The 106,977-nt window shown below is 36.3% G+C and overlaps 2 long non-coding RNA genes across 2 annotated transcripts; one reads left to right on the top strand and one right to left on the bottom strand.

Moving 5' to 3' along the window:
• Positions 1-3,807: 3,807 nt before the first annotated feature.
• Positions 3,808-56,174, top strand: LOC114016380 (uncharacterized). The gene is made up of 3 exons (XR_008733216.1): positions 3,808-4,574; positions 41,657-41,755; positions 52,125-56,174. It is a non-coding gene; the product is annotated as an uncharacterized LOC114016380 (long non-coding RNA).
• Positions 56,175-67,340: 11,166 nt separating this feature from the next.
• Positions 67,341-89,691, bottom strand: LOC129736506 (uncharacterized). Its single transcript, XR_008733217.1, has 3 exons — positions 89,180-89,691; positions 78,288-78,402; positions 67,341-70,887 (listed from the first exon to the last, which is right to left on the bottom strand). It is a non-coding gene; the product is annotated as an uncharacterized LOC129736506 (long non-coding RNA).
• Positions 89,692-106,977: the final 17,286 nt, after the last annotated feature.

The raw sequence follows: 106,977 nt of genomic DNA, 5'->3' as shown, positions 1-106,977 counted from the left end.
TTTGGAATCTAATTAGTGTTACAACTCCAGAGTCATCAGTACTGTCCAGAGAATTATCTTCCTTGCACGTTTCTTGTCTGGAAAACCCACAGCGTTGGCATTTTACAGTGGGTTATTCAGATGAGTAGTTATTGAAATTCAGTACTGGGAAAACATCTACACAAAGAGTTCCACAAAGCTAGAGTATAAACCAGAGACACATGAATACCTCAGCAATAAACTGCTGTGAAGATCTGGATAAGACATTTGTTAGGTCTAAAAGCACCAAGCCTCTCACAATCTGTTGTACTGGAGAGGAATATGCTGTACAAAACGCAAGCACGGCAAAAGTCTCTAAGTAAATGATACAGGCTGGTTACCGTCATTCTTACGATTACATCCTGACTCCTGAAGCAGTGTTCTTGGGATACCCTGTGTCTGAAAGTCCTTGGAGTAGTGGAGTATCTCTTCAGCAATTAGGTTGAAATTGTCTCAGCAGCACAGGTTGACAAGAAAACAGTGTCCTGGTCAAAGTGACACATTTTGATGGAAGTTTTGGTGTAGAGGCAATAAGTATTTCCGGGAGATAACCAGTGCTTCTGAAGTTAAGGAAAAATTGTTCTTTCCTTAGGGTATGAGGAAGGAATTTGTGAGGCTAGTGCACTACCAGCAATCATCGTTCTCCTTTCTCTGTGCAAAATGCTTGTCAGCCTAGCCACGGAGGAGAAGGGGAGGAAACCTCAAAATAAACAGTGAGACTTCCATACTGTTAACATCTTAGTTACCTTTAACATTAATCACATCATTCCTAGGGCTTCTTAAATTTAAAATGGAACCGACACAAATGTCAAGACAGAAGGTAATTTTCTACCTTAAATTTGAAATGTGCTGGCATAAGTTTTGGTTCTGAAAGGAAACGATGGGATGGCTTTGTCTTATTTAGAAATTGCAATGAAACTCAGAATTTTATACAGCTTCAAGGCAGTAAGTAATATCTACAGCGACTATATGTTAACAGCACTCGCTACCATCATGCATTATTGATTCTTTTTCATAAGAAAGGCTTTTTTTTCCCCCTTAGCTGCGGAGCTGTCTGCCAACATTCTGTGAAAAATTACAAATAGCTCTAGGAATTGTTTACATTAAGCAGGACTATCCTTGCAAAGATAGGCTGGAAAAGTTGTAACAGTTCCCATTTCTACAATGCATCACTGAAGAATCACCTTTGTGTTCAGGATTTTAATTTACAAACACAAATGATTGCAGTTCATTTGGCTGAAGCAATTACTGTTTGTCTGCCTGGCATTTTCTTGAAGATTATTGCCTCTGCAGCAGGAGGAACCACAGATGAAACAAATTCTGAACAACTGCCGTTTACTAGCCAGGATATTAAAGTAACCCTAAGCAGCATCAGTATGATTTGGTATGGTGATTTGGGTGAGATAGTGAACCATCTGTGATGGTTCAGGAGTTGTTTCCGCTGTCAGAGCAGAAGCTTTCAACAGAGGCAGGGAAGACGGCCGAGAATGGTAAATTCTACTGTAATCTGACTGTAGCAATAATAATGAGCCTCCTTAGTAGTCTGGTTTAACTTACTTTCAAGCAGAAGTGTTTGTGTGTCAGAAGCTAGGCATGCTTTGTGCGAAATTCTAACTATGGACCTTCAAAGGGCCTTTACTATCAACCCATTTAATATAGCAATCTTACATTTTTTTATCCTGCAATTATTCTCTGTAATTTTGCTGAAAAAAAGTTTCAGTCTAATGCTGAGAACTTTGATTTTTTTGAATCATTTTCTCTATTTGTTATATGCATCATTCATGTTCACATCCACAGTAAGACTTATAAAATACAAACCAAATGTATCTGTAAAACAGTACAACAAAGTAATGCACCCGGAGTTACACAGAGGGAGCTCCTGCTTCGTTTTTCCAATGCAGTAATACAATAAATATTTCTGGACAATGACACATTTTTGAGTCAGGATAAAGATTATTATAAGCTAAAGCAATAGCACCCAAAAATATTGTGGCATTTGCTGGCTTTCTCATTTATCTGATACAAAATATTTCATTTTCCTTAAAATGCAGACGTTTTCAGCTGCTGCTTGTTCCGTATACAGAAGTTAAAAGTATAAACTCTGTGTGGCATTGAATCTTCGTGATCACCCATTGCTCAAAGAAGATATTTCTCATTCTAGGGTGTATAAAATAAGGACGGTAACCCTACAAAATTATCTGTAGTAGAATTAATACTTGTCTTTAACCTTGTGTAGTTTGGTTCCTCCCTTTATCTTGGATTTGTAACTATGTATTTGGTTCCCATCATTGTTAACCTATTATTTAATCTGCAGACGCAGTTCAAAACCTTTCATCTGTTCAGTGTGCTTGTTGTGTTTCAACTTTCCTTTTCCTGGAGTTGTTTGCTTTTCAGAGAATGTTTGAAGTCTAGCTGCTAAACAAACACTAGAAAGAATGAGGTTTCCTTCCATGTTACTTATATGGGAACTTTAAAATTCATTTTTATCACAGATATGTAAAAGCTTTTTTTTTTTTTTTTGTAGGGAATCTGAGAGGGGAACATGCTTCATAAGCCTTTAGGGTGGCAAACAGTTCTGTGCAAGGAAAAGAGAAGCTTGAACCAGAATCTTAGACTGCATGTACTAACAAAACAAATACTCTTATGGGTGTGATTTTCTAAAAGTGGCTGGCCTGTCTTGTACCAATTTTCTACCCGGCATTATATTCATCATATACTTGTTTACAGTCCACCAGCTAGACAGAGAAGCATTTTTAGAAGATGTTAGTTACACAAGTTTTTTAAGAAAATGACACCTGCCAAATACAGCATAGCTTTTGAAATAATACTGTATATTATCTACAAGCTTTCACATTCTTTACAATTCAATGTGCTGGGGGGTTTTGTTTGTTTATGTTGTGGTCGTTTTGGGTTTTTTTATAAACTAGAATATTTTATGAACTGGCTGACGCAATCATGAAGGGCTAAATAAGCTGGCTGCCCAGGCAGGATGCTGTGGTAAGTTCTGCTAGCAGTTTTGAGGTGCAAGTACCTAATGTTCTCTTACATCACCATTCTCCCCATCTGAATTATTCCAATAAATCTGTAGAGCATGAAGGTTTTAAAACACATTTAGAATAAAGTAAGATAATTTCAGTAAGGTCAATGAATTTCTTATTTATAGAGGTGAAAGTCTGCTGCAAAATCTTTTGAAATACTTTAGAGAGCAGAATTTTTTGTCATGTTAATGGTTTTAAAACTCCACTACATGTTTACCTAAGTCTACAGTGAAGGTGTCTGCACTTGCATATCTCTTTAAAATATTACATGAGTCTGCAAATAGGTGTTTACTGTAATAGAATCTGAAGCTTTAACTCATCCAGCAGCATCAGTAAAGCAGAATCAGTGGTAGGAGTCGATGCTGTTGAAGATCAAGTGCTGTTCACTGATTGCTGATCCCTGAAGAGGCTCCTTTTGATGTTGCTTGTCTGAGAAAGCATCTTCATCTTTTGGGAACAAAAGCCCAGTATTTCTGGGCCACCTAATTTTGGAGTATCCCAGGACAGGAAGACAGGTTTGCCTCATACAGTTCCTTGTTTGGGGTTTTTTTGAGGACTGTGGTAAACTGTGGCCCTTGGAAAGCAATTCTTTGGAGCTGGTTATAAGGGCCTGTTCTTTGTAAGCTCTGAGGAAGGATGTGTTGGCTTGGGAAACAGTAAAACATATTGCTGGCTTTTAACAAGAATAAAATGCGTGTCTCCTGACTCAGTCCCCAAATTCTACTGCTCTCCACTTCTTACATAAACTAAAGAAGGATTTCTTCCTGCTTCTTCCTTGCAGGCGGCCTGCTCTGTACCCCTGTGGTGTTAAGCTCTGTAGAGTCCAGATTAGGGTTATAGATTCTCTTTAAGGCAAAGGCTTATACAACCTGTCAGGTGGTGAAGATACTGCACATGAAGCATTCTGACGTGGCTCACCTCTGCAGGACATGGGTCAGCTTGGGATGGGGACAGGAAACACTGTCCTGTCTGATGTAGGTGTTCCAGCAGGCCAGCCCTGTGAAGACAGATGCAGGGCACTGCCTCATGAAGGGAAAAAAGAATGATAATTTGAGCTGCTCTTGCATAATAGCAAGTTAATAAAGTCACATGAGAATATTGTCACTATGCTTGGATTTAGTGAACTTAACTCTAAGACTTTGTAAAATGTTATTTTCCATGCTGAATTTAATTTTCATTGATGTATATTTTGTAAATTGACACAACTCCTACGGTTAGTAAAAAATGTAAATATGTGTAAACAAAACTAAAAGTAGGCGCATATTCATAAAAGATATTATAAAAATAATCTTTTACATACCCAGTGCCCTAACACTTGCTTATTCAAAACTGAACAATGACTGGAATCCATCCAGATGCAGACAAATGCTAAATACTGCCAGTATACTGCCAGTATAAAACCACTCTCTCTTGGTAGTACTCAGTGTCCCTGTGGGAATAGTGACTCGTACATTGCCATCCATAATAGCTGCTTTCCCAGGAGCAGAGGGGAAGAGAATGTTTGTACAACCAACTTTGGTAAGTTGAATTGCTTTTTCTTCATATTTTATTTTGGTTTAGTGGCAATCAATGTACTCGGAGAGGGTACTCTCTTGCTAACTGAGGTTTCGGAGGCAGAGGCAGAAGAATCAGTCAGAGAAAGTGTTAACTCTCTACTCATTTGTTACACTACCTTATTTTTTAGTTTGCTCTTTATATTGTCCTTTCTGTTCTGCATTGAGTTTCTCATCATTCATTTGATTTTGCTGTAACTTACAACTCTTTGTCAATTTATTTAGAATATCATTTCACAGCTCAGTTTGAATTTGGTGCTTTTGAGCACTAAAATATGAGCTCTTACAACAACTGCCCAAGAGCTGAGATTATATATGGGAGACAAAGATTTTCCCCATCTCAAGCAAGGCCTACAAGACAAAAATACCTCCATGGTTCTTAGCAGAGGAGGATGTTTCCGACAGCAATTGTCTGATTCAGACAAATTCTTAAATAAGGATAAGCAACATAACTCATTAAATCAGTAGTCTTCCCCTTTGACACAAGTTCCACATACTCTCCAGAGTTTATGACCATGGGAAAGGAAGTAAAAATGTTCCTAGACTTTTATGCGTCAGACAGGCAGAATCTGAGCTATTCCAGAGGAGCCTTATCTTCCTGTTCCATGACACAGTTCTGTCCTCTAGTTCATGAAGACAACTATTACAGCATGTCTAGAAAGATTCAAGAGTTGAAATCCCATGCACTATAAGAACACCATGGACGGGCAAGGTGTTCTCCGTTATGAGCTAATAGCAGGAAAGGATTTATTGCCCTTAATCAATATGTACAACTGCATTCATTGATGGAAAGAAATTGCAAGATTTTGCTTTAGGAGAGCAAGATTTCACTGGTGCCTTGTCTTCTTTTTTATTTTCCTCTAGTTAACTTTTTTTGTTTGTTTTAAAGAAGAGCACTCATCTGTATCTTAGTAGGTGGAATGAAAGCAGCAGAAAGCACTGTGAAAGGTAGGGCTGTCAGGAAAGGAGGACACTTACAAAGAGGACGTTGAGTCAGACTTACAGAGGCAGGCACAAAGATTCCTTAGTTAGATCTGTAGCTCAAGGATACATCATGTTTAATGGAGGAAACTAATTCAGGAGAAAAAGTGCAGCAGGTGGGGATGATGAAGGATGAAGATGGTGGCCAGGACAGTTTTACACCATGCTGTTCTTCTAGTACTATATACTTTTCACGAGGATTTTCTCAGACTGCCTACTAGTTGTTCTTGTTTCTGATGCTATTAGCAATGATTGGAGTATGCTAAATAGATACAAATGTTGCACTCTGATTGGTTGTTATGTTATTGAATAATGTTTACTGACTATTAAAATAACTATTATCAACTTTGTTGTGCCCTTTGTTATGTGTTTTAATTTTCTCCAGAACTAACTAAAATTTACAAAACAAGAGGTAAGGAACAGGGAGGGAAAAAGTGGTGATTCTCCTGCCAGTGGTGGTTGCTTCCCATAAGAGCCTACCACAAAGCACATTTCATGAAAGTTGGACTGGATCTTCCAGTTGAGCATCCTCTGAAAGGAAAGAAATTCTGTGATCTGATTGAAGGCACAGTAAACAGAGCTGATGGGAAGGTTCACATAAACAGCGTATTACAGGTCTAAACTAAAGCCTGAGTGCAGTATGCCCCATGAGGAATAGCTTGGTGGGGTTACAGAGAAAGTCCAAAGTGGGGGTCAGGAAGGAGGGAGAGATTTCAGAGATTCAGAAGCTGGACAATTGAAGTGGCAGCATCTGATTTCCTTATTCCTGGTATGAGGGCTGTGACTGCATGCCTTGTTTCTCTGCAGAGACATAAAGGAGTCGTAGGTGAAGTTTGGAAGTAGGTTACTCCTCTCCGTATGTGCAAGGTGTGATCTGAAAATGCCTGCTAGATCTGGACTCTGGATTTGCGTGGCACTTGTCTTCTGAATGGTACCAGGCTTACATGGAGATTAGGAGTTAATCCCTGCCAAGCATATAGTTCTGGGTTTGAACAAAAGTCTACCATGGAAATGCTACGTGCATGGCTCAAGTAGGGCAGTGCTTAATGAGTCAGGCACTTCAGTGTTTGGCAGCAACAGATTTTTATTGTGATTTTGAATTTAGACATTCTGGTTATTCCTGTGTCCTTATATCCCTTTCTCAAGAAGAACAGAATTCATAACACATATTTGTTTGGTTGTGTTTTGTTTTTTGTTTTTTTTTTTATTGCAACCATTCCTGGTGATTATAATCATGATTAAGGAGCTGTCCTGTTAAGCACTATACAAAATATAATGAGGGACAGAGCTCTGAAGAATATAATATCAGAAAGGCAAAAGAAGAAGAGAAGAGGTGAAATACCTTGTTTCTGTAGTGGAACGAGGAAAAGAACGTTTTTCTCATTAGTCTAATGGCACTTGACTCCATGTTGCTGTGCTTCCTAGTATAACTGTTTATTCCCTTCACCGTGGTAACTTGTTTTCAAATATTCTTCATTCTTCTAACAACTTCTAGCCCTTCTTATGCTTACCTTTTTGGCAACTACAAAGTTTGCCATTTCTGGCCTGATTCTGTAAAGTACTGAGTTCCATTAACTCTACTAACTCAAGCCTTAGCTTCTTCCAGGATTAAACCTTGTCTAACTACAACATTAATGATCCAAATTAAAGACTGTTATATAAAGGCTGAATTATACTTCACTGGTAAGTCTGTCAAGCTGCAACTGTAGAAGTACTCAGCAGTGTAGAATTCGTAATCTTTCTTGATGGATAATTATAAATGTTGATGTCCACTCTGCAGTAATGTCAGTTCATAATCTGCTTTCTGAGGTCACCTTATTAATCTCTTGTAATGTCATTATTTGCTCTATTTATTAATAAAGAAATTGCATTCTCATATATTTAACTAAAAAGTTGATAAGCACAGACTGTAGATAGTGGGAAAAGCTGCCAATTCATTATTTTAAGAAGTGGAGAGTAGAGAATTATCAAGAGAAAATGTTTACACAGATACCCAAAAGGAACATTTGGACACATCAGCTGTATTAGCAGAGTTAATTGTTAAGCATGACCCAACTCCCTTCAGTCTAATTACACCAATCCCCCAATTCTGTGAAAAAGCAGCAACTGAGCAATACACAGCTGGAAGAAGGGCTTCAAATGCAGCTGTCTTGCTCTTTTTAACAGAGGATTAAAAAGATTGAAGAGATCATTATGATAAACAGAAATCTTTTCCTCGTGTAAACTGTAGGGACAGTCTGCTTGCTTCCATGCTTTCTCATGAGTGTTCAGAGATAATGAGAACATGTAAATCTTTTCTCCAAAAACCATATGTAAGGCAAAAACTGCCTTGTTACTGAGCATAACAACCGTGTTCCTGAATGCCATATCATTCATACCTCAGCAAATTCAATATTGCTCTAGCGACTCTTATTTGAAAGCAGAACCTATTATTTCATCAAGTCAGATTAATTTTTTCTTTAAATTGTTTTGTTTGAAATTCCTTTTTTTCTGACTCTTTCAAATGCTTCCTACAAATTTTGTAAATCTCCTTAAAAATGAAAAATACTGGGGGTTTTTGTTAAATTCTTATTTCAAAAATACATTTCAACTGACATATTGCATAAGGTTTAGCAGTAATATCTTTGAAAATACTTTTTGTGGATGGGTCTGAATCGTGTGTGTGTATATATATCTATATAAAAATTTGATTTCTGATTTCCTTTCTTACGATATATTCATTCAGTACGACTAATTCCTGTTCATTGATACATCTGTTCTCTTTATAGAAAAATATATGAATATGACAGAAAATATATTAATGATTTAAAATATTTTTAGAAAAGCAAAGAATTCTGTTGCCGGGGAAAAAAAAAAAAAATCATTAATCGCCTGTCAGCATTCCTTTGTTTTGAGACTTCTCTTTTTAGAATATAAATACTATGTGTATTGTACAGATATCCGGTACTGAAATGGAACTGCTAGAGCAGTTCACAAAGAACTGGGTTTTACTCAGCATGATTAGGTCAAGGTACTAGTAAAAAAGTAACCTGGGTTTTAAAACAGCCTCAAACCTAAACATCTATAGACCTGAGTTGAACAGAGGAAAATCTGTCACAATATTGCAAACTTGTCACCTTTGTATGATGAGTAGAATTTGCAGTCCAGGCGGTCTTAGTTTGTCATCTACTTCACATGACAGTATTTGGCAAGGAATTACAGTATCGACTGGGATGCGGAAACTGTGAAACAAACGGGATAACTGAAGATGGAGCTGAAGTGCCCTTGCCCCTTTACATACCTGACGATAATCCTGTGTAAGAATATGCTGCATAACTCTTCTCTTTCTTGCCTGATCCTGCATTAGAATATGGTAGCTTGGGTTTAACACTGCAAGATTTTTGAATCTCCCTCAGTACAGAAATAAGAGATCCTGTGTCCTTGGGGAAGATTGGCAGTCTGGCCTGTACCGTAGGAATCCCATTGCAGTTTCCTGGAACTTGTAGAGTTAAAAATGCACCATGTCCAGCATGACTTTACACCCTTGCTTGCCTGGTGGGTTTTCCTTGTCCTCCTGATCTTGTCCCTTCATATGTACTATTTTACTATGACAGTATAAAACTGTCTTCTGGGATCCTTTCTACACTCGGATACAATGATGACATAAAAAACCTAGAGAAGTTATTTTTTGTGATACCCTAACAATGCTGAATTTTGAATAGAGTTCTGCTTTGATTATGATCTCTTATGTACTGCTCTCTTACCAACCAAACTATTTTAACTTGCCTTTCACTTAATAATTGCAAAAAACCTATATGCCGGTTCTCTTTAATTAACACCTGTATTTCCTCCTTGCTCAAAAATTTGTAGTAAAGTCTTATTCACAACTCAATAGGTTGTGATACCTTCCAGATACAATCATCTGTGAACAGAATACTAGGTAAAATGAACGACACTTGATAGCATAATTTATTATGATAATATTCAGTTTTACTGTAAGTGGATATTTTGCATTAATTTTGTCTTTATTCTTTGATTGTTCAACAACAGTCAAATCTGATCCAGCTAAAAAGATGCTTTCAACGTGTTTTCTTTCTTAAGCAATGTTGAAGTTGAAACCTTTAAGACTATTTACTAAACCTTTTCCTTTTCAAAAGATTAAATAATGATTTGGAACAATTTTAATGCCAGCTAATATGTCTCATCCATGTAAACCACTTTCAATCTAGCAATTATCTACTTTGAACTGGAGGAATAATCCCTTATTAGAAACATGTCAACAGGGTGTGCAATTTCATAACTGCTTACTGCCAGCTAATAGGAAGAGTTTCTAAAATAGGATTTTTTTTTTTAATTTAAAGAAAGGTAATTCCGTTTACTTGCAATTTCAAAATTTGATATTCTTCTAGTCCTGAATGATACTATCTAAATTTTTAGTAAAAAACTCAGACCTCTCCTCTGGGACTGAAAGATCGGTCATTTTAGAGTTCCTAGAGCCATACTTCAGAAATACAGGACCCAAAAGCCCAAATGCTTTCACCTTTACTTCAAATTGTGTGCTCCTGCAAATTCTTCAAGATCCTGGAAAACTTCAGTTTTGTCCTGCCATGTAGTCCACAAATGGGCTTCTCTGAATCCATGGATTTAGGAAACCTAGGGATTTTTGTGCTGAGGGGTAATGGAGGTTTCTGAACAAGCCTGGTTTGGTCAGAAATTTTTCAAGTGCTTCCACCAGGTGCTTTTAATTTGACAATTTAGAACAATCTAAAGCAAATGTTTGTAGGATTTTCTTCTGTTGAGTTCAAAGAGTGCACTTTAAACTTGTACACAGAAAGCTGTATTTGTTTCAGTTGGAGCTGACTCCCACTGTACTACTTAAATCTCATTTTAAGATCTAGTATTTGTTGTCTAAATTGTATTTCTCTGATCCACCCTGTGCAAGGGGGTAACGAGAAGGTATGTGGTCCATGAGTACACCAGGAAGTGAATTATGACTCAGAATCTCAATTTCTCTTGTGCTTTTTCCTTCCTGTTGTGTGGGAGTACCTCACTGGTTTGTACGGAGCAAATTACTTGCTGTTGTTGAAATGGCCAAGTACTTTGACTAGCAAGTATCAAAACCTCACTGTAAAACATGTATAGGGAGAGAGAGGAAGAATAATAATGAATATTCAACTTGATGAAAAATCATATTCCTAATAAGGTTATTCATGCAAAATAATATTCTGCTTGTGGAGGCAAAAAGATTATCTGTAAAGTATGGTTCCTTAGTAATAGTAGCAGAACCTGCCTTTGATCCGATATTCTATACTGTCAGTCCAGTGAGCCAATATTCCAATCGTGGTATTCTTTACTTTGCAAAGACTGCAGCTCAAACATGAAAAATCTTTCTCTTGAAATTATTTCTTCATACCTAAGAGCTAAATGTATTGGGTATGGTCTCTTACTAGCTCACATTATGTCAATTTTGGTTCTGAAAAATACATTACTTTCTTTGTAATTAAACGGAATATGAGGACTAACACATACATATGTCTTGCATACTTACATCATACATCTCCTTAAGCATTCTCCTTATCTCCATAAGCGTATCTCCTTATCTTAAGATTCTCCTTATCTCCATAAGCGCATTCAATAAAAAGTCTTAGCAATGTATGCGTTCCTCCCATAGTACTAGGGAAAAACATTCCAGAACTAAAGTCACAAAAGAGTACATTCTATAGAAGACAGCCTTCATTTTTCAACAGTTACTTGCTGCCAATCCAAGCTGGGCAACAGGTTTAAAAAAATGACTAAACTGAAAGAGTACTATCTGTATTTAAAGGCCATATTTCAAAATGGAGTGAAATTAGATAGTCCTTTTGTTTGTTTTGTTACATGTTGGAAAGCAGTGAGCCAATATGAACACCTTCAGAAAGATACCTGCCTTGTTGCATGTCACATTGTACTGGACATGAAAATTATGCTCGATCCACAAAAAGGAACACCTTAAAAAAGAACAGCTGATTTTCAGCTGCTGGACTTATTAGAAGCTTACCCTAAAGATGATCTCTAAAGATTTAGCAAAATATACATTGGAACAGGGAGAAAACTTTCCATTCTATTAATAAATCTGCTGCAACTACAGCTAAGGTCTGTGTACATGATTTTATAGGCACAGTTGGGCCTTTCTAAACACAACACAATATAAAATAGAAGCTCAATAGTAAGATTTGCTTTTCTAGACAAATATAAGTATTCCTATAGGAAATAATGTGCATACTATAGAAGTCCAGGCATAGACAGGTTTTTTTATTTACACAGGTTTGTTTCTCTTCATTCAGATCCTGACCTATATATACTATTTTGCAACAGAAAGCAAATTGACAGATTTCCATGAGAGGAAAATGCCATTACAGAACAAATATGTAAGCAAACTCTGCTTTATGTGAGTAGTATTACCCCAAACCAACATCGATTAGTGAGGTCAAGAACACTTTTTATGCAGTGTGCATGTGTTCAAATATGCGGTCTGCAGACCCACTTCCAGATAAATTTGTGAGAATGCCAAGGAAGTAAGAATTCAGAGCTGATTGCCCATTGCATGTGTAAGGGCTGACAAACTGAGCGGTGCGTGTCGTAATACCACATTGCAGGGGTTTTAGTTACCCAGTAACAAAGAAACTTACTGACACAAAGTAGTATATCAGCCTTTTCCTTCTTTCAGTGATTAAGCACAATTGGCCTTGTATCTTCTGACTTGTTTGTAATAAAATGCAAAACCAGTCTGAACTAGAAGAAAAACTCAGGGTCTAATTACCTACCGATTTTTAGTAAAGCCTGATTAGTTCTAGTCATTGGAATCTTTTACTGACTTTGTGAGGGCTGAGAAAGGAACTTTGTCACATCCATCAGAATTAACATGAAGAAAGAGAGATTATAATCTCTTTGGACTCAGTTTGGTTTTGGCTTTCGCTCTTTTTTCCCAAACCTTTGTTTGAAGCTCAGATGGAAGAAGAGAACTGAATTAACTGAACCAAGGGAGGCCAATATTAAATACAGAGAAGTGTGTGATCGCCAGTGTTCCTGTGAGCTTGATTGTTGTAGGTGATGAGAGCATCACTGGACATCTGAGTGGCTACTCCCACAGAGGGGATACTAGTTTTGATTTTTCTTTGCATTCTTCTGGGTGGGAGAGGCTCTCTGAAGAGACAGCAGATTCTGTTCCAGCTTTTGAGAGCCCATAGGCACACAAGTCTCCCTGCATAGATGCTTGCATCTCACTATTTCTCTTTGGCAGTATGCATATTCCTGATTGAAAACATTTTGATACAAAACCTCCTTTGCTCCTGGAAGCTTTATTCTAAGAAGCATTTTTATATTGTGAAAAATACATGCCACAGTATAAAAAGCACTTAAACTAAGAGTCCACCTTAAGTTGCCTCATAATGTTTTATTGGACTCATGAGAGCATGTTAGTGTGCATAGTAGTTTGCCACAGTCTCAGCATCCATGGAATTTTCTTCAAAGCATCATCTTTGTGGTCAAGAAATGAAATGAACAATGTAACAATGCTCTCCCTAGCTTACATGGCTGAGACTCATTTGTGTACACAGATACTGACTGGATATATAGTCTGAGGCAGAATTTTCACTCAGAGGATACTACTGTGTTATTTCTAAGAGTGATTCATATCAGTGATAGAAAGAAAAACATACATTAAACTGAAAGGGAAGAGGAGGGTGAAAGAGTGACTGGAGAGGAGATGGTAGTAGTATAAAAATATTTATCTTTCTGTTTTTAAAAGTATGATAAAACAAAAAATATTTTACTATTCCATACATTTTTTCAGCAATGAAGTACGGTATTCTGAAACATCAGAAGGGAAAATATCTTTTGTAGGATTGTTACTTTCTTATCATGATAGACTAGTTTTAGCCAGAAATAGCTTTGTAAATTCACTTATTTAACATAGCAAGTTTTGTACTAAGTTCTTGTACTTGGCATTCCAGGCATGAAACCTTATGTCCTCAAACTGTTCGGAGACTGAATGGCATAAAGACTGTTAATAGTGCACAGGCACCTTCATTTAGACAATGGAGTAATAAATCTTCATGTTCTCTTGCCCATTTCCTATCAAACAGAGGCTTTGAGTAATGTCCCGAATAAGGTTACTTCTGTTGCTTCTATTCACATATATCTGTATTTCAGTTTCAAATGCACATTTCTATAAAAGGTAGTGAAGCTGTTTTTTTAAAACCAAGAGAGTAACTTTATATGTAGATCTCCCTATAATGAAATGTGTGGAAATGTAAACTTTTATTTATCACATTGTATTTAAAAGCAGCTTACGGGATTTTCCTATTGATTTATTCCATTTAGTTCAAAATCAGGAAGCTCTACAAATATTAAATGTAATTTAGACACTATTTGAACTAGCTTGGTTTCCTTACTTGATAAATGCTTCCATATTCTCAACATTGATACTGTGCTTATTAATTTGATATCTTCTGGTAGAAATAGTGGTGCCAGTTCCATGAAAATACTTTCTGCCTAAGACATTTGTTTATGCAAAATTTCTCTGAAAGTAAACACAAAAAAGTAAATTATTTTAACTGACCTAAATTCACCCAAAACACAAGACAATGATGGGAAGACAACTAGTCAGAAGATTGCAGTAAAAATATTTTCCAAATAAAATAGCTTCTTCATCTGTCTCCCTAGGTGGGAAACTTGAGAGGACTTTGAACTCCTAGATGTCCTCTTTGTTTACATGGTAGATTCATACCTAGGTTTCTAATATATTGCCTGGCAATCTTATTTTTTGAGATATAAAGTAATTAGGCTGAATATAGGGTGTGAAATTATTCAGACTGACAAAGGAATAACGGAAGAAGTGTTAACACTAGAAGTGTTAACACCCTGCCTTTTTCAGATTTAGATACACCTAGGAAAATAGGGTTAAAAAGTATTAACTCATATTTTACTGCTAAGAATTTACCAGTTTTTAACTTAATTTTTCTATTATATAAAATAGGATGAATGATATTACTAATCAGGATGTGCGTGAAATCTAGGAGACCATCTCCTGCAGAACTCAAAACTGATACAAAAGAATTGTCTTTTATTAGGTGAGATAAACAACTTAAGAAAATGAACATTCATACATTCAGAAGTCATACATACTTTTATTTACTGTGGCATAGAGATAAAATGATTTAGTATTACGAGCTGCGTACTAGCGTTTTCAATAGAATAGATGTCACAGGACAACCGTGATACCATGCTGGCTCTGTGAGTCATGAACCCTTTAGGTTTCAGTCTGTGAACACAAAGTTGTGAAATGCATCCAGTTACGTTTGCAAATGCATTTTACTGGAGGAACGTGACTGTAGAAAGAATTTTTCACTCTATTTCAAACAGATTTATCTGTTCAATTCCCATTGTATTATAATACAACATTTAAGAGCAATAACTAGAACCTGTAATATCTGATAACAGTAGACATTAGATAGGTATTAGATATGTACTGCAAACATGGTTACCTATTTTCCCATCTTAAATAAAAGGGAATAGGGAAAAGGCTGTTTCCTTGTAAACCCTTTACATGCTTGCATGAGTTCCTTTGCAGTAGGCCACTTGTTTGGAAACTACCAAAACCAAGTTTTTGGGATTTACTTAAATACAAAAATGAACTTCTCAAGTCAACTCTACATTTAACGATAACATAGTATTTTTGCACACTGAAAAGATTTAGGAAAAAGAGCTTAGTAACATATTTTCCCATTGAAGAAAGAAGCTAATAAATCTAAAATAAGGACAGGAGAAAGCAAAAGAATCAAGACTAAACTCTCCCTTTGAGAATTAGGTTTGTATTTGCTTTGTCTCTTACCTTAACCCACCACTCCCCAACCACCCCCCCCACCCCAACCCCTCCCCACCCACCCCCCACCCACCACCAAACGCACCCAAATCACTAGTAACTATTTTTAGGCACATAGAAAAAAATTCATTTCAAACCTATTTCTCCTTGCTTGAATTTTTTTGACTTTCCTTACCAAACTTCAGTTTCTGCGCTGACTGGAACCTCTAAAATCCAGTTAAAAATACTCCGAACAGATCCAGGCACTAGAGGGAGACACGAGCACGTGAGCTTAACCAGTGTGTCATAATGTGTGAGCGGGGGGCGGTTACTGTGGAGACCTGATGAAACATTAGTTTTGTTGGAAGTCTTTAAGTACAAATGCTTTTGAGAGCTCTAAAGAGTGTTTGAAGATCCCCTCCAAACTAAAAGCAAGTTGTTCGCTAGTGAGTTACGTTTTCATTAACATGCCAGCAGTTTGAAATATTCTTTCAAATACACCGCAATCACTATTTGTAAACTCTAACACAAAAGTGCAAGGTAAAAAGAGCATGTTATTGTAAGGCCCTTTACAAGCTCTCCTGTTTAAGTCTGCCTGTATACCTGTTTCTGTATACAGATTTATTTCTGGTCTAGGCACTACTTCAGAAGAGATATAGTCTTATGCTAGACACATATGTGACATTCCGTTCAAGATTTTATCATGGAAGAAGACTTTTTATTTTCTTTTGCAGAGTATATTTAGAAGTGAAAAATAGTAGTTTTCCTGTAGCTTTATGATTTAATATAAAATATCACCATCTGGTTTTTAATTTTGTTTGTATTAACTTGTTTGGTAAAGAAACGTATGATAAATGCATTGTATTATTATTGCAATTATAACTGGTTTTAGTTAGTTAAGAGATCACTTTACATCTGACCGTCTAGCCTAGTTTTAGGTTTTAGACACATGAACCATGCACAGTTTTTAAGAACCTGATCTTTATCTGGTGAAGGAATCAACTGAGATCCAGACATTTTGTGACCTGTAACAGGACACTGAAAGATACAGACGATTTGTGCAAGCCATCTATATAAACCCAGGATGTTTCCCCAGAGGTATGCTCAAATCAGACATTCTTCTCAGCCATGTTCAGCTGCTTGGGAGTGATATACTGCTTTCTCTACTTTTTCTAATTCCATTGGCAACACTGATTTGTGCATATAGAATATGGTTCATAAACAGTCTTGTAAAAACATAATGTATTTATTTGACATCTTTAATGCTTCTTACTGTGGCTATTTGATTTCTTTCAGGGTAACAAAAATTTATTTTGCTGATATATCACCCCTGCTAAATTTTTGTATAAAACAGTGTTGTTAGGCAGCGTTGTGTAATTGAGTAATGTGACTTGGGTACTATGTGCTTTAAAGAAAAACTTAGCTCTTGCTGCTAGCTCTGTGTCCAACTTTGGATTTATCAATGCTCTCTCAGAGAAGATTGTCATAGTACGTCTGGCTTCATTTCCAAGAAAGAAATTTACGTGTTCTCTCTGGGTAATGCTAGTTTTCCAATTCTTGAGGTAACATTCCTCAAGTTCAAGAAGTATAATTGGGATGTATAGTTTATTCATGTAACATATCAGCTGTCACTCCAAAAAACAAAGAAAAGCAAGCAAAGAAAACAAACCAAGCAGGCTGGAGGCTTGTAATAGGAAGATGTGCTTTTCCCATCTATAATGTGTGCTTTTGCCTCTGTGTGTGAGACATTTTGATTACCAAGATGTGTTCTATTAATCTGGTTATAAGTGAGACATTGCACATAAGTCTATCATTGTTGTATAAGAAAGCCTTTTTCAAAAAATTGGAAAAGTAGATTAATAGATTCCTACTCTTATTCTGTCTCACCTTTGTGTGTGGTGCTTGCCATAGCTTAGAAAACAAATAGTCCAAGACTCACTAAAATATTGACAGCATCTCTTGTCTCTATTTCTGTAGTGGCAAAGTAGGGCTAATAATATGTGTGCTTTTTAACTATGAGTAGTCAGCAATTAATGGCTTTACAGCATTTTGCAATTGTCAAAGCCCTGACCATTAGAAAAGTTTTAATCAAATTAAGCAATAGATATAAAGTTTTATACTATAAAACATTTTCTAGATCATGGTGTTGTCATTTTAATAAGGTAATTTTTTGTCTTCAAAATATATAAATAGACAAATACATATATTGATGTTCTTGTTTATATATAAAGCAGTTACTGGCAAGATTATAATGTAAAGTTGATGGTTTTTTGCAGTCCCTTTCTGAGTAGTGTAATATTTTTGGTTGAAAATTCCCTACAAAAGGTATTTCTAATTATTAAATTAGAAAGCAAGAATAAGAACCATGAAGAAAGGCTTAGAATGAGGTAAAACCATTCAAAAAGCATTAAAAAAAACCCTGGTAGAATAAAAGACAATAAGCATGTTGTATTTTATTAGAGCAGGAGTCTACACGCCTGAGGAAGAACATCATATGAATAAATGTTAGGCTTTTGCATAATTATGTTACTTCCTGATGTTGCCTGTAACTTAGAAGAGCATGAGATCTACTTCATGTCCTTAGTACAAAAGAGCTTTTCCAAAAGATCCACTCTTGCACCCATAATATAGGTACTTTTGTCAGAAGGTATAGAAACATAAGTAAAAAGAACTCAGATACGTAAAATATTAACTAGATGATGCGTTTGGTTTCCAGCATCCTAGGTGAGCTAGGATATATAATCATTCATACATTCATCCTGTATCCTGACGACCGTTTAGTTATTTATAACTGAATTTATTAGGAGACACTAAGAACTTTTTCCCTTCAGTAAACAGGCAAGGTTTCTCACGCGGGGTAGCAGTTCAAGTTACCACTTGGTATTATACAGAATGCAGGGTTGAACCTCTTGTTCCCATCTGGGCAAGTTTTCTAGTTGTGTGGTTTGAGGAGCCCTTCATACATCCTACTCTGTAAATTAATACCTTCATAAACAGCTGACCACCATTCAGAAAAAAGAATTTGGGATGTTTTTGATGAAAAGCACAACTTGTTTCCAGTTCAGATAGGTAGCTATACCTTACTTTTTGCTACCTTTCATTCCCCAGCTACTTATCAGCTTTTTAGAATCTTTTTGTATGTTCTTAACTGATATTGTGCATTACATGAGGAGCTCAAATGCCTAGCTTGGGGTTCAGAATTTAACCCCCGTGCATTTCCATTAATCTTTTTGCCTTGTGTCTTCCATACCATAAAGTCAATTATCTATGTTTTCTTTTTCAAATTATTCAACTATCGTAGAAAGCCTCAGAAACACTAGAAAACATCTCAGAAATAACAGAAACCTATTTTACAGATACATAATAATCATCATGGTGAAAATGTACTGTGCTCAGTCAAAACAACTTCTATAACTTTGAAAGAAAATATCCTCCAACTTTGAAAGTGTGTATTTGCTGTCAATCGACTGCTGTACAGACGAAGGCTTCACAAGAGCAGAGCTGGGTTGCTCGGGTTTTTCATTCATTCTTTTCTGAAGAGACATGAAAAATTTAAAGCTTCTTTAACAAATACATTCATTACACGTCTGATTAAAATAAATGAAACCAGTTTAACTGTGCTCTCTGATTTAGAAGCAACTTCTATAATGTCAATAATTCTCTCAGTGACAGTTTTTTGCACTAACGTTAGTATAGTAGGTTCCTAGTATTTTCTTTAGGAGGTACATTCACACAGATATGTTATAAAGACCCTATGACAAATATCTGCAGTTGATTTCTGCAATTATGATTGCAGTTTACACTAACACAGTGTGCATCTCACTAACCTGCGCTATCAGGTCTGGGAAATTCTAATAGCATTCCGAATATTTTGCCCAGATGCCTCTGAGCACTCACTGGATATTTAGGCGACTTGAGTTTACTCTTTGGTTAATTAACTGAACCTAATATATTGCTTTATTATAACTTAATGATTGGAAAGATGTTTCGTAGTAATTGTCTATTACAAGCTTGCTTTCTTCCTGAAATATAAGCTATATATTATTTAAAATGCCATTTAACTGGTATTGGGAATCTTATACAAAGATAGACTTGATTTTGATGTAATTCACGTTACTTAGTTGACATGATTGCCTTATAAACTCAGCTAATGTCAGGAAAACTTCATGCTTAACTTGCCTTACAGTTTAGCTCTATGTAGGGTAAACTTAAAGTCACAAAGACTGGCCCAATTAGGTAAACTCTTGGAGGGATTACATACATGTTCTGGTCACTTATTAGCCAGAAGAAAATCACCTTGAAGTTTGCTATCCATAAAGCTGAAGACAAGCTAAATACAGGCTCTTTTGTATCCCCAAAATGTTGGATAGATTAGTTTCACCATAACACTTTATAGTTTTATAGGGCTATTTTGGAACAGCTGTTTTAAATGTGACTACTAATCAGATTGAAGTTGCCTAAGCTGTTGTTTAGGCCCTTTAGTTTTTGACAACTAGTAAAAAAAATCAGGCTGTGTATCACATGCATGGAATTGCATTTATTAATCTAGGTATAACAAAAAGGTGTTTCAAACACATAGAAGGACCATAGTAGTTTTGAATTTTTTCAACTCAGAACCTTCACTAAGGTTTATGCTTTTTGATACAGTGGCAAGGTAATGGCACAATGGCAAGGTAATAAATAAATAAAGAATAAGTTTTTAGAAGACAACATAAATGAAGGCTATAGTAAGGGAGATTTTTCTTCATAGCATTCCAACTTCCATGAACAAGATTTTCAGGTTTTAAAAATTAACATCTATATATTTTCTAGCTAAGAATTGAAATGTGGTTTTTTTTTCTAAGAATAAATAGTCAAAAGCTGAACATGCAGCTTTTGGATTTCTAATTGATTAAGTTAACATTGTATACTCGTGGATCATAATTACTAGCTTTGAGAATGTTAAAACAAAGTCGAGACTTCCAAAATTATGGATTCATCTTAAAAATGACTTTGATATGCTATTTATTTATGATGACTTTTAACTTTTGAAAATCATGGTTTAGCAATATAAAAATAACTATGAAGGTTAAAAACACCATTTAATTTTGAAAAGAGGGATTTTCTAATTTTGCTTATTAGCAGTTGTAGAGAGATTTGTTAATAAAATGATCAAAATTCTTTAAAGCTTTGTAGTGACAAAAATGAAGACCAATGTCCTGTCTCAAAATGCTTACAGTTAAAATTAAACTGAACAAAAAACAACATAAGGAAAATATTTAAGAATAAAAGTTGTTTTCAGGGGACACATCAAACATATCAACAAGTTAGACAATTCAGTGCTTTGTATTTTATTCTTAGCCAAAAGTACCAGGGATAGAGTACAAAACTGTTGAGGCTTCATTTCAAGAATAGAAAAGTGAATTATTCCAGGAAAATAAGAAAGAACTTGCTTCAAAATAGAGTAAACCATTGTCCTTACTGTTTTTTCAAGACTCCTATTGAAAAATCTGTAACATTGTATTTAAATATAATGAAAAAAAGAGCTTGTGTGTACCTCTTGCAGGCCAGTGCCATATCTAACAGGTCACACATTTGTTTGAGAATACAAGGTAAATTGAATGTTGAACAGAAAACTAGTAGACAAGCCAAGTCCATTTGCTGAGTCACAGTGCACTTCTGTGACTGTACCAGAGTTACATAGCAGACAAAAATTGTGCTTAGAAAAGGATTAAGTATTAGATCAGATCACATTTATATTTTTAGCGATGTCCAAAGGAGACACCATTGAAAAGAGTAACCGATAAGGACAATTTCATTTGAAGCTATCAGTTAGCTATCAAGATTAGTTGCTTCATTTCCTCTTAAAATTTGTGTTTTCTTAGACACACTGCTGGAGCGTGTCCAGAGAAGAAGGGTCTGGAGCACAAGTCTTATGAGGAACGGCTGAGGGAACCGGGGGTGTTCAGCCTGGAGAGGAGGAGGCTCAGGGGGGACCTTATTGCTCTTTACAACTGCCTGGCAGGGGCTGTAGGCAGGTGGGGGTCGGTCTTTTCTCCCAGATAACAAGTGACAGGACAAGAGGAAACAGCCTCAAGTTATACCAGGGGAGGTTTAGATTGGATATGAGGAAGATTTTTTTCACTGAAAGGGTGGTCAAGCATTGGAACAGGCTGCCCAGGGAGGTGGTGGAATCGCCATCCCTGGAGGCGTTAAAAAAACCACGCAGTGCGGTGCTTAGGGATGTGGTTTAGCGATGGACTTGGCAGTGCTGGGTTAACGGTTGGACCTGATGATCTTCAAGGTCTTTTCCTACCTATATGGTTCTATGATTCTATCATTCTATGATTCTGTATTCAAAACAGAAGTTAAAGGAAATTATTATAACACTCAAAAAATTCTAATTATTTATTATGTGATGTCACTTGCTTTCTGCAATGCCAGTTTCGCTTATCTAGCCAGAAGAGACTCATCTATTTAAAACATATAAAAGTTTCATTATTTCAGTCAGACAGAGAAGAAAGCAATATTTTATCTAGAAATTCTACTGTGAGCTCATACTGACAGGGACGAGCCATTAGCAATAGTCTAGCTATGAATATGCTTGGCCGTCTCATCGGCACAGACAGTAAGCCTGGAAGAGAATATTTACCCAGCCAAGGGTGATATGGCTATTGTTTCTCAACAGACAGAGTACTCTTGCCCACCTAAGTGTGTTAAACTAGAATGAGAGGCAGAACGCTCAAAGTAATGGGGAATAGGATCTAGTGGCTGTAAAAAGTAATTTTTCTCCACTGACAGTAGTTAGTGTTTCTTTTCCACTTCAATATATTATGGTTGTAGATGTAGAAATGTTTTATATGGCACATACTTTGTATGCTACATGGTTTATCACCTGTCGTGTGTTAAAATTGTAATATTAGTTGATCATACTGCCAGGTCTTTCCTCATTTAAGATTTTGTATTACTTCGAAAAATGAGAAATACCAGCCAGATATTCCATCATCATAATTCCTGTCATTTATTATTTGGTTTTGACCCCTTAGGAACTGCAGTTTCTGGAATTCATAGAATAGTGTAGTCCTTTGTATTTCAAGTCTACTTCTAAAGTTTCAGTCACCTGCAGCTCCTCCACTGGATCTTTACCTCTAACTCTGCCACTAAAACCATGTGAAAATAAGTATAACCAGCACATTTAAACATTTTTATCTACCAGCTCGTTGTCATTAGAATTTTACTGGATTTGGTGTAGCAGTTGGGGAAATAGAGAGGTTGATTTTTCTTTTTTTTTTTTTTTTTTTGAGGAGATTATTCTTTTAATAATGCAACAAGTATGTTCTATTTTCAGTCACAGCTTTGGAAGTCAAGAGCTACTCCATTGTTTTAGTCAACAGTATTTAATCCAGTGAGAAGGCAACGTTAAGTGTATTTTTAATTCCTTCTGAACCATACAGTGTTATTTTGTGTGGTTTCATGTCTGTCAGACATTTTGTAAAACAAGTATGGAAGGAATAAACTAGAATATAAATGTATCCCTTTAGAGTTCTGCTTTGTTGCATATTGTCTTGAAAGCTAGATTATGTTGTGTCCTTTAGAAAATGTGTCTGTAACTTTGCAAGAATAGGTAACTTTTAACACTTTTGAATAATGGAAATCACACAGATGACCAAAATGTAAATTATTAACTAAAGGAATTTGAAGCTGCCATGAAGGTTCTAGTTAATACCATAACTGCAGTTTCTGTATCTTTTAAATGACACTAGACTAGGATGAGATGATTTTGTTTGTTTTTCATTTCCACTTAAGTGAAAAGTTTTTTTGCCGGTGATTTAAGTCTATGCTTTAGTAATGTTGGCACCAGGCATGGATTATACTGCTTTCATTATTTTTCAGTATGGATTTGTTGCACGTTATATTTTTTTAACATCCTTAAAATTCACAATACTTACATTTTCTTCTATATAATTCTATGGAAAGATGCTGAGAATCTTTGGCAGTCTTTCTTGAGTGACATCGTCTTTTCTATGTTGATCTTATGTACAACATCTGCCATTCATTATGAGCCTGACCAACTGTCTAGTAAAGGTCTTACTGACTCTGATGGATCATGAGCTTTGGATTGTCAAATAGGAATAAACAGTCCAGTTCCTAAATTCCTTTAAACATTTATATTTTAAAATGTTCTGGATCACCACATTAACAGCAAGAAAACTTTGTCTGGCAATTTCTCTTAACTTTTTATAAGACTGATCTAAAAATTATAGATGTAGAAACTTAAGCTGCTAGCAGAAGAAACATACATTTTCAAGAATAAGAATTTGATGCATTTCAAAGAAAACTCATCCCCAATACAGCACTAAATAAAAAGATAACCAGATTTGTGTTGTCCTTCTGTATTTAGTAATTATTTTTTCCAATTAATCAAAAAGTCAGATTGGTAGACTGGTATCTGAAAAAGCTGCAAAACTTCTTTTGTAGTTCTTTTCCCCAAATCCCTATTATTTGGTGTTAGAGGACTGTTCAGATTTTCTGAAATTAAATGAAGGCAGATGATTGCTTCAAATTCTTATGACCTTAGCCAATAAAGACATTTTATCACTATGGCTGCAAAACACAAATACCCAGTATTGCAGTGTATCTCATAAGCACATAAAAATTAGTTGACCTGGAAGGATTTTCTCTCTTGATACTAGGTTAAAACCTGAATTCTGGAGAGAGAAATAATGCAAGTAGGGTTAACTGATTAGGTGAAAGCTCAGTTATAGTATTTTATTCTTAATGTAAGTCTGTATTTGATCAGCTTTGACATACTCTTTTAAGAAAAATAATTCTGCTCCAAGACACTACTTTGAGTATATCAAGAGTGTTTGTACCATGGCAGATGAACTGTTTCATTATGTCTTTTCCAGCTGGTGTAATTGTTACATTCTTTGTGTGCCAGCTCCCTAGAGGGAGAAAAAGCACATATGGTAGAGTAAAAGGTCCTGATGTGGAGTCCATGTGGGGGACAATATCATGAGATAATTGCTGTGGAGGGTGGAGGGCAAGAGTTAATCTGCTGGTTTGAAAAACATTGCAGTAGCAATATTAATGTTGCAAAGCCACAAAGAGTTTGAAAATTAAGATTTAGGGTTCTTATGCAACTTCAGTGGAAGTTACATATCATAACTTCATTATGATACAGATTTTAATTAGCGAGATGTGCTAGTTTTCCTTTAAAAAATGTACAGATATACTCAGTATTTGTTTAAACTCCATTGTTAGAACTGGTCCAGATCTTTATTTGCTAAAAAGCATCATCTTTCTCTATGGACTTTCAGATGACCTATTTCCTTGTAATAGCAGAGTGTTTCATGAGCACTCAGGCATTTACTTTAAATGTAGGCTACATGACATGAGCTGATAGTGCTGTTCCCATTTTATGGGAATCAAGTTGCAAATCAGGTTACAGAATCAAAATAGAAAGTACCTACTAATATTTGCTGCCAAATTAGAAAGATCAGAGACCTGAATAACCAGTGTATTGAGCAGTGTATTTTAGTGTCCTCCCTATTTCCATAAGCCTAAATTACGAAAATACTTAAACTTAGTTTTAATCAAAGGTACTTTGTCTGAAGCTACTTTGCCCTTCTGAAGTACCACGCACAAGAGAGTACCTGCAGCGGTAGATCATGCCAGATTCAGCCTCCACCTTTCCTCTAGTCTTGTATGATCATTTCTACACAGGTTCTGTAAGCAAGCTAGTGACCTCCTTTCTGTTTTCTCACCTGAAACAGCAGATGGCATTTATCTCTCATTTCTTTTATGTACTATATTAAAATCAGTTTTGATAACTGGTTTTCTAGAAATGAAAGAAGGGTGGAGTGAAGACTAAAACACTGCAGAGATTTTCTTGGTCTGGAAGTGGAAAATTTTTTTTTTTTTTATACTGCCAAGTACATAACAACGAAGACTACTTGACCATAAATGTTCTTGTAGTAATGTCTTCTGCAATTTACTGCCATTTACCTGTAACCTGTTGGCTGAATTGTGCAACCCATAAGGACACCAGTGAGAGCAATGATATAGAAAATAAGCTAGTGAGAATAAAATCCATTTACAAAACATTTCTCATAAAGATATGTAAAAAAAAAAAACCTGAAAAAATATTTTTAGAACTCTATCTGCCTATAAGAAAATAATGTTTAAAAATGTAAGTTTACATGCAATGTTTGTTAGCTGAAGAAATGTTGAAGAAAATATCTTCATTGTTCTCAGAGAGAAAGCACCTGCTACACATTTGGGTGGCAGAATTCCCATAGCAAATTAGGAGTCTAAAACTAGTAACAAATGGTCCAATTGTTTCTAATTTAAGATTATTGCCTTCTGGGAATGCTTTTGAAATTATGACCTCTGCGGCTGAGAACTTTAATTATGAAGGGAACAACTAGATCCCCTGTTAAGGACATAGGAAAGTGAATCACCAGGCAAACATTCATAATGTACAATCAGTTGCGGAGCATTCCTTAGAAACTCAGACCTCAAGTGTCTAACTAAAGCTATCTGTGAAAGCTCTTAGCTTAGAGCTCATGGAATTCTATGGAAGAAATCCAGACTGGTTCAACCAGTATGAAGTAGTGACTGTAAATCACAGATTACTAAATGACTGCTCTAGGTACTGCTTTTAGTGTTGGTGAAGCCCAAGCGGACATCAAATCTGAAAGAAATCAAATGTTTTATCGATGTTCTCTTGCTTTACTATTTTAGGAATATAAACATTTCCCTATTGCTGTATCAAAAGATGTTGGCATAGGAGTTTGATTTTTCTTTTAAATGTAGCAAAAGACTTGGTTGGTAACTGTAAGGAATATCAGAAGTATAACTGAAATATATAAACATGAAATTAATTTATCAATTGGAGAGGCACAGTATGTGTATACATAAACTTTTCTTCAATTCCTTAACCTAAAGGGATTGCCTCTTCAGTATGAAAGTGATGTTAATCTCAATGCCCCTTCTGTTTTAGTTTTTCTTTAGCAAACCAAAAGAATTCCAATTAGTTCTAAATCTTGTCAATTAGTTTCAGTTAAGACTGACCTTTTTACATGTGGGAAATTGCAATATGCCTATAAATTTATCACTGAACATCAGAGGTTTAACAAGATGCTGTTGTCTCTCTTAATCCTGTTTTGCTACTGATGTCCTCCGTGAAAGTCAGGACTAACCCAGAGAGAAGGCAGCCCACACAGTTTTTGCAGAGAGAGCAGACGTCTTGTACTGGCTCTTAAAAAAAAGACATAGGTGAGTCCAGGTCTGAATCAGAAGTTACTGCAGAGCAGGGATGCACCTTTTTTTTTTTTTTCCTTTTTGAGCCACTGTCTACCCTTTTGAGCTTCAGATATTGCATTTTAGATGAGTTCTGCTTCAGATTTTAGAAGTTTGAAAATGCCTTCAATAAAATGAGTGGTAATGCCTGCAAAAGGTGCAGAAGTGAGGAAGGTAGGTAGTCCCTTTCTCTAAATGTTTTACTTAAAAATGACAAACCCAAGCCTGTGACTATGCCATTACATTACTGAGCATTCATATGTTACTGAGTATTGTGTACGGTTCTGCTTCTCTCACCCCGTTGCTCTCCCAGCGTGGTTCCTGCTAAGAAGGTATTAGTGTTTGAAAAGACAGGAGAGAAGTGGTAAGGAAGATCGAAAGAATCGAACACATTCACAACCTTACAGAAAAACTCAGGAAGGTAAGGCTTTCCTGCCTAGAAGGCAGACAGCTGCAGGGTGGGATAACAGAGGTTAGAAGTTAGAGGCTAGAAGTGCAACTGAGAGAACAACGTTTATTCTGTTCATACATTCTCCTCTGGGTATTTGGGTTTGATTACTACCTGTGAAAAAACAATAAGCTAATTAGACCTCCAGGGCATTCTTAGGTTCTTGTGACATCTCAGACTGAGGCAGTAACAGTTTATCGTCATAAACTGCATGGACAATACAAGGAGGCAGCCTAATACAAATGGCTTTATCTAAAATGCAAACCACTGTCTTAGAATTTTTTTTCTAGAAGGAGCTAGATACAATACAGAAGTAAGGCAAATTCCAACAAGAAACACACTAAATTACTGGTGAGAGAACTAGAAATCTGTTTGCTGTGTGAGCAGATCTTTGGTAGGATTAATATGATCAAGCATTTTATAAGAAGTGGAAGATTATAGGATCTGCAGACGGGTATCCCCTAATTCGTAATTTCTCAAAACTGTAGCTCCAGTTTTGTGAATCCCCCTGTGGTACTAGCTAACCTGTCTTTCAGGGCACGAAAGAAGTTAAGAGGGAAGCATATCACACTGCTGCCCCACCTGGATTTGCTGTTTGGCTTTTAAGGGTGAATAATATAGTAACCTTTCTAAAAGTGCATTTGTCTTGAGCACCAAACGGACCTTAGGTGTCCTCTGTCTTTTTGAAGCACAGGAACCCATGGATTGTCTAAGCTGCTTCAACTAAATGCAGTTTACAATGCATGTTTAGCTTTATTTTGTCATAAACTTGTATGGATAAAAGATAATGTTTCTATGAAAGATAGTGTTAAAACAGCTTGAACCAGCTACTGACTACTCAGTTTTTGTCCAGGTGAAGTGCTCATTCACCTCACTAAGAATGTAAATTGAGCAATTCTTGCATACTTGTCTTTGCATTTGCAGACATAGAATTTGAGCTTTGACAGACATAGGAAGAAAATTTTGCTATTTTCTGTCTATAGATGTCTGAAAATAAACCCATTTGCAAACAACTGAATTTTGCTTTATTTATACAATTTATACAATAAAGGTTAACAACCATAGTAGTTTACTGCTTTGATGCTTATGGTTCTTTACCACTTTAAAAAAGTCCTTCTAATTTTTCTCTTCCCAAAATAATCAAGTTTTGTGATTAAAATTTTGTGGTGTGAAGAGATAAGGGAAAGCAAATAAATTATTTACTATTCATGAGGAGTCTCTGCTGATAAAGCAATATGCTCCTTATCTATTGATTTTAAAGATCAAATGAGGTACTCGGGTTACATTTCTGTTTTGGTTAAGTAAGGTCAAATAACCTTCACCTCGGTACTCTCACCTTCCAATTTTTGAATGATTATGATAAATTAGTTGTTGATAGAGATCATCTTACTGAAACTATAACTTGAAAACTTTCAGAATAAATGCAGATAATTTTGCTATAGATAACTGCTTACTGTGAGTGCAAGTGTAAAAGAGAAATAATTGTTGTGTAAATACTTTGTAAGGATCATCCCAAATTTTATTTGTCTGTAGTCAGATTAAAGCCCAGTACTCCTCCACTCAATAGAATACCAAACTTTACAATTTTAATTTAATTTCTTGGCATCACTGAAAATATGCTGGATAAATTATTATTAATTGTTGTGGTTATTGTTGTTATTATTATTATTAATATTCAACACCTATTTAGAGCTCTGTCCCACAAATATTGTTGTACATGAGCAATGCTTGAATTTGTTTGATTAATCAGAATAGGACTCTGGAATATATCCAAAACAGGATTTCTGTGCTGTAGTGCTGTGGGTTGTACCACTTCTGTTCTAGGCACCTGCTCTGCAGCCCAGTCCAAAGTGAGTTAGACACTGAGCTTTCTTACTTGATGCATGGATGAAGCGTGATGTCTCACAGAGGAATCATTCCATCTCGGACAGCCAAGTTACTGAACATTTAGCATCAATATGCCCAGGCCAGACTGCTCTACTTGAGCAGATGTCGTATCTGAAAGGTATGGGTTGAGCTCTAAGATGAAAGCACAGAATGCAGTTTTCACCCTGTTAAAAGGTGTTCATGCCCTTCCTCTCTCCTAAAATAAGTGATTTTGATATAAACAGACAGAGACGGTACAGGCAAGCTCATTTTTACACAGGTGATATTTTCTCTTTTTTTTCCTGGTATTAGAGATCTCATCTAATTGACCTAGATTCTGTTATTTCCCCTCCATGAGTAGAGTGATCTGTAGAGGATAGTTTCCTTATTCCTTAGATTTCTGCCTTTCTCAGGGGTGCCCTTATTACATGTATCTATATACTCATATATAACTCTTCTGTGAAAATTGTGCAGTTGTAAATAATTAAAAATTCACCAAACCAAAATAGAATGAAAATTAGTAGGATTCTGTAGTCTGGGTTAAAATTCCTTATATCCTGGTTCCTGATCCAAGAATCTATGTCCAAGAGAACCGCACCTTCCTACAGAGCTTTCCAACCCATGCCTCCTACCAATTGGTGACTAACCAATGTGAGATAGGCAAATCCACTTTCTGGAAAAGAGGTGATCAAGGTTTCCAAGTCCACCTTCTAAATTCTCATCCTTTAAATAGTTTGAGTGGATGAAACTGGCAAGGTCACATGGTCTTTTTCTTTCCAATGATTCCCAAATGGCATAGATGATGTTCCAGACACCTTAACTGAGCCTGCCCTAACATAGCTGTCACTGCATAAGCCACAAAGGTTACTTACTGTTCCATTATCGTGCCAGTCTTGGTGGACATCAAGGTGGACTTTTCAGCAGGCTTCACCTGGAAGGTTCATAAGTCCTGTCTTTTCCATAACTCCAGCCCCATAATTGAAGGGCACAGTTGCACCTTCTTTCCATGCAGGAGCAGGGTCATTTGCTAGCTGTCAAAACAAATAAGGAAAGAACTTGACTTGGGGAACACAAATTAAAAATTGTGTGTGAAATATAGAAAAGGGATCATCAGGCAGATGTCACATATCGCCTTCTGGAATGTGGTTTATAAATCAGGTACAGCTTGTAATATAAGGAAGATCAATACCCTATTTGCCATTTTTTTCTGTGTCGGTTTTGATCATCTACATGTTTGTTTGAAATCTCAGTCATGAAGTGAACTATACTGAATTCATCGAAAGCACTTCAGTGTCCACCTCACACTTTCTATACTATTTCCAAGTGATAAATCACATATTTCAATAGTTGCTTTAATGCACCATCATTTCCTACAGCTTTCCTTTTAATATTATAATGGATTAGATACTAGATTAAAAAGTCAGAAAAGAAACAAAGTTAAAACTTTTCACAGCACCTTTATTTACAACTGCAACTTGATATTACCAAATGCATTTCCAAAGTCAGAAATTTTTCCCCAGTCAAGAAGTTACATTCCAGTCAGTTAAATCTTGGTTACATTCAGTTGCAGCATCATTTATTTCTGTATTTCTTGGCTATTTCTTGAGATTTACTTGACACTTCAGTTTCATATTTTGTTTCAAATACAGCTTCTGTCACCAGTTCTGAAATATGGTGCAAACCTACGGTTTTTTTGGTTGAATCTATCCATCTCTTCACCATGCTGTACCATTGCCATCAATGTACTATGACAGAATATGAACCATTTAGTTTTCTCTTGAGATCTCATCTTACCCTCCTACCTGCATTAGGAAAAGTTGTGTACTGTCCTCTTTTGAAGCTGTCATCTCAGTATTGTGCTTGAATATCTCCCCTTTTTTGCCTTCATATAGGAATGTTACTTCCTTTATAAAGTCATGTTACTTTATAAAACAAATCTGTTACTCTGATCTGTCTATTCCTGCTGTCAATAGTGCTGGGTAGTAACCAGTTGGATTTGCACTGCAGTGTATTCACTGTTTCACCCATTGCCATGCTACTTGATCTCCAACCTACACAAAATATTTGCAACAATGCTTTAATTTCTTAAAGCATATTGATTTTCGGCAATCTTTTTATGACACTTCTCATGGAATACACACAGCTTGCCAGCTGTTGAACAGAAATCTGTATTTCTCATCTTAATGTTAAAATATTATCTCCCTCATAATTTTTGCGTAAGAAAAAAAGGTGGATAATGGATGCATTATCAAACTTATGAAAATGTAGCCATTCTTATTTTCAACATGATTCAACTTGACCACATAAAATTAACACTACACTTTGTAACTGCTGAGACATTTCTGAGTGTGTGTTACTTACTGCAGTATCCAGGCAACTGATGATTTGAAGAAACTGAGCCGCAGAGTATTTCATTATGTTCTTATAATTTGTTTTGGCAAAGATGATTAATTTTTATTTTTACAGTCAGTGTAGGGTAATATTAAAATGTCATTATTTAAAAAAAAACAACCCACAACTGTTTAATTAACCTCAAGAACAAATAAAAGAACTCTTAAGTCCTCATGAAAACTGGCTTGTCCAGAAATTGCAGGAGTAGCCATTCGGCCTCCAGGACATAGGTTTGGCTGTCAGTCTAACTTCTAGCTCTTGTTTAAACCATGTTGTGCTCCTGGGAAATCCTTTGTAATTTTTTCTCCATCTATAAAGTGAGGATAAGCATAAGCCTTCTTGTAAAATGTCACATGGTCTGCAGATGGGAAGTGGTGTGTAAAAGCTCGGTAACTATTATTCAGATTATATATAACCTACCATTTTTTGGTTCGTACTCTACCTCCTTTTCTGCATTCAGGCTAACGGCAACATCTCCCCTGCCTATCAGTCATTTGCAGGACAGTAGAAATCTCATGTTTCTGCTTGTTTTTGTCTACAAATGGGGTAAAATTTCAGTGCTAAAGCAAGAGTACAGGCTGAAGGGCAGAGTGTGCTGGAAGCAAAAGAAATGTGTTCCATGATCAGCAGCCTTCCAGAGATCCCAGGAGACCCTGGCAGAGTGTAGGAAATGGAACCCAGTAAGATTTCACAACAGAGAGTGGAAGCTGCACAAACCTCTGCTGTCTGCTGACAGTCAATGACACTTTTCTTTGCTACAGGTTCGCCTGTGAGGGAAAGCTGGATGAAGAGTGACTAATTCCAGCTCGTTTTTCACTAGTGTATTAGGGCTTCAGTAGCGTGCAGTTGAGTTCCCTGGATTTAGTTTTGACCTCACAAGCAACTGTGGGTGGAAGGTCGCTTCTTCCTTATGATAATTGTAGGTAGAAAATAGCCATGGTATTTCAGTGACATATATGCTTCAAATAATTTCACTTTGGATTTTCGGACCTTTCTGCATTTTTTTTTTTCTATAATGAAGTATATACAAGTATCACTAAGCTACCAAAACATAAACACTGAGCTGTGAAATAGTTAGTTATTGATACTTACTGCTTGATTGCTGAAAGGTAAGTAATTTGGCACAATTTGTGTATTACAAATTCTAAGAGCACATAGCTCAGTAGAGCTGTTTTCTTAAATTACTAACGTAGAAATGCCTTTGCGTTCAAGAACTGTGTTTTCTGCTACAATTCCTTAAAACATTTTCTTCAAGGAATCCCAGAAGCAGGATTAAAAGCATTGCTCTAATGTGAAAATAAATAAATAAAAAGAGTAAACCATCTTCTAAGCCCCATTACTCATCTGAAAAATTACAGCATGATGGCTTTTAAAGGTATGATTCAATTGCTCTCTCATAAACATTTAGTGCTTGAAATGATAGAATGATAGAATCATTTAGGTAGGAAAAGACCTTGAAGATCATCAGGTCCAACCGTTAACCCAGCACTGCCAAGTCCATCGCTAAACCACATCCCTAAGCACCGCACTGCGTGGTTTTTTTAACGCCTCCAGGGATGGCGATTCCACCACCTCCCTGGGCAGCCTGTTCCAATGCTTGACCACCCTTTCAGTGAAAAAAATCTTCCTCATATCCAATCTAAACCTCCCCTGGTATAACTTGAGGCTGTTTCCTCTTGTCCTGTCACTTGTTATCTGGGAGAAAAGACCGACCCCCACCTGCCTACAGCCCCTGCCAGGCAGTTGTAAAGAGCAATAAGGTCCCCCCTGAGCCTCCTCCTCTCCAGGCTGAACACCCCCGGTTCCCTCAGCCGTTCCTCATAAGACTTGTGCTCCAGACCCTTCTTCTCTGGACACGCCCCAGCACCTCAACGTCCCTCTTGCAGTGAGGGGCCCAACGCTGAACACAGGATTCGAGGTGCGGCCTCACCAGTGCCCAGTACAGGGGGACGATTGCTGTCCTGGTCCTGCTGGCCACACTATTTCTGCCAGGATGCTGTTGGCCACCTGGGCACACAGCTGGCTCATGCCCAGCCGGCTGCTGACCAGCGCCCCAGGCCCTTTCCCCCAGGCCCTTCCCAGCCGCTCTCCCCCAGCCTGTAGCGCTGCGGGGGGCTGGTGTCACCCACGGGCAGGACCCGGCACTGACCCGTGTTCAACCTCATACAAGTGGCCTCGGCCCATCGGTCCAGCCTGTCCTAGATGTCCTAGGTTATCCGGCTTGGCCTTCAGCTGCTGCTCTGGATGGCATGGGCATCCCATAAACCCATAAGCTGAATCTAAATGTGCAGCAGTGATGTCTCAGATATTCCAGAACATTTTAGGTGGTACAAGATACAGCTCTGTGGGCAGCAGAATCAAGTTCCATGTATTTTTCTTTACCAAAAGCATTTGTCATTTTAAAAGGAGGAAGGAAGTGCTGTATTAGTTTCTAACACAGTGATGTATTCGGATTTATGTCAGTCACGTTCAGAAGATACTGCTCAAACCAAAGCCTGGAGAGGAACCTTTTGTCCTACAGTATAGTTAACATCAGCTTTGCCTCACTCTGTTCTAGTTTGTCCTAAATAGTTCTCTATCTAAATTTTGCTTAAAATGAAGCTCTAGGTTTTATTTAAAGTCATAATGAATAATAAAAATCTATCAGCATGAATTAAATAATTTAAAAAGAAAGGCAATGATTTATTTATGCATCTAGAGTATCATACAATATTTAATATAGAGGGGTATAGACTGAATCAGCAGTAACTTCTCTGGTATTTCATAGATGCATTCAGCTGGATATCAGCAAGTTGCTGTTATATCTGGCAACTATGGAATAGTTGCATCCCTGATGTGTCTTTGTCCTGTGCTAGAGGAATATGTATGCATATGTGTGTACACATTACATTTAGGACCAATGAGTATGTTAATTTTTTGGGGGCTGTGCTTTAAAAAAGAACACGATCCAACTAAATATTTTACATGTTAATTTTGAATACTTCTTTTTCCAGTCACTAAGTGTGCCAGTCTGATTTAAAGTAGTTTAGCATTTTAGATATTAATAGATCTTTGAAATCAGAACAGCTAATTCTTAAAGGTTAGCATAGTTTTAAATGCTTTGGTGGGTTCAATCCCAACTTCTGGTATTCATATGCAGAATTTATATCCACTGAAACAAATAAAATGATATGAAAATATTAAGGCATACTTTGACACTGAAAGAGTGGTGTGCTTAACTGTGGGATTTGTAGCTTAAAAAACTTGAAAAACCATGAAGTAACTTTTGAAATAAAATTCCTGTTAGTTAATACCGAAACAGCAAAGAAATGTCAGTTTCTCTTAGTATTGCATGTCTTGGACTCTTCACTTACATCCAACCTATTCTTAATGGAAGCATAAGATTTTATTAAGGCAAAAAAGATTAATGTTAATTTCTATGGCAAATTGTCAAATTTCTAGATCTGAAGAGGAAGCTATATGGCTTCTTTTTTCTTAATCATACCTTAAGCTAGATCACCAGTATTTTTTTTGTTGTTGTTGTTCCTAACCAGGATTTTGTGGGGAATGTATGAATTGACTGCCATTATTGCTACAACATTTGGGAATGTTTTGTCATTACAGCAGATCTGAGTTGACTTACAGAAATTCTTTTGGTCTTCTTAAGAAAAGCAGAGCTCTGGAACTAAAGCTCAGCTGAATGTCCCAGACAGGGTTTATAAAATGGTGCAAAATAATGTTTCTCATTCAGAACTTTTCTTGTGGTTAATGAGGTATTGAAGGCTCACTTTGACCAAAATGCCAGCTTCTGCTCACAATGACACTGCTACAATTGTGTCCTGTTGTGATTCATCAGTAGAAAATTTCAGGAGGATATCTAAGTAAAAAGGGAAAGGTTTTCAGTGCTTTTCCCATTTTATGATAATCTAAGATTTATTTCTATTTAAGCTCTCTATATAATGTATATAATGGGTGTTACATATGTGAAAAAATAGATCTATCTTTGTGATGTAATTAGAACTTTACTTTCCAGAATGTAATGTTGTATCCTTTCAGGATAAACCATGAGTTGAGTCTCAGTATTAGCATTTAAAACATCCACAATGTGCAAGCCACAGCATATGGTTTGTGGGAATTGGTGATGATATGGTATTAAGGTAGCAATCTAAAAACATGCTTCTCTCCCAGAAAGGATAAGATTTATGTGAAAAGTGAGCTTATTTATGCACAAAACTGTAAATAAAGTTAAAAATACTTTTAAGTTAGAAATAGATCTGTATTTCGGATTCAGATTTGAATATGGACGTCCTTAAAAATCAGGAGAGTCTGTGTCTAGATGTATGGGCGTGATATTTCTGAGAATCTTAGGTTGCCAATACTGAATACCAAATATATTTATTTGGACATCAGAAATATCCACAGACAAGTCATTCAGTGCAATGTACGATAATACCCTAAATTAACCGACCAAATTTCACTCAAATTTTTGGTGTCACTTCTGGATACAATGCACAACTGTAGTTAGTAAGGATTCCATACTCAGTAATTCTTGATAGTTTAGTAAGGATGAAACAGTAAGAAAACTTACAGAAATGTCAGCTGTCTCGCAGAATGTAGAGTTAACCTTGTTCTCACCTTAAAATAACATGTTAAAGAAAGTGTCATTGATGGCTTACTGGATAGGGAATTTTTTTCCATTCTCTTGCTGAAGAAGGAAGCTTTTTCATGCTATCACATTGATGGCAGTCATTTGGCAGAATATAAAACATGTGATGATCACAAGTAGCTTTGTAAAATCTGCTTGTCCCCTTTTAAAACTGATGTTTAATCTGTTTAGAAAAAGACAGAGGTACAGTTTAAAAAATTCCCTGTAGCATATCTTGAACAAACTTTACACGTTTGCTATTCCAGTCTAAGCCATGAAATACTGAACCTCCACAAAGTTTTTCGAAGCAGCTGGCAACACAAAACTTTGTGTTAGAAGATTTTTGTTTATTTTTAGTAATCAGTTGCTTTGTTTTGAGTCATGGTGGTGATGGTATTGCATCTTGAGCACGGTCCCCGCACATGTTGATTTCATTATAGTTCAGTTAACATAGGGATGTGATGATTGGCAATATCATCACTGCAGGGTGTGGCAGTGGGCAGAGAGGAGCAGTGAGCGTTGCAGAACAGCGCATGTTCCACTCTACAGAAATGACAAGCAAATCTCTTCCTGTTACATGAACATTGTGCCTTAGTGCTTTGAATTTTTGTGACATATGCCGTAAGTTTCAGTTTTTGCAAACACTCCAGTTATTTGTACTTATTCAGTAAAAAACATTCCAACATTTTGATTACAATTTTCTTTGTAGAAAAAATATCCTAATTAAATCTGTCATTATTTTCAGAGTTAGAGCAAGCGTGGGTGATAGATTTTGCTGCCCACTTTATTTTTTTTTGAAATGGTTGGATTGGCTGGCTGAGGTATTAAAACCAAATGGCAAAAAACCAAAACAAACCACAATTTATCCTTTTCACTGCAAGATTGCTGGCATTCTATTTCAAGCATCTTAATTCAGTCAGAAAAATCTCTATGAATTAGCAGTCCTTAATATATTTTTATTTGTTGTTGTTGTTCACATTTATGATTGTATGTATCTATTCCTTGCATTTTAGGCAGTTCTGTTTCATGACTGTATTGGCAATGCAACATATGAATATTAATTCCTTGCAAAGGCACTCCCAATAACAGTTCTACGTCTCTTTCTCTTACAATTTATCATGCATCAGGCACAACAATATCTAGTTGCTCTTTAGAATACACACTTTGTATTCTAAAAAAAAAATAAATAAATGTGTTCTGTGTGGGTTAATAGACCAGATTTGTTTGCAGGTTGGAGCAGTGTGAGAAGTTAGCCAGGATCTAGCTTGGGCTCTGATTTCTTGTTCCAGGTTAGAGCAGCTTAGGGTTTGCTCTAACAAGCACCCGCTGAAGGCAGTTCTCAGAGCTGTCTTTTGCCATGACTCCTTTCACAGCTTTGCTACGTACTTCTGTCCAAAATCTGCAAAAATGGAAATGTAACCTGGCAAAACCAGACCAGTCAAATATTGCCAGAATGTAATTAAAGATATCTAGCATGCTGAAAAATCCCTTTACAATGTCACAGCTGGTATTTTGTACAGAGGTAATGAGTCTGATTGATTAAAACGTAGCAGATATCCCAAAGTGCCTGAATATTAGCACTGGATTATTTATGTAGTATTAACTACTTTGTTATTTATTCATGGTTTCCAGTCGTTAATTGCATCTTTTTGCTTTTTCATATTTTTAGAAGCTGTGTTGTACAATAAAATATGGTATTGTGCAACAAAATTAGTACTGAATAAAAAAGAGTTTAATGCAGTGTCTTAGCAATGATGGCACAAGTTAATGTGTGCATTTCTGAGCTTAGTTTGCTTTCCAGCATACTGCATTTTCTGTAGGACAAACATACATATATCTCTGTAAGATTTTATGTGATGACAGATTATTGAAACAACCTCTCTCCCTAGTATTTCTCAACGTTTTTACTTAATGCTAAATTTTAGAATCTATTAGTCCAGCAGACTTTTAAAAAATCACTAATAAAATAGCTATTTGTTCAGAGGAAGAAAAAGTGATTTATAGTCAACAAAAGAAGTCAGAAGTCTGAATAGTCAATGCCAGGAAAAGCCTGAAGTGGCAGAAGTAGAAGATTATTAATGGAAAAATAAATTGATAATAAAAAGTACATTTTCCAAGTATAATTTTCTTCTAATGTTATGTAAATATTCAAAATCCAAAACAGATGTAACTGATGCCAAATCAATTTCTGTACATATTTTCCTTTCAGCAACTTGGAAAGTGATATGATTTCTGCTTAATGAAAATGAAAATTGGTCCAAGAGGAAAAAGCCAATTTCATATGGCTTTAACTCCTGTAGCGTAATTTCTGATCTGTGTACTTTCTCTGACCGATGATACAAGCATTATCTGAAAGACCATTAACGTGAAATGGTGTTAGTGCAAAAAATCTGTCAGAAATTGTAGATCATTGATAAAGAGAACTAAAAGGAAGGTTAAAGCCCTCGCAGACCGACTATAGAACACAAGCAGAATCCAGTCTTAATACACTTTTTGGTAAATAAATTGGGATGCTTTCAAAATTATACAATCTTGACAAAATGACATATCAATAATGATCTACTATGGATATTATTCTTTTGGTTGTTTTATTTAATTCAGTGTGGAGTTTTTCAGTCTTTTCAGTTCCCAACGGAGTAGCATAGGGGAAGTGCAGAGTTTAATACTACAAAAATTTATTAACATTTATCTTAGATAATCAGACTAACAATGGAGGGTGATTAAGAAAAAAATGAACATTTTATACATATCTCTTACACTCCACTTCCATAACCAGTCAATATTTTTCTGTTAAACTCCTCTTATAGACAAAAGCTGTATATTTAAAGCTTATGTGTGTGAAACTATATGGGTTTATATATATAAACAAATATATTTAAAATAGCCTGATAATTACAAATATTCCATTGCAAAAATTATCAATTCAAGCAAGCACAATGAAAGGAGAAATTAAATAGTATTCTAAACAGACTTCTAAATCACTGTAACTTTGCTCATGTTTAATTTTTTTATTATTTTATTTGCTCAATTTGGTCGATATACTAGGATTAAAAATACTGCCTTTTGAGTTATAAAAACTTTATTTGTATACATTAGAAATAGATAAGTCTGGAAAATGTAAAATTAACTAAACAGAATACTTACATGCATGTAGATCTCAACATTTCTGTTGAGAATTCTCTGAATTCTCTGTACAATTGTGAATTCTATGTACATTTTCCCACAAAGAAACCATTTAGAGTGCTTTCAGAGTAAAAATATCATAAATTAATGAAAGTGTGGAGATTGAACTGGAAAAAGCTACATGTTTAAAGGAGTATTTATAGTCCGTGGAATCTTTTAAGCTGAGTGTGTGAAAATTTTTCTTCACATGAAATCACGTAAATGAGCTACATTATTTGAAATAGCATGCAATTATCTCTAGATACGTAAGTACAAATTAAAAAAAAAATCCAAAATTGTTTTAGATATTGAAGTTTACTTATTCTTGGCGAAATAAACGCCGGTATACTTCACATTTATAACATGGATGTTATATACTAAACAACAGATAATTCTAATTTGCAAGTTTTATTTAACTGTTTTATCTTTATTGCATTAGACCATGTTGTGTGTCACACAAATAAAGAAGATGAAGTTAATCTCCCCTAACATTTTTATGTCTACTACTTAGCCTGTCACGTGAAGCTGTTTTCATAGTCAATGACGGGTAGTCAACATAGTCAACAGAATCTAGAGTCCATTTTACATTAAGTTGGCAACTGTGTTTGGTTAGGTGAATCACACCCCATGTTTCTCTCCATGGAACACAAACCACATTGTTCTTGACTAGCACAGATGTTGTTTGCGCTGAACATGCCTGTGCTTCAGGGAGACAAATCCTGTGCAGTGAATCTGAGTTATCTGAGTGAATCAGAAGTTCTGTGCAAACTGTTGACCCAGCAAACAGCATTTTTTTTATTTGGCAGAATGACAGCATCCTACAAATGGTTTCGATGTCTGGTACATGTCCTGTCCAAGTGATATGGGCATTTTCAGTGCTTCATACCAGGTCCACAGGACTTACTGCATGTATACAAGCTGTTGCCACAGTATATGTCAGGTTGAAGAAATCCAAGATGCAAAAGGCCTGTCAGCTTGCCTGCTGTTAGAAAACTTCTCAGGCATTTCTTGATCTGCAGCAAATGCTATACCACCGGGACTGTTGGACATCCTGGGCAAATGTCATGCTGCCATGTTTTTCTCAGGCAAGATTGCCAAAAAGACAGTTATTCTGAGGAAATCCAGAATTACATTAGCTCTCATACATTTCCTGAAAAGCGTACCAAATGTACAGATTTCAGTTGCCCTCCGATTTCTAGCAGTGATTTTTCATAATGCAATATAAATATAATTGCATGCATATAACAAGAAATGGAAGGGAAGGACTGATCTTATGGAAAGGCAGTGGTAGGTCCTCAGAACTAATTTTTCACATTGGTTTTATGAATCGATGGAGCTAAAAAGCCTTGGAGACCTTTTTGGAATTTCTTAGCAGAAATAATACAGCCCAGCAGAAATTGGCTGGGCCTAATAAAACACAAGGCAGCTCAACTAGGTATGAAGTTGTTGTTGTCATTAGAAAATCACTGGCCATCTTGTTGAGCATAATGTGCAATAAGCTATAGACTGTGGATGTCAAATTCAGCATTGGAAATATTTTCTTGAAAATAGAAGAGCCCAATATATGCTACGTCATCAGTACTCACAAGCAGGAGAGACAGATCAAAGCTTTTAAGGTCTGAACTCTACAGTGTGAAAATTGAGGACAAACAAAATAATCCATCCAGTTGAAGAGCAAATGACAATACAAGTGAGGTGAAACCCTCCTTTAAACTGGGATTCTAAGGAGTAGTATGTAAGGGCCCTTTCTGAGAAAAGGCTTTGTTCATTGTCTGGGTGCCGGGTTGCAGTGATAGTGCCACAGCTGTCTGCAGTGGGGGGTGTCCCAGAGCCTCCCAACCAGGGGCATGCCCAAAGACCACCACATCTCAACTATCTGGGAAGAAGAGGCTTCCTCAGATGAGCATAAAGGGCTTGGTGGAGTGTGAACTGCTGTAAAGGGCCTTTGCTGTGTGTAGGCATATTCCAGGGCAGAACGTGGGTGGCTAAGCAATTGTATATAACCGGTATTTATGTATGTAACGGGGGATCTCGCCTGGGGTTTGTGCCATCACACGCCACAGTAGTACAGTAGTAGTTTAGATATAACTCATAACCTTTATTTCAGATGGTTGTGTGCATTGTCTTAGAAGCTATGCAAAGACCATATGAGATAGGAAGAGCCTACCTTTCTAAAAAAAAGAAGAAAAATTATATGAGAAGGGAATTTCCTGTTTTCTTTTTTGCAAACATTACTTTTACAACTTTGAGTGCTTTTTTCAGTAAGGCAAAGCCATATAAAGCACCCAGGTACTGCAGAAAGGCATTTCTCATTAAAATCCAAATGATCCAAATACCCTATCCATGTCTTTACAGTGATCGCTTGCAAATAATGTTTGATAAATGAATGCTTGCAATTAATCCTTTGATTTAAAAATGTATTTGTATCATAATCTAAAAGACTAAAACTACATCTGTTCCTTTTTCTACTAGCTGCCTTCAGTGGATTTATGTGACTATGTAATGGAGTAATGGAGATTAACAAGAAAGTGCTGTTTATTTTCAGAGACTGTATGGAACTCAGCAGAAAAGGTATTGGAAATGGGTAAATTTTCATTTTTCTCTTCTGATTTAAATAGATGCATGAAGAAAGGATAATTGTCAGTAAATGGAAACTAAGAAATAATCTGACTGAAAAGAATTGCAACCCTGAAAAACCTATAAAGCACATGGGTTTGCTTCAGATCATTCAAAAGTTTGGACACACTGGGCAGGTCACTGACAATCTAAACACATGCATCCAGGCATTCTGTGTTCTGGGGTGCAGCCTTTCTGACTGTGCCTCATGTGCCAGGCAGGAACACTTTGCCCTGCGTGCAGGAGTCCTTTTCCCCCTGATTTCTGTATCAGGTACCTGACTGGATCACCCTACATCTTTAGAATCCACATGCTCTAACTTCTGGGGGAAGCCAGAATACGTGTATGTCTCAGGGGAGTGCAGAAAGTATACACAGCTCTTCCTCCAGAAGTTGAGAAGCGCTTTTGTGTTCCAGAGGTCTCTTTTCTCTTGTGAAAAGCAAACTATCCAAAACAAGTAGAGGATATGATTACAATACTCATAAAGATAAAAAGTATTAACCATCATTATCATTAACTCATAGACCTCAGAGTCAGCTTTTGAGGATAAAAAACATCTGGGTCTCATATATGAAACATTAAGTGAATGAATTTATTTGAGCAATTTGTTAAATGAACCTGGGGCAGTGACAATAAAAATAAAGGGAATATGCTACCTGTGTAATACCCAGCATGTCTAAAAGTTATTTGACATTTTTTTCACTGGAAAATCAATACTACAAGAAAGAGAAATTCATAACAGCTGAAGAGCAATTTGTATGCCAGCATTCACCGTATATCTTGAGATACGTGTATGTCCTGCCAGGAATCACATTAAATAACTTGTAGCAGAAAATACTTTTCACTATAGTATAAGGCAGAAGAGGACTGTTATAGGGAGCTCTTGTATAATTTTAAAAGGAGTAAAATGTCTGAAATTTTCCTTCTCAATATAGGTTGCATTGTTTTGGCCGAGGATACATTCAGTAAAGTATTTAGTTGGTTGTATTTGAATTTAGATGAAAACAAAGCCAAATGCTACACAAAACATAAATGGTAAGGAAATGTGAATTTCAGTGAGGAGCCCAAATTTATCTGCCAATTTCCTGCCTACCTGTACTGCTACATAGTTATGCTATGTTAAATCCAAGATCTTTGAAAACTGTAATGAACCAGTATCCAAACCTTGAAGATCCACTCGCCATTCGTAGCGATTTGTTCCTTTCAGGTACATACTTCACTCCAGTTCTCATCAGCGCAGTTATTAAGTGTCATCAGGATGATGTTAAGAAACACAAACACTGAATACTATGGACTCATGAGTTAACTTTTGTTAGTCCAGAAGTCTTCTTTACATAAATAACATAAACTTGGGGGGTAATGCTTCTGTCAGATGTTCCACTCATGATTTATGTAACTTAATCCTAAATTTCTTTTTTAGTTTTGTTAAGTAAGATAATACTGTACCTTATATATATTATACCTTTTATATATATATATATATATAGGCAAACATACACATGCACACATATATACATCAATGCTAAATGTGCCAGGGGAAAAAAACAACCTGAAAATTAAATAAAAACCAAGGAATAAGGAATGCAGAATATTTTAAAAAAGTCAAGGAACATAAGGAAGGCCCAGCATTTGTCGTTTTTCTGCATTTTTAGTTCATTGAGCACATAGTGATGTTGTTAGGAAACACTGTTCTAGGATAAATTTCTCGATGCAACATACTGTCGTAGCTTTGGGAGAAGGTTTTAGTTATCAAAGTAAGGTCTGGAGGAAGGCCTTGGTCACCTACATGGACAAGAATAGCTAGATTTGAACATTGTTGTAAAAGACGAGGCATGTAAACCTTACATAGACATTTGGGTTTACCTGGAGACCTGGTATAAAGGGCATATCCAGGCATGAATACTAGTGAAAAGAATTGCCTACGCTGATAAACAGTAAGAAATAATTTGATTTTTCCTATACATAGTGAAGAGTTCATTTGGTCATTATTTCAGAAACATTTAGAATTATTTTTTTACAAGTTCAGTGTAACAGAGATTGGTCTCAAGTAAGAACTCTAATTCAAAATCAAATCCCTCCCTAATACTGATAGGAATTTTTTTTTTGTTTGAACAAGGGGTTTAAGATGAATGCATGCCTGCTGCGCCACAATAGAACATTGTCTTGTTCACTTAAAATTTGCTGTTGATTTTTAAGAAGAATTTTGCATTATTTCACAGGGAAAGTAATGTGTTTTATAAATGTCCATGGATAATATTTTGTGGAGCTTACATTGCTTTACAAATTGTAGGTAGATCTTTTAATAGATAACTTAATTCTATTTTTTGCATAGCATAAACAAACAAAAAGTACTTGACAGCCTGACCTCCATAAATAAATGTTTTTTGAACACTATAAAAAAAAAAAAACAACCCTGGTAGCATTTCTCTGTAAGTAACTAACAAAACATTAAAAAAAATAGGGAAATAAAAAAGAACTAGAAACTAGAACTGTATGGAAGATCCTTAATTTGGAAAATGGCAAGCTTCTAAAAAACCAACAATTTTTAAGTGAGTTTCAACAGTAGTTTGTGCGTTATTGAAAAGATCAGAACATGGGATTTCTGGCCAAAAAGAAATAGATATCCCCCTAGAATGACAGGTACACAAATTCAGATGAGCTCTTCTAAACTGATTAAGAAACAAAACCTTGAGTTTCAGTTTTCCAAATTCCAGTTGACTGATCATCAAGCTAAAACACTGTAAAAGAATTTTTACTTACATTTTGGATGCACCGTACTGTAATCCTTTGCAGTCAGTAATGAACATATCTCTTCAGTAGCCCCTGAGTAAAACATTTTTGAAACCAATGGGTGAAATGCACTTTAGTTAGCATCTGAGTATGGTGCTTAAAACGTCAATTTGGTAAGCTTTGAGTTTCTAATTCATGACGGTAATGTGTGGATGTGGTATTATAGCTGTTTCCTCTGTTATCCAGAATACAACATTTAGTAGTACACATGACTGGAAAGGGAACCCAAGGAAAAGAAATGCTGTAAATTGAATGTTTACAGCACTTAGTATCAGTGACTATGAGTAGACCTCAGAGAGCAGTTCAGATCAATTCTTCAGATTATTTCTTACTATGAAAGCCAAAGGAATACTAGAAATAAACTTAATGTTGGGGGTTTTTTTTAGTTCATCTTAATGAACAGCAATTTGAAATTTGACATTGACAGTAGTATCTTCTAAAATCACACAGTTATCTAGATAAAGCCTAAAAATTGCTTTTTTTTTTGCCATCACCCCTAATTTAACACATGGCTAACTTTTAAACAAAGGTCCCATTACAAGTGTTTGTTGTGAAATACATATTACTGAAATCACCCAACTGAGAAAATGCTTTGTATTATATGTTTCCCTCATACCTTTTTAGGAAAAGTAGAAGAGTGAAGTAAAAAATGTGCTGGATTCTGTAATTTATACAAGTTACCTTGTGCATTTCTGCTCCCCATTTCCCTGTTCTGAGTGCCTAGCAATGCAGTGAGTTTGTCTTCACAGCACCAAGTGAAGGGGCTTCTTGATAGTCAGAATTACTTTATTCAGTTGGGTTTTAGTCAAGCTGAGTGTAATTTAGAGGACGAAACATTACTCTGCTTTAGTAGAAATAACACTGTTTAAATGCAGGAAGCAATTTCAGCAGAGTGAAAAATCTCACTGCCATGCTAGGGGGAAAGAAGGAGCAGAGATTTGGGGAGCAATGTCCCACACCATGATGCCCAAATACCATCACATAATATTTTGTAGTATGTACGTATACAGGAATATTTGCAGATGTATACACAGATACATCTACATTCCCTTCCCTCAAGCTGCAGGAGAAAGGTTGCAAGTTTTTCCTGCCAGCTTTTTTCCCCCACTTGCTGTGTCGACAGTGATATGAGGAGAAGTAACAAAATGTTCTACAGACTTTTTTGATGAGAAATGTTTTAGGCCTGCCAAGTCCATAGTCATTTTTGCCTTGAAAGCTAGATGAGAAAGATTGTCAAGGAAACAAATAATAGTGAGTTACAATAGAAAATGTTGCCTTAGAAAATTAGGGAGATAGGAGCCAAAGATCTACCAGACTAATTTATAATTGCTGTGGTTTTCACAATAGAACAAAACACTGCATGGATACCCTGGGTTTTGATGTAGAAGGTTTACTTGTAAATGCTTTAATGAGTTTTCAAGGGATATTAAGAAGATAGGTGGCAAAGACAGTTTTGACATCATGCAGAAAGGAGTACAGTCATTTTCTGAAATGTGTTCCAGGTAAATGCTTGGGTCATTTCTAAACACATTAAAGATTTTTTTAAAGCAATAATGTCATGTAAGATTCCTTTTTTTTTTTTTTTTTGTATCAAAACTGGAATGTGAACTTATGGAAATTCAGTGAAGGCCATGTGAATTAATTCAGTGGAAAAGGAATCTATTTTTTATATACTTATTGATGGATATGTTCCAGAAGTCCATTAGTTTCCCAGAGTTCACTGTTTAATTAAAGATTATGATGTGATTAGATATCAAGATTCAAGTGTCTGACAAAACAAACAATTTGACATTGATATAAAGGGATCTTGGAAGTACTTCCATCTTTCCTTCACCTGGAAAGTTCCTGCCTAGTGGCGTGAGCTTCTTTGGTAACTCAGTTCTGGAAGAGGATTTGTTTGTTTGTTTAAATACACATGGTAAGAGCTGCTGGTGGGCTGTTAAATAACATTTCCATTGCCCTGAGTCAGAATGGAACCAGTGTCTTCCAACCGGTGGCTAGCATACTGTCAGCACCATGCAAAGGAAATTCAGCTGCTATAAAAGATAAGAATAAAACATTCATTTCCCCAAATAGTTGGTAAATGAAAATTCTATCACTTTTCTGATTGTATTCATTTTGCTTCTTGGTGTAGCTTGTATACTACCCCCCTAAAGATTAATATTGGAAGAAAAGAATTAAAATGGAGCCTGTCCTAGAAGGATGTCTTCTGTGTAAAACTCACTACTCTTTCTTCCATCCATCTTTGAAAAATAACTGTATAGGGCCTTTTTGGTACATACCAGGTTTAGTATGCAAATGATAAAAGAACACAGGTTCAACAAAGGGAATAGAAATGGTTGGGAAGGAAATATATACAAATTAGGAGGAAAATTATTATTGAGATTCAGAGAAACATCCACGTTGGATTTCTAGTCCTTACTTCAGTGATATTGTCACCTTTTCTAGCATCTAATAAATTTGTTTTAGAAGGAATCGATATACATAATCACAAATGAGGTCCACATAACTGGGCAGGGTTTTATCTATCTGTCTATCTATCCACCTATCCACCTACCTACCTACCTACCTACATAACTGGGCAGGGTTTTATCTATCTATCTATCCACCTATCCACCTACCTACCTACCTACCTACCTAATCTATCTATCTATCTATCTATCTATCTATCTATCTGTCTGTCTGTCTGTCTGTCTGTCTGTCTGTCTACCTACCTACCTACCTACCTACCTACCTACCTACCTACCTACCTACCTATCTACCTACCTACCTACCTACCTACCTACCTACCTACCTACCTACCTATCTACCTATCTACCTACCTACCTACCTACCTATCTATCTATCTATCTACCTACCTACCTACCTACCTACCTACCTACCTACCTACCTACCTACCTTCCTATCTATCTATCTATCTATCTATCTATCTATCTATCTATCTGCCCTGCAATCCAAGGGAGATGGCTGTGATTTTCAGTAATCATTTCCATATCAACCGTGCAGGCTAAGTGTGCTGAATCAGTCACAGGAGCCTACATTTTGTTGTCATCCCAAAGACTTAGGAAAGAATGTAGGAATTGCTGGATACTATATATATCCATGCATTCAGCCAAGCCTTTTAGAGCTGCTGAACCAGCAGGCTTGATAGCTTTTGTTGCCAATGAAGCGGTGATACAATATCAGTAACTTCAGGGTTGTAATTTGTCAGCTGTCTAACTGTATGAACTGAGAGTCTGAAAGCCCCAAGACTTGGAAAGCTCACAGACCAGCAACTCCTCTGTGTTATTTTGGTCATTTGGGTTTTCACTTCCATAAACAGTCAATGGGAAAAGCTGTGGCCTTTTAGTCTTCCCCTGTGGGAGAGCAGGTCCTGATGTAGCGCCAAAGAGAAAGGACACAGCAGGCAGGTTCTAGAGTACCAGAAAACTTTGTGTTAATTTGTTAATTTTCTCCCTATCGCTGCAGTGGAGCTGGAATTGGGCTTGGAGGCACGGTGAGGCACCTAACAGTTTGCTCCCACCTGATTATTGCCTCCTCTTTTCACCCCTCCCCTGTCACATTGTGGCGTATTTAGGAAATGCATATAACAAATGAACCACCAGAAAGTGAGACTAGAAAGGAAACGTGATCCCTCTAAGCACTGTTACGTGGAATAGTGGTTGTCCAAGTAGAAGCAGCCACCACTTGGTCACAGGAAAAAAAAAAAAAAAAGTACTGGCATCCCAGCTGGAGTATCACACTGAACTTCATCTCATCTGTATTTGTGTTTGTTCATGATGACATAGACTTAGTCCCTTGTTTTATCCTGGGTGACCATGGCTTTTCAGATTTGCCTTCACTTGAAGGCTGGAGTTGAGAGCATTACGCAGCTGATGTGCTTGTGTAAAGATACTGACTTTTCTCTGCTCACTCTCTACCAGCCAAAAAACTGCTTTACTTTTTAAAAATAATTAATCTAGCTTAAAAATGGATTAGTGTTGACATCTCTTCTTAACAATATGGATAGAAACTCAGAATGAACAGCTGTTTGGATAATCTTGGATGAAAGCCTTTCCCTAGGCAAATGCAGTAGATGCACGGGCACGTGCAGGAGCACGTTGCTGCCATTGCTGGTGCCCATCTGTTAGGCTGGCACGGTGCCCACTTGGAAGCTGCCTCTGAAGCAAGGTCCTCCTAACGTAGGCTCTGCCTCCTCTATGGCAGTACTGCCACCTGGGTGCCAAATGACTTTTCACAATATCTTCCATTTTTCAGTAAAAAGCAAAATAGCAACATTTTTAAAAGGAGGAAAAAGTTAATATAATTCACTGAAAAACTGGTTCTATTTTCAAACAAACTTGCTGTAATGGCTTTAGGGGTGTGGGTGTGTGTATATACACACACATTTATATGTAAAAACACATCGTTTCCTGTTGTGAAAAAAGTATAGGGGAAGGGATAGTTCAGAATATTTAGCCGTTACATCTGGGTCAAGATTAGTTACAGAAAAGAGATCATATTTAAGTACCTGAAGAGACTGATTCTTTCTACTCCAGGAAATTCTTTGAAAAACACAGATAACCAAATAAGAGGTATTGGATTTCAAACACTTCCGAAATGTCTGTCCCTTACCTAATGTTTCTGATGGAGTCAATGTCACCAAAAGCCTAGCAGTAATCTTTTCTAGGCAGTGAATGGAATTCAGGGTAATTCCTACTGCAATGCATAATCCCCCTCCAAGCCATTAAAATGACCTTAACTGTTGTATGCAGAATTATAGCTGCAGTCTTTCATGTCTTGCCAAAATTCAGCTTATATTTTACACAGAGTATTCTATTTAATTATGTTTTCTTCAACAGAACTATTTATTCTTTTATTTTATTTTGGTCTGTTAACGAGGTACTAGGTTTGATGCCATGTCCAATAGTAATAGGTTAAAAATATGGGTCGGTTTAAATTACAATACAACAGCAACAGAGGTAAAAATGTGTTTTGAAATAGAACTATTACCAAAAAATTCACCAGAGGGCAACGTTACACAAACTCTTCCAAGTTCTTTTTAGCGTGTAAGCAAATACTGCGGTTTAGGAAGATGTGTTAGTTGTAGCCTTCCGTCATGTAAGACTCTGCAACAACAGTAGTTCTCTCTGAAGAGGGACCTTCATGAGTATCAGGAATACTTACCATCTCCTTGACTTCTAATTAGAATTCGTCATTGAGGCAGACCTGGCTACTGATGAGTAGACGCTGTTTTCTGAACTGTGCGAATGGGAGACATATATCATACCCTATAGGCTACTTTGGCTATACAATATAGTTTTAACGCTGCCAGCCAACCTTCTTACTGGACTAATGGCACAACTGCTATGAAGTGGAAGCCCTTCATGTGAGCACAGTTTTGCAGTACAAAGAGCTTCCAAAAGCCCAAAGAAAATATTCCATCGTCAGCTTAGTTCTATGTATTGCAGTAGAGCTACCTCACAAAATAAAGGCAATGTTGGAATACACTGTATTGGCTTTCTGCCAAAATCTAGTAGCACAATATCTCTGAATCTGCAGGAAAAAAAAAGAAAATTTTTAGTCAGGTTTTCAATAAGGAAAGATGCTTCAAGTAGGTTCAGGTAGGAAGGACGTGACCCAAAATTGGTAAAAAAGCTTAATACCCATCCCTGCTCTGTGACCTATGGTTGTCATTTATTGGATCTGTGCAGTGGTATTTATGATGATACAAAGAATAACCCTTAGTTTTTTTCATTTAATTGGTGGAAAGATTTATTTAGAATTGTCATCCATCCTTAATTTTGTGAAGCAGAAGAAACATTTCATGTCTGGCTTCATCCAAAATATTTAAACTGCATCTTGTATTTTTAAAGTGGCTCCTGCTTCAACTTTTACTTAGGAAGTAACGACGCTTAGGGTGCCATACTAGACTTAAAAAAAATGGATTCAAAATCCAACAGGGTTGGGGTATTTTAGGTTATTTTCAGCCCATTTTAAAAGGACTAATGATTATATTTAGTCATTTGCATTTCTAGGCAGGAATTGAATCCTTTTATTGTTATTCAAAAGTCATGGAGCACTTGGCAGCAGAAGGTAGTAATATCCATTAGCTTGTGGCCATCATCTAACCCCATGTTCACATCTGAAAATAGCGCAGTAAAATGGTCTAATTCATCATGGTCCTAGGAAACATAGATGGAATTATATATGGAATTAAGCTGGCTTCTGAATTAAGTGATTCTATTTCAACACCAAATCATATGGAAAGATAGCATGTTATGGATGTGGGCTAATTTGCATATTAATGTGAATCTTATCAATTTACTGTATTGCTGTAGCTGACTTCAAGTAATATAAGCAATGTAATCTATGCACAAAGCAGACGGAGACAGTTTGGGTCCAGGTGTAGTCCAATGCCATAATACCTGTTTTTATATACCTGTGTACCAGGCATACAAAAAAATTCAGACTGCTTTCATTTGCCTCTAAGGGGACTGAATTTCAGTGAATTCGCAGCAGAAGTAATTTATGTGTTTTGAACGGTGATTTGCTGACTGCAAGGATAAATGTTCATCTCTAGCCTATGGTAAGCCTACTTACAGGCTGAATCAAATACTCCAAAATCAAGTAATGGATTAGTTAAAAAAAATATTTAACTTAGAAAAGACAACATTTATTATCTACTATTACGGACTTCCAACTTGTGGAATTATACAGCAGGATTTGATTCACTTTCCCTGCCACCTGTTGCTCAAACCAGGGTGAGAGAAATGAGGCTGAGTAGGACAGTGCCACAGTTACTTTTGGCAAAATAAAAAGTAGACTCTGGAAAAAGTCCAGCTCAAAGCATATTAGCCCTGCAAATACATGTGGGAAACATGTACAACTTTTGTACTCTGCAGACATGCCCACACAGGCAGTTTATGAAATATTGCTTGGTTAGATGCATGCGACTTTAGATGTCCTGAAATAGCGTGACAGGAAATCTTTATTTACCGATCTGTTGGCCACTATTTCATATGAATGCTTTCAATGGGTATTTCCCAGAGATTCACTGGACATAAATATTTCAAAAGTTAATAATTATAGTTTCAAAATACCCTAAGAAATTACCCTGCTTTTGACAAATAACTCACAAAGTCCACACTGATAGTTCTGCTACACTTCTTTGTAGCCACAATGACCACTGGCATCTATTTAAAATGTTTTTTCATAGCATCTCTTTACCAGGAGTGCCAGGAGAAGAAACCTAGGGTTTACACTAAAGAGACTGAGGCTTTTCAGATTTGTAATTTGATGTCAGGAACAGACTTAATTCCTGAATTAATTTTGATACCCCTAGCACTGACAATTCTAAATAACCATGTGCTGCCACTACACTTTCACAATCTACTGCTTAATTTTTGTGTGACTTCAATAATACAGCTGCTTCTTGCATTGTTTTCATGCTTCTGCAATGCACTTTTCTTGCAATAATGTGGAAGTTTCAGTTTATTCAATTTGCAATACAATACTATTGGATTGGATTCTTCTTGTCATTTTCTTTCCACAGGTTTTTTGTATCCCTACATACACATATACACACACCCAGTATCAGCTGTCTGGAATTAACTTTTACACAAATCTGGCACGGAGTTTGGCTGTTCTAGAGACTTTCTTTTTCTCCAGAAGCTGGAATTAATGAAGATACTATGTCTACTGAAAAATGAGATTTTTGGAAAGTAGAAGCAGGGCATTCTCAGTCTGTGTAATTTATATTCAGTCTACATATGGTATGTGAAAGTTCTCTTTAATTTTTTGTACATATATAAAATGATCTGTTTGGGAAAAGACATTTGCCTTTGTCAAATAACGATCTCAGAAAACTCATAGAAAAGGAAAATAAGCAAACTCCATTTTCAAAGACAGGGGTTCAATAGTTTTTCTATAACAAGCAGTCAATTTGGGGATTTTTTTGGCCGTACTGAAAACTGAAGCAAAAAGAATTGTCCAGAAATCAGATAGGTTTTCAAAAAAATCCATCAATATTTTACTAGAAATCAAAGTAAACATAAAAATGTCTTTCAGTCAAATAAATTGTTGAAATGCCCTTTTTGCTTTTCCCAGGATGAATGTTGCAGTAATTGCAGCTTAAAGAGTTTATATAAAAATTTTAAATAACAAAATGTAGAAGGTTACAATCCAGAAATATCAGAATATTCTACAGTATCTACTTTCTTATTTTATCTTAAATTCAACCTTTTTACAATAAGCTTAGTTAGAAGAAGAAAGCTATCAGTGTAAGGGAAAATATAATAGGAAATACTGTTAAATATAGAGAAAAAGACAGAGTGCTTTCCCTTTTACTCATTTTTGGAGCTTGCAGGTGGTTAAGTTCCTTAAGGATGTTTTGGAATTCCAAAACTATGGTTATTTTCCTCTTTTCTACTAATATTTTATACAACTATATTGTATGGTTGGTAAGATTGCATTTTTTAATCTGGTAGAAATCTGGTTTTGCTTCTGGACAACTGAGTGATGAGTTCAGTTTGGATTGTTCTAAAAGCCCTACGATAAGGCAGGTTCTTAGGCTGTACAATCTACAAAGAATTAAAATAAATTATGTTTATTTATTTATAGGTTATTTGTGGGAAAGCAAAATATAACAATGGATGCTTTCAGAATTTGAGAAGAAAAGTCACCAAAACCACCTCTTGGTTTTGGATATTAAAAAAGGATATATATGCTTCAGCTAACATATGTACCTATAGCAACCTACTGTTTTTGTCAGTACAAAAAATGTTTTTAAATATAATTATATGTTTACGGTTTGAAAGTTCTTGTACATTTTCATGATCTACAGCCAGTTAGGGCTCTTGCATGACAGCAGCTGAGGATCTGAACTAAACTTGGTTAGGTCCTTTCAGCACTATGTTTGCAACTTTCTGGTAAAATTACCACCTGTAGTCACAACAATAGATTTAGTTACAGGACTGTATTTTATGAGGTTTCCTAAACACTTGTAACCATTTATTCTCCCCAAAATCGTATTTGTGTGGGCTGCAGGCAGCGTGGGGGGTGTCCTAGGGAAGGTCAGACAGGGGCAGTCCGGGCAGGTAGGTAGTTCCTGCAGGGTCCTGAGATTTTTTCAAATGACAACTTCGTGCCTTTGCTTGATGGACGTGCCAGTCTGCATGGTACTAATTCATGCTTACCACTTGCTTCTTGGTGAAATAACTGCTCTTTGATCTACAAATACCAATTGCAATATTAATTGTACATTTCTGTAATAAATTTTCAAGAAGCGATTTTATGAGTACTAAGCTTCAAACTTTCACCTTTGATCTGATACAAAGTGAAGCTAAGTAGAAACTGCATCACTGTCTTTAAACTGAAGATAGATATTATTATATTAGCATTAAGTGCCAAAATTTTGGGCTGCTTCATGTTGAGACTGTTGAATAAAGCACTACATTTTAATTTTTTACAAACAGAAACAAAAGCAAAGATTGCAACAGTTATTCCTAGAAGTCTTACTACTTTTATCATAACTACTTAGGAAAGGGCTGCCTTCCCACAAAGCATTATAAAATTTTTTTTTCACTCTATTTAGTGCAAGAAACAGCAAAAAAGTTTGTAATGAAGATTTTACTGACATACTTTCTTAGAAACTGTATGCTCCCTCTGAAAATAAAGTCAAACTGAATTCTTAAGTACCAGTATCAGTAAAGCTGTCAAGGTGTGTGTATACAGCAAAATGCAGTGCTATGAAGAGTTGTGGAGCATCTCTGTGGAGCAGTTGAGAGGAATAGTTGTCTACTGCCCACTGAATCTGCCAAATACGTATGTGAGGTATTTGTTAGATTATAACAAGCCTTTTCCCCATGAATTACATTTTCAAATGACACAGTATACATGCAGCATTCGCCCAGAGCTTTGTAGTACAAATTACAGGGTTTACTATTACTTATTTATATTGAAAAGCCAAAGAATCACTGATGTTTTTATAATGAATCAATTAGTGTCACAAACATCACTTTACATCTGAGATTAGATTGCTACAATACCCTTGATGCTGTTATGTTATGATTAGCAGCCGTCTGTGAAATAGAAATAATTTGCTTCAAAGACCATAGAAGTCCTTTTCTGGGGTTGATTGAAGTACAGTATCTTTTACAATTATTCCCCGTATAGTAGTACAATCCACTTAAAACATACTTTATTGTTATGGAAGCTCTAGTTCTCCTTGTCTACCATACGTGGGAAATAAACTTAGCATTTTAAGAGTTTATGTTATTTAAAGGCAAAACCACTATATTTAGTTTAACAGAAGTATACATTTGCTATGAAATTGACTTACTGGAGCAGTTATATGAGTACGAATTATATTTCCACATTCTCTAGTGCTAGGGAAAACTAGCATAAAAAATCAAGTCGGGATAATTACTGTAAGTTTTGCTATTTTTTGCAGGGAAGGCAGGGTTTCAGCCCTGAATGTAAGAAGGTCAGATGCATCACTACATTTTAAATTTGTGAGATTCCTCCCTTTCCCCACCCCACCCCCCCACCCCCCCAAAAAAGCTGCCTTTGGAGGGAGTACTTTGGTGAGCTAAAATATAGGAAAAAGCTCTGGTAACTAGAAAGGTGTATATATCCATCATTAGTATGCTGAAAAAAAATGGAATTGTCACTGCTTGTTCTTATTTTATTTAGGGCATTTTTCTCAAGAGATCTCTGTTTTTTACTTGAAAAATACTTGAGGCACAGTTTGAAGTAAACACATCAGTACCTGTGAATCCAGACAGAAAGCTTTTTTGCTGCTGGAACTCTAAAGTTCACAAGCACTTTGTGTGAAAAGGAGTTCCAATTCCTTTTTGAAAGATGAATGTGAAATACACTTGGCTCCAAATTTATGCTTTGAAATTATTTTTAGAAAAGCAAAAAATCCAATAGCAGTTTTTAGGTCTTTTTGTAATATTCACAGCCCATTACTTTTTCGCTAAATGATAATGCCAGTAAGTAAACATAAAATACATGGCATTATCATTCATTCTGCCTGCTAAATGCTGGCAGTTAAGTAACAACTATATTAGCTCCATGGAGCATAAAACCATAGCCTAGTATGTTGCTGTGGTGTTACAAAAAATAGACTATTTTTTGACAATCAGGAGACATCTGTGAATAAGTATTGATGGATGTTCTCTCAAAAAACCCTAAGTAATGCATCCTTTATAACTAGAGTGAATTGCTTTTCAAAGCTGTGATAGCAGTAGATTACAAAATGCTCTGTAGATTAAAAAGACTAGCTCAATGTATGTAAGCAGCTAAAAAAAAATTTCAATATAAAAAGCCAAATTTGCAAGTATATGATATTTTGCATGCAGGAACCTGTCAACTCTTCAGTTTATTTTATTAAATTATAAGTACACTATATACTTCTTTATCAATAGTCTACACTTATGTTTGCTCAGAGGTACATGTTGTATACCAAAGTTTCCTCCATTGACTTTACATTGACTTTACATTGAAAGTAAGTGTCATTTGCATGCCGGTTTCTGGCCTAAGTTAAAATTTGTCTGCAGTGCCAATATGTAGAAAATTATATGTTTCGTTTTCATTGTGGTTCAAAGAACTGTTAATAGTTATTTAGATTGAAAGGACAGTATTTTATAAACCTTAAATTAATAATTATTATATTATACCTTTTTGGTCCTTTTTTAATTGTGGCAATTAAAAGCTTTATCTAAAACCCATAGAAGTAATTTATTCATTCCTTCATTTTGACTACGTAGTTTCCTCAATATCATTCGTGAGAAAGAGATGTAAAAACCTTTTTGAAACAGTAGATAACTTAAATTGACACTTTAGTACTAAGAATAGAGTTCTAGTCAAAAAAGGCAGTGGAAGTAATTCTAAAAAAGATAAATGCACTTTCTTCTTTCCTCTTCCGCTTCCCCATCCCCTTCTGGAAAAGTGATTTTGTTTTTCCTTTTTTCTGTGAACTTTCTTTTCCTTTTTGGCATAACAACTGTATTCTCTTCATAAACTGTTAAGCAAAATGGTCAGAATACCTAAAAATGAAACGTAATTTGCTAGATTCCAATTACCTAATAAAGAATCTTGTCTTAAACATCAGAATTTTACTATTAGCATCAGTAAGTGGTGGTATCTACAGATACCAGCTCACTAGGGAGAAATAGTCATACCTATGTTGGGCACTTGTTGGAACATGTCTGACTGTGACTTAGCCTTTTATCTGGATCAAAGAAACATATTTACCTTGACACTAGATTAAAGGATTTTATTCTGAGTTTTATAACAAACATCAAGTATATTTATCTGAAATAATTTTTCTTTCTAGATTTTGATTTAACTGAATATACATTCTTTACTGAGCTTTTACAGTCACCAACTTACACTAAAGCAATTCTAATAGATGGCAGAGAATTATTTTCCCTTGCAGAAATAATGAACTTGTCACCCTTGTTCACCTTAATTTTCTGAAAGTGTCTTTCTTTACTTTTTAATGGTAAGAAAAGAAAATGGATTTTCTCCAGAAGTTCAATTAGATATTTTTTTTTCACTCTAGCTGAGCATTAACCTGATCCCCAGGATTTTAATCTAAAACTCACACTTTATTTACTATTATACAGTAGAGTAGTAGTATACAATTTTTTATTAATCTCAGTGAATTAGAAATAATACAATATCTTAATTCATTCTCAAGATGAAGTCTCACAGCCTTCAAACTGCCCTGGGCTCATTTGCCAAACTATGTTTCATATTTTAGCAGGGCTTTCTCTCAGTTCAAGACAGGAAACAGGGAAAGGTAAGTACTGGTTTCCAAATGGAAATGAATAAGAAGTCTGTTAATGTTTTAAACTTGAAGCTCCAAGCATGTATGAACATATTATTAGAACAATTTATTGTTTAATTGGTAGGTACTGTTGCAATGTCTATTTTGCCAGTTACCAAAATAATATGATTGATTTTTATAATCTGGATTTATAAAAGAGTTCTTGGATTATATCCCTGAATAAAGTTTATGAAAGCTTCTATACTTCTCTAGCAAAGGTTTTTTTTGTGTGTATTTTAGCTGTTTTGGGTCTTTTGGCAGTATGTGGATATCATTAGATGATAAGGTAATATAAGTGTTTAATAACACTACCAGTTTTCTTACTGCATTGAGGTATCAAGATACGACTTGTTTTCTCTTCTAAATAATGGTAGAATTGTAATTTTAATTTTCAAACATTAGTGTTATGTAGCTTAGGTAAGGGGAAAGATTGGATATAACAAAAGTAGTTCCTATTTTTCCTGGCTTTTTTGATGTTTTCTTTTTTTTTCTTAGCTGAGTGCCTGTTTCTTCAAAATCATTTTTTTCTGTTCAGAAAAAAAACTGAAGTATTTAATTTTGATCAGAGAAGCATGGTTCTACACAGTTTATTAAAATGAAGTGAAATGTATTATTTCCACCCATCTTGTTTGTTTACCCAAACTACTGAATAAGCTGTGGGAGTTGACATTTGGTCTGTACTGCTGCTAATTATTTAGCCTGGGTATTGAGCTTTGTGATGTATTGCTTGCTCCAGCTGCACCAGATAATTTAACATAGTCTGTTTTTCAAAAATAAAGCAGTTGTAAGGGGGCACAGGATATTACAGCTCCTCAAACAATGCAACTGAGTCATCATACTTTGCTGAATTGGTCAAATAAAAGCTTTTCATTTTCAAATAATTTATTTTGACACTTCCAAGATTCCACTGTAAAATTTCTCTAACGCTTCCACTGGCAAAACTTTATTTATTTTACCCTAAAAAGGAAACATTTCACAATAATAGCTTTTGGAAATTCACATCTGACAACTTTTACAGTTTATCAGAGTAAAACCTTAGTGAGCATGGACATACAAAACTTCCACACTTTAAAAAAAGCATCAGCATATTTTGACAAGTGTGTCACTGATCTCCTAAAGCTTTTGGCTGAAAGTCATCTCACATATTTTAATCTCTATATCCATTTCTAATGTTACTCTAGGACATGATCACTACTATCAAGACTCTGATCCAGAAAAATAAGTAAATGTTTAATGTCGGCTCATGAGAATTGTTGAATTTAATAGGAGTCTTATTGAACACTTAACTGTAAAAATTTATAGTCTCTTAACTGATAAATATATATTTTGACATATTTTAGCAGAAAAAATTATGAAACAATTAAATGATGATAATTTAAAATAAAAAGGTAGCTAATACTCTCCAGTGCCTTACACAGCTATTTGCATTTTTACATTTACTATTATTGGACTGGGTAAATATAAGTCTAAAACACTCTGTTCAGAAATTGAAACGCTTCTCTTGGGTTATAAATAGAATTTATACAAGCTGCTATATTCAGTAATATTCCTAACTGTAAAAAACCAACATATTTCATTTAAGTTTAGTTTCCAAAACTTTTCATGGATGCCCTGCAAAGGACAGAAACGTGATTAGTGCTGAATTGTATTACTAAGTCTTTAAAGAGATGTCAAAACCAGAGCAACAGTGAATTGTTTGTCTCTGACCTTGGTACAAGGCAGGAATTAAAGCGTGTATTTATCACAACATGCAAAAAGTATGCATTGAAGTTTGAAAGCTGGTAGACGAAAAGGTTTCTGCCAAAAAAGCAATGATAGGATATAGCAGTACATGGCAGAGATCCCAAGGTCGAGGCACCAGATGTGAGTTATATAATTTGTGAGGAAAGATGTTTAATGTGACCACTGCACAGTCAGTGCAAAGTAATACTTGAACAAATCAGTTGTTGTTTACATAGGAGACTATGACAGCATTAAGTGTGTATACTTTGTTGAAAAACATTTATTCCACTCTGTGGTGGTCTGAAATGAATAAATTTGGTACAAATCACTCTGAGCTCCTGGGAATAATTCCATACAGGTTGTCAGGACAGCAGGAGACCACAGAGCTGATTTTTCTGTAACTTACGTACTGCTTGTCTGAACTGTAGGGAAACATATTTTCTGTTAACTAAGACCCAAGTGTTACCAGAATTCTGAGATAAACTACAACAGGAGAAAACTTCTGCCAAGCAGCCCATTCCATGTAATACTAGTCTTAGAAGGAGCCAAGAAATAAACAATATTTAAGAACTAGAAAACCAGTTTATTAAGTATGAAATCAAAATTTTGTGGAAAATGAAGAAAAAAGCACTCAACTATTTGACTACATTCACTTCACTGACATAGGTACTTCTGTCTTATTTTTTTACTCAGTCTGTTGCTAAGTTTTATTTTAGGCCTTTGTAAACCACATGAAAGGAGGCAAATTATTTCACTGGCTGTTTTCTAAAGAAATCAGGTAAAAAAATATTAATCTATTGCCAAGAAAGACTTGGTTCCTCACAACAATCTAGAGAAAGCCTAACTAGCAGGTTCTATAATGGGAGCATATAGAGTTTTTTAACAATATTAAAACATTTTAGTCACTACGCAGGGGAGGAATGCACTTAGGTGTAATATGAGGAGTACAGTGCATTATCATGCAGAGAACCTTTTAATGGTTTTACTATTGGTATTTCTTTGCTTATCTACAGAATACAGAATTTTGAAATTAAACCGAACAATGTTTTCAAAAACAGAAACTGAGTCTCCAAGGTCTTTTGGTAGTTGGGAAGCACAAATATATTTTGGAAATTTCACTAGGCATCTACTGCCAAATGTACAAAAGGACAAACTGAGTTTAAGAGACAAGTTCTAAGATTTTCTAACTGTATTTATTCACTGTATGGCTTTGAGTGTACATGTGAACCATTTTTAGGGAATCAGAAAAAACTATTTTAGCTTTCAGTGATGCAGAAACTCAATGAAACTTGGCTTCAGAATACATGGGCTGGAAGTAACAATGTATTGAATGTTGCTGCACATTGGGGAGCCCTTTTCTCATTTTTTCCTGTTACCTTTAGTGTCCCGTGACTCCTGTTTCTGCCTTCAGGTCCCCCAGTATCTCTAGCCTCTTTGCTACTTCCTTTTGTTACCTTCAATTCTGTAGTTAGCCCCATGAAATTCCAGTAGTTCTACGTCCTTCCCCATGGAAAATCAATGAACACATTTAACACTGCAAAGCTGCGTGTACACTGGTGAGCAGGAGCTACGCAGCCAAGCACACTACCACCAGCTAGACTCCTATTTTCTTTTTTTCCAGCACATCACTGATAAGGTCTGTATACTTAACCAGTCATTGCACTTCACAAAATATGTAGCAAAGTGAGACCACTTCCTCCCTGAAAAAATCAGTAGACATTGACCAGTTGGTTAAAAAGTTGTTAGACGGACAATGCAACTATAACCATAGTTTTCTTTGGAAACAAGGCAAGAATAGGAATGCCATCATCTAGTACTGTTGGTTGGGAACCTGTAATTGCATAGCACAAGAGTTCCAGCACTGGAAAGAGAACATAAAATCATGCTAAGGTGCTGACAGATTCCTAGATGTATGCCTATATTTAAGAAATTGTATTTTCTAGCCTGTGAGTTTCATAAATGCTGGTAGTCATTTGAGGAATGGATAAGATTCAGAAGCATCGGCTATGTATGCCTACTTTGTAGTCATCGGATGGTTCATTTGGCTCTTTGTCATCTTTCTTTCCCTGTAATTTCCTTCCATTTTCTTCCATACTGTTAAACTTTGCAGTAGTTGTTCTAATCCCTCAGTTTCCCATTACAATCTTTTTTCTGCTTTCAATTGCCAGTTTATTATCCCAGGTTGTTTTTTCTTCAGTCATTGTATTCAATCTTTCCATCCCAGTTTTTCTTCTAATTTCTTTTAACAGTAAATACTGTCTATCCTTGCCACTTCTTAGTCACATGAATATGCTTGAGCTTATCCTTCAATTTGTGTTCCCACTTAGTTACTTCCTTGTTACAGTCGATTTGCCAAGCTAGCCTCAAATTCCTACCCTGCTCATTGATTCCTTGTCAAATATATTTTCCTTTACTGTTTCCTTCACATCTTCAAGCAACCATTTTTCATACAACTCCCATCTTTTCTCCCAGTCTGTAAACAATGTAAAAGAAGGTCTTTTAATGGGACAGGCTTTTGGTTACCTTAAAAAAATGTACAGAGCTTTCGTTCCTGCTTGTAGAATATGTCAGAGTAATCTGAAAAACTTTACAAGTTAATGTAACCGTTTACATTTTTCAGTAAAGTAAGAAATGTAACATATGCCATGCTGATAGCTTACACATCATGTCAGGGCAAAGCCTTCGACAGACAACGTAGACGTCCTCCCCCAGCAACCTAATTCACATAGTCTACTCTCTTCCTGACCTAGCAGTATACCTCCCGTCCTGTTAAATAGTAGTGGTCCCATGCCACTAGAGAAATTTACAATATGGCAAAATTATTACAGTAAAATTCACTTATTTATTGCCAACAGTTAAAGATATTCTAGGGGTCAAAGAATGCCATTAAAATTGAATGTATGCAGCTGATGCTTTCAGTGCCTCCCAACTCAAGTCAATTTTCCAGAAATGAACTAAATTTCACATAGCAAATATTTATAAAATGATACAGTGCAAAGTCCTAGATGCTACATTGTTAGTATTTCACAGCATAGTGAAATGGATTTTATGTGCTGGAAAAACATATTTGGTGTCATATAAAACTTAAAATAAGACAATTTTACAATTTGTATATGACCAGCTGCCAGGAACAGTTTTTTTTATACATTACCATCAAAGAAAATATTTTCATATTCAGCATAAGATTTGTAAGTACACGAACTTTAATCATTTAACATTATCTGCTAGATATACACTGCTAGACAGCCTAGAGAGGAACAATATTGTGCTGGTTATAGTCAGATCATTTATTAAAGTGCTAGTGGTGTTCAGTAACACCCTTCCAATAAAATCATTTTATATAAATTAAAAGCATAAACTATTAGCCTAACCCATGACTTCTTCCCCAGAGATCCTGTACATGCAACAGTGATGCTCCATTAGCAGTGAATTTTAGAATTTATGTGTGATTATCAGGCAACCATAAGATTCCCTGTCTTTATGAGAAACAATCTCATCCTACAGGGATTATACGTACACAAGGAAGTGAATGACTACATTTGTCTCTCTGTGCATTCTGAGATCAATTTGAGTAAATGTAATTAAAAATTAGCATCAAAGAGATTGTATAATTTCTCATCCTCTCCTAATGAATTGTATAAAAACAACAAAAAAGATGCATTCTATCAGTAAAGAAATGAAAAAAAAAAAAAAGAACTATTCTGAAATCCAGTTATTGGGAGTACTGAGGTGGTAAGATGTTTTGGTGCTAGTTTCTTGTTGCCTAGGCAAGTGCTCTGACAATTACCTTGTTAACTAGAATTTCCTTCTGTGATCAATTTACACCAAAAAGAATGCACAACTGCATTTTCACTGGAGGCAGATCAGGCATCCCCAGAAACTCCACTTTCTCACTGTGTCCCAGACGGGCTCAAGTGGGATAAAAGTGTCTAGATGCTCAGTCAGTACGGTATTACAGACTGCATTTTTGGACGTAGAATTTAGAGGCCAAAATCCTTTTTCAGATACAGGCCCTAAACTATTGTTACATGTGATTGAAATCAACCACAGCTGGCAATTAAACAGCTAAGTTGTGGTTCTAATCTAAAGTGACCAGGCTGAACCACTAGGAAGCTTTGCTGCAGATTGCTCTGGATAGAGTCTTCTGAAGGTTCTGTCACTTGTGCCAAATGTTTTTAGTTGTTCTTTACTGAATCAAAGCTGACAGCAAATGTTTCATTAGCTCTTCAGTAGGTCTTTAAAGTTCACATTATTTTGTATTGTAGTTCCTTGCATTCCTCACATGGCAAGTTAAAACTTATAAACGTTCTGCCTGGTTTCTTTCAAACAGTAAGTAATACAATCGTATTTACTAATGTATTTGTTTGAAGAGCACTATATTAATGTAAACAGCATTCATGACAATATTGAAAAACATCTTTTATAGAATCATGATGAGAAGATATATTCTTCAGTTGATAGCCATACATTTCTTGATTCTTTACAAATGATGTGCAACAAAATGAGAAAGGTGCTTCTAATTACTGATAACTGCTAAAAATCTAACCAAGTGTGCTTATGATACCATTTTTTACAGGAAAACATGGACATGAATAACACTTGGATATGTTAAATTACAGTAAAGCAATTTATCTGAAACTAGTCCTATTTCTTTCTAACCAAATTCTTGTTGTGTAGGTAGTTCCCCTAAGTGCCACTTAAACACAGACTCTATCATAACCGTTAGGTTTTCACTGTCTTGGTAGTTCTGAAACATATGCTTCCATTCCCCACTCTTTAAATTTGTTAACACCCTTCATGATGCTGTGGATTAATTAATGCCTTATTGCACAAAGAATTTAGACTGTGTGTATTAAAGTTTTTCAGTAAGTTTTTGATTCCTTCTATTGCTTTGTTTATTCTGCATGCAACCATAACCAATTATTTTTAAAAAGATTTTAGATGCATGCACTTCTTTGGTACCAGCTCAAGAGACTTTCAGTGGGCATGAATCCAGTCTGTTGGAGATGATTCAGCTCATGTTCAGAAACCAAAACAATTGCAGTCAGCTTCAAATCCTAGAAAAATCCTGGATTATTCAGTAATCTTCAGCATCTATTGCAAACTTACTGTAGCTGTAGCAGACATGAACACCTGATCAGAAACCATAAAAGTGAATAACAAATTACTACCAAAATGAAAATGAATAGAAAGTTTTCGCTTTTCATCCCCCTCTCTCTAGTCATTGAAGTTTAGAAAGGATCTTTAATAAGCTACGTATTCTTGATATCTTTTATAACTTTGGTGCAGGTTTTCTTTCTGTGACTTTCTATGTGATTAGAGTACGCCTGTGTAGGAAATACCACTCTAACGATAATAATTTTAAAGGGCAAAACATTAATGCTTTTAAAATGTCCAAGTTCGGTGCAGTTGTTCAACAGAAAAGCAATAGCAGCAGTGATACAACTAAAATAAGAGACATATTTAATGATACAGGATTCTCTTAGGCTTTTAAAGGTGGTAGCAAGGAGAAGAGTTTTGGGGCTTTTTTTCTTTTTTTAATCGACAAAATGTGCAGTAGCAGTTATAATCCATTCTTAACATAGCATCCTGAAAGTGAAGCTATACTCCTGTGATACATTTTGACGTTCACTGGAGTTTCCAATAACTTCAAAACATTTTTTAACCTATTTTTATCCCTTTGGAAAGCATAGGGCATTGAACTGAGTATCACAGAAGGCTCTGGCATTTCTGAACTGACTTTAGGACTCCTTCTGACTCCTTTGCAGCTTGTAGCATAGTCTAGAAGTATTTGAGCTAGCTTAAGAGTGGCAACCTGAGATTTCAATCGTTGCAGTGTTCCCAAAAGAAGATCTCAAGATCCCGAGGGGACTAATAGGCCTTGGTGGCCCTGGCAGGCTGCAACCCCCGTCCCGACCCACTGGTGGGGGAGCCCCATTTCAGCTCAGCACTCAGCCCCCCCTCCCTGCTGCCCCCAAGGGCACAGCTGAGCGGGGGGCTGGCAGCGGGGCGGCAGGGCAGGGCCTGCACCGCTGCCCCAGCCAGGGAGCAGGGCGGGCCGGGGGCCACAGCAAGCAGTGGAGTCTTAATATTTATTTATATATATAGGTATTTATTTAAGAGAACTGTTCTGTTCCGTTGTGTTCCGTTCCATTCCATTTCATTAAAGAACGCCAAGAGAACTGTGTGTCTCATGAAGCAGTAATGATCACATTACAGAGGAACAAATCCCTTTTTGTTTTAGACATTGTTCCCCTAAAATGCAACATCGTCTGAAAAGCTGCAAGTACTGGTTGGTAATGGTTGCAGTCTGCCACTTGAAGGCAACAAAGGCAGAGTTTGGAGGTCAAAGAGGTAGACGAAGTACAAAACATGGCAATTTACTATGACAAGCAGTTGTCAGCCATTTTTTGTATTTTATTCCATGTCAAATGACACTATAGTGCTCTCAGTAAGAAAAAAAATGTTACAACTCAAGCCAGCAGACCTCAAATCGCAGTGGTCCACTTACACATCTACTTAAGGAGCTTAGGTTCTACCCCCACGTCTCTGGGGATGTGGGCCCAGCTTGGCAGGGCCCATGGCCAAGCAGCAGGGCTGCGGGAGCAGGGGGCTCGCCTTGCTGCAGTCACTGGGGCAGGGACGGATGGTGCTGGAGGGGGGCAGGCAGGGACGGCAGGGCATAGGGGGGCCCTCAGGGCCCCGGCAGCAATTTGGGAAAGAGAGACGTGGTCACACGCATCCAAATTTACTGGTAATGCTGAGCATGTCTCACCTGGGCTACAATAACAAGGCAGTATCTGAAGCTCCGTGGTGGCTCCTCACCTTTTCATTTTTTCGTGCTCTTTTGTGACGTGTCTCTCACTACAACCTAGTGAGAGAGACTGAACATATTACTCCCAGTGAGAGCTGGATTTACTACTCCCATTTCTTTTAGTGGTATTATAAACAGTTTTTCTTTGATTATATTTGGAATTCCTACTCACATACACCTTCCTAGAACTTACTCAAACTGGTTTTTAGTGTGATTTTACTCTTTTAGTCACTGGTCTTATTAAGGGAAGGGTGGGGTTTATTTATTGTCCTTACAATGTCTAACAAACTGACAGTTGCCACATATTTTCTAGTCATACATTTGTCTCCTCTCTTTGCTAGGTATTTAAGAAGTTTTGCCTGAAAGGGACTCCAGAGTTTTACTAGCAAAACTTAGATTCTTTTTGATTTCTCAAAGCTTGTGTTAGAAGAGTTGTTATAGTATCTAACTACAGGTGGTAACAAAAATACAGAGTTATAGATTAGATTAAATTGTATTCTGTGTTTCATAGTTTAATTTAAACTCATTGAGGTAATCTTTGTGTGTTCATAGATTAATATTTGTTGGACAAACAGTTATGAATCATTGGCACTGGCACGAAGTACAATAGAGCTGGCCTGGCACCAACAACCATGACCTACACTGCTTTTCAAAATAAACTTTAGGCTCCCAGTAGATCCTTGCTAGTTTTTCTTCTGTTTCCACCAATGTCAGGATGATTTAGGCAATATGTGATAGTCTGAATCCCACACAGGCCTCAAAACAGGGTCAAAAGTAAGCTGGCTCAGGCACATCTGCATGCTGAGCTGCAACAGCTACGCTGCTACTTGCGCTCCAGCTAATCAGCTGAGAGATAGCACAGGTATCTCACATAGAAGTCAGCTATGCAAGCAGACTCTGAAATGAGTTGGTTTGCATCACTGCAGCAGTAAAATACCTGCTGTAATCATACAACAAAAGCAAATTCAGTTAAGTTTCCATTTTCAGAGTTTTAACAGAATGCAAAATAGATCTGTCATCCTTCTATTCGACTTCTGGTGGAATATAAACGTTGTGCAATGGGTTACTCCACAGCAATGTGCTTAAAATTCCTGTGATGAATTTAGGTAATGAGACCCAGGGGGGCCAGAGATGGTGAAGACACATAGACACACACACTCACACCCACCCTCACCCACCCCCCCACCCCCCCCCCACTCCCATCTCTTTTCCCTAGTAGCTCAAGAATTCTTTTTCATGCTGACTTTAATTTTTTCTGCTGGATTTCCTCCCAACATAAATACTACTTGTCTGCTCAGAGCGACTAGATCTAGTTCAGTATCATTTTTCTTAAAACATTCACACTTTGTTGTTCAAGCATCTGATTCTTGCAGAACTCTGAACAGATTGTCTATCTTTAAGACTTTTCAGTCTAACACAGTACTAAAAAGAAATTGTAAACTTACCTACTGGAGTTGCTATGAAACCAGTTCAAGCTTTCATCTCTTAGTTTTATTATACCCTCTGTAATTTCTCAAGTACCAGAAGTCAGAATTCTTGTTTCTGTGTTGTTGGACAGATGATTTGGGTCTGCTATGTTTAAAACTGTATCTCATGTCCAAAAGTATATAATCCATTTTCAGTAGTTTTATTTAAAAAACGTTAGTTATAAACCATTAAAGGACTATTCCTCAGGAAATAATTCTTTTAAAATAATGTCTTAATATTAGAAATTCAAATAATGAATACATGGTTTCTCTTGTTCTAACTTCATGGTTCAACAATTGTTGAAAAAATTGTTATATTTTTTATTGTATAAATTCTTATAAGTTTTAAGTGAAAGAATCATACAATCATTACGTTGGAAAAGACCTTTGAGATCATTGAGTCCCACCATAAACTTAACACTGCCAAGTCCACCAGTAAATCATGTCCTTAAATACCACATTACAAATCTTTTAAATACCTCCAGGAATGGTGACTCAACCACTTCCCTGGGCAGCCTGTTCCAATGCCATACAACCCTTTAGGGGAAGATGTTTCTCCTAATATCCAGTCTAAACATCCCTTGGCACAACTTGAGGCCATTTCCTCTCATCCTATCACTTGTTATTAGGGAAAAGAGACCAACACCCACCTCGCTACAACCTCCTTTCAGGTAATTGTAGAGAGTGATAGTCTCCCCTGAGCCTCCTTTTCTCCAGACTAAACAACTCCAGTTCCCTCAGCCATTCCTCGTAAGACTTGTTCTCCACCTGCATTGCTCTTCTTTCAATGTGCCCCAGCACCTCAATGTATTTCTTGTAGTGAGAGGCCCAAAACTTAACACAGTATTCAAGGTGCAGCTGCAGCAGGGACAATCACTTCCCTTGTCCTGCTGGCCACACTAGAGGATACAAGCCAGGACGCTGCTGGCCTTCTCGGCCACCTGGGCACACTGCTGCCTCATATTCAGCAGGCTGTCAACCAAGACCCCTGCGTCGTTTTCCACCAGGCAGCTTTCCAGCCACTCTTCCCCAAGCCTGTAGCATTGCATGGTACTGTTGCAGGACCCAGCACTGAGCCTTGTTGAACCTCATACAACTGACCTCAGCCCATCAATCCAGCCTGTCCAAATCCCTCTGCAGATCACTCCTACCCTCTATCAGACCAACACTGCCCCCCAGCTTGGTGTCATCTGCAAACTTACTGAAGGTGCACTCAATCCTCTCCTCCAGACCACTGACACAGATGTTAAACAAAACCAGCCCCAATACTGAGCCATGGGGAATGCCACTTGTGACCAGCTGCCAACTGGATTTAACTCCATTTAGTACCATGCCTTTGGCTTGGCCAGCCAGCCAGTTTCTTTACCCAGCAAAGTGTACACCCATTCAAGCCATGAGCAGCCAGTTTCTCCCCAGCAGTGAGGTCAGTCTGACAGGCATGTAGTTTTCTGGATCCTCCTTCCTGCCCTTCTTGTAGATGGGCATCTCACTTGCTAGCCTCCAGTCAGCTGGTACCTCCCCGGTTAGCCAGGGCTGCTGATAAACGATGGAAGGGGCTCGCTGAGCACTCCTGCCAGCTTCCTCATTACCCTCAGGTGGATCCCGTTCAGTCCCATAGACTTGCGTATCTAAGTGGTGTGACCATTTCCCCTTGGATTATGGGGGATTCATTCTGCTCCTCGTTCCTGCCTTCCAGCTCAGGGGGCTGAGTACCCAGAGAACAACTGCTTTCACTATTAAAGACTGAGGTGAAGGAATTAAGTACCTCAGCCTTTTCCTCACCCTTTGTCACTGTTTTCTCCAGCATCCAATAAAAGCTAAGAGATTCTTCTTAGCTCTCCTTTTGTTGCTAAAGTATTTGAAGAAACATTTTTTATTGATTAAGTTCTGGTTAGGCTTTGACCCTTCTAATTTTCTCCCTGCACAACCTCAGGACATCCTTATAGTCCTCATGAGTTTCCTGCCCCTTGTTCCAAAGCTCATAAACTTTCTTTTTTTTTTTTTTTGGTTTGTTGTGTAAGTTCTTACATATTCTTACTCAGAATGATGATCTATAGTATAAAATGTCCCTTTGACTAGTTCAGCTCTGTCCCAGCTGTGCTCCCTCCCAGCTTCTTGTGCACCTGCTCACTGGCAGAACATGGGAAACTGGAAAGTTCTTAATTTATAGTATGCACTACTAGCAATGACTAAAACATCAGTGCGTTATCAACATTATTCTCAAACTAAGTCCAAAGCACAGCACTGTACAAGCTACTAAGAAAAAAAAATAACTCTGTCCCAGCTGAAACCAGGACAGACATACTGGAGAGAGTCCATTGAAATGGCGCTAAGATAAGGGCATCTCTTCTGTGAGGAAAGGCTGAGAGAGCCGGGACTGTTCATCCTGGAGAAGAGAATGCTCAGGGGGATCACCTCAAAGTATATAAATGAAGGGAGGGTGTAAAGTAGATGGAGCCAGTCTGTTCGCAGTGGCTCCCAGTGACAGGACAGGAGATGAAAAGCACAAACTGGAACACAGCAGATTTTGTCTGCATATCAGAGAACAGTTTTTACTGTGAGGGTGACAGCACTGGCACAGGTTTCCCGGAGAGGTTGTGGAGTCTTCTTCCTTGGAGATATTCAGAAGCCATCTGGACATTGTCCTGGGAACCAGCTGTAGGTAGCCCTGCTTGAGCAGGAGGTTTGGACCAAGTGACCTCCAGAGGTCCTTTCCAATGTCAACCATTCTGTGATTCTGTGAGTCACCAACCGGGATATATAGCATTTCCAGTAAACTGGAAGGTGAGCTGTCTGTGGTTCATTGAATCTTGTTAATTTTTAGAAACCATATTGAGGTGTGATGAACTGGAATTTTCCACTCAAACTGTTTCCTTAGAAAATTTCCATCCAGATTTGCTGATGAGCTGCAATTTGAGGAAGCCTTGACGTCACTGATGGCATGAAAATTGTTTCTGTGGCTATTCTAAATATACAGTGCGAACTGCTGATATCTTGAAGCCAGGGATACAGATGCAAGATACAGAGGCACAAATAAGCAAGGTGTAGGAAATCTGAAAAACATCTGCTAGGAAACTCCTAACATAAGCAATGTTTTATCAGAAACAATTCGGTATCCACTGATTTTGAGGAAAAAAGTCCCAGTGTTTCAGATTCCTTTAGTTTCATATAATGAAAACACTGCATATTCCCAGCACTGTGTTTCCTGCTGAGTGCCTTTCATGAACTGGAAAACTTTCCTCATTACTTTGTCTCTTCACAAATAACCTTCCAAATTTAGACGTATATTACTACTAAAGTAGTCACATCTTGTTCCACAGTTCTCCTATGAATTTATAAAAAAGTTCTCAAATTTGTGAGTTTAATAAAACAACGAGAAGTTTTCTTCTGTGTTGGAAAATGAGAGCCCAGTAACATTCTCTGTATAAGGTGTGATCAAATGAAGCAACAGCTGGATGAAGTGGAAAGCTATGGCTTCCTGTGGAACGGAAAGAATTTGTATCAGAATTTCTAAAATACAGTGCAGTATTGGACAAGCTCATGGGAATGACGGAAAGCCAAATACAAACAAAAAAATATATATTTTCACATATTTCTGGAAGACAATATCCCAAGTTTACAACTTTCCTATAGGAAATTACTTCCTCCAATGCAGGATGACCCATATGCATATGGTTCAGTGCTAGAGGAAGCCTGCCAAAGGTCACTTCAGATGAAATTCTTGCTACAAATTCAGATTGCAGAAACAGAAACAGAGTTTTAGCAGCAGCCAGGAACAAAGAGACATAACACTGGAAGAAAATTTTATTCCATAATTCTCCTGGATTTTGTTCCAGTCATAGTATGCTGCAAAAATATTACAACAATAATGTGAACCTTCCAAATACAGATAATTGTCACTACATATTCTGTCCTACAAAATATCGTATAAAATATTTTATAAGTGACATTTTGAGGCAGATTCAGAAAGTATTAAAGAGTTTAGCTAAGTTAAAAGGGAAAAATAATTCATAACTTTCAAAGAAATAAGACATCCGAAGAAAAAACTGATCTTCATGTAGATTTGTACAAATTTTGCAATTTCTGTACATGGGAACTTTTTTTTCTGGCTGCACATAGTCTATCTAATTTGAGATATTAACATAAATGCATATCTAAGTCTATGATATGCTAGGAGAATTATCCAGTTGCATATGAATATGTAAGTCAGAAGGAAGCATTATGTAATAACTAATATTATACTGAAATAGAGCTAATTTTAAGTAGTAACATTTTGATTGGTAGCTCAGTCACTTTGCAGTTCTGCTTATTTAGAACTAATAAATCAATAACTTTCTCCCATCTTTAGTTTTTGAGACTAATGTACATATGTGGAAAACAGGACAGGTGTGAATAGAACCCGGTGTGAATGTAAAGGGCATAGACAAACAAGCACAAAATAGAATTATGATGAATATGATATACACCTTTTGGTTTAAAAAAATCACAGCTATGCTTTTTTAACTCCAGTAGCAGTGAGAATTATCCATTCCTGATACAGGACTCATTCTAAGAAAAGCAACTGAATTAATTAAAAATAAGGAGCCCTCTCACCAAAACAGATATGTAGTGGAAAAAGCTATATGATTTATATGCAATAGATGCTGGTAAAGCCAATGAGAATCAATGTAGGAAAGATACATGAAAAGCTTTATACATGTACATTTCTTTATTTATATTATAATTTACGTGTTTTGATGGTTTAAGATACAGAAATCTTATTAACATCAAACCTTAGATTGTTTGAAAAGCAGAATTATTTTGGGTTTATAGAAATTTACTATGAAACAATAAATGCTACATTTCTGGTGAAAGAGTGGCTTCTCCTGGAAATCAGCTGCAGTCATAAATCTTTTAACTGTATCTTAAAAGTGATGTAAACTATAAAACTTTTGTTTTATCAGTAGGCTAGATTGTCAAAAGAACTTTATTATTTACTAATTAACATTTTCTTTTCTTCGAAATCTTGTCAACCTTTAGAAGGATAATTCATAGCCTGTTTATTTTCTCTGGAGAATTTGAAATATTTATGAAAATACTGAGATTTAAGGCTGTGTCTATGATAAATGTTCTTATATTTATATAGAGATTATAAATCTAATATAGCATGATAGTTTCTGGGCAGCTAGAAAAATCATAATGATTTTAAATTAGCATTGTGAGTTATCTGAAGCAGCACTGTATTTACTTTACTTATTGGCACAAGCTGTGTTATTTTCTTCTTTGGCCATTCTATTTTACTTGTCAAAACCAGATATATCTATTTTCTTTATAGCCACCCTACATTGTAACCTCTCACCAGACACAGTGAATGAAATTAATTTCCTACAGTGGCCAGGTTATATATCTTATTTATCATTTGCTGAAGTGAAGCTGTACTTCTAGATTAGGCGATTTAGGATCTCTGTGTGAGACAAAGGAGTGGTTCACAACATAAGCATCATGTAAGCCCTGACCTAGCAAAGTATTTGTGCTGTGATAAACTTTAACCATGTTAGTAATTTTAAGAATTCCGCTGATAAAATTTGTGTGTTTGAATATAAGGGCCACCTGGACCACGGTCATAAATCTACCTAGTTTTGTGAAGTATTACAATATTAAGCTATTGTGCATAAAGTTACATCTTGTCATAATAAATAGGATAAAGAAATTAAAATTTTATTTCTTGTAACTTCCATGCACACTCTATAACTGAAGGTAAGCGATTCATACTCCAGTGTAAGCAGTTTGCAACCCTCCTTTTCATTCTGGAAGAGCACAACACGATTTCATAAGAGCAGTAATGTAATGTAGATAGTTCTATGGTATCATTATGGACTTTGATAGCTTTATAAAGCAAAAATCGGGAAATTTCTGCCCTGTATGTCGGTGTAAAAATCAAATGTAATGACAAACACAGAACAAACAAATGACAAAGTGAAACAAAGAAAGATAGCCAATAACAAAAACCATGTTTAATTTCAGTGTAACATTTATCCAATATCTGTTTGACATTTGTTAGTGGTTTCTCCCTTTCAATAAGTATTAATATTCTAAATATTCTCAAAAAGAAGCTACTGAGGTAGCTTGATACAAATCTATAAAAATGAAAAGCATGGAAAATGAGCTAGGATTCAGTTTTATAATACTCAAATTTATTTTTTAAAAAATTTAAATTCATGGAGTCACAAATAAAAATTTTCCTGCCACTGTAATGTTTTTCATATAAATTGCCAAAATCCTCTTCAGACGTATTATTATAAACTTGATAAAGAATCAAGAAAATTAACTAAAAGTAAAAAAAACTAATGCTTTTAACACTGTAAAGCTTCAAGATCTTAATTAAAAAAACATTCTCAAATTGCGCTTTATTTTTTTTACCAGTTCAAATGGGAGTTAGCTATTGTAATTAATGGGGAAAAAAGGTGTCCTGAACTGGTATTACAAAAAAAGACTTCCTAAACCTCCTAATGAAACTAGCGCTATCCTTACATTGTGGTGTAAAATCAACACTGACTTTTACCTACTCTTCTTAGTTCCGTGTTTTAATATTGAACATGCTGTAGTAATCAAGAGTAATACTATGTTTGAACTTGTTATCTATAAATGATAAGCCCTATTTATCTGATCTTTTAGGGAGTTCGGGTCTTATTAGGAACTCTCAATCTCTTGGCAACCTTTTTATTGGCTTAAATAGGCAGTGTAGGACAGTGGTTCCTTAAGTAGATGTGTAAGTGGACCACTGCGATTTGAGGTCTGCTGGCTTGAGTTGTAACATTTTTTTTCTTACTGAGAGCACTATAGTGTCATTTGACATGGAATAAAATACAAAAAATGGCTGACAACTGCTTGTCATAGTAAATTGCCATGTTTTGTACTTCGTCTACCTCTTTGACCTCCAAACTCTGCCTTTGTTGCCTTCAAGTGGCAGACTGCAACCATTACCAACCAGTACTTGCAGCTTTTCAGATGATGTTGCATTTTAGGGGAACAATGTCTAAAACAAAAAGGGATTTGTTCCTCTGTAATGTGATCATTACTGCTTCATGAGACACACAGTTCTCTTGGCGTTCTTTAATGAAATGGAATGGAACGGAACACAACAGAACAGAACAGAACAGAGTATTTCTGTTGGAAGGGACCAACAGTGATCATGTAGTCCAACTGCCTGACCAATTCAGGGCTGACTGAAAGTTAAAACATTGTATTAAGGGCATTGTCCAAATACCTCCAGTACGTTCCTGGCTCCTTAACCTTCAGCATTTGCAACACCGACTCTATGTTTTTAGACACTCAAAATAATTTAATAATTTGCAATCCTAAAGCTTTTGAGTGAATCTTGCTTTTTATCTTATCATTGTAATATAAAGCTAGATACATATCTCAGTAAATACATTTAATTAATGATTTACCCACTAAAACTGAATAGGAAATGTTCCCATGTATTTTAGTGACAGCAATAATAAGCTTAGCTTTTTTTTTGTCCTTGGGTTTTACAAAAGTTAGATTCAACTGGAGTTTAAATCATGACAGATGCTTTGAAATAAATTGCAGTAGCTGAGAGCAATATAAGTAGAACTTTTAATTTTGTATTTCTGAGGTGCTTCTCATTAGAATACATCTACTTCCCATTTTCAGAAATTAATTTCTTAACACAGGAAAACTTGAGTGCAGTGTGTGTAAGAAATTGTCATCCTGACCATTTGTGTCATGTACTCATGTAACATGCTGCTACAGTAGGGAAAATTGCATGGAAAAAATTATATTAATGTGCTTCACCCTAAGAATAGTTTGATGGATCCAGATTTTATGAAAATCTTTAAAGTGGCTTTGTGACCACTGAGATTTTATATTGCAACTCTAAAATATGTAGGCTTCATAAACATTCCTGTCATTTATACATTGTATGATCTAATTTTTATTATTTATATAGCATTTTATTTGTTGTACATAATTCCTGATCACAAACAGTTTCTCTAGAATAACAGTTAAAATGGGTAAAGCAAGATTGTTAATAATGTTTCTATGAGTAAGATCAGAGGAAAGTAAAATGGACCTTTTGTGAATGTTACATTAAAAACAGATTAACATTGGGAAAAATGTGCTTTAATTGTCATACTCTATCAAAAATATGGGCCAACATTTTTCTAAATGTGAATGATCTTTGAGCTACTCATACTGGATATGTCTGGGTGTTTTATAGTGGGTTTGATGTTGGTCTGGAAGAGGTTGTATAATCTAGAGATACATCTATTTGTGCTTGGAAATAGCTTATTAGCTGGTATTGCTTTTCTCACGTTCAGCTTCAGGCTATATTGGAGAAATAGGAAATCTATTCTAAAATTTTATAAAAATAATTATACTGTAAGCTAAATTTAGATGTTTCTATCTTGGAAAGATAACCTGACTGCACATGGAAGAATTTCCATATCCCAATTAACGCTACTAAATCATACACACTTTTCTGATCATTAAAAGTCTTTATGACATAGCTAGTTCATCCAGTAAATTATTCAAGCGTAATGAAAATAAAATATACAAGAAATTATGTTTAATCGTGTGCTTTGAAATTCATTCTGTATGAGATGGAGGAAGAAGAAGAAAATGGAGATCAAATCTTTAACAGAGATTAGCAGCCTAGATTACCATGGGGTTTTGCTGATTTATACCAGCTGAATTGCTGGCCTGCTCACTGAGTTATCAAAATCACAGCTGGTGAGTTCAGACTATTTATTTCTCCTCATTCACCCAATATTAGCTCTAATGTGTTTATAATATTCTGAAATTCAGTGGAGTGTTTTCAAATTTCAGTTTTCAATTTAGATTTCACACCAAATACATATGAAATCCATCACGGCAAAGGAAACCCTAATAATAAATACTATAAAGTTGGTTCATCATCGCGGAATTTACAGTATGTCAAAAGTGTTCATCTAAAACTTATGTATTGCTTCAAGAACAATGTTCCAAAAAAAATTATATGGGCAATCTCATTAGAGGTCACAATTTTTAGTATTTAGAATGCATACATGCCATTCTGTTATGTCCCAGTAGCTAGATGAAATAAGAAATCAGTTACAATATCACCCAACAGAAATTATTATTTTTACTCAAAATTATATAAAACAAAAATCAGTTTCTGAACTCTGTGTGTGTATATATGTATGTATTTATATTTACAATATACATTATTAATTGGATTTTAGAAACCAGTGGGAAGTCTGCCATTACCTTGAGCGATGCCAAAATTCCACCCCACTGTCAAAGACTTATCAGAAAGCCTGACAATATATCTCTGTGCCAGAATAAAATGCCTTGGAGGATTTCATATGTTTAAAAGATTTGTGGAGTTTGTTCAACAATGATTAAGTGACTATGCTAAATAAGTGCTGTTTATTTATGTATGGCTTTGTAATCTTGTTCATACCCTCAGGTTCATGAAAGCCAAGTTAAGAATACGTAAAGAAATTATACACAGAGTGTAAAGGGATTTGAGGGTCATTGGCATGTATTTGAACATTGTTCAGTAGCCCTGAAATATCAGTTCCCAGGCCAAATTTTTTCATTAACCTTCCCATTCCCTAACACAGTTTAGTTATCATGTTGGTACGATTTTACTCCTTTCCCCTGGCCCATCACATTATTAAGCAACATGGCTTTTCATCAAGTGCTACATTGTTTTCACTGATGTTGGTAATATCTTTCAAGTTGCCCTCTTACACAGAGTATCCTGTTTCTGTTCAGTTTCTACTGCTAGGTATTGATTTTAAAAAAAAAACATTATAGGATTAATTGAACTGGTATAACTAATACATAGTGACGGAGTGGAAGAGGGAGAAAAGTGGTACAGCAAAAGAAAAGGAGGTAGGGAAGGAAAGGATGCAAGAGCGCTCAGGTGGCAGCAGGTAGATCACTGCAAGGATATATTTACAGAGGTGTAGGAAAAAAGGCCATGAGATAAGGACCTAGAAGCTAGAGAATGTGAAGACAAGATCAGCTGAAAGCACGTAGTGAAGTCAAGCTCAAGTATGAACCAGTTATGTAGAACTGATCCAGTTTTGAAGATCAAACAGAGAATGAGAGAAAAGGAAACTGAACATTTTGGACAGAACAGCATTTTAGAAGTTGAGTACATGAAGGAAATTCAAAAAAAAAAAAAAAAAAGAAAGAAAGAAAAAGACATCAAAACTCGAGGGTTTATGATTCCACAGACATCAACTTCTGGGGACAATGTACTTAAAATGTATATGGAATAGAAAGTAACAAGTAAGCAAAGTTTGCTGTTTTAAGTAAATCAATTTGCTGAAATAAAAGGGAAACAAAAAGATAGGTATAGTGCAAAGAATTTTGCTAAGCTTTGAAATTATGAAGAGAAGTAAAAAGGCAGATGAAATTCAATATAGTTAAATGTAAATCAGTATGCATTAAAAAAATATTGATAGCCGCTGTCAGGAAAAAAACCTTGAAGCTATGAGAGAGAATTGTATGGAAACATCAGGTTAGAGCCCAGCAGCAATCACAAAAACAAAATAAAAAGTTAAAAGCGGAGGGTAGATAATTCACTATATATTCCAATACAAGATCAAGGAATATTGATGAAATTAGGCAGCAAGGCACATTTTCACATGTCAATTCAAATGACAGACGTTTGTGGGGTTTCAAAAAGCAAAGAGATGCATTACTAAAAGGATATTATTAACTGACTAGGAAATCTGACATATTAGGTTTGACCCAGTTCCAGTTCTATGATGAGGTCTTTTACTGGAGAAGTTTAACTAACCTACGGCAAGAACTGAGGTGTCATGGAGTCTGCCTGGACCCTGTGCCAAAGACCAACCAGTAGTCCTTTATTAAACTTACCTTATTTCTTTTTTCTTCTCTACCATATCAAAATGGCCACTCTGTACAGGAGGAAGTCAAATCCTTCTCTGACACCTCTGATGCTTGAACTTTGTGGTGTAAAGGCGAGACAAAACTACAATAGGAAACGGCTAAGTTAAGATTAGATACGTATTGTTGCAATACTATAAAAGTTTTATTTCACTCAGGAAGAAGATTGCTGAGCAATTTATTCCAGTTAATGAGTTCTTGGCAAAGTTAAGAGGCCAAGTTAAAGGGTTTTTTTCAACTCTTTATCTCATACCGCTTTTCAGTTGTTAAAGAAGTTACGTGGCTGGTCCTGGGTTTTTTCATTTTTATATACTTTGTCAGACTCCCAACAGTTCACTCTCACAGGCTGTATATGGTAGAACAATCCACAAGGAAGATAATCCTGTGTCTTATTAGTGACTGTCACTCAAAACTGAATCATGATGGCAAGAAATATTATGTCAGTCTCTAAACGTTTCTGAAATAAAACTCTTCAACCTTCAGTCTGCTACTTCAGCTGCTTAAGCAATTCAAATTAACTAAAGAGGCTCATCTTTGTCTTGCAGTATAAGTGCAGCTTGTCGCCATGAATCATCTCTAAAACTGTTTGGGAACATGTTCATATTTTTCCCCTGAAAATGTTATTTTGGCAAAAAAAAACCCTTTCTGGAAGAACGTTTTCTTTGGAAAAGTGTTTCTTAGATCCAGACTACAATTTCTAGCCAAATCTGTGGAAAAAAAGACACAGCTTACACTTCCTAATTGTCCATAAGACTCCAGTGATGCTGGTAAAACACTGGGTTCCTGCATTGTAGCAAATGCCACAAACACTGGGCTTGCCACTATTGGGGAGGGTCTTCTCTGCTTTTGCTTTGCCACACTGTGTTGACTCGTCATTGGCCCAAAGTAGTTCAGTAATCTGAGGCAATGGCTTCACGGGTCAGCTAATTTATGTGAAATTTTGTTTCATATCCTCTCATGCTATTTTTCTGTATTATTTTGTTTCTGGAATACACCGAGGAGAATTCTTAGACATGTTTAGAAACAAAATTAAATATATTATTCATTTATTTAAATGGTTCAGCAAATTTCCAAACACTTAGCGAACACAGCATAATATTTATACTAACAACAAATTAGGAACTGGACGAAATTTGAGATACAGCTACTTGCTATAAATTTTTCCTAGTAAATGTGACTGATACCTGAATCTCAAAGTGGTTTTTTTCTGCTTTCTGACTTACTGACAGAAGGTCTTTAAGCAGAAAAAATAGCACCTGTACCTCCCACTGAACTGTCATGGTGCATTCTTTCTACATTTCATGAACATTCGAGCATGCCATGCACATTGGAAATATTTATCAGTAATATAATATTTTATATAATATTTATATAATAATATATTCAATATAATATTGAATCATAGAAGTGTATAATCATAGAATGGCTTAGTTTGGAAGGGACCTTAAAGATCACCTAGTTCCAAGCCCCCTGCCATGGGCAGGGACACCTTCCGCTAGACCAGGTTGCTCAAAGCCCCATCCAGCCTGGCCTGGAACACTTCCAGGGATGGGGCATCCACATGGAGTTCTCTGGGCAATCCATTCCTGTGTCCTACCACCCTCACAGTAAAGAATTACTTCTGAACATCCAATCTAAATGTACCCTCTTTCAGCTTAAAGCCATTACCCCTTCTTCTATCACTACATGTCCTTGTAAAAAGTCCCTCTCCAGCTTTCTTGTAGGCCTCCTTTAGGTACTGGAAGGCTGCTGTAAGGTGTCCCTGGCGTCTCCTCTTCTCCAGGCTGAACAACCCCAACTCTCTCAGACTGTCTTCATAGGAGAGGTGCTCCAGCCCGCTGTTCATCTTTGTGGCCTCCTCTGGGCTTGCTCCCGCAGGTCCGTGTCCTTCTTAGGTTGGGGGCCCCAGGGCTGAATGCAGTAGTCCAGGCGGGGTCTCATGAGAGCAGAGGAGAGGGTAAGAATCACCTCGCTCAACCGTCCACATACTTAGGAATGTAACAAAATACCTGCAGATTGAACTTGTACTCATAAATACATGAATGAAGGTTGTTTGTATTATTCAGAATGTTCCATCCTTTTCCAGAAAGAAAGCTCTACTTTCTTAACTGAGCATAGATCAAGTAAAAATGTTTGGCTATTGTTAATATATAGGCAGCAGAAAAGCTGCTAAATATCAACAGAGAATTTTGGACTCCAGTGTCTAGGTTAATACTCCGCAGCCAGAAAAAAAGTTGTCTTTCTTCTGTCAGAACTTTTCTGGGTAGCACTGATCCAAGTCCCAGTATCAGCTGCATTACCAGTAGGTATGATCCACCATGTGGATCTCCAGAAAGAAATGTTAACAGCACTGCAAGTAATATATGGTCTTCAGTATATAAACGTAAAACCAACACTTTTTGTTGTTCATTAACAGAATAAGAAAATTATGAAATAACTAAAACTTCTTGGAAAAGAGGCTTTCTCTGTTATTTACATTAATGAGAACAAAATTTCAACTTTCTGGAGGAAATAGAGAAATCAAACGTTTCTCATATAATTTCTGTTTAGTATTTGATAGAAAATGTATTTGTCCTTTTTTCTCTAAACGTTGGGCTCTCTAGTAAGACTGTCTTTTGATTTACTGTGGTTTTCTCTTGTAAAGTAATTTAATTGTCTGAGAGCAGTACTTGGTAGATAAAGGAGAATGGGAAATGAAGAAATCAAACTACATCTTTTAGTGGTCAGTACAATAGCATGTATACACAAAAATACTTTGAAATTTTGCCAGAATATATTTATTTTTAACAAAATAAAGTTTTTGTTTTTCAACAGCTCTAAGTTTCCATGGAGAAAGGACATGTTAGGAAATAATTTTGGTATTGTCAAAATCTGTTTTCCATCAAACAACAATGTTAAGAAAAATATTAAATTTAGCCTGTTTCTAAAAATACTAGAATAAACTAAAGTTTAATACTAGAAGAAAGCAAAGTTTTGCCAATAGTTATTGCAATCCTTTGTCTTTGAAAAGTGTATTTTCAAAACAAGAAAAATAGCTAAGACCCTTGAACCAATATTGTGTTTCATATCACAACATTCAACAGGTTAATGAATTTCAACCAAGTAGTTGAACAGAAATTTTTTTTCTCCTAGACCTTTTTGTAAGGTATATCAATAGAGTAGCAGCTACTTTTCTGTAACTTTTCAATCTTTTTGGTAATTTCCCTGGTGAATTGTTGTCTGTGAACCTTCAATTATCTTTAAAAATGTATCCTAATGATCACTTAGCCCAGTGTGAGAACCTATATTCTATCATAATTTTCAGTTTGCTTAATTATCTTGTTGCAAACTTTCTATGCTAAACAAAAATGTTCAGTTTGGCCTTGATCTTGCTTTATTATTCTTGTATTTTGCCCAATATCCTCATAGTATGAAAAAAATCATAATGGGGAAATTTTAATACAGCCTTTAATGCTCTCTTAATTGAATTTGAATATTTCTATGAAAAATAAAATGACCATTTATATTGAAAATAATTATGCCAGTTAAAATGAAATACAGAGCTGCTGTGGCAAGGAAAACTATTTTCATTTCACTGGGAAGCTACTACTTGACAGATCTTCTCTGTCAGCCAGAATATTAATTTCTGTGTTTCTATTTAGCTTTGCTGCTTATGCTAGGAAACTTTTCAGTGAAGTGGACTCTAAATAAATGCAGTACAGAGGATCAGCAATAAACTATAAAATCTCCATTAGTTTCAGTGTGTGTAAAGTGGGACAAAATAGGCCTTTTAGTGACTAGGCAGTTGGGCTTTATTTTGCTAGCTTTTTTCAATCTGTGAAGTCGATCAGTGCCAAGCACATGATCAGTATAAATAATAATCCTTTCCGTGTGAATGTCGCTTCTACTGGCATTCTTATCAAGGTCTCTGTCAAATTTTGTCCTCGGAGTATCTCTACTTCCAACTACTAAATCATTACTTAGAAATAATTATAGATAACACTTGGCAGTGTGAAAGAATGGATTGCTGATATTTTCCAATGGGAAGTAGAAAAAGCAATGTATAACTATGTGAACAGTTCCGTATAAAATAAGTACAAAAAAAATAAATTTGTTGTCATGGCAACCTTTTTCCATTGACAGAGAGGAAAGATGAGGATGACAAACATATGTGGTAAAAGATACAAAACCTAAAGTAGGCACAAGAGAAATGTAAGAATAACATGACCAGTGTATTCCACACAGCTAATCAGGCAAATTGCCAGATTAATCTTTCTTTCCCTCTTTGTCCCTTAATGAAATCTCATTTGTTTTTGAGAGAAAATAGCTTTGTAAAACTGTTTCCCATCCAGCTAGAAACAAAGCCAAGGGTGAATACAAAGCTTTAGACATGAAGTGCAGATGAAGGAAGGTTTTGTTTTAGAAATTCCAGCCAATATCCTTCTCGCCAACCTTTTCCCTTCAGTCCTGCTGTATGACTTTCATCTTATCTGGAAAGAAAAGCCACAGTTTGTGTTTTTTTCTTTCTGTTCATACTGAGTCATACTGTTACCAAGCATCTGTTGCAGAAGTGAGGCACAGTTCTAACACTGAGAGATGCTTCCAACTTCTTGTTAGAATTTCTGATGGTATTGTATGTAGTAAACTGAAATCTGTGGATTTACGCCCTTCCAGTTTCACTGAGTTTCATTTCAATGAAGTTTCACATAAACCTCAGAAGCTGAATACCTATTATGTCATTCCAGCGCACTTGCTAGTAAATAAGACCATGCGTTCTCACACTTGATACAAACATAACTAGTAAACTGGGGAAATAGATGGTCATTTAAAACATGTTCAAAATTAAAAAGATTTGCATTGAAATGGGAATACATGTTTTCCCACTGGAGGAGCTGAGAATTTAAATATTCTTTGCTTTTTTGGAATGAAATGAAGAAAATTTGCTTTATATGCATTTAAAAGGCCTTATTCCCTACCTATCTGCATAATATCTGCAATACAAGAAAGGCAGTCAATGAGGTTGTTAAAGCTATTTTTGAAGCACTGGGCTGGGATTAAGTGTATAGACTGAGGCTACTATGGATTTGCTTGATCGAGCGACAGAGCCTGCAATGAAAAGTAACTTGTTTACTTCTGTTAATCTACATTGTTATTGGAGGAAGCTGCACATACTTTTACTTCAGATCCCAGTTTATAAAAAAGACAATGATATTGTCCTACAACGGGAGCTATTGCTAGCCCAAGTTCATTAATAACAGTATTTTGATATGGCTATACCAGACCAGACCAAACCAAATTCCACCTAGCTCAGTTGTCTGTGTCTGACAATAGCTAGTAATACAGGCATGGAACCAATCCAAGAACAATCTGATGGACAGTGGTGCCTTCAAGGAATATTTCTGTGCCCTGCAACAGTCTGCATCTCAGAGATTTTATGAGGCAGAGCTGTTATAATAGTCCAGTGAGTCTGATTGCTTTCTGAAATTGCATGAATTTTCAACAACCTCCTGCAGCAAGGAGTTTCATAGTTAAATAACCAGATTTGTTGTCTCTGTTTTATTTATTGCTTTTAGTTAACGCACCGGAATTCTGCTGGGATAGAAAGTAAATACTGCTCACTTTTCATCCTCTCAGAATCATAGAATCATAGAATGGTTTGCATTGGAGGGACCTTAAAGATCACCTAGATCCAGCCCCCTGCCATGGGCACAGGGACACCTTCCACCAGACCAGGTTGCTCAAAGCCCCATCCAGCCTGGCCTTCAACATTTCCAGGGATGGGGCACCCACAGCTTCCCTGGGCAACCTGTGCCAGTGCCTCACCACCCTCATCATAAAAAACGTCTTCCTAATACGCGTCCTAAATCTACCTTCTTTCAGTTTAAAGCAGTTGCCCTTTGTCCTATTACTACAGGCCTGTTTGATGCTACTTGTCATTTTATAGAACTTTATCTTCTCTGACAAGTGTTGAGATAGTATAGCAAAGAAATAGGAACCTAGACTAATAATGTAATAATGGCTTTTTACACACATTTCTATTAATAATCAATGAAGATTTTCTGGTTTTTTTTAAAAAAAGCATTATTTTAATTTCTGCTCACTGTCTGCTTTGAAGACCAGGTCTGCAGAACATTTTCCCAGATGCGTATAATGCCAGCTTTTGTAGCATTAATCAGTATCTGTGCTTATACAAACTCCAATTTAAAGTTTTTATCCCAGGAAATTGCAGTTCTGATTAGTGATGTGTAAAAGGACTGTCATCAGTCATTGTGGGGAAGAAAAAAAAGGACATAAGGAAAGTAGAGGGGATGATTAAGTAAAATATCCTTATGTCGCAGAAGATCCAGTAGACACTGAAACTTTAATATATCCAAAACTAGACCTGGGACCTCTTAAGGATCTTCATTCTGCAGATTTTGAAGGTGATCCCCTCCCTTAGTCTATAGAGTTGCATAGGATTTGCCCACAGTATCTACCTCTGATATTCACTGGCTTGAGATATAGATGGAAGCTGAAGACCTGTGGACCTAGTTAGTACGTTCTGGGGAGTCATTCAAGAAGTTTCAGTCCTTCATTGTGACACCAGTGCCACTTACAGCTGTGAAAAAAGGCACAGTCTGTTTTCCATGGTGTATTTCAGTGCTGTGCTGCTTTGACAAATGTGGTGGTTTGAGCCTGGCTGAATGCCAGGTGCCCACCAAAACCACTCTGTCACTGCCCTCAACTGGACAGGGGAAAGAAAATATAAAGAAAGGCTCGTGGGTCAAGATATGGGCAGGGAGAGATCGCTTCAGCAATTGCCTTCCCAGGCAAAACAGACTTGACCTGGGGAAATTAGTTTAATCTATTACCACCAAATCAGAAAAAAAAACCCACCTTCCCCCCACCCCTCCCTTCCTCCCAGGCTTAATTTAATTGTCAGTTCTCTACCTCCTCCCTCTGAGCAGCGCAGGGGGATGGGGAAGAGGGGTTACAGTCATTTCATCACAATTTTTCTGCAGCTCTGTCTTCCTCAAACTCTTCGCCTGCTCCAGCACGGGATCCCTCCCATGGGAGACAGTTCTCCACGAACTTCTCCACTGTCAGTCCTTCTCATGAGCTGCAGTTCCTCACACACTGCTCCAGCCTGGGTCCCTTCCACAGGGTGCGGTCCTTCAGCAACGGACTGCTCTGGGGTGGGTCCCCCATGGTGTCACAGGCCCTGTCAGCAACCCTGCTCTGCTGTGGGCTTCCCAGGGGGTCACAGCCTCCTTCGGGCATCTGCCTGCTCTGGCCTGGGGTCCTCCCCTGGCTGCAGGCGGGTACCTGCTCCAGCATTAACCCCCCCGGGCTGCAGGGGCACAGCCTGCCTCACCGTGGGCTTCACCACAGGCTGCGGGGGAATCTCTGCTCCAGCACCTGGACACCTCCTGCCCCTCCTTCCTCACTGACCTGGCGGTCTGCAGGGCTGTTGCTCTCACATAGTATTACTCCTCTCTCCTGCTGCTGCAGATTTTTATTTTTTTTTCCCTTCTTAATATGCTGTCACAGAGGCAGTACCACCGTTCTGATGGGCTCAGCCTTGGCCGTCAGCAGATCCATCTTGGAGCCAGCTGGAATTGGCTCCACTGGACACAGAGGAACTTTCTGGTATCTCCTCACAGAAGCCACCTCTGCAACCCCCACCACCGCTACCAAAACATTGCCATGCAAACCCACTACAAGAGAATACTGCAAACTCCACAAAATCTTGAATCCCCAACCCACTCCCTATAAAAATTATCTCTAGTCTGGTCCAGAGAATACAATGTTTTTGAAATACTAATTATTACATGTTTTCAGTTTCAAATTAAATCTTTTGGAAGAATTTATTGTGCATAATTATTTTTTTATTTATGTTGTCTCCATTATTTTTTAAGGAAATACCTTCTTTTCAATGCAGTTAATGGAATAACAAATATAAGGCTGTACAAAAAATTAGTATAAAGAATTTGCTGATAAGATTAGTTCTTTATTCAGTGCATCATCTATACCTTTTTCTGTATAGTTGCAAATTCAAGGGTTTTTTCCCTCAAATATTCATGTCCCTTCCTTGAAAATACAGGTTTTATGCTCTGTAGTTCATTTCAGAGCCAACTAGACAAGGTCTAGTTGTTCAGAGCCCAGCTTGTATGAAACTAATGTGGAAAATACTGTTTAGATAATCAGAGAAACATAATACAATAGTGAAATTAATTAATTGGGTATTTACCATAGCTAAGGCAAGATAGTCAAGTGAGTTGTGAGGCAAATTTTTTTCAGAAAAAGCATCAAATGTAACCAGGACCTTTCATAATGTTTATTTACTGTACAAAAAGAATATGCATCATTTTGCAGAAAATGAGAAACTACTTTATCATCAATACTTAAAATATTTAAAAGATTCAGAAAAGCATTCATACAGAAAAATTCACATGCAGGTGGCACCATAACTTGCAAGGTACAGTAAAGCAGATCACAGCATAAATTACTTATTTAAATATGTGGCTTTGAATTTTCTGGAATCATTCAGCTGAAGTGCCTATGAATTTCATTACACAAGCAGACTAAATTACCTATGACCAGGATAAGTAAGATGTACAGAAAGAACCTTTTCCACAATGAATAAGAGGAGTCTTGTCCTACAGCAGAAGCAGAAAATACGGTGACTGAAGCATTCACCAGGAGGCTGGTCTGAAACTGTAGATTTTTTTCTGATGATACAAAAAAAACTTCTAGTGGAATCGAGGCTGTTCAAAGAGTATGGCTTACTTATCCATAGCTAGGATGACCTCTGCTCAACACCCTAACTGTTCTAAATTCCATTCTAATTGTTCCTAGGCTATATTTAAGGATATACATTTGACTTGCCTTATTAATGGCTGCAGTGTTTACATGGGATTTTAAAAGCCATATGTTACAGTGCCTACAGCTCAGAAGTCCAATGTCTTTGTGTATGTAATCTGTAAATTCTGTGTTGTGTAAAAAGGGGAATAATAATGATACTTACTTAAAGGTACATTGGAAGAGTGACTATAATAAAGATGAAGAAATGGCCAGACATTTACCATCATGGGATCCGTACATAAACCTGACGTGTACAGGTTGTTTTAAAATAGTTGCTATAGTCAAATTGGCACCAGATATACTCTATAAATGAATTAATGCAAAGAACAGTTTAGCATAAAGAATTTGTTAGCTCTAATGAGCAGACACAAGTTCTTTCCATTGGCTTTCAGTTACTTTGCTAAAGGTTGCCAAAATGCATATATGTACATATAAATATATATCTTTTTTGTATTTTCTGATTACTTGATGAGGAATACCTAGAAGGGGTTGCATTTTAGATTGATGGAGCTAGTGACATGTTAATCTGAGTAAAACTGGTGTGCTATTATTGATAAAATAATTACAAAGTTGCAAACTGTTGACCTCCCCCAGGCTCTCTACTTGATTTTTTCTTACTGTCAAAAAGCTTAAGAGAAATGCCAGGAACCATGAATTCCTAATCCTGTGCTCAAGTATTGCAAAGTGTAATGGCAGTGTTGGAACATGAATAAGACAGAAATAGAAGTTACATAAACAATGCAGCTGACCTCTTTTTATCAGAGTTTACCAGAACAAATACTGTGCCTGAGAAAAGAACAGATAAAGTCAAAATATGACCAAAATAAAACTGCCACGAAGCCATGTTTCAGTTAGAAGATACCTGGAGATAGATGTATAGCTGGATATTCACTCAGCCAGGATCCTCAAGAGTACTTTAGTGATAATATACACCACTTTAGGCACTTAACTACCCATTTAGGCAAAACTGATATCACTAACTGCCACCCTTCTCCAAAGGCAGGTACGTTCTCCCTGCATTTCAGTTTCTGCCTGTGACTTTGTGTCCACAGCATCAGTTCTGATTCCAGCCTGCCGTTTCCTTAGCCGAAGCTCAGTCTCAAAGAGTGACTCCCAGCTGAACACCTCCCTCAGTAGACTCAATTTTGTAGGCATGTTCTGACCACACATACGGAACCAGATTTTTATTTTTATTCTTCTCCAAGTGTTGGACAACTATATTTACTTTTAGCCGTACTGTAAAACCAGAACACCTAGAAAGTCTTACAGCGAAGACACTTTCTGTTAGATAAATGACCTCAGCTGAAATTCCTGTCTCACTTAGGTAAAATACAGATTTGATGCTATGTCTCAGGACCATTTCTTATACAAGACAATTTCTGCGTATTCCCTCTTTTTTGGGTTTGCCTTCTGCCTGTACAAACACAAACAAGGAAAACTGGAATGTATTGGCTTGCTCCGAGGAAAGGGGTGTACAGGTTTAGGACTGGATCCTACTTCTAGGTCAGTTTAAGAGATTGCACGTTCAGACAGTTTTGATGATCTGTCTTAATGCATCTAATTATGTGAAATACAGCAGCTACTGATTTCATTGAGTGATAGATACCTGCGTCAAAATTAGTGGACAACTGTGTAAGTATTTCTGAACAACTTTACATAACAATATTCAGATTCATATCTGTTTTGTTTCGAAATCAAATATCTTAGATCAAGTCTAAAGATAGGCATTGTGAATTAATAAGTGAATGTGAGGACCCAGCAAGCAAATTATTAGATATTAGATTCAAAGCCGTTAGCTAGCTCCTTATAGCCCAGGAACTGAAGTTTTAATTAGCTACGATGTGATTTGATGGATGTCTCTTCGTGAATATTAAAAAGATAATGACTGTTTTCCAAAAAAACATCCTTTTAAAACAATATTGGTTAAAATACCATGGGAGTGATCTGGGTGCCTAAATAGAGGTGTCTACTGTCACAGACACTATTCTTGCCAAGAGCAGTCACCAATTAGCCGTAGTCTCGGTATCAAATCTACTCACCTTTTATAGATCACACTTTTCCAAAGTGAGTAGTGTCAACTTTAATTAATGACGTGTCCATTTCTCCTTCAGTTACCTCAGTGCTCTTTCCTTCTCCCTCCATAAGCCATTCTTTCTTCCTTCAGGAGTGGAACCCCCCCCCGAACCCAACAGCTGCTCAGAGCAGCTCACACAGAAAGTCATTTATAGTTACCTCCTCTGGACTTCACCAGTTGTCACTGGAGCTACAAAAGATCTGGAGACAACTGTAGTGTGAATTTTTTTCTGTTTAGGAAAGAATTATGGCTAGAATGGCTCCCAAACTCTGTAAGGGAAGATCCTGTAACATTGGCTGAAGTACTGAAAAAGTCTGGCTTTGCATTTACAACCCAGACAGAAAACAAAAATTTCATTACAAATGTCAGGCTGAGTAAATAACTTAAGTGCTTCATATTTCTGCCATCAATGTTTATGTCATTTCTGGTATTGTCCCATTCTAACAACATGCAGAATATCTCCTAGCACAGACTGATGTTTAGTATGTCTGCATTTCCCAGCTGATAACTGAATTCCATACTGGTGTACTGGTAAGGGTCAGATATGGAAGTGACAGGAAATTATTTAGATGTCCTTGAAAAGATCTTATTTTAGAAACAATTGATGCTTTGGAAGGAGCATGGAAACAGGCTAGACTATAGGAAAGGACTTTTGTCTTATTTGGAATCTCTAAATTTTCAGATATTTAGACATGCTAAGTACAGTTGTGTTCAAGGCAGCACTATCTAGTTTAAAATAATTTGCTGAATTCTTGTGCCTAGCTCCTACAACTGTTTCCTGCAATGGAATGGAAAAGCCAACCTTTAATGGAAAAATGCACAACACACATTTGCGTTACCTAAAGGACAGTGTGAAAAGCAAATAAAGCATGTGAGGTCTCATGTGTTGCTAGATATACAATTTAAGGAAACATTTAATTTATTTTATTTATTTTTTTTTTTAAAGAAAGGCTTTGTCGGCTGTTGTAGTAACAAGGCAGGGTTTCAGCTTTACTTGTAATTTGTTATTGTGTAGAATACAAGCATTGTTCCAACACATTTCATATATTACATTGTTACAGAGAATGTGCACATACTGTTGAAATAGTGTCACACATTACAATGATTCAGTAATATTTGCTAGAGATAAATAAAATATTCATTTTCAGCCCCATTCAGCCTAATCTAAGCAGCTCTGTTCCAGATTCAGGTGCCTTTGGAAAAGGAATTGTTTTCCATTTTCAGTTTATTTTTATTTTCTCCAAACTGATTATTTTCTATAGAAAATACACATTGATGTATCAGTGACTGAAAAACACACCTACACATAGATGTTCTCTGATGTTCTCTGAGTTTTAGCCTTGCTTTCTGAATCAGAGAAAAACATTATCCTAGGTAAAGCAAAATATCCAGAAAGAAACATGTTGACATCAAAATCTCTCTGTAAACAATTTTATAGCAAATACTTTACAGGTAGTTGATATTATCAGCTCTTTACTGTGGGTTTTATCCACGGGATCTCTCAATTAGTATTTGCAGAAACAAATTAGCTACTGCAAAATGCTGCCAAAGACTACTTATTGCAAAAGTTTATTTGAAATTAAAAGCAGGAAATGAGATAAAGAATCGTTGAAACATAACAAGTGTTAGCACAAGTTTTATTTGTAAAATTTAGACTGCAAAACTCATGTAAAGTGAGGAACATGGAAAAAATATTTGAAATCCAATTTTACAATATATACATTTCAAATGTAACTGTGATTTGCCAGTTTTCCCCACTAGAAATAGCATCAATTGTTCCATGAGAAATGTTCCAACAATAAGTGCTTCACTTAGATTTTATTGGACTTTTCTATTAAACAAAATAACAAATGTCTTCATAGAAAACAAAATATTTGTATACAATCCAAAAAATTATACAATTTAAAGGAAAATCTCTTCTGAATAGGCAATAGTTGTTTCTTTTTCTATTTCAACTGCTCTATCCCAAAGTTAAACATGTATGAAATACAAATAATGTTATTTTGTGTCAAAATAAATTCCCCACCATTTAAAAAAAAAAGCCTTTAACTACAACTAATTGCACAGGCTTTGTGCCATTGCTAGACCTTGACTTCATCATTATTATAAAGTGGATCTTGAGCAAAGCAACAGAAATCCCATCCTTAGAACATTCAAGCTTGGTCAGATACACAATTATAAGAACGCTGATACAGCTGAACCAGAAGTCCTAGGACATTTTTTCTATCTATAATTTTGGGGACATCCTGCTAAGAGGTGAGATTTTTTTCTGGCTCTGAGAAAAGTAACCAGGGTGTCTGGAAGCTAGCTCTTTTTGTAAATAAAATACAGTTATGAAATATCTCATCTATTAATATTGTAATCCATACTTTGGTTAGGATTTTTGTGTAGTTAATTGGGAGTACCTTTGACTAAAATAATTATAAGCAAACTGTCCTTTTTTTCCTCATTTCATTCTGATCCTTTAACACATTCCAGTAAGTCCAGCAGTTAACTTAGAGATAATCACTGTGCATTGGATCTTTTATACCAAGTATCCAGAAATCACCTCTCTATATATTCTTTTGCCATAGAATGGCTTCACTGTGTTTTAGAAGCCCAGTATTCAAAGCTCTACTTTTGTACACTCCCCTGAAAATTGGAGAACTTGTGACATCGTGCACCCATGGAAACACCATACTTACAGAAAATACCTTAGCAGTTTTGCTAGTCACAATAAAAAAATAAATGCAGGTGAAAGCAAAGACAAGACTTAAAAAACAGATAGGCAAATAGAAGAATATACTTTCTGAAGAGTCAGCTTTCACTTTCCCTAACTTTACCAGTTGTCTGTGAATAGGTGAATAGTAGTAGTATATCTCCTATTATATTCGATTATGTACATGCATGCAGTATGTATTTTAAATATAGACCATATAGATTACTTTAGTACTGTAGACAGGTGTATATCCCTAATTAATAGGCGTCTATTTTGGAGCTTGACTATAATCATATTTTACAGGTAGATACTCAACATATCATACTAAGTAATACTGAGCCTAAATTTATGACGTTTTATGCAGAACAGCAAAATACAGTAAGTAATATGAAAAGAAACAGAAAAAAAACAAAAAAAAACCCAAAAAACAGGAAAAAAATCAAACCCAACCACAAAACTGATATAAAAATTAAATTGTGGTCCCTCATTACTGTAATTTTCACTAATACCAATAAGGACACATGAACTATAGTGCAGAAAGACACTCCAGCCTATTTCCTGAGATAAAAGCAAGGTAAACAGGAATTTATACAGCCTTGGGAAAAAATATAAATGCCAACTTCCCGCCGAATGCTTGGCAACAACAGCCAGTAGCAATGTCACTAGGGCTTTCAAAATGGACAGCTCTCAAAACATCCAAAAACCATCCCAAAAATACCATAACCTTAAGAATTTTCAGTGATGGGTAACAAATCTAGAGTTAGACTCTTGATCTTTGTCTGATAGTAGTAGAAGTTAAAGTACAAATTGGATCAGGCTAGCTATTGGATGAAAAGAACCACTTTGGCATCTTTTGAAAGGTATGTGTTTACACACACCTGTGTTTTAATATTATATCAAAAACTGGAAAAGACTAGAACTGCGTACTTCTGTTTTAACAGATACCTTGAACTGTGTCATTATATTATCCTAGATTTATTCTAACCTTTGCTTAAAGAAAATCCATTTTCCCAGGAGGATTTTCTAAGGTAGCAGGCATCTTGTTTCTAGAGAAAGCTGATTCTTCAGATCATCTTGCCAAATCCAGTCTTTTCATGGGTCAGAATACAAACATGTTCAAGACTTCCAAGACTTTATGGACCACTCTTGAAACTCTTGGAAGAGTTGTCATCTTTATTTTATATAAAAAATATTGAATTTGGGAATTACTGATATGTGGATTGAAGCAATTCTGTTGTTCATTTCCAGAAATTATAAGTATTATTGGTGCTTCATTAAAATAAAGAGTATTTTAGAAACAATAACAATATTGACACCATTAAAAGTTAACTGCACTGTGCTAAAATTCTCACAAAATATAAAATTTAACCTGAAGGTTCTTAGATACTTTAAAATCACTACCATCTTTAGTCTAAATATAAGTTTTATGTGAAGTATTATTTTACTGTTTATTTTCACAAATTAATTAAATATAGAATTAAGCTTAAATACTTTTTATCATATAAAAGAACACTAGTCTGTCTGATTGAATGCACCACCGTCATCTTGGAATACGTAACACATTGGAAATTATTCCTCATATCTAAATTTTCTGATAGATGTGTCATAGAAAATTCATAATTTAGGAAAATTGGTATGTTTTATTGTATTAGGAATTTTGGCTTAATGATATGAAAGAGTTATGAGCAGTATAAAATCTACTGTAGTACCACTTAGCTTTTTCTCATGGTCTTAACATATTTTGTTGACACATACTATTCACATAAATAACAAAGTAGTGTTAGCAGAATGTTCAAGATTTATCAGTACAGTTAATTGTTAAATTGAAGCAAGCGTTTTAAGCATGCACCTCTACAAAAGATCTGGGTTATTTTCTTAAAGAAGATTGCTTTCAAAAATTTGCCTTTAGGGAAATACTTTGTCAAAAATTATGGGTACAATTGGTCAGTTTATGTAAATTAAGATTTTATTCCAGTTTTTAAAGTTCTCTTTAGACATCAGATCACATACTGTGCTAAGGCAGCTACAGAGGAGTGTGTACTCCTGTTTTAACAGATATCTTGAACTGTGTCATTATAGTATGCTAGTCATAACAGAATTATTCTAACTTTTCCTTAAAGAAAATCCATCTTCCCAGGAGGATTTTCTTAGGTGGCAGGCATCTTGTTGTTTATCTAGGGAAAGCTAATTCTTCAGATCATTTTGCCAAATCCAGTCTTTTCATGGGTCGTAAGGAGACAAGCTGTCAAATTTTATAAATAAACTTCTGGATTATTTCTAGCTTCTGAATAAAAGCCAAAAGGCAATGCACTCAGTCATTAAAATGTTTTGAGAGAAAAAATTTGGAGATACAGGAAGTAATTAAAGTGTCTGATAATTTTCAATATCTGAAAAAACATCCCGTCTGTTGAGGCTGATATTTTCAAGAGCAAGTGATTAAAAAAACTTGCCAGTCTTCAATAATAAAGGTCAAGTCATTTTTCTGTGTATATGAAATTTATTTTGTGAATTGGTTACTGAGCCTAACTTACAGTCATGTTTTATTTTATATGCATATACATGTCAAGTATAAAGTGGACACCGCTTTGTAAATAACATGAGACATCAAATCAATTTCGTAGACTGAGATTTCCAAACAGGCCTATAGCTAATTATGTGGGATGTCCATCATATAACTAATGTGAAGCTCACAGATTTGGCAAACTAATAGTCAATTTCAAAAATACCCATTTCACTTTTAGGAAAGTAATAATTTTGATAATTTTTGTCCAGATCTACAGTCTTATAAAATGTCCATTAATATTAATGAAATCTCTCAGTTGACATAATTGATTGCGTATCAGGTAGCTAAGTTAAAGCTTGCATCTACAGTATTAAAAATCAAGTCTGGGATCTAATTTTACCTTTTGAAACATTCTGTTTGATTTGTTCATCACTATGTGCATGCCCTAAAATAACAGAAGATACTTGATTTCCTTCGGGAAAATTCTGCTTGTTGGAGAGTAGAAAATGAGGGATATACTGAAAAGGAATCACTGAAATACTGTGCATTCTGACTCACACAACATTTTGGACTCCCCCTCCCCCACTGCAGAATGTTTTCCAGCTGAAAGATCGTGGCTGATATGGCTGATGTTAAACCAGGTCAGATAAAGTTTCTAAGAAATAATGATTCTTTCTTAGAATAGGAAGAGGTCATATTTCCAGATCTAAAATTTAAGGGAATAATTTTCAGGAATTTCCTTATCTGGAAGTAATAATTTAGATTCTGCTTTCCTTTTTTTAATCTGTGATTTCATCCAGTGAAATTTGGATTGCTTTGGTATGATTGAGAGTAGAGTTCAACCTACATAGCTGGCTAGTCTCATAAAAAAAACAAGAAAAATCTAGGGAGTATTCATGTAGATAGGAACACTGAAAGTCTCATAAATCATGCAATTTCAGTCTGTATTTTAATTTTTTATTAGTCTAGATATCCTTTCTTACTCAGATAAATTGTTCTCTTCCTACAAAGTTAAATTTAAAAACTATGGTAAGTATAATATACAATCATTATCTAAAAAGGACAGGCTGTAATGAGAACTGTAGGTCCAAGAAATTATATGTCATCAAATTATTGAAGATATTAAACATCTGTGTTAGTTATGCAAAGTTTATCAAAAAGCAGTCTACAAACATAAAATGGAAATAGGTCAGGTTCAGGAGAATATGCTTACTTCATAGCAACATTTTGAGTAGAAAATACTTAATACTTGATCCCTACAATTGTAAAATAGTTGTCCAGCTGACCCACATTCACATTAGATGATCTCAGGACATTCTTTAAATCTGTATCAGATACAGAATCAAATATCAGATACTAGGGCGAATACATTCTTTGGAATTACAGTCTAAGAGAAAGTGCCCCTATCACAATTTACCATCTGAAGAGTCCTTACAGTTTTCATTTGGTGCCAAACGAACCATAGTCAGGGTAGATATTTTCTGTGATATCCACTCAAAATGACAAAAAAATAGATAAGTAACTAAGCTTATGCAATAGTCTTGTTCAAGATGTCAGAAATCCAAGATAAGGAACTATTTTGAAGAACAAGTTGAATTCAACAGCATCAAGTTTGAACATGCTTTGATCTTACATCCATAAACTAATTTGGCAGTCATAAGGATTTAAGTGTCATTGCCTTAAAGTATCTGTATTTGGAAAGGATAAGCAGTGGTTAACTTGAACTTTTTTACCATTTCATTTTACGTATTTGATGTTGAAATCAAGTGTTTACTGAAATAGTCATTATGAAATATGTTCTGAATCCTCTTAAGCAAAAAGGTAGTTGTTAAGTGCTAAAAAACTGGAACCTTTCCTTAAGTTTACCTAATGTAAAAATACTTCACATAGGAAATACTCATCCACAATAGAAAAATGATGTACAGAAAAATTTAAAGCCTGTGGCCTCAATAAAAACCTAAGATATTTAGGCACATTGTCAAAAAAGGAATTATGTGCCTAGACAGGATTTAGGTACCTGAGTAATTCTGAGCATTTAGATATTCTTCTGTGGAAATAAATCATTAGGCTGAATTATAGAAAGTTGTAAATTAAAATATTAATATTCTGTGACATTTAAGTTAAATGAATAATAATCTTTATACTGCTTTGGGGATGTCTTGGTAGAATACTATGACATTTTGGGGCACTAACAGGCTGAGAAATATGTCAGAGTTTAAACAAAATTAGTCTATAGCCTTTGGAAGTAAACTTAGACCTTGTTTTCTCCTTTCATTCCTCCATCTCTTTTTACAGTTTGTTAGTACACTGCATTCCTGATGTGTATTGAGCTGAAACGAATTTTAGTGCTAGAACTTACAGATCTTTCGACAACTCCATAATGTATCCTTTTCTCATGATGAAGAAATACATACTCACACATCTATCTATCAAAGGCCACCCTGTTTTCCATCACTACGCTGGTTTAGCTGGCTGTTCCCTTTCTATGCATGGAGCACACATTGCGCCTAGCGCCTGTTTCTCTTTTATCATAAATCCCAGTCCCCACAGAACAGGAAGATATTTGTTCACATTACTTATGTTTTCAAGTAGGAACATGAAGTTCAGATTCTGAAATATGTTTGAAAAGAAAAGTCAGAGCTGTTTTTATTAGAAGGAATTCAAACTTCTTATAACACTGACATGAAACATTGCTCTCATTGTTATGGGAGAAGGTCAGTAGTTCAGATAGAATCTGTGTTACACACAGTTCCAAAAATGAAACTAAAGAAGTACTGAAAATATATTTTTAAAGCACCTTTCTCTATGCTCAGTTGTACGTGTTCATAGAATTGTGTTGGCCTTGCAGCAAAGAGACAGTGAAGGCAGTGATTTATAGAACAGCCTTATCACAACATGTATTAAAAAGTGAAAGGAAAATGTAGTCCTAGATTTCAGTCACTGCTATTCATTTTGCCTGGTTTTAAGGAGCTGTGTGTAACAGAGAGGTTGCTAATGGAGGCGTATTTATTTATAGTGGATGGGGTCCGACTAGTAGAGGGTGGGCACTCACTCTTACTGAAAAACACTCAAATATTACAGACAAAATTATGCCAGGGGAACCCTTGTAACAAGAGAGTATGCAACATCACTGCAATGCCTGAATTACAAACTTGATTTGATCATATTCTTAAATAAAAAAAAATGCGTTAATGATGTCTTGATTGGCCTTTCTCTTAGTGATATCAAACTGTGTAAGTAATAATATCATCAGAATTCTTGGACCAACACAGAATGTTTGAATTCCTCATTTTAAAATGTTATATGAACTCTTTAATATCTACACTAGGTTAAATGTTTTGTTTTCTGGGAATTATTGTGAACATACAAAATTCTCTCATTTCATGAATTCATATTACAGTGTGCCCTACAAAGGCAATTGCTCTAATGTTTTGCCAATTTAAGGTGTTCATCATATGTGACTATTTCATTATGCCTGATAAAAAGATCTGTCATAAACAGGGGTGAGACAACGAACAAGATTTTCTAAGCAGTTGAACGAAACAACTCTTGTTTGCTTATCTAACATCATGACATCATCACAGACTGCTCTCCCTGGGTCTCGAATGCAGTGATGTGTTGCACTGTCAGTTTTCTGAGTACCAGCATATCACCTCCTCTTGGGAAAAATGGTTGCATTGATTAGGTCTTTCGTCAAACAGTAAAAAGATATATTTGATACCATGCTACAAAATAGTAATTATTTTTATGAGTGCTACAATTTATGTTACATCAACTAACAGAATTATGCAAGCATGTAGTTGGAAACCATGGCTAAGCTAATTTTAGCAGGAACTGAAAAGAAGGCTTATTAATTACTACCAAGGACCAAGCTGCTGGATCCTGTAAGTATGAGATTAATGTCTCTATGTTCCAAGATTACTTTAAAGGGAAAGATTATCCCTCACATTCTTTACAATTCCACTACAAAAATTTAACCCTATTAGCTGCTGCACAACCATCGGTCAGCTGTAGGCTCGTGTGTTCGTTCCTGTATAGTAATTGTTGAATTCTTTTACTGATACAATACGTTCATTTAAATCTATTAAAATGTTAATTTCTCAATATTTTTATGAATTAATTTTTTTTTTCAAGTTGATAAAACAGAATGAAGTGTAACCGAGAACTATTTAGAATAGGTAACTGCGACTCTAACCAGTCACTAGTAAGTGACTGGTTTTTGTCTGGAAATTGCTGAAATGAATCTCACTATTAAACACTTATTGTTTGGGCTTACGCACGGCTTGCAATATTCAGCGGTACTCAGTGCATCAGCAACAAGGTTGTGGAGCTAGGACTAGATTCACAAAAGTTTAAGCATTGCATATCTTACTGCCAAAATACCCAGCTGTGATGGAATCTGACTTGATTTACATGTCCAGCCTTCCTTAATGATGAAGAATTAGGTGAAAAACTGCAGGTAAATAGTTGAATGAAGTTGGGAAGACACAATCATATCTTAATCTAGCTATTGTGACTATTAATAATAACAAAGAGAGAGCAGCATAGGCTTTCTCTTATGCAACCAGCCAGTGTACACTCTTCAAGAGCCTTAATTTGCTGTTTCCTTGCATGTCCTAAAGCTTGAATGCTTGTTTTTTGTGTTCTGTTACCTGTCTCAAACTGGCCTAGGTGCGCCGGTGTATATCAGAATCTGAACTTCTCGTGCAGATACCATCACAGGAGTCATTATAGCACATGCATTGAACAGAGTACTATGTAAAGTAGAATAGGAGCAGCAAAGACCGCTCCATTGCTGGGTGAGGCCCAGCTCTGACCCTGAGAGGATTCTGTCCCAGATGCAGACGCACAGCTGAAGGAGGATATTCATTTTAATGCTGTACCTCCCCTGAAAATCCAGACTAATTAAGTCAGGTGCCGATCTATTCCCAGCACAATACTGTTGGCTCTGATACGCAAACTAATAACTGCAAGGCCCGGCACACTGCACATTTAGAAATGCAAAGCTTTGGAGACATTTCCCTCTTATCCCGTCACTAATTTAGGTGCCTGTTTAGATGAGAATCCAGAATCCTGCAGTTAGGTGTGCCTGAGCCCTCTCATTAGAAATGGCAGTTCTGCATAATGCTCAACAATTCAGTGAGATTACACCTCAGAGACTTGGCACTGCAGTCAAAACATGCTCACAAACCGCCTTTTCCATCACCTATTAGCCAAATAAGATTTTACCTGAAGATTAAATTCAGTTGCAAGTTTACTGAGCTCTTTTGCCACCTCTTCTTGCTCAATTAAATTTTGGCCATTTCTAGGTGTACCAAACCCCCAAATTTCTCACTGCGTAGCTATCACCTCCCACAGAAACTTCCACATTCAGTGATTTTAGGCACCCTCAGGTCAGACCCTGAAACTGAAATTTTGAAGTAAATTTCAACCAAAAAAAGTTTAAATACACAGCTAGGTCATTTGTGATCTTTCTCTAACTTTTCTATGAATCTAACCCCTGAATGACATTTTATCCTTCAGTAATTAATAAAACTCCTCATAATGAGACAGAAGCTACTGACCTCACTCCAGCCATTTCTCATTGTTTTGCTTATTCTTCTTTCACCAATTAGTCTTAATGCAGGAATGAGTCAGAGGACTGAAAAATCCATAAGCTTTATGCATTTGCGCTGTTTGATTAGCAGTTGTAGAGGTCAAAGCAATTTTCTTTCTGTATGTAGTTGAAACATTTCTCCAGCTTTTGCCAGGATATGATCAGTACTTACCAAATGAAATATTAAATACTGAGTGACAATGAAGGAAGCACAACTAACCATTACTTTGGCTACTATTTACTCACCATAACATTTTGACAATGCATTTAATTTCCCTATGAAGTGACTTGGTTATTCACAGCTCCAAAAAGTTTGAGGTCTTAAAAGTACACAGATTTGAAGAAGTAAGGGAATGGGCAATCATTTACTGTGCACAAAATACCTACACCAGAAGCACAGGATACATACTCCAGTACAGCAGAAAGGGTTCACTAAGTGAAAGAGGTATTTTTATTTACTGACAATTAAAAATATTTAGTTCTGTTTACTCGTTTGTTGACAGTGACCATAGTTTGCTACAATACTCGTAGTGATTTATCAAAGTGCTGATTTTGAGTGCAGTGTAAAAATACTCTATATTTACGTGTTGAACATATTCTATTTTAAGAAATGAAATTTTCAGGTTAGATTTTGCTGTCTGTTTTACTAAAAAGTTCCTCATACTCTAAACCAACAAGTGCCATAAATTTTCAGAGGTCTGAAATTTATTACAAAGGTATGGGATATTAATCGACTCTTACTCAAGGCTAATGTATGACCATGTTAACAGGCCTGTAGAAGGTTACAACTGAGTTGCGCATTTGCTTTCTGCTAACAGAGGACTCTGGCCAGCAGAGGTCATGCTGAGTCAGTGGGATTTTGTATTCCCACTTTTCTGATGATCTCAGGTAAAGCTTCCAATAAAAACTGAAGTAATCCTTCCAACAAATACATCCCACGGCTGTGACAATATTCCTAGCAGGACCTGAGCACTTTGTTCCCTAGTCTTCAGGTTGCCGGTCATTAGTCTGCACCCTAATGGTAGCGTCTCCTAATTATATCACTCTGTTAAGCTTTTCTTTATTATGTTATTACTTTCTTCTTCTCTTTACCTGTCCACCCACACAGCACCAACTACCTCACTGGTAGATGCTGGTTTTGCAGGTCATGGAACAGAAGACCGTGGCAGTAGTAACTTCCTCGGGGCCACGCAACAGCATGAGACACAACTAGGACTGGAACTTTGCCTTCTAAGTCAAAAATGAAAATGTAAATCACCAGCCCATGCAACTTTTCATCAGACTGCACAGCCTGGCAGGTTTTCCTCAAGCACCAGAAGAAAGAAACAATCTAGGACTGCACGGGCATTAACAGATGTTCCTCCTTTCACAGCAACAGCAGAGAATGCATTGGGGAAAGGGACGGGTTGATAGAAGGCTCGGAATTGTACCAAACCAGAAAGTCACATGCAAGGTGCTTCCCACTGGAACAAAGGCCGGGATAGCGGCACTGCGGGTTTCTATCTAGAAACTTCTAGAGCAGCACTCAGGAGCCGAGACCAAAGGTGGCTGCTAGCTCATTCATTCCAGGAGGCAGCTAGCAGGAGCTCTGTGGAAACTGCGAGGAGAGAAAAATGAGACCATGAACTGATATAAGAAAAGGAAAAAGAGGCATCTGTGACCAGTCCTGACTGGTGAACAAGGGAGAATCGCCTGTGATTTTTTTGGACAGCAAGAGTAAGAATCAAATAAAGGCTGGAGTGCAGGGGCAGAAATGCCTCCTGTTTGTTTTTAAGATTAAATATTGTGATTAACTTAGTTCACCAGGCTGACCTGTTGACTGCAAGTTGTCTTTACTATGTCTTCAACCTGAGAGAATTCACACGCCGGCCGAACAGCCTACTCACTCAGCAAGAGGCAAGGCAGCATGAAGATGTTTTAGCTAACTGTGTTTCTCATTCTGTTTAATAGAACTCATCATTTGTCCAGGAAAAGGGGAAAACTACTTTTCTTGTCCAATTTCTGATTTTTTTTTTATTATTTTTGTTGAGTTTAAAGATACTTGTCTTTGGTTTCATGCCTTCACCACTGGCTAGTAGTTAATCTAATTTTTGCTCTACGCTTGGTCACCTTACGTGGGCTACAGCCTGTCTAAAATACTTCTTCTGGGATCTTGACTAATATAAGAGATATGGAAATCAGAAAATGTCCATTATGTTTGGGATTTAATCTGATATTAATTGCTTGGAGCCCATACCAATATCAAGGAGTTCTGATCATGAAATCTCCCTTTTCTTTCATCTGTTGACCCTGGGGATCTCTGAGCACTGTTCATGTCTTCTTTGTCTAAGACCTTGAAAATTATTTAAGGAAGCTTCATTCAGGAACTATTCACTTCAACAGGTTTGGATCAACCTATATAATATCTATATATACCATAGTCTATATACTGTGTACTGTAAACTGTATTCTGTATTCTATATACCACATATCATATATATATCATATACCTTATGCAATTTATAATTCTTTTTTTATATATACCTAGTGTAAATGATTTACATAATAAGTCAATGAAACAATGGCTTTCTATATTAGCAATATAGAAATGCATGTGAAACATCTAGAATCCAAAAGACTTCCATTGAGCTTTATAGTTAGACTCCTACAGCAAGTAAATCTTTTCCTATTCTTTATGAAAGAAACTCGTAAGTTTAGAACATTACATAACACCAAGTGATGCTATCTCATATTCTGATATTTTTATACTATATGAATTATTTCATTACATGAGAAGAAAATACACAAACTTACGTTTAAAGAAAATAAAGCTGTAGCTGGATAACACAATTAATTCAACAAATAATAATCCAGTACAAATTGTTTCAGGTTTGGTGTACAGCCAAAATATGCTGAAATATGTACATTATTTTTGGCAAAGCTTGAATTCAACTTGGAGCACGCTACTGGTTGCTTAGTTTTCTGTTACCACAGTTTAGCGTAACTACTGCATGTACTGAATGTAACAGATTAACACATTGTACTGTAAAGCTTGCTGGTACCCCTGCTAGAGAAAAAAAGCATCTGAGAGCTTTTTTATCTCAGGGTTTAAACTTATGAATGATTTTTGTGCAGTGCTGGCCTTTGTGGTATTCTGGGATGGTTTAGGATTCAATTAGCAGGAGTCTGCTTTGTATTCATTTTCATATAATATGGAAGCATAATACTATCTAAATAAAACTTTAGAGTTTAGTATAAAATAACCTCTTTCATAGTCAAATGATATGAGCATTGGAGAAGAGTAAACAAAAGGAAAGGCACTGAACATAGGGAACAGCTTCAGGAAACCCACTTGCATAGTATGGAAGCGTTTGGGTTTCTAGTGTGTGTATTTGGTCACCACTGAAATGTCTGTTCTTTTACTCAGGATAGTAAGATTATTCTAAGTACAGAAAGTACACTTTATTTCTACAGATTGCATAATACATCAGAGCCCTGTTCAGATTGGAACTGCAAAATATTTCTGAAGCAAAAATAATAGTTTTTTACGGGGCAGGGAGGGATGGGGGTGGGGGGTTGTTTCTAACTACATAGAAACTGGTTCTCTCTAAGGACCATTTGGGATTTCCTCCTTGAAAAATAGACGTGTATGTATAGCCTCAAACATCATTTGAGTAGCAAATGCTTGGGAGGATTTCTAAATTCCACCAAACACACTTGCCATGTTTCATCTCTTCTGAGATTCAGTGTGGCCTTTACGAGAAGATACTACGAGGGATTTGAAGGCAATCTGTAAATTGTTTTTGAAGAGGTACCAGAATACCCTTGTATCAGTTTGACCTACCACAGTTTTTAGTATCATTAGTCGGTTAATGATTCTAAAGCAATCAGGTATAAATAAGAGGGCAAAAGGACAGGCTTCTCCGGCACTTCTTGTAGATTACGTAGCTGTAAAGACATTCCATTAAAGATTACTGATAATATGTAACAGACACATAAAAATTCCTGCTTTGGTTAGCAAGAGAATTAGAAATGTTTGCTTACAGGCAAACTCAATTAACTCAGAATATATTTTCAGTACGGACTAGACACAGCTATGTTTCTATTGTGCTAAAAGTGCCTGGTGGTCAGCTGTCTTTACTTAAAAAGACAGCCCATTTCCCAACAGTTAGCACACTGTGGAGTTTAAGATACTGCCTTTTACTATTTCAGATACCACTGTGTACTGACTTGGTAAACGTAGTCTTTTAGTGTTCAACTGAGCTGTCCAAATATTTAGCTGATCAAAAATTCAGCTCTGTTTCCTTATTTTAACTGGGACATTTAGTGGTATTTATGTGGTACTAATAGATGAGCACCTAGAAAAAGTCTCCAAGAGTTTTATATTTGGAAAACCTGCCATCTTCAAAGTGGGAAGAAAAATTACAAACTATAGAGCACAGTTGTCAGCATCAGTAACTGAACAACAAAACATGTATTAATGTCAGGTCACGGATAACTCCTTGTCCAACTTGTGAGATGCAGCCTTTAGAATCCATTTCATCTATCTGAAATTTATGCATGCCAAGAGTACTCAACATCTGTTTTATAAAGAGTTAAAAATTATTATTCTAGTGAGAAGCTGCTCACATGTATGTGCTTTACGTAATATTGATAATATTTTTGAAATATAATAATGAAGTTTAAATGTTGACATAAGAAGTGTGAGAAACTGCCTTGTTCATTTCTAGATGTACTATATAAAATTTATAAGTAATATTTTCTTTTTGAAAAAGAACTTTTTCTTTGAAAAAACTTTTCTAGCAGTCTCTCTGAAGCAAACAATACGAGGGAAAAATTATAAGCCAAATACAAAACATTATTCAAAAGTACAAATTAACATAAGTATAATTTGACAATTCTTGAATTGGAAGGTAAAATGTTACTTTGCAGAACCACAACCACAGCGACTCATGTCTGTTGTAGCTCCTCATTGGGAACATTGGTCTGGTGGTTATGGCAGGGAACTGTGACTTGACAGATACAGATTCAGTTTCTGGTTCTACTAGTTTTCCTGTGTAATATTTAGAATGGAATTTAAGGCTAGATTAAAAAAACAAAAAAAACCCAAAAAAAACAAACAACAAAACAAACCAAGCTTGATGCTACAGTGCTGGGCAGCTCTGTGCCTAACTTGCTTCATTGCCCCCCAGTTCCTATACATTGCATAGGAAATGATCTACACCTGGAGCAGAGCCACTTCCAGCCGGCCCAACATAAATCTGAAAACAGGAATGTGGTTTAATTCAAACCCTTTTCCTATATTTAGGTGTTCTTCTCAGTGTTGCAGAGAGGTGCCTCCTCCCGTTCAAATGTCACAGCCCAAGTCCTACTCTTCAGATAACTGCCTGTATCCTTTCCAAACCTGTCTACAAGAGGCGATAGTGATGCCCTCACTTTTGCTTTTATACGGTACCTTACTGGTTAAAGCACTCTCCTAAGATAAGAAAGGCCCAGATACAATACACTATTTTGACTGAGAAAACGGAAACTAAGTTCTTTCAGCCTTTTAATCTCTGTCCTAATGACCAACATATAGGTCATGAAAAGATAAGTACAGTTTACATCCCACATATTTAAACTACTCTGTGTGTGTGTGTGTGCGTGCGTGTGTGCGTGTGCGTGTGCGTGTGCGTGTGCGTGTGCGCGTGCGTGTGTGTGTGTGTGTGTGTGTGTGTTGAGGGGGGGGAAGAAGTTTAGATCAGAGAGAAGGTCACAAAAGTAAGCAGGCCTTGTAGCCTGGTGGTAAAGGTCTTCAGCTAAAGGCAGCAAGATAATAAAAACCATTCCGCTAAAACTTGATCCCTAGTTCTGTTGTCTCTGGAACAATTTTCTTTCCCTATTTCCATTAAACTGATCACATTTGACAAGAGATTCTACTATGGCTAATGGGGGTATAGAGGCTACAGCAGTACAATGTGCAAGATAACAAGGGTTTAGCACAGGCAAGTTTTGCAGTCACATGTACTCGTACAGAATATGGGTAGAAACTACAGATAGAAACTGTATTTATACTGCATCTTGAAAAGAAGTGAGAATTCATGATTCTTGCTGGATCCAAACCATCTCTTTAGGCTCTTTAGTGACAATGTTTTATCAAATTGTTATGGATCTCTTAAGTTCATTCTACAAAACATATTGTCTACTCATCAGTGAGAAGCTTAAGGATGGAGAGGAAGAAAATGAGGCAGACAGGTCTCAAAAAGATAAGGACTTCATCAGTTGTTGACTCAAAATCTCTCTAACTTGGAAATATTTTGTGTTTTTTATTAGATGTTTCTTAAAGGCTTGCAAAAGTTTATTTTTAATCACAGTATTTTGATTCATGCTGTTTTAGCACGAAGCAGTATTTATACTACTGTGGTTTTCCTCTCCTTTTCCTACTAATACTGTTCAACAAATGTTCACTTACCTTGTGCTGATAACTAATAAACTCCAGTAGACCATAGTTTTGTGGTTGGCAACAGTAGCCTAATCGGACAGGTAAGCAGTGCAATCAATAATGCTTTGCTAGCAGCATGGGAATACTTTTAGAAGTATGTACCAAAAATATCTGGCAATTGTTTATTGAATCCAAATTCTTCCGTTAGAGACCAAATTTGAAAATGCGGGTTTGAGTAATGAAGGATACTCCACAGGACTGAACTATATGTCTGGTTCCTAAAACCAAAAATTTTTATTATAATATTGACACATCCAGGTGTTTTTTCCCTGCAGACAGTTTTTCTGACATTCTGCATTAAGCTGCCTTCCACATGTCTTTCGTTTGGGTCTCAGTCAAATAATTGCATGTCCTTAGATACCAGAGCAGTCAGTGGGGATGCAGGTTGTGTTCTTTGCACTTCACAGAAGCACATCAGCTCCTTTTAAAACTGAGCTCATTGTTTTCATTACTTATTACATCCAACTTAAGTGCAAACTGAAATGCAATAAAGAAGAATGTATACA

The sequence above is a fragment of the Falco cherrug genome, chromosome 1 (genome assembly GCF_023634085.1).
Source record: "Falco cherrug isolate bFalChe1 chromosome 1, bFalChe1.pri, whole genome shotgun sequence".
NCBI lineage: Eukaryota > Metazoa > Chordata > Aves > Falconiformes > Falconidae > Falco > Falco cherrug.
This window is presented reverse-complemented; position numbering and strand designations above follow the sequence as displayed.